The following is a 121,896-nucleotide window of genomic DNA, read 5'->3' on the forward strand; positions in this document are numbered from 1 at the left end:
TGGAAATTGAAAGTTCCACTTTTTATGCCCTGTTTTGCCTAATTGCTGTTATTATTATTATTACTAGGCCAGGGCAGATACAAAAAAATATAACCACCAACAGGGAAACCTACCAATAAGGCAGTGTATGACCAGTACAGTGCACACCACTGATGTGCCATATACATGAGTATTCCTTTGAAGGCACTGCCACCTTTCATAGAGATCTACTACACATTTTATTTCATCTTGCAGTGTATCCAAGACACCATGTAACTATTTTTGACATATCGGCCCATCTCATACTTAAAAATGTAACTCAGCGGATGGTCAGATAATGGTTGTGTGTGACACACATAGTGGAAATACTCGGCTTTTTCTGTCCCAGATATTACTGTGGTCTGCCCTTGGCAACTCCAGCCATGTCATAATCCATCACTCTCATTTAAACAACTGGTATCACATGAGGACACAAATTGTGTACAGATACATAATTAATATCCTAGACTTAATTAAGAATTTGTTGGTCAGTATGAATTCTGACGGCTGGCTATATATGTATATATTAGAGTGCACGTGACTGTTGTCTTGATTATACCCAATAAAGCTTAAACATCTGATTTATGTGCCAACACACACACACACACACACACACACACACACACACACACACACACACACACTGAATGAGTGATTGGCACTTCACAGCTACGGGAGATATTATTTTATTTATTGTTATATACTGGGTAGTTAGATATAAACACAGTACAAACAAAAAATGCAAACAGTGTTACAACATGAAAACATAGTCTACCTCTGTTAACAATCTGCCTGAACACATGTGCTGGCAGTTGGCATGGTGACTTGGGACAGCTTTACAGTGGCACCTGGCTCTTGTCTGAACAGTTAGAAAACAAAGATCTGGGCACAAATGTTTAGTAGACAAGTTAGTATAGTAGACATGCAGATGGTCGCTAAACTTCTCCTGGCCTTTGGAATCATGGGTGTGATGCTGGGTGTTATATAGAATTACACGTTCGTTCAAAGCACGAATAGGTGTAATTATTATATGTTTGTGCCTTTGTTCACCAGCGAGTCAAACCCTGGTTAGTGAAAGTTTATAGGCCTTGTAGTTTTCCCAAACATTATTTATTTTATTTATTCATTCATTATTATTTATGATGTAATTTTAACTGTATTTCGCATTATTCTTAGTACTTTGTTGTATAATTATTATTGTTAATTAGCTAAGCCCACAAAGGGCAACACATTAATGAGCATTACAATCACATATTATATTGGTTACAGTGTTCCCAAATGTTTCAAGACCAATTGTGTCAATATCAGGAATTTGTAGAGAGTTCCATTGAATGATTGTAAGGAATACTTGTACACGTCAACTCTTGATTGTAATCGAGTGAGCTTCAGGGGATGTTGAGCATGAATATACAACACTGGAGTTTGTAATGGTAGGCAGCGATCAGGCGTTACTAGTAAGTTCTTGACAATCTTGTAAAGTAAGGTGAGTCAAGCAATTGTTCTACTGTTTTGAAGCGTACACCATTTAAGGTAGGGTAGCATGTCTGTGATGCTGTCATGGTTTTGGTCAGATCTATGCCATGGTTTATTAAGAACAAACTGAGGGGCGCAGTGTTGAATCATTTCTAGATTATTGATGCTTGTCTGATGATAGGGGTCCCAGATGGCAGAACAGTATTCTATTGATGATGAGCAATTGTTTGTAGGTGTTTTCTTTAATTTCTGATGGTACATTATGAAGATTTCTTTTTAAGAATCCAAGGAGTCAATTTGCCTTATTACAGATGTAATTTATATGAGGATCCCATGATAGTTTGTGGTGGAGATGAATTGCAAGATAGTTATGTTCTAATACTGTAGCCTGTGGAATGTCAGACATTTTGTATGTGAAAGTATTCTTGTTAAGTTGTTATAGTGTGTCGTTATTTGCAAAATTTTACATTTGGATATGTTGAAGTCCATCATCCAGTCAGTTTCCCATTTTGTCAGTGAATTTAAATCACCTTGAAGCATTTGATGGTCATGCGGTGTTTTAATAACTTTGTAAAGAAGGATATTGTCTGCAAATAGTTGGATCTCACTTTGGATGTTAGTAATGATGTCATTGATATTCAGAAAAGAATTCATCCAAGAACAGACCCTTGGGGATCACCAGATGTCACATTGCAAATAGATGATTTAGAACCTTCTACCATAACTTGTTGCGTATGATTAAGAAAGAATTCAAGCCAGTGTAATACGTTTCCCCTTATTCCATAATACCTTAGTTTTTAGAGGAGTCTTGAGTGAGATACTTTGTCAAAAGCCTTAGAGAAATCTAGCATTGCAGCATCAACTTGTAGATTTGTGTCTATTTGTTTAGCAATATCATTAATGGTGATAATTAGTTGTGACTCACAGGAGTGCTTAGACCTAAATCCGAACTGTCGGTCAGAAAAACTATATTTTGACCTTCTATATAAATGTTTCATTATTTTACTTACTATAATGTGTTCCATTGATTTGCATATTACTAATGTTAATGAGATGGACAATAGTTCTTTGGGTCAGATTTTTGCCCTTTTTTGAATATCAGACTGACATAGGCATGTTTCCACTGAGATGACACCGTTCCAGTTTCTAGCGATTGTTTAAAGATGTGAGTAAGCATAGGAGAAATTTCAGCTACAGTCCAGAAGATTTTGATGGATCACAGTTAGTTAGAATGTTGTAAATTCCATGTTCAGTGATTTCAAATGTTGGTAGAGATGGATGTAATGAAGGACCTTTGTCAGGGATGGTACTGTTGTCATCAGTTGTGAATACAGATTTGAAGTAATCGTTTAAAATAGTTTCCATTTCAATCGAGTCTGTTACAGTATGGCCATTTTGGGGATTTGTTAATATATCGATGTCATCATTTTCTTGCTTTCGCATCTTTAGGTAGTGCTAAAGAGACTTTCTGTTGTTTGATGATGATATAAGATTTGTCACATAAGATTGTGCTGGTGCTTAAATTTGAGGTTTACCTCTTTCTGTAGTGAGTTGTATTATGACCAATCAATGTCATGGTGATAATGCCTGGCTTGTTTATAAACTATTTGCTTCTTTCAAATTAGTTATTTCAATGTATTGGACATCAATGTTAAATGAGTTCTAGTACTTGATATTTTCATAGAAGTGCGGTCTTCAATGATTTGCTACAGATTCTGTATAAAAAGGGTCCAGTTATCTTCCAAACTTTGAGATGTTGACCAATCTAATTCATAGAAGTGCGGTCTTCAATGATTTGCTACAGATTCTGTATAAAAAGGGTCCAGTTATCTTCCAAACTTTGAGATGTTGACCAATTTAATTCAATGCAGGCATAAGAAAGATTAGATAGTTTTTCTCTGATTGTTTCCCAGTCTGCCAATTTGTAAAGATAGATTGTTCAGGGTGGTTTCTTTGTCATACGATTGGGAGTCTTGATGGTTGCTAATATACCATCATGGTCACTTGGAGCTGGATAACAGGATAGTATAGTGTCAGGATGAGTAGTAAACAATATTTTGGTCCTTGTAGGAAAAGTGACTAGTTGTGACATCTGGGTATCCTATGTAATAAGTTTTTGATGGAAATGAGATGAAATATATGATTCTGTCAGAGTTTCATGCTCCCAATCGACACCAGGGCAGTTAAAATCACCACCAAGGATGATATGGGCATGAGGATGTTTCTGCTTTATACAAAGAGAAGATTGCAAGTCCTCGAGAAGTATGTCAGTTGAATGGGGAGGACAATAAAATGATCCAACAACAATATCACTGTTTTACCAACATTTAGGTATATCCAGATAATTTTGACAGATGAATTCATATCTATTTTTTTAAGAAGGAATTGTGTTCTTAACAGAAATGAAAGCACCATTACTGTAGTTATTTCTATCTTTTCTGTCTGTGCAGAAATTGTTAGGAAATATTTCAGAGCTTAGAATAGTTTCATCAAGGTGTGATTTGGTCCCTACCATAATTACAATATCATTGTTAAATAAGAAAGCCTCTAACTGGGTATGTTTAATAGTAATACTGCAAAAGTTGATAATAGATAATTTCAGATCTCTTGCTGTTAGTGTGTTAGAGTTTGTACGAGTAGGGAGTCAAGGCGAGCCCATGCTCATGCTAGGAGTATTGACAACTGAATTTGATGATTCATGCGCATACTCTAATTTATTGCCATCTGAACTTACTTTACAGTGGGGCTTATTTTTGACAAAGATAGAACCATTCCTGATTTTGATATACCTTTACTCTGTACTTTGGTCAATCAGAGATCTCTTCTCTGTTGTTGTTGTTGTTTCTTTAAGCAACAAACTTTACTCATATTGCTTCAGCTGTAATTGGGGATGTAGTAACTTGGTGTCCACTAGGGAAGCAGCCAACCCAGTTGGAACATCAATGGGCACTTGGTATTGACTGAGGAAGCAAAAGCCGTGAAGGTTAAGGTGGTACTTCAAGTACTCACAGTTTCACCTGCGAGACATAATAGTCTCCAGCAGGATACCTAGTCCTGCCCCAGAGGATTTTCCTGCACTGGCTCATATACCATTTGAGTAGTGCACTGGTGGTACAGGGCAGTTCACTGGGTAGGTGTGACCATTCCAGCATGGCAGCCAAAGGTTTTTGCTTTGTGTGTGTGTGCATGTGAGTGTATGTGTGTGCATGTGGCATGTTTAAGTATTTTGTGATGTAGTGCATGCATAATAATTATTGTGGCCCTTTTATGTACACTTGAATGTGTGTGACTACATGCACGAGCAAGTGTATGTTGACTCTGTGGAGATACCACAGATACTGGGTTGGGGAACTAACCTTGTAATCATACATTAACACCCTTTTCAGATGGTCACTTTAAACCAGAACACATTCAACCTGGGTTAAAGTGTTCATATGATCAGGTTTAACCCAGGTTGAACCTCGAAGTCATAGCCGAGTTTAACCCCAGGTTGAACTCAGTTTATGGCTTCAAAAGCGGGTTGCAGTTTTTGGTGAATACATAAAATTCTTAGAAGACAATTGTCACTCAATGAATACCATCATCTAATGATTTCTTGTGAACAGAAACTGGGGTGAACCTAGTGGGTTATTTGACTTAAGTTGAACCCACTTTTGGGTGTCCATGTGAAAATGGTGTAACAGAATGAATGCCCATGATGTCCAGATACTAAAATTTTGTACATCAGCATAAAGCTTTACTCAACCCAACATCCAGTTTAAGCTTCTAACTAATACCAAGTCTCCATTAACACAGCTTAGCAAGCTGGAGTAATGAGGATTTGTCTGCATTGACTCACAGCACCTGAGCAGATAGTGCACAGGTGGCTCAGTGTTCACTGGATATAGTATGATTGTATTTACATGGCAACTGAAGGCTTTTTTATGTGTGTATAGAATGTGCATGTGTAAGTAATATCATTTATTAATTATTATTCTTAGCTGATGAGATTGCTGATCCTAATGGTTTAAGTGAAATTCTCACTAAATATGCCACTCTTTGGAGACAAATTGGTGTCAAGTTAAATGTTAACAACAGTTCACTTGACAATATAAAAGATGATGTTTCTGGACAAAGGAACCGGTTTGAGATGGTTTTAAACAAATGGTCAAGGCTAGATGGAAACAAGGCAACCTGGGGTGTTTTAGAGCTTGCTATTACAAATGCAAACCGTGAAGACTTAGGACTTCCAACACTTTCAGCAAGTAAGACTTTATAATTATGTATCTTTACTTTGTCCATAAAAAAGTGTGCACACTGTTAATTTTGTATTTACATTTTCAAGACACATGGTAGTGTGTCATGCAGCTTAAGAAGAGGCATAGTACACATGACAATATACGATGCATAGCAATATACCCATAGTTCACACCACACTATGAGTATATTGACAGAAAGAAGGTAAACACAATTTTCACACGTATGTAATTCCATGATCTCTTATCCGATTGCAACATAATTTACAGTAGAGATGCCTGCCTGGTACGGGAACTCACACACTGAGTTTGAAGAAAGCACCCCAGCCATTTCCAAGACACAAACGACCAAAGTTTCAGGTTTCTTCTTCATCTTTTTGCACACTTTGCAAAAGCTGGTATAAAGCACAAACGCATCACCTAATCACAATAAAATGTAGCACACATAAGGGGGGTCCAAAAAACTGAATTCTAGTAGAGTAAGCCACCAATGTATGACCACCATCAGTTTAAATGTAATTTGTCTTCAAACCCGCAAAGAAAATTTCTGCTCTTGCTATGACTTTGGAGAGGTCTAGGCCATAAATACTTACATGCAAAATTCCAGACCTGCAGCTTTCTTCGTCTGGCTGCAGGAGCTGCAAAAGTGACATGTCTGAATGTTCTCAATTAAATGAGAAAATATGTATTATTGGTTGAGTGGCACTGCTCGTAATGCTTGAAGCTGATCAAGTCTTTCTATGCTTGATATGAAAGAGCAACTCTTATACTCTCCAAAACTATTTTGCAGATATTTGGCTTAGTCCTTATTGGCTGCAAATTACAAAGCTCCAAAGTCACCACTGTCATGCAATCTTAAATATGGCCATATGTGAAGCTCGTGCACATCAAATAGTCACCTATACTGAATGCAAAGCTATGTTTATGAACATTGATAGCATCTGCTACTGTTCAATAGTAAATAGATACATGCACAATGGCACACCTTGATTTTTACCAAAATAGCTACATTGCATTTAGGCTTCTCTGACAGTAGTAGTCTATACTGCACCCAGCACACATTTACACAATCTAAATCTACTTAAATGGGTTTCAACTATCCCTTCTCTTAAAATGTTAAAAGTTTCTCTCCAAAATGTCCAGGACATTAGCCTTATCAAAACACTCTAATAGAGCAGTCACTTCTTGTAGAATTGGAACAATCTGAAGGTTTGAGGGCCATGCCCAGGTATATTCACTTCAATAAGACTGTGAATTTTGTTGATTACAATGCTCAAATGCAGGGGCGGAGGAAATGGTTGATATGAGGGGGGGGCTGGGCTAAACACATTTTATCCTGGTTTGGTCCCAATTGATCACCAGCTCATCAGGTGTTTCTTCCATCATTTTGACACCTTTGATGTCCAACAAAAACTGGCTTTTGACTGCTTCAAAATTGCTCATAGCAAACTTTACTTTAGTTGTAGCTTTCCTCTTCACATAGTTCATCTTACCGAGGAAATATATAGCCCAGCTTTTTTTCAGCTCTTCGATGCTTCTAACAATGTTGGATCTCTTTTCTGGAGCATACCTGTAGCAGCTGCAATTAAAACTTGTGTGTTTACTCCCCTGCGCCTACTCTTAATGTGTGTATGTACATCCATAACTGTTTGCTCAGCTCATCTGAAAGTATGGATGGTCTTCCAGTTTTTTGCCCTCTAGCATTGTGATAAGCTCAAAATTTCCTTCACCATGTGCTTTCTTCATGTCATCAGTAATCGCTGTCTTCCAGTTATTAACAGTGCTCCACGTCAAGTTTGGAAACTCATCTTTAAAATGCCTTATCGCTGCAGCAGTTCCATGAGATACAGCATAATTGGCAATTGTAACCTTGTCCATTCCTAACAGTCGTTTGCTGTACGGTCCTTGTTTCCTTTCATCCAACGTGCTACTACCAGTTGCTGTTGAAAACACAGCTGATACAGTATTATTTGCAGCCTTAATAGTTGATTGTGGAACCCATTTTGACAGAGGACCATTTGAGTTAGGAAGGAGTGATTCACACTTGAAGAACTTGTACAAACTCATATTAGCTTTAGTCTAGTTTGGCGCCTTCGATTCATGTATTACATGCAGGGACGTACTGAAGGGGGTTTCCAGGGGTAAAAAATGTGATTGCAGTAGCCTTCACAAAAATTATGAAATTTTTGTCCTTGAAAGTTTGGAGCTATACGGTATGCCAAACTAGCTAGCTGCATAGCTATATTACACTCCTGTATAGTACAAATAGCACTCATTTTCATATGAGATAAGCGCCTCTAAAAGAATAATCATTGTCTTTGTCTTTAAAGCTATCACAGCAACTGTTAGGGCTGCACCCTTTTATACAGCTTGGCTGTTTTGGATTAGATTAATATGTATGTATTTTGCTATTAAATTTTGTTATATTTTTGCAGTGCCCCAACAGGACAATATGCTTAGCCAAAATGGCACTTTGCAACAGAGTGAGAATGCAGCACCACCAACTGGTAAGCATATCTTTACTATTTATAAAGTATGTGATATGTACGTAGATAGTGTGAAGGAAAGAATCAATATAATTTATTGTAGTTTGTTCACCTCCAACGTATACTGTACTTGTCACTGATCTGTCTCCAACATGCATACATGCCAACTATGAATAACTCATGATAAGAAATTTACATGATTATAGTGGCTATTATAACAGGTGTGAGAAGGCATGGAAAAGCAAATCGGCACAACTATGACTAAATAGCAATTTGCTGTATGTAATGTGGACTATTTCTCAATGTAGCTGTAAAAAAGTGTGCATCCAAGTAAAGCAGAGTTAACTGCAACAAAAGTAATGATATCATAATGCAGCCATGTGCGAGATGTGCAAGCTGTAAAATTAATATTAGCTAATCAGATAATACAATATTGTTGTTAAAGTGTTAATGAAAACTGTGTGATGTGTGTAGATTCTATGTATAGATTCTCTGTATAGATTCTATGTATAGATTCCATGTATAGATTCTCTGATAGCAATAAATAGTTTGAGTTTGGCCACCTTTCCTTTGTTCATAGTATTGCCGTATACAGGAAAGGCGGCCAAACTCAAACTCTTTATTGTTATCAGAGAATCTATACACATTGCTTTATTGAGAATCAAATTTGTGTGGAATTTATGAAGATGCTCACACACTTAAAAACTAGCAACATCACATAGTTAACAATATTATTGTATTATCTGATTAGCTAATATTAATTTTACAACTTGCACATCTTGCATATAGCCACAGATATCATTACTTTTTGTCACAGTTAACTCTGCTTTACTTGGACACGCCCTTTTTTACAGCTGCAAGCTGTTTTTGGATGATATTAATTCTACACATGACCATGACATCCTATAAAATTGTTTACTTTGTCTAGAACAATGGGCCAACAAATGGCTCATGCAATTAAACGTGTCGTATTAAATGTTACACAAAAACTAAACCCAATATATATACACACATTATACTCTGTATGGACAGATACTTTCTCATGCACATGAAACAAAATGTCTACTGTTAGATAGTTCAATAAACATATTGACTGTATTTGTAAAAAAGCTAATTCAGCATTAGCTTTTGTCAGAGGAAACACATATTTCTGTCAACAAAAGATCAAGATTGATGCATACCTTACTGACATTAGACCACTTCTGGAATATGCATCCATTGTATGGTCTCCTAACACCAAAAATAGTATAAACAAATTAGAGGCAGTTCAAAGAAGAGCTGCTTGGTATGTCATGTCAGACTACAACAGGTTCAGCAGCGTAAATGCTATGCTATCAGATTTACAGTGGGACACCCTCAAGAGAAGAAGAGATATTCAATCCTTATGTGTATTCTACAAGATAATTAATGGTCTAATAGACGTATCTCTACCAGAATGTGTCATTGCAAACCCACTTGTTACTAGAGGACATAACAAGAGGTTTACCAAAATCTCAACATCAGTGGAAAGTTATAAGCACAGTTTCTTCCTAAGGATAATTCTTAAGTGGAACTCACTTCCTAGTAAAGTACTTAATGCACTCACACTGGAACAATTTACACTACACTTACACTGTACTGTACAGTAGCTATTCTACATTATAAGTTTTATAAAACAATCACAACATGTTGCTACTTATTTCCTCTATACAAGATGTACATAATCACTATAAAACATTGTATTATACTTATATGTATGAGTGTTACAATTACACAATATAACAATAATAATAATAACAATCTCTATGGTCTTTATCTCAATTCCTTTCAAAGCACTTCTACGATGGTTACTCCAACTACATAACAATTTTCAACTCATTCCTCCAAGGAGTTTACAGTGTGGGCGTGACAGAAGTTCGACCTTATTTTATGCAAATCATCAGTCATAACTCTGTGACTGTTCATCGGATTCCTACCTAACTTGGTACTGAGATCATATACATACATGCATGAGCTAAAACATTACTGAGATCTGCATCATCTGCTTTAATGAGCCCTTTACATGTACAAATGTTCAGCCCGATTTGAGCATGCAAGGGAGTTGGAACCAGGGTGGCAGGGGGGCCACACTATTTTAAAAAGTATGTTTTGTGCCCCCACATTTTGGGCCAGGTAGCCAATCAGCCAAAGCTATAGACAATTGTCTATACACAGCTATACACACAAAAATACATACCTCCATACGAGAAGCCATACAACCATCATTTAAAATTACTCTCAGTCTCTGGGGTGTGGCATCACCAGTCTTCTGCACTTGTTAAGCCATTCATTGTACTGTATACCTACATTAGCACAAATAAAATGTTCAATCATCAAGAATTTTTTCCAGGGTAACTCTCTCTAAGTGGTTCTCCCCTCCATCTTTGGACAGCATCTCTTCCTGGAACCACTACTGAGCAACAGAGAATGTACATCCACTAAACATGATGTTGGGAATGGTACCAAATATGGGGATAGAATTATTCTTTACTAGATTTGATACTGATACCATAACTGCAGAACTATCACCCTTGTTGTTATTAGACATAATGTTAGAAACATCTAACAATTGCTTTTCGGAAGGACGCTCGTACTGATGGAGGGCCTCCAATGACTTGTGCCCAGTGCGCTGTTGTACTAACTTTTGGGAAACACCAGCACGAAACATAGTAGTAGTCCCATAAGCTCGTAAATTGTAGGTTTGAGATATACCAGCTTCTTGACACATAGTCTTCAACATACAATCTAACCGATTCTTTCCTACAGGCACACTGGTAAACCAAGGCATTGATGGATTACTAGGCAATTTCTCAACTGGTCTCAAATAAAAAACACTGTCACTTTCTTTTGCTTCTTGTGAAACAACTTGGAAGTACTTACCAAGAATCTTTACATGACATCTGTTGTTTTCAGGGTACTTTCATACTGATAGACAACTTTGTTATCTAAACTTAGTGAGTTGAACCCACCTTGGCAATTTTTGGAGCCAAATTCAGCATTAAGGGCACAGTCTATATAGACCACATGGTACATATCAGTTGTATCACATGCCCTTGTGATTTGCTTGATATGTACACCCACTCTCTCGGGCCTAACGGCCCTCGAGCTTGGGTATACATATCAGACAAATCACTCAGGTACATGATACAACTATGACTTAAACAATTGATATGTTGATCAACACTGTACACTGTACATAAGTAGCTTTCTGGTGATAAGTACTCATGAACAATGGCCTCTTTGAAAGTGTGTGTTACCACAACACTTGTACCATTGACATAAAACAGAATTATCATGAAAATCATCAGAAACAATTTGGGTTTGAACTGCTCATCGTTTGTGACCTGAAAATTGTATAACCTTTCCTAAATACCATGAATAACCAGAATGTTCCTCAAAAACAAACACACAAATATCTCCAATGCTCACACTTGGGGCTTTTATAGGGTTACAAGAATCTTCACTTTTTGCAATCAATTTGTTACATGTAGAAGTAGAGAATGGTTGTGTTTCGCTCATGCGGAATAGTCTATCAGTGGAGAGCCATTTATTTTCTGTAAAAGCCACACTAAAGCACTTTCTCTGATATGCACTGCATGCCCATTAGATAGGTGGGCTTCTACAAAAGTAATGTGTTTCTTTTTATTATTATATTTTAATTTCCAGCCACAGGTTAATGCATCGATTTTGATATACACTGGTAAGTCTATACCTACATCCTTAGTCAGCAATTTACAAAATTTTGGCAGTTTTTGTTAATTGAGAGGCATTCTGTCTGATCTGAAAGACCGCCATTTTCTTGTAACCCTAACCATCTTCAATCTCATCTTCATCAATGAGTTCTTCTGTTTGTCTTATTTTCAACTGCATTTATACCAGCACTTACTAGCTTGATTCCAATGGTTGTTAACTTTTAAAAGTGTGTCCATACCCAGCTCTTCTAATAGTTTCTGGGCCCTATGTTTTCCAATACCTATCCAGTTAGTGATATCATCCACTGAAATGCGTGACACATCAGTTGATTTAACTGATCCACCATCAGTTGCTCCATGCTTTTTATGATGTTTTTCTCTTCTTGGAAACACAATGCCATTAGCTGTACCCTCTGCTTCAAGGAAATTTTGAATATAAATGTGGTGGAGGCATCATAATAAACCCAACAAGCTAAAATTTATCACTGTAGAATAAACAGAGCTCATACTTCTTGCTGCACGAAAGAATTGTTCACAAGGCTGTGATCCTAAGAACCATGGCTTCAGAGGAATATGAAATGACTCGCACACTAGCAAATAAATGGCAAGGAGTCTATGATCCACCAAATTAACTGAAGGTACACATTAGTACCAATATAGCCACAATGATCTAACAAATCAATGATTGCATTACTAGTCAGATGATCAACAACATCAAAGTTTTGGCAGTCTTTGTGGTCTAAATCTTTCATTCTTAAGTTATGCACCTCCTTTCCGAAGTGTGCAAAAATTAATTTAAGACTTGAAGTAGATGCTAGACATGTACCTAAGGGTAAATTATTTCAGGCTTCATAAGCCGTGATTTTAATTTCACACCTAAATGAACAGTATATTGTGTAACACTGAACATTGGTAGTCTAAGTAGTATATACCAAAGTTCCCAATTTGAAGGAAGTTTAAGTTCTGAAAGGATCAAATAGGGGCTCCTTTTGTAGTGACAACATTATAAGCTTGGATTTAAGTAGGTAAGCCCCATCAGATGCAAAGTTGATTACATTAATTCTTCTTTTTTAAAGTTCACTGAGAATATATTTCCAGCAAACTAAAATAGCTTTGTAGTCAAATTTATTATCAGAGCCTATGCAGGCTATGCAAAAGGAAGGTACATCATCACAGAGTAGTTGCGCAACATAAACATATGCAAACTTAGATAATGGTCTCCTTTTGAACATTTTTGAAATGGAATCAAATGAAGTTGCTTCATATGTACCACTGAAGGGCATCCCATCTTCTTTAGATGGCAGCACAAACTCCACACATTTATTACTATCGGAATAATTCTCCACATGAGAAATAATTATGGTAGCATCCTCAGATACTGAAACAACTGAAGAGGATTTAAATCTTTGCAAATGTGCCAAAAGTTCGTCAAACATAAATACGCCTTCTGAAATATCTGAATATTGGGAATAAATTTTGTGAAACTGAGGGAATTGCTTCTGGAATGTTTTATGCAAAAATTTGTATACTATAGGCCCTGACCATTTAAACAATGAAATAGAAACTTGGTTATAGTTTCATCATGTCGAAGGCCACAGTTGGTCCCATAATGTGATTTACGTAGGCCTACAGGTCTCCAAATCTCCAGTAAATCTGTAAACTATCTTGGTCAACATAAATGTGATACTAGACTGCCATATGAGAGTAGCTGTAATCCAATCATTTTGCTTGTTTACTAATGTACTTCACCTTCTTGCATGGATGGAAGTCATTTAACTGTAAACCAACATTACAATCAATAAACCCCCTACAAGTGCTAAGTGTTTTAGGATGGCATCTTCACCTCTACAGCAGTATTGATAGTCTACCATAACCTCTTGGTACATAGTACACATACTTAAATCACTATTCACATAATCAAGAGTCTGTAATATACAGGTATATAAAGCTTATTGTTGTTACATTACATACACCTGTATACTTGTCAGGAAGTGCCCATTGGCAGTGACACAAAGACTAACACCTGTTGGTTGAATACCCTAGATATAAAATTTAAGGATTGGGACCTCAGAGGGTTATAAGGCTAGCATTTCTGTGTGCATTAGCTACATCATACTGTCTATATTACCTGATACATGCATGCGGTGCATGAAATTGCAACTTAAAGAGTTTTACTCAAATTATACATATAGCCAGTATTCAATGACTCAAACCTTGAGATAGTACAATCTAATCCAAAACAGCCAAGCTTTAAAAAAAGAGTGCTGCCCCCAAAAAGGCTATGGTGAAAAAAGATGTGAAATCCAAGGTGGCGGCCAAGAAATGGCTGTGATGGTAGGTTAATGGTAAAAATTTTAATAACAACAATTCAAGTGAATTTTGGTGCTGCTTGGTCTTGGCATAAAATTCACCTGAATTGTCGTTATTAAAATTTTTACCATTAACCTACCATCACAGCCATTTCTTGGCCGCCACCTTGGATTTCACATCTTTTTTCACCATAGCCTTTTTGGGGGCCGCACTCTTTTTTTACAGCTTGGCTGTTTTGGATTAGATTTCACTTCTTTTTGTATTTGTATACCCCAAAAGCTGGCCTATGGCCGGCTTTGAGGTTTTTATAACTAATCTTTTCTTCTTTTCCACAGGAAGAAGAAAAGATGAAATAGATGAATACTTTAAATATTTCTGATTTTATCAATAAATGTACAAATTATATATATATAATACATCTACATAGTACATGGTTTCTTTGCAACTGAACATTCTACAAGATGAGTCCTTCTAGCTGATCTCTCTACAGGGTGAACTGTTTGTAACTGAACTATCTACAGATAACTTCTTCTAGCTCATCTCTCTACAGGATGATTTGTTTGTAGCTGAACTCCCTACAAGGTAACTTCTTCTAAGTATAGCTGATGTCTCTACAGGGTCACTAGTTAGTAGCGATCTCTGTACAAGGTGACTTCTTCTAGCTGATCTTTCTACAGGGTAATTTGTTTGTAGCTGAACTCTCTACATGATGGTTTCTTTGTAGCTGAACTCTGTACAGGGTAACTTCTTCTAGCTGATCCCTCTACAGGGCAATTTGTTTGTAGCTGAACTCTCCACATGGTGGTTTCTTTGTAGCTGAACTCTCTACAAGGTGATTTCTTCTAGCTGATCTTTCTACAGGGTGATTTGTTTGTAGCTGAACTCTCTACAAGGAAACTTCTTCTAGCTTATCTCTCTACAGGGAGATTTATTTGTAGCTGAACTCTCTACAGGTGATTTGTTTGCGGCTGAATTCTCTACATGATGGTTCCTTTGTAGCTGAACTCTCTACAAGGTGGTTTCTTTGTAACTGAACTCCCTACAAGGTGACTTCTTCTAGCTGATCTCTCTACAGGGAGATTTGTTTGTAGCTGAACTCTCTACAGGTGATTTGTTTGCAGCTGAACTCTCTACATGATGGTTTCTTTGTAACTGAACTCTCTACAAGGTAACTTCTTCTAGCTGATCTCTCTACAGGGAGATTTGTTTGTAGCTGAACTCTCTACAAGGTAACTTCTTCTAGCTGATCTCTCTACAGGGCAATTTGTTTGTAGCTGAACTCTCACATGATTGTTTCTTTGAAGCTGAACTCTCTACAAGGTGATTTCTTCTAGCTGATCTTTCTACAGGGTGATTTCACTGATTTGTTTGTAGCTGAACTCTCTACAAGGTAACTTCTTCTAGCTGATCTCTCTACAGGGCAATTTGTTTGTAGCTGAACTCTCTACATGGTAGTTTCTTTGTAGCTGAACTCTACAAGGTGATTTCTTCTAGCTGAACTATCTCTTTCCGTATAGTTGAACTCCCTACAAGGTAACTTCTTCTAGCTGATCTCTCTATAGGGTAAATTGTTTGTAGCTGAACTCTCCACAGGGTGATTTATTTGTAGCTGATCTCTATACAGGTTACTTGTTTCTAACTGATCTCTTGAATTCTGTTCATGGTGACTACTCTATTAGGATGACTGCTCTATTAGGATGACTGCTCTATTTAATAGAGTATATCGATCTCGCACTTGCTACACCAAGTTGGATTTCGTGTTATAACTCTGTGGCTTTAAGTCTGATTCTTCTACACCATTGTAGAGCCTTTCTAAGATGATTGCTCCATCTGTACAGCGAATTTCAAAGCATTACCCCAAGCGGTTTATCTGGTAGGCGTGGCAAGTAGTCGTTTTTTATTAGCTAATCTCGGTTGCGTAATTGTTACACACTGTTGGTTATCTTCCTGGTTTTTAGCTCGATTTCTTTCAAACCACAAAAGGTTTGAGGTTCAATAGTTAACCTATTCACCCACCGATTTTCAGCTTCTTTCCATACGCGGTTTACCATGTAGGTAGGCGTGACAACATATTGGTGTTATTTTTCTTGAATAATCGCTCATAACTCTTTGCCTCTTTATGGTATTTCAGCCAAAGGTGGTACCAAGATGCGCCTTTATACCCCCATTCTGTGTGCCAAATTTCAAGGCAATCGGATAAGGCGTTCGCGTTTTATAGCAGTTTTTGTAAGTGTGCGAAAAGAGGAAGAAAAATAAGAAGAAAAAAAACGAAGAAACTAAGCCAATTTGTGAAGTCGCATATCTTGGGAACACCTGACACGATTTCGCTCAAATTTGGAATGTGGAGTACTGCAGTTGGAGGGAGTGTCCACAGCAAAAATCGTCTTGTTTCAGGGCCGGAGGAGGGAAAATTTGATTGGTCAGGCCATTGACTATAATGTTGAAATTGCTACTGTATACATGCCAATGAGAGAGGAGCTGTTGCACAGTGTGCAAAGCACACTCTGCGAAGTGCGAAGCACGAGCATTCTAGGGGGGTCTGGGGGCATGCCCCCTCAGGAATTTTTGAAAATTAGACACTCAGATATGCAATTTTAGTGATATTTCACTGCTAGTTAGCTATATAAATATGCTCAGGTCTATCTGTTGTTCTTCAGACTTTCTCTACTATGTATAATTGTAGACCTGACATAGCTACAGCAGGGGACACAGCATGAAACTTGCTGTATGGTTAATTTAGTTATAGTTAGCAATTAGAAGTTCAAGGGGGGTCTGGGGGTGCAACCCCCAGGAGCTGCAGAATTTTTGCAATTTAAAGGTTTGAAAATGCCTTAAAATTTAAAATCGATGCTAAATTTTAAAGTAAAACTAGCTAACAAATTGCAACTTTCCCCCCAAATTTCACAAGGAACTGGTGGACAGTCACGAGACCAATCAGCATTCGAAAATGGCGCGATGTGGGTGAGACTGAGAGTTTGCTCGGTATCTCGACAGGACGAGTGGGTAGTTGAAGAGGAGTGATTTCTACTCAACATCTCATCCAGATGGCCACCATGTAATGTATGAGTGTGCAGCTTCTTGCCGAGGAATGAGTCATCTGGTTTGTCACTGCCAGCCCTTCGCCCAGTAAAGGAAGCCAAGAGAGACAAGCCAAGGAATGCTAATGATTATTTTATGAAGATTGAATTGTGATATAAGTATGTTGGTTTAGAATCAAAGAAGATACCTGCCTTACACGTGATAAATGCCAACTGTCAGCACACGTGATACTGTACGTAGAACCCACAATCATTTCTGTACAAAACGATACGAATGCAATGCTGCACTGTAAGGTAATTGGAGGTACTATACGCAGGGGCGGATCCAGGAGCTGGCTAGGGGTGGGGCACAAACAGTGTAAGTTGTAGGTGGTTGCATGCTTGGGGAGAACCATATCATCAGTTCTCTATAGTTCAGTGCTGCTTTTTTAAAGCAGCAAATAATCACCTCTTAGTGGTGTCTCACTATTGATATTTTGCCATTTTGGCCTCATCAGATGGTTGCGAAGTCTTATGATAATTATTTTTAGAGGCGCTTAGTACGCACGAAGGTGCTGGGTGACTATTTTACAGTTAGTTTGACTTCGGTTCGCTTTGGTCTCAGGTGAATTTGTGATAAATGCTAGTAAAATGTGCATATTGTCGTAAGTTTCAAACTGATCTTGGTTGGCCTGACATAAAATTTACTAGCTGTTTTAATCAGAAGCATGGCTGGTTCCTCCACGAGGGGGGGGGGGGGGGGGGGGGCATTTGCCCCAAATGCCCCATCCTGGATCCGCCATTGATACGTGTAGTTCTGTGCTTTAGTTAGGCTGAGAAACTAGGTAACTACTCGTGTCATGCATTTTCATTAACATCTGTAAAATGTACGTAGCTACATGTAGATGTGATCGCCCAAAGATTGCATGAGAGTAATGTAGTTCGAGCTGGTCAGCTAGTTGGTTCAACTCCAGATTATTGGTCCGGCTCAGGCCTGACCAACCGGACCGTCTCCTCCGGCCTTGTGTTTCATCAAGGCAGCACAGAGCTACGGAGGTGCGAAAATTGTGTTTTCTTTCTTCCTGTCAATATACTCACAGGTGTTGCGCGTCGGCTTCTTGGGCCGCACGACACACTACCATGTGTCTTGATATAAGAAACCTTATAGCTAAGTTAGCCTTATTGCTCAAATCCAAGTGTGTATAAAAGGCTGATAGTCACTGTTAACAGCATTTTTATGAAGTTTGAACAATATTATAGGCAGAGCTGGATTCTTTATCAAGACTCACGGACGGCCAAGAAACTACAAAGCGCACGCCACAATTAAAACTCGCCGCCACTACTGTGAGTTATTTACGTGTAGGGACTGTTTTGCAATATTAGCCCTGAATTGCATAACCTTTCTCAATAGGTTTATACTGCATTTTGTGATTTTAAAAAAACTTGGTGTCATCGTTTTCTTGTCGCAACCTCTTAACAAGCGTATTTAGATATAATTCACTCAATTTCTCACCGTGTGTTTCAGCTATCGTCACATTATACCACTCAATACACTCGTGTTTCTACAGTCCATCTGGCACTAACATTATCTAGTACTAGATCGCCTCTACGCGTATTTTCTCCGTTCAAACCTCTAATCCCTACAATAACTTTTAAAGACACGATGTGGACTGTCATGCGACAATTGGTCCCCCCAAAATCAGTCCCCCCGGACTAGTTAAAGCCGCGCTATATGGTCCCCCCGGACCACTTGAGACACTTCAACTTGTCCCCCCCGGACAACCTAGAGCGCCACGGTTGGTCCCCCTCTGCTACAAGTGGTCCCCCACGCTGAATATGATCCAGGCGCGGCAAGCAACACGGCCGGATCAGTTTCTTCGTACAGCTTGTTTTTAAACTATAAAGCTACAGTGCCAGTGATCGGGTATGAGGCTACAGGCTGTGCCTTGTATGCTCGGCTAGGCCTGTGCTTCGTGGATTCTCAGCCATGATGCCGGTGATCAGTCTATGTTGTCAATTCACTACTAATGTATTCACTGACATATATATATATTTGTTAATGTACAAACTCAATCATGAGTATATTCGTACATATGTAGTTAGCTACTTATTTACAAATTTATATAATTGTTAAATAAATCAAGAGATGGAGCTTGGATAATATGATCATCTAGTTGGTTCCATAATTTTATTGTAAAAGGAAAGAAGGAGTTCATATAAGCATCTACCCTTGTTGGCAACTGCAGAAATCTTTGATGGTGACCTCTAGTTGTGGTGTTGCTTGGTCAAATGCGTCATGCCAGCCTATATAGCTAGCCATAAAAGCGATGCAGCTAGCATAATTAATGTATGCCATGAAATAGCTAACTAGTTAGCAAAGTTTGCCAATATACATCAACAATTGTTACAGTCATTAGCTAATGTGTAAAGTCTTTACGTTGTTTGACACAATCAATACAGTTAAATTCATAAGAGGGTGCTGAAGGGTCATCCACAGTTACTCCTGAGCAGATTACATGCACCCACGCATTACAGTTACCACACTGGATCTACATACACAATAAATATACATAAAGTTCTCACATGAATAATATATGTGTATAGCATACCCAGTGATCAGTATAATCTTCATGCTGAAAACTTTCTTCAGATCGTCCACACATGATGCAGCGCTCAGTCATGTCAACTGAATTTGAAACACACGTATATATGCACACTTTAACGCAGAGCAAATTACTTGAATTGGTGAGGAGTGCTGTGCCTATATCTATTCTGGCTTTCTTCATATTCATTTGCAAAATGGTGTCTTCGTCGATACGGTTAAAATTTAACAATTGTTCAGCAATCTGTGTATAATACACAAACTTTATAGCCTTAGCTACAAAAGCGAGATGTTATACATTTAAACTCAAAACACCACAGTTGAAGCTGTCTCCTGGCTTTTGCACACCTTTCTTGAGCTGAATGAGCTCAAAATTGTCCAATGAGACGTTGTCTTGACCAACGCAGTTATATCTCATAGCAAAGAACCTTCTATGGAGCATATAAAACTAGGTGTAAAAGTGCATTGCATCAATTTAGTTCACAGTGATGCACTGTATAATTATGTTAACAGTCAATGTTACAGTATTGAACATACTTCAAACCTGTGTATGCTCCACGTATGGCTCGCGATGGTCCAAGAGGATCGATGTAGTAAAACTTTTTTTCTTCCATGTTGATTGCCTACAGAGCAGCACAACAAGTGTATTGGTATCACCCTATGCAAATTGCTTACAATCAATATCCAGTGGTTTTCTCCACGATTGTACATTCCAACAATAAACACTTTGGTGCTTAGCGTCTCCTATAGTATGAATAAACTAACTCCTCCACGTAGCATTTGTGATCTTACCTTGCTTAAAAGGTGCGATGATTTCCCAGATTTTGAGCGATTAACCCAGGCAGTGATGGTTTGTGACAAGACAGCAAAACTGTCATTCCTCAATTCAACTAGCATGCGTAAATATCCATTCACTATCTATAACATTAATTTTAGTGCATCAAATTTAGAGGTATATAATACAATGCACTGACCTCATCATTTAACCAGTTATTTCCTTTCAAGTTGTGAAAGCTACCTTGATGTATAGCCAAATGTCCAAACCTAGCTTTAATTACATAGCACGGCTTTCTTTTCCAGATAGCTTTTAGCTGATCCTGTATGTATATATATGAGTCATATGTACCACAGCACAAAAACATACATAGGCTGTAAGTGGTATGATGCTTCCATTGTTGGCTCCGGCTGTATTAATCATTCCTGTTACTGCTGTAGACATTGTAGCTGTTACGTTAGGTGTGGCTGTTATCTTGGATTCCACTGTCTCTGTTGTTGTCGCAATCATAGGTGCTACCACTGATGGTTCCGCTATTGTAGGAGGCTTTGTTACGGTGTTTTTCTGAAACTCCTCACATCTCTGTGTAATGGTAAGCACACAATAATTACAATAGCTGTCAAGGAATTATCACAACAAAATACAACCTTTATAAGCTTGCGACGTCGTCTCAATGGCTTAACTGAATTCGTATCAGGACTATCAGAGAAATTCAGCTTTCTCTTGGTAACAATGTGCTTTGGTGGTGAGAATATCATATCAACAACCCTCTTTCCTATTGGAACTGTTGTGATGTTTTTCCAGCTATCACAATTTACCTTTATCAGATGTAGGCTTTATTTTAAATTCATTGTGTTCCAGTTTTTGGCTGTAAATAGGTGATAGCGCAGGTGCACTAAAACTGCCAAACTCTGGGAAGTAGCCTCCTGCTTGTTTGGGGGAACTGTAAACCAATGGGCAATTCTGAAAATAGACATTAGTAAGATATGTGAAGAACGAATTGGAGGAACCTCTAACCACATTAATAGCAACTGATACATTGTACCCTTGCTCCTTATTCATTCGTACTAGATCTTTACAGTGAGTGATATCTTCCTCATCCCATCGTGATATCAAACTGGGATAGCTGGGTTCCTATTACATGTACTCATATAGAATTCCACGTGGGTGTATATAGTATGCTACAGTAGCTATGTAACCAGCAAATCAGTGAGCTTATTAAAACTACTCAAAGTATGTATGCTGGCTGCACTACAACCATAGTTACCATGCTTGGCAATAAGCCTATACATTACTTACTTTGTCACTCATGATGCTGCTAGGATCATAAGAAATGGACGTTCTTGAAGAAGAGTCACTCTGATCATGAGATGTACGAGCATGTAGGAGCACTGATATGTTGCCATCATCCATTTGGTCCAAAATTTTGGTCTTAGTATCTTCATCACACTGAGATGTCAAGATGGGATCCTATAACATGTACATGATATAAATATTACAGTATAGTATCAAATAATCTTACTTTATCACTTTTGGTGGCACTAGGTTCATGTGAGATAATGGACACTGTTGGGTTGTGAGATTTTGAAGTATGTGTACAAGTATTGTGAGTAACAACTGATGTGTTGTCCTCCTCTATTTGGTCAGTCTTGATATTGTCATCATACTGGGATATCGAGTTGCATGGTTCCTATGTATTGCAAGATAATATTACATCAATTAACATGCAGTTATAAGTTCTTACTTTGTCGCTCACACTGGCACTAGGATCATGTGAAATGGATCCTTTTCCACTTCTGACAGATGTGTTGCCACTATTATCACTTTCGTCATGAGATGTTGAGATACAACCAGTTGCCTATACAATTATAACTTACATAAACACACACCTGTGTGCCGCACATACATGCATGTACCTTCTTGGGTGGATAGAACAATTTCAAATGTGTACCATGGACTTTTAAAGTCTGTTTAATGTCATTGGTGTTTAGGATCTGAAAAATTCCTTTACCAACAGACTTCACAACTTTATAAGGACCCTGCCACTTATAATCCATTTTTCCACCAGCCCGCTTTTTCCTCTTCATATCTTTTCTAAGAACCAATGCTCCAACTTTGAATGTAGCTGGGTTATGGTGCTTCCTGTCATACACTTGTTTTTGACGCTTTTGAGCGGTGAGTATGTTCTCCTTCACAATTTGTGCTACTTTTGTTTGATGAATGAAATGTTGTTCTATAACTTCATCAATATGATCCAAGTGCTGTACGATATCTTCTTCTTTGGGAGATTGAATTTCAACAGGTAACAGAGCTTGTCGTCCAAACATCACAGCAAAAGGGCAATATTTTGATGACTCGTGTTTAGAAGTATTGTAAGCAAAAACACAGGTGTCTAAATAATCTTCCCAGAGTTCCTTTTCTCATTAACAAACTTTACCAGCATATTCTGGATGGTCTGGTTAAAACGCTCAACCAAGCCGTTTGCCTACAACAGACACATAATACAGTTGTATCTACTTAAAGTGCATAAGGTAAATATGCATATTATAGCACTATGCATTTCTTTACCATGCAACTATTAATGTTGATTAGTTACAACATAGCATATAATATAGGATAGTAGAGTAGTAGTTACCTGAGGATGGTAAGGGGTAGTCAAACGGTGGTCAATTTTCATCATCTTCATCAATTTCTTGTCAAGGCGATTGTTAAATTCACTTCCTTGATCAGAAGTAATTACTCTTGGTAATCCAAACTGCATAAATAACTGTAAAGTATGTAATATGCAAGTAAATAACATGGTACACTTTGAATTGCATGGTTCTAGTGGCTGCTTGGGTTATAATGACTACTTCATTCTGTTAGTATTTAATTACATTTTTGCAGCACACTATAATACATTGCTTTGTCTTGGGTGTGTGTGTGTGTGTGTGTGTGTGTGTGTGTGTGTGTGTGTGTGTGTGTGTGCGTGTGTGTGTTCATGTATATGTGTGAACTTTTCCGAATGTATTAGTAGATTTTATTTTGCATTGTTTTATTGTTACTGCATGGAAACAGAATTAGATGCAACATACAAAAGTATTCTTTAAGTCAATTTGGACACCTGTGGATGTTATTAACTGCATGCACAGTTTCACATTAATGACAAACATTCAAAGTACATGTATTACTTCTGCACGGTTATTCTGTATTCCGTAATCTCCCAAATATTGTGCAGTTGTTTTACATACTCCTACATACAATAAGCAATCAAGTTGAAATTTTCAGCACCTAGCTGCTTCTCTACCATCTCTATCTAGCTACTTTTCTACCATCCAGTAACCAAGTCAAAATATTTTGGTGATCATAGCATAGGATTGTGATAGGCTTAATTATAAAGGATCCTTTATGATGAAGCTATGACAAAATTAATAAGTTTCAGCAGCCGCGTGAAAGGATAGGAATACTAAAGCTAATCTATTGACATCCAAGTAAGCAAGATTCACATCTTGCTAAGATAAGTGATTTAGCCAAAGGTTTTCATACAGCTATACAAAATGTTTCAATTAGACGTAGAAAATGAATACTGGAATTGGTATGCTGGGAGAATACGGGTTAAACGGCCCACATAACTGGCTATACAACTCTTTTCCGACCCATATTATATAGCTGCTTTAACAAACATATACTGTAGTTCTGTATTAGTCTATACGTCCAAGTGTTTGCAAACTTTAAGTAAATATGTGTATTATACACACAACATATATATATATATATATATACCTTAAACAAAGCACTAAACACGGTTGAGGATTCCTTATTGCTGCAAGCAAATGCCTGCACAAACTTGCTGAAGTAGTCTGCTACTGTCAGAATATAGCAATTTCCTTGAGTGGACTTGTGCTTTAGTGGTCCGACAAAGTCTATTCCAATGTGGTACCAAGTTGCTACAACTGGAATAGGGTTAAGTTCTGGTACCCCTGTGTCCATTTTCTTTGTCATCCGTTGGCACACATCACATTCCTTCACCTTAGATGTATAGAAAAATGTGATGATGCAAGTTTATTACTGATGAAATATTTTGCATCTTGTGCAAAGGCATTATGTATACGTGCATGGTAAACCATTGTTCTTTACAACCTGAAAGCATATAAAATTAATAGAGTTTTGCAGTACAGTTCTATAGCAACTCCAACATGTTGATTGATATAATTGGGTCATTTTTCATTTATGTAGCTATTTAGAAAACAGAATACTGCAGTTGCAAGTGGTATAGAAGCATGCAAGCAGGGTAAATTTTCAACATAATCATAATTATTATATATGTCTACAACATTATCATAAAGTAAAACTGACAAGACCAAAAAGATGTAACAGGGGCATCATACTGTAATAAGCAACCAAATTACATAGCTTTTTGGTATACGTATTGTGAAAGCTGAGTATTAGTCTGCTATTCTAAATTGCAAGGCATCAACTGCATGATATACTTCCGCATATATGTATACCCCCAAGGTATAGCTGTATAGGTATGTACTTACAAATGCTTTTACATCCTTTCCTACTCCTTGCCACATGTAGCGTTCTGTAATCCTTGCCTGTGTCTTCTTTGTCCCCATGTGACCTGATGTAGGGTGTACATGACAACCTCGCAATATCCGCTCTTTCTCTTTCGGGTCTAGTATGTATCTGACCTATACAAACCATACACTTGTATTACCAGTCACATACACTGCATTATAGTATGCTGAGTCAGCAGCTATATATGGCCCTACAGCTCTATACAACTTAGAATTAGAGAGTCAATAGGATCTTGAACTAAAAGAGAAATTATCACACCAAGCAATTTGTCCATGTAGACAACAGCAGGCCATGCAAACTAGGTGGCTACCAAGTACCGGAACCATAACATCCTGAACGAAAAGAACTTCTTATTTCAGTGGAAACTGAATCAGTTCTGTTTCATTTACCAGAGGTTGCACTATATGTATGTTTTGCATTGATTTTGCAAAAGTTCAGAAATACTCTATAGCAGCCAGCCACTCCAACAGAACAGTGACAATTTTGTTTATTCAGCTGTGCATAGCAATTCACTAAAATGGTCCAAAACTTTATTTCAGTTGACCCACCCTGTTTAAGTGAAAAGTTTGGAAGCCATATAGTCACTGCTGCAAAATTTTATTCCTGACTCATAAGTTTGCTTTCTGTACTCAGGGTTACTGTGATTAAACAAATAATAAATATGGCAGGGAGACAGAAACATAACTATATGTTTAAGTTTTCATAGTACAATTATCTGGAAGCTAGCCAGATGTAATAAATAACAGAAAGGAACCATGGGACACGTGGTAGACTGTAAATACAATGGCTTATACGTTGGCAGCTGCATTCGCAGTTTCTAAGTGTGACTGCTCTATTAGAGCAACTGACTGTTCTATTAGAGTAAGTGGCTGAGCCACTTTCTTTCTACAATTATAGAAAGTAAGCCCGACTCGGGGAGTCTATGCCACGGCCTCCTAATGCTGGCTTCTCCACCTCCGTCCTATGCATACATGATGCATTATAATAGTAAATCTTTACCTTGGTCTTGTCCTGTTTGGTGTACAGAAGCGCTCCATCTTCTAAAGTGTACCTCATTGCCTTTCTTCTAATACACCTCTTCTCGTTCTTTGTACACTCTTGTCTGTACCTCTGCTCTTGAAGATACAGTAAAATATCCTCGTGCAGTTGTCTCTCAATCTCTCCACGACTATCTTCCGACTCCGTACATTGGCTGCTGCTACTGTGACCAGCAGGGTTAGCGGAGCCATCCGCCATCATCCTTAAACTGAACTGTTACAAATACTGCTCTAAGCGTCCTTAAAGTGCGAGTTAAAGTGACGAGCCCTCAGCCGAATCAGTACAGCTATAAACTTGAATCAAGTAAAGTCACGCCAACAGTCGAGGCCAACAGTCGCTGTTCAGCAACTGACACATGTTTAGACTGTAGATCAACCGTATCAATATAAAATATGGCTGAGTCGACAGCTGCCAGTCACCTTTGAACTCCTTTCGACACGATCATCAAAGGCAGCGGTGTGCCGGAAAGCTACTGATAACATCCACATAACTGAGTTTTCCGGTAACGAACAAGTAACCCATATCTAACCGGCCTCTATACAGCTGTTTCATTGGGGGGACCAATTGAAGCAGGGCGGACCACTTGACGCAACTTCACATGGTCCGGCCGGACAGCCTGAAGTGCGCTAGTTGGTCCGGCCGGACCACTTGGGGCGGGGGACCATCTGTAGCGTGACAGGACACAAGCCCTAATGTCTGACAAATAAGTTGTGAAAGCGTTTTATAGACATACCTAAATACTTCAATGATAGGTGGGAGAAGGTAACACTGCTGTTACATTTGTTAATGTAAATGCACTAGTCCTGGAGATATCACAGAAATACTTCACCATGTGTCACAACAAAATCGATTGTGGGTTGTGACCAAAACCTGCCAAAATACACGATGAATGTCTACCATGCCAAACTATGGTGAACTACATGTGAGTTACTTTGTTAAACTAGTTTGTGTACATTTAGGCTGCTAAAAATTCATGCAACTCATTTAATTACGAGTGCCAGTGTAAGGTGAAGTTACACGACTAGAAAGTTCCATAAATAATTTAAAGCATTGCCTTGCTCATGCTATATTCATTAGCATCTTGGCTGCATGCCTCATGCTTTATTTTTCATATAGCACTCTTGGTAATGCTTTAATATATACATACAGTACTTCAGTCTATATATTTATGTGCAGGAAAATCAAATGTGTCATGGCATTTGCTCTCTTGGCTGAGCTGTAGTGGACATGATTTGCAGCTCCCTGTGTGTGAGTTTGCATGTGGACAACTTGAAAAGCAGCTCTTGTTGCTGTATTACTTGGGTTCAGCTGTTGTGGCACCATGTTAGTTTGAATGTCATGTTTAAAGGAGTAACACAAGGAATTGGAAGAAGTCTATCAGTCACTGTGGCATACCACTTATAAATTATTTGGAGTCATATGCCATGGATATGTAGTGGCAAAAGGTGATACAAAAAACCATACCCTGAAATTGATTCCCCTATTCATGGTGAACATGATGGTGTAAAGTTTAACTTTATATCTCACGGCATTTGTAAATTACAACCCTTTTAGTTAACACATAATTTATTTCCCTTATTTTTGCTGTACAAATCAATTTTCCGTTGTTGCTACTTTGCAATGCTGTAACTCCAAAAGCTGTAGGTATATGAGGCTGAAACTTTGCCAGAGAATAAATTTGGCTATGTAGATTTAATTATATAAAATTAGAAAATGCGTCATTACGTAAAGTGCAGTGGTTGTGCTGCTACGTGTAACCAAATAATTAGTACAGTGAATAGGAGTGTACTATTGTATGTTACAAAAAGTTACAAATATAAGATAGGTAAATTTTATTAGCTACAGTAGTAAGAATTACTAAATAAAGATATCCTAGGTTGAATTTAGTCCTTACCTTAGCCAAGAGAATTAATTGTTCAAAATTGAATCAAAAATGTCAACTTCTCCTCACAAATGAGAGAAATGAATTCTTTAAGCATTGAGTCTCCTAAATAATAAAAGAACTACAAACCAGCAAAAAATTGACCATTGAAACTTATTGGCAATATGTAACAGACACAATGTACACTGTAATTATTAATGTGTGACTTGAATGATCCATCACATTCCTTTTGTTTCTGTAAATGTAGAAATAAACCAAAGGAATACATTGGAAGAAATAGATTCTTTACCTGATTTCTCTAAAATGAAGAACATTAGTGGTGCTTTTGTTTGCTTGACATCTAGAGTGGCAGAATATCTAGCCACTGCCAAATTCAGTTCAATAAGAAGAGCTTGTATAACCCAAACCAATACTCCAAATGGGGTACAATTTTCACCTGATATTGAGAAAAAAATTAAATCGTCCACTAACCTTGATGATTTGCTTGATGTACTTGCTGAATCTCCATTCTGGAGTTGGATTGACTTGCGATTGCTTGAAGCATTAGTTGCTGCATCAGGTTCCAGTAAATGTGATACACTTATTTCCAGTTATAAAGAGGCTATTTTTTCAAGAAAATTGATTGATATTTTACCAAATGTTCCAAGCAAAGAATTAAAAGAGAAGTACTACATGAAGATCGTTTCGAAATTAGACAAAGAAGCAGATGATATTACAGTTGCTGACTTGCTGGAGTTTCGTTCTCAATTGGAGGTAGTTATCATGGACATCAAAAATGGCATTTGTGTTTTGGACCACTTTAAAGATGGCTGTGTTGAAATTCACTGGTACATTCCAGCAGAAATAGTTGACCATGCGTACCAGACTGCAAGTATTCAATATCACAAGTTTCATGAGTTACACCTGCAATACCTTCAAATAGGAAGTTTTCCCCCAATCTATAACCCATTGATGATGAGGCTGCCACAATTGGAATCTGTACCATCACTGCCTGACATTGCTGGTGAGAAAGAATCAGATCAGAGCTGTATTATTTATCCATGCAAAAACTACCAAACTGTATAAAAGGTGCAGACTTCAAAAAGCCTGGGTGACAAAAGTTGTGAAATCAAAGGTGGCGGCCATGAAATGCTGCAATGATATTGATTTTAATAAGGGCTTTGCATTATTAAAATTAATCATTAAAATCATTGCATCCATTTCATGGCTGCCACCTTTGATTTCACAATTTTTTTACCCAGGCTTTTTGATGCCCACCCCTTTTGCTGTTTTTGTATGGATTTCACTTCTTTTTGTATTTTAAATATATTCCAAAGCCAACTAAAACTCATTTTAAAGTTTGTTTTACACAATTGTTGTTCTTCTTACCTACAGATACAATGACAATAATATAGACAAACTAGTGCTCTACCAGTACAGAAAATACCAAAGCCAAGGGATCTATGTTAACACTGATAACTGCTCTATAAATTTGTTTTTGCTTGTTTATGGCTATATAACATAGTATCTGTATTTGTTTGCAGTACGTCTAGTGATGCCACAATACGGTTTATCACAATAATCATGATAGACATAATTCATGATAATCATGATTGAGAAAAGCTGTATCACGATATAAAAACCACAAATTATTTAGTGAAAAGTAACTTGATATTTGCAAAATATGAGGATATTTCTCTGGCAACATGTGGTGATGCATAAAAACAAGTATCAAATCTTTCACATCATTGCTATAAATTGATTGAATAAACTTGTCTTGTGAAAACATTAACATATTCTATTCATTAAATATATCATGACTATAATGATATAAGTCCCATGATATCATGGTTATCATAATATTAAATTTTCATAATATCATGGCATCACTAATTCCTTCCATATTGAGTATATGTGATTGTTCTATTTGTCTATTAGGATTTTACAGTGACTGTTCTGCTAGAGTAGCTCAAGTTTAATGTTAAATGTGGTTGCTCAATTTTAACAATGGTTAGAATATTATTTCCAGCCTGTTGTAGCATATCACTTATTACGATGATTATGATGACAATTGGCACGAGTAGGTAGTATATTACCCCACCAATCAATACCAAAATGACTTTAAAATCAGCTTCAATTTGATGGAATACTAGAAAGGTTACAATTAATGGTATTGTATTGTAGAGTTATTTAATTACTTTAGTAATATTCTAATAAAATGCACATTTTTTCAAAGATTTCTAATAGGACACACATAAAATGCTCTAGAACAACTATTGGTAGATCTAGGAAATTATGAACTTTTACTATATATTTTTAGCTAGAATTATAGAATAGAAATAAAGTGAGATAAACAGCTGTGATAGCAGTGGCTCAGTCCTTAAGGATTTGGGTATTCAGTATGGAGGTACCTGGTTCAGACACTGGTAATTTTCATACACCTTTTTTACCCCATCATGACTGTTCTATTAGAGTATTTTGACACCACGATGTACAGTTGTTTGGTTTTTATAGCTATCAATGCGATTAAGCAACAAAAGGTTTAAAGTATGATGGTTAACCTATGTGCATACTGGTTTTTAAGTTATTCCCATAAGCAGTTTACCCTAATGAAAATAATCATCCATAGCTTTATGGCTATTTATTAGATTTGCACCTATTTATTAGATATGGTATGTGATTGTGCTGCAGTACATTCTTAAAATTTAAATGTACCAAAGCTCAAGAAAATTGAGCTATATATTTGCTTTTCATAATGGTTTTTGTAAAGTGTGCAAAAAGAATAATTTAAGCATCCCAAGCTCCCTGAGCAAAAGGAAAAAATGGAGAAATTAAGCCGATTTTGCAGGCTCGTATCTAACAATTATGTTGGGCAATCTTGCTCAAATTTGGTATGTTGGGTGCCAAAGGTGGAGGGCATTTGCAGCATAAAAATGATTCTAATTTGAGAAGGGAGCACAGAGCTACATAAGCTTGAAAATTGTACTTTGTTTCTTACAGTGTGATGCGCTGGCTTTGTTGACCACACAACACACTACCACGTGTTTTGATTAATAATTACAACCATTACAGATCTTGTATGTAATTTTATTTTCTTTTTATAATAGAGTCTTCTAAAGACATTGTTGATCACTTTTATTGCTACATGTCTCATGAGCTTGATGCAGATTTTGTGGTTCATGAAATGATAACTCAAAAGTTGTTCACTGAGGATGAGCTACACAGTGTTTCAGTAGCCACAAGCAAATATCAGAAAAGCTGTCTTGTTTTGGAAAAAGTAAGACTCATGAATATAGCATCACTAATATCTTTCTGTAATTTGCTGCAAAATATTGACCATCAAAAGCATATTGGGAGCACACTACTATATGGTAAGTAATCACACTGATTTGTTAATTGTATAAAGTCAATATACATTTTGGACAATTCCACAGCTTTGCAATCATTCAACATGATCAGCTCCCATCAGAGCTTGCAGATCAAAGATGTAGCTTCTTCACAAGATGACAAAGATGCTTCTGTACACGCCCCATCAATTAAATCAAGAAAAAGACAATTGTCTTCTGATCAACCTGTGTCATTCAAGCACTTTAAGCCTTCCTCTGTCACTTCTAAATTCCTTGACTTGAAGTTTCAACTCCAACATGTCCTTCAGTCTTATGACACAGAGGCCATGGTTGCAAAATGTGAAAAGTTAATGGCCAGTGAAACCAATGGCACTTTCCTTTTTTCCAGTGATCACCTTCAAAAGCTTAAAGATTGCAGCCTTGTTCCAGCACTTCTTCAAAAGCTTAGCCCATATTTTAACTGGAGTGACCATTCGGTTCTTTCCATGGCAATTAGTGCTTGTGACAATCCAGTTGCTACAAAGCTCCTAGATCAGTTTGATTCAAAAGTTGACACATCCTTACCTATTACAGATTATCCTATCCCACAACCATCTCCCAACATGGTCCCTTATGACAACAGTACACACACTGTGTTGGCTGTTAAGCTCAATACAGAGTTAAGCAATTTTACTCTACGAAATGTCTTTGATTTGCGCTGTTTACTTCAAGAGAAACTTCAAGTAACCTCACATGCTTTTCAACTACTAGCAGCAAAGAGGAGTTCAACTATTCTTTATTGGATAATTCCAAAGTGCATTGGTTCTGTGATAACAACAAGAATTTCACAGCAAAGCAGTCATCTTTATCAGAATAGTATTGTAGAGCTGTCCATTTATCCTGGTTCAGTATTTCTCACTACAAGTAGCTTGAAAGTTGGATCATTATCCTTCTTTACCCAAATTGATCAATTGGTAAGAGCATTAAAATAATATTATATTTGTCATTGTATTATAATTTTGTTTGTAGTCATATAATTGTGACAGAAACATATTATGCTCTCAGTTGAGTCAGTTGGAGGTACATTAAGTATATGTACTCAACTGCATATGTGCTACACTTAACTTTGCAGGAGCTTCCCAAAGTAATTGCCAGATTTCATTCTGATGCAGTTGAGATGGAGAAAACTGCTGCTCTAGTAAACACTCAGGTTGTCATGATATCCAGAGTACTAGACTCAGATCAGGTTAGAGTTTATTGAGGATGTGATGTTTTAAGTAATGGCACTGCACACCTGCTGCTAGTTATAGAGTATTTCTTGGCTTTCTTGGCTACACAATACATTTGCAACACCGTGACAAAAAAGAATCATAATTTTCATACATATGTAGCTCCATGCTCCCTTCTCAAATTGGAAGTATTTCGTACTACAAATTCTCTCCACTTTCAGCACCCCACCAAATTGAAGATACAGAGCTCTCAAAGTTCTGCTGAGTTTCTTCTTTCATTTTTCTTCATTTAGGGAACTTGGGGGGTTAATTATTCTTTTCACATACTTAGCAAATCCATTATAAAGTGTAGCTCAGAGCTTTGTTGCACTTTAATGGGAATTCCAGTATCCTTTTTTTTACTAAAAATATAGTCTCCATTCCCCAAGCACTGACACAAAATAACAATGCAGTCACATTCAAATTAGGATTGCTCTGTCCAGGAGTGGTTCTAGAAGATTTGCTGACTGGTTTCCATTTCCAAAGCAAAAATGTGGCAGTCTTACTTATAGAGGTCATAATTACAGGAAGTCAACAAAATACCATATAGCCTAGGGAAATATTTTCAAAATTGATCAATGCAGAAAATTTTTCACATATTTGCATCTGTAATATATGGAGGTCTAAATTTTTCAAGGACAGTGGACCCCAAAATCTCGAAAAAGCAAAAATCCCCACTCAAAAGGATTAGTAGCAAACATGATAATTATTTTTAGAGGTACCTATACCATATAGGTATGGGAAAATGATTTTGAGTGATTTCTTGATAAACCAAACCTAATTATAAGGTATAATGGTTGTAAATTATACAATAAGTGATCTATTTGTACTAGTAATAGCATGGGTAGCAGTGAAATTTGGGATAAATACCACGAGTGTTGTACTGGAAATGGTAAGTTTCACTCTCGTGAAATTTATCCCCATTTCCAATACAACAAGAGTGATATTTATCCCAAATTTTACTGCTACCCATGCTGTTCCCAGCTAATACCGTACTCACTGCATATATGCATGCTGTGCATTAGCATTGCTATGTACGCAATCTGTCACTATGTACTAAACACGCATCAACACCAATTGGCACTACATTGTTAACATAAATTCTAGCCAATGAAATTGCAATTACAACTTTTTCACTGCTACCAGTGAAATATAGGATAAATTTCACTGCTACTATTGAGACTTTTGTATGGGCAGTGAAACAGGTATGGTATTAAGTCATTAAATTTTCCCTAGACCATTATCAAATGTTCTATTGGAGTATATTGATCATTTTGTTTAAAAAGCTGACTGGTTTTCAGAAACTGGAGAAATCCCCATACAACCACACCTGGCTCTGTCATCCAAACTCCAGTGGGGATGAATATTGCTATGGTTTTTTCAACACGCTGATTGTCAAGGTAATCTTATTTTTATCATGCGTGTTAGATCTAAGTAAGTTTTGCAATCTTTAAAGCCTTGCAATCTTATAGTCTTTCTTAGATGAGGCTGACTTTTCCTTTTGTGTGTAGGTGGAGAAAAAGTGGTCTGATACACTTTCAATAGAATTTCTGTGTAGTTTTCCACCAGCTCTACGGCATTAAATTCCAAGCATTAAAAAATAAAACCTTGCCAATGTCCATACCACTGAATCCTCCCTTTAAAAATCCTAGATCCTCCCCTGCTTCTGATACAATTTCTGTGTGGCACTCCACCAGCTCTGCAGTGGGTGCTGATTGGTTAAGCCATTCTCTTCTTACGCTTTAGGCACTGTGAAACTTGATGCTTAAAACTACTATATACATTAGGTTTTGATTTACTGATTATCATTTCACCTTGTGAGACTTCTGCAATGTAGAAATACCGAGATATATAATAATTATACAACCAAGTACTAAGAGTACCACACCCATGCTTTAATTTCTGAATTCGCAAAGGAGAAGATTGGAAAATGTCCGCAAGTGATTGCAGGAGAGCCAGAGGCCACCTTACACATAAACAACAAGATTACAAGTATGTTTTAATGTTTGTAACTTTATTTTGAGCATTCCAGGCATTGGTTGTTCTCGGATATCAGCTGATGTGCTCGTGAACAACAAGGTAAACAGTATGTTTCAATGTTTTACTTTTATTGTACATCTTCATTCTTCACCTGAGTTGCTAACTGGGATTTTTCCGCCTTTAGTGTTGCCAATAATCTGCAATCAACAAGAAGATGCATTGCTGCATATACAACAATGTGTAACTATGTTGTATATACATACAGTGGTATAGCCAGGAAATTTTTTTACCAAGGCAAAGTATATACATTGACCTAGCTAATTGAGAGGGTCTTTTTCTGACTCAACTGATTCACAAATACTTTCATGTATCAGTGGGTGGTACAGCATAATTTTGCAGGTTGACTACTTGGTTAGATGGAGGAAATTGTTTCAGAAGACTCTGAGCTTTTACTACATGTCATAAGTAATGCTCCAGCTTAGTTAATGCTACAGACCCTGCTTCAATTATTAGCTGTCTACTCAACTGACACAAAATACTGACTTACTCCAGGGATATTGAATAGGTCAAGCAATCCCATGGACTGCAATGGACGTCATGGTCATGCACACTATCAAACGGTACGGTCGTACCATTTAAGTAAGAATCCATGTGAAATTTTCTTGTGGCGCCCAAAATCCCACCTTTAAAAATCATCCTAGAGATATCTTACGAGACGAAAATCACCTTTACGGAATTGTACAGAATAGTACTAGTCCATATAATACATAAAACAGCATTAAATACAACAAAATGCTTACAGGTGGCCGAATACAGAATTTTAAACATCACCAAAACTTTGAATTTTAGACTGACTGCCTGACTAACTGACCACAGTCGCAAGCCTAGAGGCCAAACGAAGCAGTTCATGGCCACCATTTTACGCAGCAATAACAAACTCACCAGTGTGATGTGCCTTTTTTTTCCCCGAAAATACGAAGCGTACTATTGTACAAGAAACAACAAATTAAACGTACAAAAAAAAGGAGGGGAAAAATTCAATAAGAGTTACTGCCTAATTAATGGGAGTCTTCACTACTTGAATGAGGTCAATTGGTGCTGATCCTAAAGAGTGACCAAAGGAGCTCTTTGAGGATCTAGAGCCCCTCAGACATCTAATTGCTGACCTCAGAAGTGAAAAAGACAAGCAGCACCGGATCCACCCCATTACAGCAGCATAATTTGAATCCATTTATCTGATAGCAAGGAAGCAAGGCATTTGTAAAACGTGGTTGCTTCGTTAGCCATTCCTCCTGTGGCTGAAAAGATTAAAGGAGTAAAGGAACTCTGTTCAACTTCACGTATGCGAGCTTCATATGAACGCTTCTTACACAATTCATGTTTTCTGTAAATGGTGCTAGTAACAATAATATTCATGCAGCAGTAGTAATAGCATTCTTGCAGCAGCGATGACATTCATGCAGCAGCACGCTCAGTGCAATAGCAGCAGCAATAGCCATATTCATGCAGCAGCAATAGCAATATTCATGCAGCAGCAATAGCAATATTCATGCAGCAGCAATAGCCATATTCATGCAGCAGCAATAGCCATATTCATGCAGCAGCAATAGCAATATTCATGCAGCAGCAATAGCCATATTCATGCAGCAGCAATAGCAATATTCATTCAGCAGCAATAGCCATATTCGTGCAGCAGCAATAGCAATATTCATGCAGCAGCAATAGCCATATTCGTGCAGCAGCAATAGCCATATTCATGCAGCAGCAATAGCCATATTCATGCAGCAGTAATACTCATGCAGCAGTAATACTCATGCAGCAGTAATACTCATGCAGCAGTACTCTCAGTGCAATAGCAGCAGCAACAGTAGCAGTAGCAGTAGCAGCAATACCGCATTTACTTGATCAAATGCTACACCTTTAATAGTCGCTGCGCTTGAGTGGTCAGCACAATTGATTGTGAAAATAATGGCTTCAACGTCGTTCATGAGAATTGAGTGGTAGTCGAGTTTGAATAGTCGCTGCATGAATTTTTGGAACTAAAGTAATAAATGCCATTGCATTTAATCAACTAAATACAGTTGTCATGCAGTAGCACTCTCAGCCAACTAAGTAACAGCAGCATATCATGTATTGCAGCACTGTCAATCATGCCACAGCAGCATATCATGCAGCAGCATTCCAAGTGTGATAGCATTAAGCCATTACAAGTTTTTGATTTTGCTTTTATCAGTAGTATATTCACCTGATAACACCATCTTTGACCTTAGCTGTCACCTAGCCAGTGCCTGTATGTATCAGACATTAGTGCCTAGTATGAGTGACCCAACAGAAGCTGAATAGTGGGAACACTTACAGCTGGCAAATCATTGACATAACACATTGTTATTAGAACACAATAACATTTATGCAGCATCATCATGGAGCAGTGCCTTATGCAATAGCAGCACGCAGCACTAATGCTTAACTAAGGCATGAGCAACAGTAGTGGCATACATAGCATATAGAATAAACACAGCAAGACCTCATGCAAGATCAAGGCATGTGTTAGCCGTGCATATAAACATGCTAATGGCAAAAGCTTATTGCACCCTGATAACATAAACAACTCAAACAAACAAGTGTAACAGCTGATGACACTTTCCCAGAGATTTATGACAAACTTGAACAGACAAGCCCAGAAGCTGACGGTAAAACATGAATGGACAAGCCTGGTAAGCTAACAACAAGACTAAGCTAGCAGAGCAATTCATTGCAGCATCACTTTAATTATGCTAAACTTCTTATAGAACATGTGTGAAATCTCAGCCAGTACCCCATGATAGCCATTTGTGTTATTGTAATGTTGCAATCAGTTTTTTTTCAATTTAGTGTGCTGCATACAACACATGTCACACAAGGAACGAGCTCACCAGTTATAAAGAACTTCCAGCAATGATGACCTCGTTTCTTGTTACCATCTCAACCGATTCCGTAGATTGGAAGGACTGCTATGAAGAACCTCCAGCCATGGTAGCTCAGCTCATACACAACTCATCTGAGTGGCACATTTTTGTTCACCAACCACTATCCCCAGTAGCTACACAACGCGACACTAGCGGTCTTGTTTCACCTACTGGAACTTTTCTTTAACTAGGCCATTCACCTTTTGAGAATGTGGTGTGTCACGTGACAGCAAACTTGTTAAACCAGTTTGTCAATTACACAATACTTGTAACCATTTCAACATTACTTCATGTGCTTAGATCATAGCACACCCTTAGGTCATAGCATGCACTTAGGTCACAGCAATTGTGTGCAAATTCTTATAGTGCTATATCAGCAGCATGCATGTTAACTTCAATTTACTGTGATGCAATAAATTACATTGTGCGCTCCAGGCATTGGTTATTCTCAGATACCAGCTGATGCGCTCGTGAATAACAAGGTAAAGTGTATGTTTCAATGTTTTATTTTTATTGTACATCTTCATTCTTCACCTGGCTTGCTAGCTGGAATTTTTTCCATCTTCAGCTACTAATATATAGTCTGTTGCCAATAACTGATCTGCGATCAACAAGAAGATGCATTGCTCCATATGCAACGATGTGTAATTATCTCCTGTAACTTGTATATGCTAGTATTGAGCAATATTGCATTTTTAGTAATCTAGATATTTGAAGCCAGACTTTTGATTTAATCTCGATATTTGAAACATTGTGTAAGTGATAGTTGTAGCATGGTAAATAAGTAGCTAAAAGGGCTAACATGTTGACCTTTTCATGGTTTAGCCAAGGATTATTTATTGGTAACAATGTTTCCTGAAACACTAAATAAACATTCTCAGGCTTCTGTAGATCCTTGGGCATACTACCACCACCAGGAACAAAACCAAAACAAGACCAGGCAGGTAATATAGTGTTCCCTGGCTTTAAAGTTAAATTAACAGCATTATTCATAGATCTGGTAGCACTGTCTCCATCACGCTCGTTTTCACTACTGGCCACTTCACCTGCCACAAACTTACTGCTGGTTATTTCAGCTGTCATGTTCCCTTGTTCACACAGTGCATTAATTGAAACAATTTGAAAACGACTTGTAGACAAATTAAGTTGTTGGCGCCCCAGCTGCACATATTAAAAAATCGATGTTTGCTACATGACAAGATGTAAAATCGATTTGTGACAAATATCTAGATTAATTGAATAATTGATTAATCGCCCAACACTAGTGTATGCATAATATTATAGACTGTGATCACCATACCAAATAGTGCCAATGCCAGACCACTGATGTACTGGCACATCACTAGTAGCCTCTAGTTAAACGGAGTCTATTGGCTTTATTGGGATCATTTGCCATGTAGTTGTGCCTTCACCACCTTGTTGTGTTACTTCATTGCTGAATCATATTCAGAGACATGTCACACCTACAATATACACTACCACTATAGCTAACTTAACTTGTTTTTGTTTGTGCAACTTGCATTAATTATCTTTAGTATTGTAATTTTTTGATGCCAGTTAAATTCTCTTGCCTGTGTACATATGCATATGTATCATTTCCATAGGCACACGCACACTGCTCTGAGTGATTGCTATGGCACTGTTTATACATGTCCAATGTGTAGGTTGCAAAGTTGGTGCATGAACTTGGTTCAATGTTTTGTACATTTTTACTGTGCTTTGTACTTCACCTGGCTTGTTAGCTGGAATTATTTTCTGTGATTGCCAATGATCTGTGATCTATAAGATGCATTGTTGCATATACAATAATGTGTAACTACTATCTACCGTATGTTGCGTAATGTATATCCTAAAACAAAACAACCTTGGGGCTGTAAAAAAAGGGTTCTGCCAAGCAAAGTAAGATCAATCAAACAAGCTTATTCAACATGACTGGTAAGAACAAGGACTGATATCAAGTTGTGGCCAAGTAAATTGGAATATTACCATGTTAAACAACTGAAAAGAACAAGGACCGATATTAATTTGTGGCCAAGTGAATGCAGTATTATCCATTCTCTTTGTATCTAGCTATAGCTATATAATAAAACTAGAGCAAATACACATGCAACTGTTATTAAATTGTCATTTGGCTACTTTTTAAAATCACACACTACAAAAAAAGTAGCCAAATGACAATTTAATAACAGTTGCATGTGTATTTGCTTATATAGCTATAGCTAGATACAAAGAGAATGGGTAATGCTGCATTCACTTGGCCTCAACTCGATATCAGTCCTTGTTCTTACCAGTACTGTTGAATAAGCTTGTTTGATTGATCTTACTTTGCTTGGCAGTGCCCTTTCTTATAGCCCCAAGGTTGTTTTTGTTTTAGGATATCACACATTTTGTCACTGAGCAAGACCAAAAAAATGTATGCATAGAGCTAACAGCTGGTTTCATACAAGCTGCCTTTGGATATCACAACAGCTTCAACAGTTATTATGTGTATTACATCATAGCTTGGGACATGAGGTGGCAAAACCAAAGAATGTAGTTTGGTACAAGTAGGCAGGTACTTGTCAGTGTTGCAACCTCAATAGGGTATGGCTTCTAGGCACCATTAAAACCACCAGTGAACAGATTGAGTAAAGGCCATTTCCTGACAGGTGAGAATGTGCCCCAAACTTTTTATTATACTGGATTGTCCTTTGAAATGCACAAACAAAGCTATATTGTGGGCTGCATTAGCTGAGCTGCTTCAGACCCATAATCACCCATCATTAAATAACAACTGAATAACAAACACTTATGAGAATAGCACACGTGATAGCAAGTTCATTGAGTTCCGACCACACTGATCATGTTCACCTAGCATTGACACTTACGGCCGAACTTGCACCGAGTTCACTGACTATAAAACAAATGCTACTGTAGTTAGGGGTGTCTTAAATTTAAGATAGGGTTCTAAAAGACTGCAAAATAAATTAGCAATTAGCATAGGCAACATTATTATCCTATGAGCGCACTTACGGAAATTAATTCACCACTTCCCAGAAAAATGGCAGGTCATAATTGAGTGAAACTACTCCATATGTTTAATTACACATCAAAGATTGTCCTACAAAGTGCAAAAGTGAATAAATAAAAATTTGAGAAAATTTCTTATGGTGGCTCTTGCAAGAGAGGTGAGGTTCCAAGATTTGTAATGAAGAAACTAGCCAAATAACTTGTGATAGCAAATCCAAGGCTGTGCAACTATCACAGTGTAAGATATAAGAGTTTAAAAAATGGGCAGCTTGCACTAACGAGTATGCAAAGGAGAGGAATGCAACATTTTCAGCAAAATTTCATGCAGTGTTACTAAATATAACAGGGATTACTTACTTAGTATATAACAATATACCAAAAGTTATGTTGTATCGCAATGTTTTTTTACAAAAGAATAGTTTTAGAGGTAGGTTTTAAGTGTGCGTTCTATTAGAGTTAGTCATTCGTGTAAAAAAATCACTGTAGTCGCACGCCTTACTTTCCTTGGCCGTGCAACTCACTATTGTGAGTCTCGATGCATTATAATATAGACCGATGCATACAGGTTTTTGCAATTGAATTCGTCGCCTTTGCAATTGAATTCGTCCCGTTTGCAATTGAATTCGTCGGTATTGCAATTGAATTCGTCGGTATTGCAATTGAATTCGTCGGTATTGCAATTGAATTCGTCCCGTTTGCAATTGAATTCGTCCCGTTTGCAATTGAATTCGTCGGTTTTGCAATTGAATTCGTCGCTTTTGCAGTTGAATTAGTCGGTTTTGCAATAGAATTCGTCGCGTTTGCATTACAATTCGTCATAAACAAAATGGCTCCAAGAAACCAACCCGTTCATTAAGAGATGAACTATTTATGCCTTGGAGAGTTACACTTGAGACACTAGAAGGCAGTCGAAACGCAACCGTCAAAAAATGGGCATTTTTAGTTGCAGCGCAATTATTACGTAATGTGAAAAATGGCGATTCCGAAGTACCACGTGGATGCGAGACTTAGCGTTTGTTTGAAGAGATGCAGTGGTGTTTTTGCTAAAAATGTCTTTGAGAATACATGGCGAAGACAGCTGTTTAGTTCGTTAATCATTGGAACTCAAAGAGTTGGAAGTATTTGTCTATGAAAAAGTTGACGTTCTTTAACTGCCCCGAACTTTTATCCACCTTTGAAAACTGATGAGGAGTGCACAAAATCTGACTTTACGGATTTTGAAAGGTTTGTATGGCCTACTTGTATAAGCAATATAAAAGTATGTGCTTTTGTGAAACAAATTGTACCACGTGCAAACTGATAGAGTGTAGTACGAGACCTCATTAACTTACATAAAAACTGATACATAAAATATTGTTAAACAATGTAGTATTCATAAGTAGTATCATAAAAGTCATCTTCAGTTATAATCTCTTCTTCTATTGGCTCTAATACTACTTCAGGTTCATCACAGCTGGTTCCTTCAAAATCAGTCTCTTCATCTTCACTGCTGCTACTCTCACATTCATCAGTGTTCATACAACTTTGGCATAGGCACCCTGGACCACACTTTCTTTGTTTCCTTCTGCATCCACATTTCATAGTATTGCAGCCACTTTTACAGCTGCAACCTTTCAGCAAAAATTCTATGTTATCCCTTATTTTCTGTTGCGTATCAGGGGATTCCCATTCAATGGTGTAGTTTCCATCAGTCAGTTTCCAACCATAGTCATTTGGGGGTGGTAGTGATCCGTAAATGTCTGGCTTACTAGATTGCTGCCACATTTGACTAATCCAGCATGATCGTAGCCAGTGCTGCCAAAGAGATGTCACAGTGGGTACTCTTTCCTCTTCATGGATGATTCTGGTACCAACTACTTCTCTAATTTGGTTTAGCCATAGCCGGTGCCTCTCTTCAGCTTGTAACAATGGATCTATGGAGTTATAAAGGTGGATGGGGGTTTTATGTCCTTTAGCTGCTTCAAATGTTTTTAAATGCTTTCTAAAATACAATGATCCGACCAATCTAACAAAGGCTAAAAATCCTTGTTCTTTGTTATGTGGTGATGTATCATGTAAACAACCAGGCATGTTTTGTCCACAGATAAATGATGCGTACTGAAAGAAACAATTGAGTACTGTAGCCTTGCCTATGGACCTGAAGTAGGAGATGTAATCACATCCTGAGCAAATAAATAAAGTTTGCAATACCAAGCCCAGGTCATTCTGCCGCATACTCCTTAAATCAAAATCTTTCAACATTGCTGTTTGTAAGTTATTAATGTTGATGTACTTGTTGCTGTCAGAGTGTGGAACATTAATTTGTACTATGTACGTAGTTGTAGGATGTTGCTTCACGAAACTTAATCCAATGTTGTAGACATCAGTATCTGGGGAATAGATGAGAACACTGCTAGCTTGTGACTGCACAGCATGGCGCCACATTCTGGTGTCAGCTTCTTGTGCAGTTGAGTAGTACTCCTCAAGTTGCTCTGCAACAAGTTCACTGGGGCTTAACAACCATGCAGTGTTCTCACCTAAACCCGAGAAACACCCAGCTAGAATCAGTCGTTGTTTAGATGTTAGGAGATAGCGTCCCTTCTGAAGTAGAGCTAGCCCAACAGCTTCAACTAATAATCGCTTGCACTGTTGACACTGTAAACACTCCTGCCACTTGTTTGGTACTTGAGCGTCAGGACCAAAAGAGCCATGTTGATGGTCAGTGTTGCTGTTTGAGTACCGTCTTGCCTGCTCAAACTGTTTGGGGTTAAACGCTTGCACATTAGGTTTGTCAAATATTAAATGAACCTCTGATGTACCGGCCTTAAAGTGTTGTAGAATGAACTGATTAAAAAGAAAGACTGTATATTCAGAGAAAGTCTTAGTTTGGCGAAGTGGTCTTGTGTTTAGTATAAACATGGCATCGATAATAGCAATGTGAGGTATAAATGGCAAGTGTGAAACTAGGATGGGAGCATCAGCTGACTGATACCGGCTAGCCAGCTTAGTGGTCCAAGTGCTCTTATTACCTTTGTGAGGATTACCTTGCTCATCCGCTAGTGCCCGTGGCCATTCTGAATATTGTACTTCTGATGGGCTCCCAAGCTTATGATAGTTGGACCAAACTAAATGGCGTCGTAAAAATGTGATTAGATGTTTATCATCTCTCTCCTTGGCTGTGCCCTTAGGTTTAACTGTTTTTTTCGTTGCCATAGTCAACAGTTTATGTTGTCTTAGAGTGGGCTTTGTTGTGGTTGGATACTGCAACATGTGGTACTTGACGTAATCCTGAAATGCTTGCTCTCCAATCTGACGAAACGAAAGCATATCACATGCTTGCTCATTGGTGGCTACTTGTCCAGTGAATACATTCAAAAGCTCTCTATTCTTAGGCTGTACACAAAACAACTGATTTTCTGAAGCAACACTGCAAAGCTGTTTGATGTTTTGTTCATATTTGCATGCCTGAGGAGAATCATCAAGGATGTTATTATTTGACTCTTTGTGGTGTTCGAAACGTTCTGGGAACAATTCTTGAATAAGATTTTTGTGTACTTTAATTCGATCATTTAAAAACAATGTGGTTTTCTGCAGGTAAGGTTTAGTAGGGCGAGCTATGGCAGTCTTTAAATCTTTATTAATGCACATTTCATGTGCCTCATCGAGGGCTACAGCTCGCCAATGTTGCTGAGTTAGCTTGACAGTAAATGCTCCTCTTTCCAAGCAATTCAAAAGCACTGGTGGGTAGTGTTGAATCTCACCAAGATGGTGGGGCAATATTCTGGCATAATATTCCCTGTCAAATGCTGCAAACATGGGAGCCATTAGCTTTAAACTGGTTATGCGTAACTCCCAATTGCTACTCCTTATGGCTAAATACAGAGCAAAGTAACAAAAACAGTCAGTAAAAACAAACTGGGTCCAAAACTTCCATGTTTTGTCATTTTCACCCATCTGTTTCACAAACTTCTTGAAGTCTTCTCCACTGTTGCTGTCCTTCACCAGTTCACAAATTCTCTCCATCATGTTCTTAGGTGAGTTCTTTGTCTGTATGCCAGTAAGGAGTATGCAAGTGACATCCTCAGTGATGGTAGTCTTATTGGTTAAAACATACGCACGCCACATTTCCCTGTATAAGGCCTCCCATGTTTGCAGCAAGAAATAGTGTGTACGTTTAAAGTTTGAACAGTGCTCCAACGACTTAAGTGTGGTCCCATGATAGCCAGAATTCTTAGCCAGCTCTCTTAGACCGGCAGAGTAGTATTCCTTCATTAAAATAGGCTGGTAGTTTTTCATAATGTGCCAGTCTCCTGGAAAAATTAGTAGCTTTCTCAACATTGTGCTATACTGTTTCTTGACATTCATGAGGTGTCTATAGGTCTTCCCATCTCCCACTAAAATCACCCATCCATCCTGGACTCCATCAAATCTTGCCAACAGATCTTCTGCTACCATTGACATTGTCTCTGCACAGTCAGGGTTCTCATCCAATAATTCCATATAATGTACAGTTGATGTACACTGTGTGTGCTGTAAATCACAGTGCCTGTTGTCATCTAGAAATACTCTAACATCACTGATAACAGCATTTGGTGAAACGCTATCTGTGTGTTGGCGGTAGTGCAAACAATACTTCTGGATAATGTATGAAAACAGCTTATTGTCCAATGATATCCTCTCATTTGCTTGATGGTTGTTCTCTAGGAAACTCTCTAAGGTAAGTGTGAGTTGAGGTGGTGGTAGTGTATCTAAATTGGTCTGTAGAGAAGGTACTAAGCTGTTAACTGACACAGTCCTTTGGCGCTTGGGTCCATTTTTTCCGTGCTTGTGAGGAGAGTTCTCTGGTGACATTTGTCGTTGCTGCTGTCAAATCAGTTTATTGGTTGTAAAAGCTGGATTGCTTTCTTGAATACTAATGGGAGGTGATTGTGGTGGAGGTGTGGTCATCTCCACATCTGTACCTGCTGCTGTAGTGGCTGTCTCTAGTTCAGATTGAAACTCATTGCTTGATGTTAGTATTAATGGTACTCCTGGTTGTACAAGCTGCAGAGTTGTCCCATGGTAACTCCGCTGTTGATCACCACAGTAAACAGCAGAATAACTCTGTAGCATGTCGAAGTTATCAATTGAGGCTACAGTAAAGTATGTAGTTGAAATTTTATCCCAGATTGCTGCCTGACGTCGAGCCGTAGCATGGTATGTCACGAATCTGTCATGGGTGTCTGGGGAACTGGAACATCCCAATCTGTTTAAAATTCTCATAAGTTTGCGAGATCCCCCACAAACTTCGATGGTATCTGCTACTATGTCGTAGATTGGTGGTGGTTTCTTAGGATTGGTACAAAACATTAATTGGCACAGGATAAAAAACAGTCGAATTTTCTTTGCATGTGAGGTAATGCTAGAAGTTTTACGTTCTCGAATGGTGTCAGTGATAAATGTTAAGAACTGTAGTAGTAACGGGTTCACATTGTTGAGACTATCATCAATACTGATTAAAAGTGATGGTGATAATTTGTTGATTTCTTCATGGATTAGGTCATTTATTATAACACTAGCTTCCTTTAGTGTGGTCTCTGTGTTAGGATGCTTACTTTGTGATTTATGATGATGTTTACTAGGTTCAAATGATGACACAAGCTGTGATGAACTGAGAGCCCAAGACAAGGCAACCAAGAGATCTGCCCCTCTTCGGTACAACACCGTACCAAATCTCATGTGTACACACTTGTGCATCATATAGGGATGGAGGTGAACAATAAGGTGATCTAGTAGCCACCGAGATGAAAATTGAATTATCCTTTCTCTCTCTTCTAGGTTGACCGACTTCACATCTTCACTATACTGGACTCCATAGGCTTCAAGGAATACTTGGCATACCCATGGCAGGAGAACAGCCTTTTGTGACAGTAAAGACTGGGCAACAAAAAGCACTGCAGTAAGAATTGCATTTGTTAGTTTATCGTCATCATGTTTTCTAATGGTGACCTCCCATGTTTCAATTTCTTTTTCTAGCATCTCATCTGTTCCATTCAGTTGGCATTCTATGGACTTGACTATGCTACTATGTGTGTTGTAGCAGCTTGTACATATTCTGTCACTTGGTCCTATGACTATCTCAGTACCAATTGTTTCTGTGAGGTACTGTGATATCAGTGTAGGATTGGGACTGTAGCGAATGAATTTTTGTCCATGTTCTGATGTAGCTCCACAAGATGAACATCTACTTGGGGAGTTAAACTGATGGTATACCTTGCTGTAACAAGCTGGACACAACAGAAATGGGATGTCATCAGCTACCTGCACTTCAAGGTGAGTCTTCAATGCAGTGATTGTGGCAAAAGCAGGCTTCATAAGTTTTTCATGAAATTTGTCATGACACTGTGGATGTATACAGCCTTTAGGAGAATTGTGAACTTCATTAGCCTTTTTCCATTTTGGTGTAAATGTGTTGTCATTATGGTGTCGTTTGGCTTCTACTAAATGTTTCTTACAAACATAGCTTTCATCTGGGGGGCATTTTCCAAGGTGTGTGTACACAAAATGCTTTTCAGCACTCCCCCAGTAACTGTACTTAGTCATTTGCTTACCATTACCTCTATCACCACATAGGGTGCAGCACTTCACACTGTCAGCTGGCTGAGAGCAAGTGGCAGATCTTTCCTTACTTGGAGAGTCCACTCCATCTGATGACTATTGTTAAATATTGTATTATCATGCTATTATTGTATAAATGTATAGTGGGTACTACAGCCATAGTGCACAAGTTTTTATTATTTTGTTATCTACACTAAACATTTCTCTACGCGTTTAGCATGATTACGAAGCCCCACATACTCTGAAACAAATTGTACCACACATGAAAACCACAATGTGATAAACTTACCATGTTTGCTGACCGCGTTGGAGCTTGTTGCTAAGGCAGTGCAGCTGCTAGATATCAGTGCATTGGGAAAGCTTAGTGACGTGTTGTTCCGTATATTAATGTAACTTGTCGTAAGACGTAGCCGTCGAAGCTAGCGAGCGCTGTTAATTTAGGTGGTGTCCACAGTGAAAAGCGTTTTGTTTTCCCGGCGAATAAAGACCGCGCAACTAAACCGAGGTAATAAAGCGTAATTTGTGACGGTTGCGTTTCGACTGAAGGTAATTGAAGCTGGTAGTACGCGAAGTTGATAGCTGTCTGACAAGTTAATTAGCTTGCTCGCGAGTGACCACACCCGTCGCGAATGGCGTAGTAGAGTTTGGAATGTTGTTGGAGAGGCTGTAGAGGAAGAATTATTGCCTTATAAAGAGTTGTTTACTACTGTTGTACTTGAACAAGTTCTTGTAGCAGCTGCTACATCATGTTTTCATGTTTGCTCCAGCTGCCATTCTTGTTATGGACGAATTTAACTGCAAAAGCGACGAATTCAATTGCAAAAGCGACGAATTCAATTGCAAACGGGACGAATTCAATTGCAAAACCGACGAATTCAATTGCAAACGGGACGAATTCAATTGCAAAAGCGACGAACTCAATTGCAAACGGGACGAATTCAATTGCAAAGTCGCCGAATTCAATTGCAAAAACCTGTAATATTATAGACTGTTATCACTGTGCCAATGCAACACCGCTGACACATACCAGTGGCCACTAGTTACAACAGAGTTTATTGTGATTATTCATGACTGGTGTCTGTTTGTTTTGCAAGTGTTTCCAAGTGGCACAGTGAGTCCTAAGTTGCTGCAGGACAGCTTCATCCTTCACCTAGCTTGCTAATGCAATTATTTTCCACCATAAGTGTTGGCAATGATACATTGCTGCATACACTACTACTTTAATGTGTATCTCTAGTATGTCATCTATGGCTCAGAATGTTGTGTATGCACATAGTGTGTACACGTCAGCCACATACATGTATGCTAATTGTGGTGGCCTTTACCACCTTGTCGTGCATAGTGGCCTTACTTTTCGATTGTGTCTCCTTTATATACACAAATCACTTAATGCCACTACCGTTCGCTCGTTTTTTGTGTAAGCTACATTTTAGTATTGTGATTTTCTGACGTCAGTTAAACTCTTTCCAGTGTATGCACACACATCATTTATGCCGGCACACCCACTTCTCTGAGTGCTTGCTATGGCATTGTTTGTACATGTCCTATGGGTAGGATGTCACGTTGGTATATTATGTACTTGTTGTATGTGACCCAGTCCTAGTGTAATACTGTGATTACTATAATATTATGCACTACAGTAATGTTGTAACTAACAGATCTTTGTATAGGTATTAACAACTTGCATGCCACTAATAAACACTTGTAACTCTAGGACATCCTTTTGTACTTAGAGTTAGTGTGTGACTTTTTTTGTTGTTGTTGTGATTGATATCATTTACTGTATCTTCACGAGTTAGTGGACTCCGAGCGGCCTGTGCTACACTAGTAATTAATAATAATAAAATGGTGTCTTGACTATAGCTTATCAATTTTACCAGAATCTAAGAATGGACACTAATATTTACATTCTATCTACATGTGGTAGTATATGTAATCTATTCACACTCATTAAATCATGTCAGTTAAAAGATCACTGAATGCTGTCCATATTCTTTTAGAAAAAAGCTTAAAAGCTCTTTGTATATTACAGCAGTACTTATAAAACTTATCTTCATCTGAGTTAAAGCTTTCTTCCAACTTTAATGCTATCTAAGTTTAGTTATGTAGCAAGTTGGATATCAATATCTACCATAAGATAGCAAGGTACTGAATCCTTACATGGTTAGCCTGTAGCTCACCATGATGATTCTGCTTATCAACTCTTTGCTTCTTCATAGGACTTGGTATTTGTCTTTCATATTATAGTCTTGGAAGGTACTCTACTAATAACGTGCAAACTATTGACAAACCATTACTGATGGGCATTACTTAGAAATTCTAAATTTTGGTGTGTGGTCCTCAGTTAAGTTTTGCTGCTGATAGTATCAGTTACCTGATGAGTATTGGTGAGCATAATTAGTACTATGAGGTGGTTTAGCTGTAGATAAGTGTAGCTAATACTAGCTAATAGCCAGATGCCTAATAGCTGGACGGCTGTTAAGTAATTATAAGCCAACCCCAATGGGGTTTCCGGAAACCTCAGAAATCCCTTAAAACTGCCCCTGGGAAGTGTACCAGACCACTTTTTCCCCACCCACACAAAAAGTTGGTCTGGTCTGGGTCACATATGCAAAATACTTTAAAACTTTAAAGAAACGTACAGAAGGTATTCACTGGCACAAGTACGTAGTTAGTTTGATTGGGTCAGCGATTTTCAGCTACACAACAGTTTTCTGATGGTTGTGTCACTAACTCAAAAGTATAAACCACTTCAAAGTCAGCATAGCAATGCCATATTTAAGACCACAACTCCACCTTAGGTATTGTTGCATCATTGTGACATCTCCATTTTAGTTGTTTACCTCTATAAGTTGTTAACTTAATAATGTGTTATATTACTTACTTGAGATAAACCTGCTATGGGAATATACTATTGTATTGTACAAACTTGCAACTAGAAGCAACTGCAATTTCAAGTTGCTAAATAGCTTCCTAATTCAATTGTACCATTTTCCCCTTTAAAACGTATGGGACCCAGAGAAAAACATGTGCCTTTTTCAGTTTTACAGCACTCAAAGTAGCTAATTTCAACCCAATAAACAATATAATATTATTCTGAGATTGGCAATCAATACTCAATCTATTGAGCATATAAAAAGTCTATTTTTCCAAAATTGGCTGGAATGCCTAACTTTAACTTTAAGAACGTGTTGTGGCAAAAACCTTTACAAAGTTTGCAAATCCAGCAAATATTCATGGAGCTATGGACAAATATTTGCATTGAAAAAGTCCAACTTGTCACACCTACAGGGTAAACTGCTTCTGGAAATAACTTAAAAATTGATGTGCACATACATTAACAATACTTTTAGGATTTCAAAGAAAAGCTATACAGTAACAAAGTAAAGCCAAACAACTAAAAATCATGGGGTTGCAATATTTTAATAGAACAGTTGAAAAGGATGCACAATAAATGCCAAAAACTTACCAGAATCCAAGTTAGCATGATATTCTAATAGAACAGTAAAAAAGGTGCATATTAAATGACAAAAAAACTTACCAGAATTCAAACTAGAGATCTCCATACAAATGAACCACAACACTGCTATCATGGCTGTTCACTTCACTTAATTTCTGCTTTATAAGTGAAAATTGTAGCTAAAAGCTACTCAATAGTGAAAGTTTATAATTTTAGAGATCTACCAATGGAAAATCTAGATTATTATAGATCATTCTATGTATAGAAATCCACCAAACGTCTGTGCTCTAATAGAGTTTTACAAAAGTAAACTCTACATTACAAATTAGGGATCTGCAATACATATCAATATGGCTATATATGGCAAGGGTAGATCTAAAGTGGGGTTTCTAGTGGTAGAAGAACTTATATGCATGGGGTCTGGGGGCACAGCCCCCAGATGCTGGCAAGGTTTTCATTTTATATGCTTGAAATTTAATAAAACTCGATGTTTAAAACTACTACACAAATTAGTTTTTGATCTACTGAGCACTTCTTGAACTTCTGCAATGCAGAAACACATAATATTGGTGTCTTGACTAGCTTTACAGAATCTAAGAAGGGCACAATACTTACAGTATATGCATTCTGTCTAAATGTGGTAGTATATGCAACCTATTCGCACTCATTAAACCATGTTTGGTTAAAAGATCAATGCTTTCCATACGCTTGTAGGAAACTTAAAAGCACTATGTAAAATACAATTGGACTTTACTGTTTAAAACTTCTCTTCATTTGAGTTAAAGCATGCCACAGTAGCTTAATGTATACACCAATAGTTATGCAGCTAGTTAGATATCAATGCCTATGTAGGATAGATAAATCTATACCTATCTACAGCCAGAAATCCTTACATGGACTTTAGCCTAGCTATAGCTCACTACTGATGATTCTACTTGTCAACTCTTTGCTTCTTCAAAGTCCTTGACATTTGTCCATAGTCTTTGAAGGCTTACTACTAAAAAAGGCTTACAACTGTACTAATAATGTGCAAATCATTAAACTATCATGAAACTATTAACTTTCTAAACAATGGGCATTAAAATTATTGTAAATTCAAAAAGTTAGGTATAATCCATTGGCGGTGGAGATGAGGGGGCGGGGGGCCATGGCCCCCCACTTTTATGGGACACTGTTTGCAAGAAAAGATCGAGATACTCTAATAGAACAGTCAGGATCTGGATACTCTAATAGAGCAGTCACAGTATTCAGAGAAGTAGTGTAGCAAGTTACTTAGCTACGTATGTGTAGTTATAAATAAGGAGATATAATTGGTGGAGAGCAGCTATTGTGAGCAGGCTGTGACCTTTTTTTTTTTGGTCTTCAACTTACAGCTGGCCCTGGCCCCCTCACTCTTTGGCCTGCTCCACCGCCCTTGGTATAATCCTCTTTGCTGCAACAAAAGTGATAGTATTAGTTGGATGATTAGTATTGTTGACTGTTCTGAAGACCTGTTCAATGCATAATTAATTAACCCATTGCCAGCTGAATTCCTGGCGACTACTAGCCAAATCACCAAATTACATCATATGTACCATTACCATATATTGTACTTTGCCTGGCAGGATCAAAGCGATGCTACGTATCGTATTGTACATACAGTATTAATCAGCTGTATAACTGTACTGTATGAGTCATACAGTACAGTTATGCACTTAATTGTGCAAATACAGCACACTTGGGAAAATACAGTACAGTTACATGGAGAATTTATTTAAGGAATGCTACATAAACAACACACTGTAAATCGTTAAAACCAGCCAAACTAATCCTACGAGTTCATTCTACGGCTAGGAATAGATTGTATAAACACTTACTAATCGTCTGATCACGAAGCTTTTTAAACACGACTCCACTAAGACAGCACAATTGATCATGTGCGTGATATTGTAAATCGCTAAAACTAGCCAAACTAATCCTATTGGTTCATTCTACAACTAGAAATAGATTAGTTAAACACTTACTGATATCCTGATCACCAAAAATCACAGCGGTTTGAGTACCAAAGAAAATCGCTCTGAGCCAGAAAACCACGAAATTATCATTCGGCAAAGTCTAAACATTGGTAAAAACCAGCCCAAACAAACAACAGAATCCCAACTAACCATCTACAAAGGTACCTTACTCTCTCCAAAGAACTATTCTATACAGTTTACTTACAGTGTGATCCATTCCACAGCTGGTTTCTTCGTGATTTGTCTCATTTTTGCTGTTGTGCATGTGTATCTGCACTTGTGACCACCATACCATGTCTGGATAAAGCAGCTGTCTCCATCAATGTATAACACTTTCTTTGTTAGTAACTACATGTTTTCAACTCAAAGAACACCTTTATGAAAGGTTACACTTTACACCATTACAGTTGACTTTACCTGTCTCCATCGATGTATAACAGTTTCTTTGTTAGTAACTACTTGTTTTCAACTCAAAGAACAATTTAATTCACCTTTCATGTAAGATTACACTTTACACCATTACATAACAAATGAGCACTAGTCCTGGAAAAATCCGGTTATTCCAGAAACAAGACCCCCTATGGGCGTGTCCACTTTAGCACTAGCACATCTCACTGTTACATGCACTAAACAGTTGATAGCAAAGCTAGATTTTATTTCCTGCATGATTTATAATGCGATACCGCCATATGGCGGCTACCGCCGCCAATGGGTTAATAATATTGATGTGTATTGACAATAAAATATCAGTAATTTGGCAGTGACAATCAATTTAGTCCAATCTTCTGCTAGCTGCTGTATGTTCAGCCTGTTGGTGTACTGAATGCTGTAGCTGTACTGAATGCTATCCTTCTCTAATCTCTATTTTGCAACAGACAAAAAAAGCCTTTTACTCAAAATAATATTCAAACTTCATTCTTACCTCTGAATATTAAACTGCCTGAATTCTTTTTAAAAGGTCTATCTGTTGACCTGTCACATGACATCACTTTTGTAGATTACAGGTCCCTTGTAAGATTCCAGCTACACATGTTGATGACTCAATTTCTGTCAACAAGCTTTAATGTTATCATTTTCTTCATCCTGCCCCTCCTTGTCATGATCCACATGACAACTTTTCAGGTTAAATTACAACTCTAAAATTAATTGCTTGTAATACCTTTCTAATTTATACACACTTTTAGAGCAGATTACTGTAATTTGCTTTTTTTTTCATTGTAAATGATTTTTGTATGCAAAATTAGTACGAAATTTTCTTGCAGAAAATTTTTTATACAAGATCAAACTACTCTAATAGAGTAGTTATTCATGTAAATCATACGAAAATATTTTTACATGAAATTTTTATCACAAAAAAATTTTTTTTCACGAAAATAAAGCGAATTACGGTAACTTCTTTGACATTAAAAAATATACTGAGCAATTGTACATAAAATTACAGCTGTTTTTATAGCACTACTTTATGTCATTGTTTATTGTTCAATTAGTATGCAGTCTGGTAAGTTCTAGAACATTCTTCTCATCTTCCTCCCCTTTTTCTGACAGTTCTTCATTTTCTCAATTTAGTTTTACTATGTCCTAGCCACATTTGATCAGTTGGAATACTTTCTTTACATCTGGAAACCTTCTGTAGGGAGACACATCTTGCTTCACTATCCGGTTCAGTCACTGGTTTAGCCTTAACAGTGGTATCAGTTACTTCATACACTCGATATGGTCTATGTAGGATATATCTAGCTTGAACTTGGGTTGCTTATTAATTAATACAGTATTACCACATGAATTGTTACCAGATGAGTAAACTTGTCATACTGTTTTTTTCTGAGATAATTGAACCTGCTGAATATTTTTCCTAGCACTTTCACAAATAAACTTTAATTCCTGAAAGAGAACTGTGAGTAAATAACAGGAGTCTTTGGATGAGGGGCTTTGCTACAGTTAAAATTCTGTGCCACTTTCTGGGCTTCTTTTTTCTAAATAATTATTGATATCAACTATCTCCTGATACTTTGATGCTGGTGACGAATTTGTTGAATTAAAGTTCTTCAGGACTAAATGAAACTATCAGCACTCTCAATCAAGTGACTGTTCATTCAGCATGGCTATGGGTGCTCGTAAAAGTGCATCGGCATCCCCATTTCAAGTCTAAAATGAGGTGTTTTGCTAAAAAGATAGTACTTTATAGTAATGAAAATGTAAATCACATCTCTGCAGCACAAAATCTTGAATGTTTTAAATGCCTCTAAAAATAATAGACCATCTCAGCAAAAACCCGACTAGTTTGCACAATTAAAAAAAATTATTTATTTACTCAGCAATATCAGCAGTGTCCAAGGAATGGACCACCAAAGTTTCAGCCTTCTATGGTGTGTAGTTTTGGAATTATAATGATAGACAGCCGTAGGAAGAGCAAGGTAATCGATTTGTACAGCGACTATACTGAAAGTAAACTACAGGCGCTTACATTCGCAGGTGCACAACTCAGCCTTCCTTTATTTCCGCTGCTGCATCTAAGGCTGGGGTAGCTGCTGCTGCCGGTGAGGAGGCTAAGGATGACCATTATTTGGAAACTGTTAACAACCATGGTGGTGAATTTTTTCCCCTGGTTTGCGAGTCGTTTGGTGTTTGGACACCCTTTGCTTTATCAACCTTATCCACGATTGCCAACCGTACCACTGTTAAAAGTGGTATTCCCAGACAGTTTGCAAGGAAGCGCTTGTCAGTCACTCTCTGGCGATATAATGCCAAAATGATCCTGAGGCATTATGGCTTATGCCCAGAAGATGGCATAGACTTGTTGAACTAAGTTATTAATTAAGGTTGTTTTGTAGTTAAGGTAGCTAGTTTTGTAGTTAAAGTACTTAGTTTGGTAGTTAAGCTAGTTAGAATTTTGTATAGCATATTTGTGTGTTTTTTTATTTAGTATTAGATTATAAGCGCGTATTTGTAAAAAAAAAACAAAAAAAAAAAAACTTACATTTGCAGCCGTAACTTCCGTTTGGATTAGTGTACAATGTTGCAATTTGGCTTAAAACGTTCACCGTGGATCAGCACATCAGCCAAGGTGCAATATTAGCCCTATAGATACTTGTGCATATGTATATGAAGGCGGTTTGGTAGAAGAAACAATGATAATCTTGTTTACGTTTAACACAATTAAACAAACAAACGTGACACGCATACAGTTGGAGCTAGTGACACGAAACAAAGATTTTCGAACTCTCCATGAACAGGCGAATAAGATGGTATATAGTTTTAATACCACCTTACTCGAAGAAGGAAGAGTCTTCCTTCTTCGAGTACTGGCCCGATAAAAACTTGCGTAGTTTTTTTGTAGCATGCGTAATTTTACGAATTATTTTTAAATTTCGATTTTCTCAATACACAAGCTTGTGCGAACAAGTCAGGCTTTTGCTGAGATAGTCACGGATGAAGCTATTGTGACTTCTGCAACTATTCCATAATGCATCAAATCCTTCTGTATAAACTTAGAGTGGTAATATTTAACTGTGAAACTACTTATTAGGGTGGTTTTATTCATATTTAGGTAAAATAGCTGTAATTAAATTGTCTCTGAATGGACCCTTCCCCTATTAGCTATATGGGCTTTTGTTGGAAACCAGTCAGCAAATTTTCTAGAATTGTCTCTGCCTGGTGGTACCCACGCATTAGATTAAAGGTTGAAAAATACTTTGCCTTCTGGTTCCCAATAGCACCTGTCAACTCATCCGCACGAGATAATGGATAGTGATCTGTAACTGTATCCTTATTGACACTTTGATAGTCAATGCAAAGTCAAGGAGTGCCTTCCTTCTTTTTAACTAGTACTATTAATGAAATGTAAGGACTGTTTGCTGATTCTACACAATTGATTTGCAACAATTTATCTAGTTCTTCCTCTATTTGCTTTCTCAAGGCATATGGCAGGGGCGGATCCAGGGGGGGCTTTGGGGGCTGAAGCCCCCCCTTCATATTTAGGCTTTACTTGATCAATATGCTGAGTATTATAATGAAATTTTGTCTTAGCATAATTATATGATCACTAATAATACAAATACTCATAAAACCACCTTATAAACATCTTTCCAAGGTATTATCAGTGAATTTATGCTAAAGTTTATGCAACAAGGATCTGGATCAGCATTGGAGATGTCCAAGATCGAGATACTCTAATAGAGCAGTCAACTAACTACTCTAATAGAACATTCACTGGAAACATGTAGTTGGTTCTGTTATGGAATTTTTCCAAATCTGCCTGCGTCTATACATACAATGAAGTGCATTGGTCTGTTTAAAGGGCTTCATTCATCTACTTGTGTAGTTAATATCTATGGCAATACTTAATTCAGGTACACAATTACCATTGAAAATGCTCTCAGATTCTATCTTGTATTGTTCAAATTTCAAAATTTTCCACTTTCAACATTCTTATTCTAACATGCACATATTCAGTATTGTGCAATTGTGAGAGGGGTGCATCATGTACTTGGTTGTCTGTACCTACTCAAACTTTTCCATTAGCAAAATGCTTCAGAGAGCCATACCTATAATCTAAAGGCAGTATATAAAATATCTACAGGCAGAAAATATTATGAACTTTATTTGGAAATGTCTCCAAATTGCAGTATTTTAGCATTTATTTTTCAAAATTTTCCTGGGGGGTATGCCCCCAGACCCCCAGTGTGCTTTGCACACATCTACCCAAGAGATTAGTACCTTGAGTTAGCCCCTCCCTTTTATAAATCCTAGATCTGCCCCTGTATGGTGATCTTCTTGGAGCTACTCTTACAGGATTTGCATCTGCAGTGTCTACTGAATGTTCTACCACATCAGTTTCTCCTAGCTCTTCATCACAGAAAGCAAAAACTTGCCCATGCTCAAATAAACTGTCCAGTAACTGCCTTCATTCAGCATCGGAACATTGATCATTGATCTTGAATTCTTTCTCCAATTGATTCAAGCGATCATGAACTTGACACATTCTAACTGACTGCTCTTCGACACGCTTGGGTGGTTCTTCCAATAGGCTGTTCCACAATGAATCACCATTTTCTACTAGACTAGCCTCTTCCAGTTGTCCAATGACTGTTCCTTCCTTGAACACTTGTGGTTGTGTTCCCCAATTGATCAAAGGGATTGTGCATAGAGTTTGACTCAGCATTGAAACCGGGTTGGGTCAACCAGGTCACATTTTCTCCGGGTCATCTGGGTCTGACCCGGTTTACAAATTATCCGGGTCTGACCCGGATTGGATCACGTGAAAAACGAAATTGTTTGTTTGACGATGTGGAAACTTCTAAACGCTATCACGTAGCTCTTTTGTGAGCCACGCCCACTTATCGGGTTACAAACATACACTCAGCCATGCCCATTTATTAGTAAGTGCAGTATGTAGCACGAAACTGAGGGTATCTATGGTGAGGGGTAGCTATTGTCAGTAGGTGATGACCTTTTTTTTTAAATTATTATTTTGGTCTTCAACCCAGCTAGGCTGAAGTTGCAATTCTAAAAGTCTGGATCCACCCCTGTTTACTCAACACGAATCGATCGCTCGAGACTAGCCGAAACATAGCTATTATCGCACGCCTCGGCTTTAATTAATCTGGGTCAAATCCGGGTCAGTGGGTCATCCGGGTCAGCAGTAGTGACCCGGTTTCAACGCTGGTTTGATTTCCACAAATTCCATCAGCAAAATCACATTGTGCCTTAACTCATACTATTTTTATCTGGAACAATAATCTGTATAGACCATTGGGATCAGAGTTAGTGCTAGAATACACTACATCAGCAATGGGTTTATATGTATGTAGATTACACAGTAAGTCGTGATTGTGCTGGCACAAGTTCAGTACTCTCTTCAGGTAGTGTAGCTTCATTTGCACAAAGAAGATCTTGTACACTGAAGTTGCAATTGACGGCTACTTGTTTTTGTGATTGGCCTTCCACATCATCAATCCACACAATATGTCCAGGGAATTAATTGCACAGTTTGTTTTAAAACTATTGAAAGAGGTTGTAGTGATTGTAGCAGTGATTGTACTAGTTGTAAATGCATGTGAAACTGCTCTATTAATGCTGCAGAAAAGTATTGAAACACTGTGCTGTAAAATCCAATCAGTATATTGACATGACTACCTTTATATCAAATGGTACAGTAGTCCATTTAAATAGGGATTGCGGTGAAACTTTCTGCCACCCAAAATTCTGCTTTCAAAAATCATCCTAGAGACATTTTATGCAATGAAAATCAACTTTGCAGAATAGTACTAGTCCATATAATACATACTGCAGCATTAAATATAACAAAACATTTACAGGTGGCCGGATATAGAATTTCTTTTAAACTGCCAAAACTCAAATTTTAGTCTCACCAACTGCCTTACTGACCACAGTCGCAAGGCTAGAGGCCAAACAAAACAGCACATGGTCGCCATTTTATGCCACAATAACAAACTCACCAGTGGGATGTACCTTTTGGGGTTCCGATGAGTGTAGGTCCTCTGTGCCTTGTCTTTTCTTTTATCTTCAATCAGGCTGCTTGTCTTCTTCTTCATCCAACAAAACCATATCAAGGCATTAATTGTCCGTATCAATGCTTTCTTTCAGCAACATATTTAGATGTTGCAGAATTATTTCAAAACTGGATTTCAGAAGCACTTCATTCCCAGCGCTACTATAAGAAGTACACTTGCTAGATATTTGCAACTTTACGATTGGGATCCTGTTCGTGATAGGTTTGCAACCATGCCCACCAAATAAAGATCTATAGGTGGACTAATAGCAAAAGAGTACTGAGATCCAACCTCTTAACAATGTAGCAGTTAACAATAAACAAGATCACCTCAGGTCTAGCTAGCTAGCTGTACATCCCTTGGCTGACTCAAGATCTACTCTAATACAACAATCACTTTAATACAACAGTCATGTATGATAATTACAAGTTACATTGTTCTGGTAGACATAGCTAGTTATTTTTATAAGAAAAAAGAAGCAAGCACAATATAAAATTAGTATAATATTACATTATAGTTCTAAAGGAGACAGGTACCTCTCAGCAACAGCAAGGCCAACGGCTGGAGGCACACAGGGGCACTTGGATCTAGAACGCGATCCCCTGATACACATTACTGAAGAATGTGGCAAGGAGAACCCCAAACTACAGCAAAGCCTGCCCATCACCACAGAATATGGGGAACTCCATTTCTCATTTAGCAAATGGGCAAGGTGTTTATAAGTGATGGTAACTGCCTTTCCCATACCCAAGCTACACTGTAGCTAGCTGTGCCACAACAAAAAAACTAGTATTTTAAAAAAAGTGTTAATTTAAAAAATGAAATAAGGATCTATGCAATAAAAAGTAGTGAAACAAGAGATGAATGATGGTGTTACAGCATAGTTCAGTGGGAAAGTCCCTACTTTGGCACATGCTCAATGCCAAGTAGGGACTTCCCACTGAACCATGCTGTAACACCATCATTCATCTCTTGTTTCACTACTTTTATTGCATAGATCCCTGTTTCATTTTTTCTATATACTTATCAGGTTCCTGTTTTCCTAGAATTCTATATTCCTTGTTACCATTTTGCAATTGGTCTTGAATTATGATACAAACTTATGAGAATTAGTGTCTTTGTAAAAGTAGTAGGTGTAGTTACTAGTAGTATGTGTAGTTACTAGTAGTAGGTGTAGTTACTTTCTCTAATATTTAATCGTTCAAGCTCTGGTTTGTATGTTTGGCAGTGAATCAATGGTTAATGGTATTTTGAACGTAATGCATTATCAACTTGTTTGTATATTATGGAATGATATGGCACTCTTGATCTGTGTAGAATGCTCCTAATGATACGGAAGAAGCCTCCACTTCGCCTCCTGATACAGCATTGATATTAAAACATGTTAGTATTGAAAATGATAACACAGTACTTGCATTCTATATGTATTCCAGGTTACTTCTAAAGCAGAACGGTTGTTTACAGAATTAAAACATTGCAAAGAAGATGAAATAATATTGAAAGATCAGCTTGACAAAGCAATACAAAGAAACTCTGACTTTCATAAGAAGAATGAAGAACTTGAATATGTTTTTAAAAGCAGTGAGGTCCAGCAGCAAGTCAGTAATGCCAAAGAGAAAGGAGAGGAAATCAAAAGCTCATGTAATAAAATAAAGATACATTTGATTGATCAGGTATATACATGTTTACTGCATGTAGCAAACTTTTAACTGTAGGAACACTCATGTGTATCTCAGTGTAAGTTTTATGTTTCCTGCTTAAGAGTATATGTTTCCTGCTTAAGAGTATAACGTTAGGTTATAAACTACACCAACAAAATATACATAAATTTAAACTTCTTCAAAATTACTTTTCAGTTATATTAATGAATTTTACCAGTAACATTATTTTATTATGTGTTTTCCATTGTTAAGGCTGTGGGGTCTAAAATAGTATATTTAAAATTTTTAAATTTAAGAGTGAGGTAAGCAATAGAAAGTAGTGGAACAAAAGATAATATGAGTGGTGGTATTACAACATAGCTATGTGGAAAAATCCCTACATTGGCATGCCATCAGAATTGCTTTGTTCATGCACTGCCACAGTAGGGATATTTACTACACCAAGCTAGCTATATGCTGTCTATTATTCACACTATCTTTTACTTCACTATGTTTTATTATTTAGATCCATACTTCATCAGTTTTAAATACTAGTTTATTGTTATAGTTACATGTGAGAAATGGTACAAGGCTGTTGTATTAGAGTGACTATTTTCTAGAGTGAGCCTATTGCCTACATGATATTTTAACACATGTGGTTACGACATGATTTGTTTTCATTATGCTACTCATTATAAGTACAGCAGAGTAAAAATAAAGCACAGTACAGTAAAGTACAGTAGGTGTCCTAGTGTACGGCTCATACTTTTTGTTGCATTGAATATTTTTGTGATGGTTTTTAGCACCAACATTTTGGCAGTATCTTGATTTTATCCATACTATACAGTACTACTATAATTATTTGTGACCGGCTGAGCAAAAGCTGGCTGTTTTTGCACATTCTTCAAATTCAATTTTATTGTATCTCTGTAATCTATAGTAACAAAAGAGTAGACAGCCAAAGTTTCAGCCTTTTATGATGAATGGTCTTGGGAGTTATAGTGCTTGACAATTGGAACAGTGATAAACTTGATTTGTACAGCAACAATACGGGAAATAAATTACAGGTGCTTAGACAATCAATCATAACTTATGTTTGAAACAAGCTACGAAGATGGGACTTGGCTCAATCTATGCACCATGAACTGGCAAATCAATCAAGGTATAGTACAGTCCCTGTACTCCTCCATGTTGACAAAGAAAGTCATTCCATCCAAGAAATGATGACAGTGAATGCTGTTTTATCGATGTAATCTAAATTTTAGTGCATAGGAAAGCAATTAAAGCATGCGTAAATTATTCATGCAGCACGCATATATTTACTTATATTGTAGAATAGGTGCATTTGGTACTTATCATTGTAGGTAATACTGACTGCATATATTTCTTTAACAGTCAGCAGAAAGTACAGTAAGTGTAGAAGAAAAAAATACCAAATCATCACAGAGTACAATGGAATATGGAAGCTCTTTATTAACTCAACTGAAAAAACATAATGAAGCACTTGCAGTAAGTATAAACAAGTATAAGTAAACGTTAGCAATTTTGAACTAGAGTAGGGACAGTGTAGTACCACAATAAAATGTACTGAAACAAGCTGGATCAGAGTAGTGCGTAATGTTCAAAACTGTAAAACAACAAGAAGCAAATATACTGTGCACTATATTATAGAATCTTCAATAGGTATTCACTTTTCTTATTGTTTTACAGTATATAGTTGGACATTACGTACATTGCATTGTAGAATAAATGCATTTGTAACTTTGTGTACATAGTCTGTCCCAGCCGTGTGCTTTCTTCTGCCATGCAGCATCATCACAAATATTGTTTGCCATGCAGTAAAACTCAATTTCTCACTAAAGTCCTTAATTGATTTCTTTGTTGAGTCAAAATGCTGTAGACTGTCATGGGCCATCCTTGTCACCAATTATGTTCTGTATTTAAGTAAAACTAAAGCCTTCACCAATACACTCTACAATCACACATTCTCATGCGTACCTTAAGGATTTACCTCTATTCCAATCTACTGTAGATTGTTTCAGTACTTTTTATCATACATTGTTCCTACTCTAGTTTAAAATTCCTAATTTTATTTATATAATGTTTGTGAACTTTTTGAAATTCATGACCACTAATATCCTCATATGTATGTATCACAATTCTAGTTTTAATCATATACATGAGTGAAGTCATGATCTGCAGTGACAATGAATCTAATAATGCAGTTATATTCATAGAAGCACAAGGACTGTCCACTTGCTTTCCAGCAGCACCTACTGTTGATCTAGATAAGGGTCTATGCCAGACTAATTTATTTACCTGTACATGCAAGGTTGCAGTGTCCTAATTAACAGTAGTCTATTTCGTACATATGTACCACTTTGCAAGCAGTCCATTTGCTGGTGGCTACATCGGCTACAACACAGGACAGCTCCACCAGCTGAACTTCAAGAACACTTGCATTCGTGCAACAACATACGTGTATGCCAGGAGATGGAAGCCATACCGTGTTTGCCACCATATGGTAAGGAAGGATAATAGTAAGACTTTACTACCATAGCACTTGTATTGTATGGCTATCAATATGCCAAAGGTTTCTTCTTAACTTAAGTTGAAGCGTTTCTGTGAAAGAAGCAGTGCCATAGTTGTAGCCACTTTTTTGCTATGCTTGACTGAACACATCAGTTAGGCTGGCAGTAGAAAATTACACTGAATAAATTTTGTAGCAACTTGACAATAACATTTTGGGTCAATCTGAAGGCACTTTTTTCTAGTACTGTTATGTCATTGTGAGAGGAAATCAAGGCAGGTGTTTGGATGATATTTTATCACAGGCAATTCCCAAATCTAAATGACCAAACATTACAAGCATAATTGATAGTTGTGAGACATTCAAATAATTGCAATTAACAAAGTTGAACATTAATCATTCAGCTGTGTTCTACATTTACTCTTGCTGCATCCTATGGTAATCACTTAACACTAATTGGTTGGTAATTTTTAATAGTGAGTGTATAGAACAAAACAGGCGGCCAATTACCATTCATGACAAGTAGAGTGACAGGTTTTTGCTTTTGAATTCATCATCTATGTAAATGACTTCATCCCAATTACATTAAATTTGTCCCATTTGCAATAGAATTTATCACCTTAGCAATTGAAATTGACACACTTGCAGTAGAATTAGGTGCTATTGCATTAGAATTAATTGAGTTTGCAGTAAATTTCATCATGACCCATTGTTTTTCTATGGGCCAAGAAGCGAGTTCTTTTAGTAAGTTATTCTTGGCATACATTCATGTCCATATGAAGCCCATTTCTAAATAGTAGTTAGACATCAAGACCAAGGGAACTAAGTGATTTAATAACCCCGATGGCCCAAGGCTGTAGGCGAGGGCACTACTAAGGGCCAGAGGGGTTACTGAATCACTTATTTCCCATTAGCCACGGTGTCTAACTTATTTAGACTATGGTTCAAAGTACGTACCTTTATAGCCAGAGCATGAGTGTGGCATGAAAGAGCAATACAGAACAACAGAATGGTTTCTTCCTGAAGTTCTTACAGCACCCACAAAAATAATTATTCGACCAGCAACCAAAGTAATGGCTAGAGCTACAGTATATACGCAAGTTTAGTCTACTATTTGTCCAGAATTATTTGTGGAACACAGAGAAGACTATTACAGTGTTATCAAGTACTGCAGTGTGCCTTTCATGTTATAATTATTTTATCATGTACAAAATTGCTTGAGGGCAGGCGGGTTACTAATTGAACATGTGTAGGTGACTAAGTGATTTAGTAAACCTGTAAATGAGCTATACCATAGTCTAAAGGATATGTAGTGATTTCAGAGGTTTAAATTTGGGTGTAGCATAATCTGTACATGTATGCTACAGTGGTAGGAATCCTTATCAAGCAAGCTGTAGACAAATTAAACACTGAATACAACTAATTACTACAAGTTCTTGTTGCTCAAACAAATTTCAGCTTTACAGCTCAGCTTAAATTTCAGCAGCTTTACATTGTGTTCTTGGTTAGTCAGGTGCTCACTGATAAAATTTCCTGCAAACATGACAAAGATTCAATGTCAAACTTTAATTGCAATTAGTTGTATATCAACATTCATTCTTGGCCATTTCAGATATCAGCTGTTTTGGTTGCCAGTTACTTTTACATACATGGGTGCACCTGTATTACAGTCAAAGTGTTCTTGCATGGATTAAAACATTATTATTATATCAAAACACAGTTACATACAACTATAAAACAAAATTATGAAATATAACTGGAGTATTTAAGGCATGATCAGCTCAAGTTGCTACCAGTACTTGAGAGCTGAAGAACCCTCCTCAAAATTGTAACAGTTCCAAGAATAGCTGTTTTCTGCAACACATATTGATTTACACTGTGTAAGTCAAGCTGTTTAATAAAGTCATGAAAACATTGCACCAAGTGCTCCAATGACAACAGGAATTATTCTTGTCTTCTTGCTCCACAGGTGTTCCAATTCTATCCTTAAGTCCTGATACTTTGTAATTTTTTCTTGTTCCTTCTCAAGAATTCTTTTGTCAGCAGGTATTGCAACATCAACCAGTGTGACCAGATGTTTAGTTTTCTCTACAATAGTGAGGTCAGGCCAACGTGCACTGATAAATTTGTCACAATAGATATTGAAATCCCACAATATCTTCACCTAGTGGTGTTTTTCTACAACCTGGGCAGGTACATGACACCACCACTTTGGACAACACTCCACAGAATACTTCTTGCACAACAACCAGTGAAGATAAATGAGGACATGATCATGTCAATATGGCTTTCCACTAAACGCAGCTCAGTGGAGACAGCAGGGAGCTATGTTAACTGTAGCTTTCTGCTCTCATGAATGGCCAGTACAGCAGAACATAATAGTGAAAATGACAAAGCGCATGCATCCAAGAAAGTGTCTGGTTGTAATAAGTACTGTGCTTCTGTGACAAGGCAATCTCACTCCTGGCACTGAAAGACTTCAGATTGAGAGCTATGCAATTTCACGCACAAACTCATCAGCTGAAAACTGTGCTGACATTCTCCACACAATGGCTTGCCAGGCCCAATGCAAAACTACTGGTAGCTGAGTGCTGGTACATTAATGGTGTGGCAATGGCACAATGATGTGTAACACAATACTGTACAACATGCAGAAGATGAAGTTTAGACCATAGAATTGTATGCAGCAATGTACTGTTGGCACCAAACACTAGAGATGGGAATAATTCAGCTAGCAAGCTAGGTAAAGGATGAACAGAAGTATACAAAATAATACAAATACATAACAAACAATCATGTTAACATAAAAACACATTCTTAATCTCGTTCATCACACAGAGCATGTCCACTGGCACTTGGGATGGCAACTTGGAACTTACTTGGAACTCACTGTGTCACCTGAAAACAGCTTAGAAACATTTAAACATACTTGTAATGTTGTTGTTTACGTGTAAGGTGGCCTCTGGCTCTCCTGAAATCACTCGTGCCTGTTTGCTAATCTTCTCCTTTGCACAATCTGAAATTAAAGCACGGGTGTGGTACTGGGCACTACATAGAATTACACGTATGTTATAAGTCATGAGCACAAACAAGCACAATGATTATACATTTGTTTTCGTTCACAGGTGGATCTATCCCCAGTTAGTTCATGTCTCTAGGCCTCATAGTTTTCGAGAACATTAATTATTTATTTATTTATGACATAATTTTCACCATATTTCTTAATTTTTATTCTTAGTACTTGGTTATATAACTAGGATCAGGTCACATACAACCAAGTACATATACCAACATTGCATCTTACCCATTGGGAAAGTATAAACAGTGCCATAGCCAGCACTTAGAGCAGTGTATGTGCCGGTGGAAATGATACATATGCATACATACACTGGCAGTGAGTTTAACTTACATCAGAAAACCACAATACTAAAACACAACTTACACAAAACTCAAGTTAAGTATTGAAAGTTTATATTGTAAGTGTGACGTGTCTCTGAAGATGACTCAGCAGTGAAGTGAGGCTATGCACAACAAGGGATGTGGCGAAGGCACAATTAGCAAATGATCCAAATCAAGCCAATTTGGCACAATAGACTCTGTTGTAACTAGAGGCCACTGGTAATGTGCCAGTATATCAGCAGTGTGGCATTGGCACTAGCTGGCAGTGACCACAGTCTATAATATTATGCATACAGCCATGCACAATATACCGAAGATAGTTACACACTGTTGAATATGCAGCAATGCATCTTCTTGTTTACTACAGACTAACAGTAGAGTAGCCAGTTAAGCGGGTGGAAAATAATTCTAGCTAGCAAGCCAGGTGAAGGATGAAGATGTACAATACAAGTATTACATTGAACATACTCATTACCTTGTTGTTCAGTCAAATGTCTTCAATTCCAACAATCAAGTTGCCACATGCCTGTAACAATCACTATTAAATAGAATACAAAAATACAGTTCATACTCCATGCTGCAAGATGACTGAAGATGTATGACAGTAAAAAGACTCTCATTTCAATGATCAAAAGTTATCACACTCCTGTAACATTGACTATTAAAATAGAATATAAAAAAAAACAGGTCATACTCACTCAATGCTGCTAAGATGATCCAAGACATACAACAGTAAAAAGTCTCCTATTTCAACAATCAAAATCACTCCATGCTGCCAAGATGACCAAAGAAGTTAGTCAGTGAAAAGTCTCCTATTTCAACAATCAAGCTGTCACACCCCTGTGGCAATCACAATAAATTAGAATACAGTATATACATTTTGCACTTACATTATGATGACAAGTAGACTCAAGACAGGATAGTCTGTATCCAACAATCACAATCCTGTAACGTAATACCATAACAACATCTAAAACAACATGACCTGTTACTACACAATCACCAGAATGAGACCTGACACAACGACAACAAACAGTCTCAAATAACACAACCAGCTAAAGCACGATTGCCAGAATGAGATGACATGAAACAATGGAACCAGTCTCAAATGACATGTCCAGCTAAAGCACGATCGCTAGAATGAGATGACACAACAACAATGACAACAACAAAAACCATCTCAAACAACATGACCAGCTAAATCACAATCGCCAAATTGAGATGACACAACACAACAAAACAGTCTCAAATAATATGACCAGTTATTAAGCATGATCGCCAGAATGAAATATGACAACCACAAGGCAGGTAGACAGCAATATGTACCATTCTTGTATCTTTTCCATTGTAGTTACAACCCACAAGCTACATGTTATCAGCCTTCAGTCAACAAAATGCACCAATAAACCTAATTATTGCACACTATATAACTCCTACTGTTAGTTTACAAGAAACATATAAACAATACTATTCCAAGTACATGGTTAAAGATGACCATACCTAAATTTAAACAACAGATCATTCAGCGACAGCTGCTGCATGACAAGCATGACACAAGTAATGCATAGGATGGTAGGCATTAATTGCAATCAATAAGCACAGGCGCTTATTACTAGCTAACAATTATATGAGCAGTCATATACTCTGCTGTAGTACAGATGACTATGTGGATAATAAAATCTAGTTTATTCAGCGCCTTCTTTGATTATCGAAACACATCATCTGATTATTGTGAAATGTGTAGGCCAGCTCATCTTCGAATGAGTGCCTTCGAATATGCTGGCTCCTTACCTGCTATTCCAGTTTGCTTAATTTCACATAGTCTGGTGGCATTAATTAGCTCTGATATTAGCAAATATTTTTAAGTGTTGACATTGAGAAATTCGAACAATTCTTGCAACTATTCCTAATTCATTTTCTATGTGGACATCGTGTCTGGATATCCGTGCATGCACAAAACAAAACAAGTTAAGTTAGCTATAGCTAGTGGCATTAATCAATTTGTTTATACTGTAGGTATGACATGTCTCTGAAGATGAATCAGCAATGAAGTGACATAACAAGGTGGTGAAGGCACAACTGGCATATGATCGCAATCAAGCCAGTTACTGAAACTCTGTTGTAAATAGAGGCCTCAGGTGATGTGCCAGTAAATCAGTGGTGCGGCATTGGCACTAACTGGCATAGTGATCAGTCTACAACATTATGCATACACAACATACAGGAGATAGTTACTAGGGACAGTAAACTGTACACTTGCTTTACATGCATACATACTTGTAACATTAAGTAATTCTATTAATGTGTGTACATCATTATGTGATCACGTGATTAAGAGAGAGTTGACCTCATGTTTCCTACAAGGTGCTGCGAGCAGTTAGAAACTGAGCAGTTGCGACTTACCACTATTCAGCAACTGTAAAGAACCACCAGACTATATCCCTGTGCCAGTCGAGGCACCTGTAAAGGTGATTTTAACTTGTAGTCATTTCTGTATGATCAGATCAGAATCATGCAGGGAGAAGAGTTCCGTATCTGTCTAGCAGCAAATGCCAAACCCTTCTGTGTACACACACCTTGCACAATACCGTTCACAATACCGTTCGCGTATCACAACAAATTAAAAGCTGAGCTAGACCTCCTGGAGTCACAGAACGTAATTGTTCCAATCACTGAGGCCACAACATGGTGTGCACTGATTGTGGTCACACTGAAGAAGCATTCGCAGAACATTCACATGTGTGTGGACCTAGTACATCTCAACCGCTTCGTCATCTGAGAAAAATACCAATCCCTCACCCCTGCCCTAGCCGTGGCTGACATTGCCACCAGTGACGCAAAGATATTCACTATTCTTGATGCACTAAAGGGCTACCATCAATGCCCATTAGATGCAGACAGCCAAGCACTGACCACATTCATAACACCACTCAGTAGATATAAATACCTACAAGCCCCCTATGGCATCTCCTCAATTTCTGAGCATTACAACCGGAGAATTACTGAAGCCTTCAGTGGGTTGTCGGGGTTCAGACGCATTGTTGATGATTTTGTAATATATGATAACAATGTCACAGACCATGTGGAGCAATTCATGCAGCGGTGTGTGGAGAACAACATTGCTCTGAACATGCAGAAGTGCCAGTTCTTTAAAGCTCAAGTCACCTTTGCAGGCTTTCAGCTATCATCACATGGATACAAAGTAGACCAATCTATCACAGAAGCAATTACCAAGTACCCTACACCTACAACCAGGTCCGACTTGCGCTCCTTCATGGGTCTAGTCAACCAACTGTCAACGAGCACCCACACTCTGGCATCACTGTTGACGCCTCTCAGACCACTTGCTCAGCACAAAAAATGAATTACAGTGGAACCTGTCTATAATGGTCACCTTGGGACCAGATATATCTGGCCTTATATACAGGTGGCTGTTATAGAGAAAACCTGTATAAGGTGGTCAGCAGCATTTTAGTGGCTATGGCCTTTATAAATGAGTGATTATTATTAAGAGGCTCGCGCCAACCGCAATGCAGTAATATTTTAGTACAGAAGGACAAGGTGAGCTTGTTATGAATGTTGGTTATAGCTATTGAAAACGTTTAAGCAATGAAGCCTGATAGATTATATAGTATTCATTGAAAGGCAGGAAGCGTGATAATTGTGCATTAATTAAAACGGTGCCGTGGTGCCACAGTTGGTTTAACAAGCCACCATAAAAGGTAGCGACCGCTATATGAAGGAGAAAGTTATGTATACAGTGATTCATAGGCGAATTCTTGGTTGGCCGTTATACGCGTTAGACAGGTGACCGCTTAATGCAGACAACAATGCATACATTTGTATGGGAAAATATTTGGGACCTTTTGTCCATGGCCGTTATGCAGAGGTGACCGCTTAATCCAGGTGACCGTAACACAGGTTCCACTGTATTATGGTCTAATCATCATCAGGAAGCTTTCACAAACATCAAGACATCCCTAACTACCTCACCACTGCTGTCTTTCCTTGACATGACCAAACTGACAAGGTTAAATACGGATGCCAGTAGACAAGGCCTCGGATTTGTTCTACAACAGAAGACTGGAGATGAATGGAACCTGGTTCAAGCAGGATCTCGATTCTTATCTGACGCAGAAACACGATACGGCAGTAATTGAGTTGGAAACGCTTGCTGTCTGTTGGGCGGTCACCAAGTGTATTCTTAGCAGGCCTACAGCATTTTCTTATATCAACAGATCATAACCCACTGATCCCGATCCTTAATACACGTCGCCTGGATGAGGTAGAGAACCCTAGGTTGCAACACCTTAAGTCTCGCTTGATGGGATACCACTTTACCACACAATGGACTAAAGGTAACAGTCACTGTGCTCCTGATGCATTGTCCCGCAACCCCTCTAGTTGAAGACTCACTAGCAAAGTACGATAGCCAACACAACCCTGAATTATCAACAACCAAGATTAGAGCTCTGTCAGGTTCAGAGCCTCTCACCACAACACGCTTACAAGAACTACAAGACAATGCAGCCAATGACCCAGAATATCAACAGCTGAGAGAGATAATTCTCAAAGGATTCCCAGATCACCAACAACAACTTCCAGAGACCTGCAGACAATTCTGGAATGCACGAGAACATCTTAGCATAGATGGTGGCTTTATTGTCCATGAGTGCCATTTGTTAATCCCCACCACTATGAGACAGCAAGTACTATTGACCTTCATGAATCACACCAGGGGGGCAGTTCGTACTAAACAGCGTGCACGGTTAACTGTCTACTGGCCAGGAATCGATAATGATATTGATAGCATCATGTTATCTTGCCAGTTGTGCCAAGATCACCTACCCTCTCATCCCAAAGAGCTGCTGATGCAGAAACCAAAGCCACTTCATCATTTTCAGGAAATTGCAGTTGATTATTGTAGCTATGGTGGATGCCAATTCTTAATCCTTGTAGACTGTCACACGGATTGGCCAGAAATTATTACAATGGGTCATAGCTCTACTACACACCACCTTATTACAGCATTAAGGCAAACATTTTGTTGCACATCAGTACCTGACATTCTATGGTCCGATGGGGGTCTCCAATTTACAGCCCTCGCATTCAGAAACTTTGCAACGCACTGGGGTTTCACATACAACACCTCATCACCACGATACCCACAGAGTAATGGCAAGATAGAAGCCATGGTAAAATCAATGAAGAAGATTTTGGCAGCCTCATGGGATCATCGTCACCTCAATGAAGACCGATTGTGTCATGCCCTTCTCCAATATCGTAATACACCTTCACATAAACATGGAACCTCTCCAGCCCAGAAACTGTTTGGAGATCCCATACAGGACAGTATACCAGCACACCGCCAATCGTTTGCACCAGAGTGGCAGAAGAGCATTCAAGAAGCTGAACAACAAGCCACTGAGACGTTAGCCCAATCTAAGGAATTTTACAACACCCATGCTCATTCATTTCCTGACATTCAAGTTGGTTCTAAGGTAGCTTTACAAAACCAACAAACAAAGCTGTGGGACATATATGGAATAGTTGTCAGTATTGGACCTAATCGCAGGTACTTTGTCAAGACGCAAAGTGGAAGAATCCTTGTCTGTAATTGCCGCTTCCTCAGATGCCGTACACCAGCTTCACTTCAACCACCCTCCCTGTCACATGATAGAAGAACAAATGCTCCACATTGCCTCCCCACCAACATCTCCAAGACCACTACCACAACCTCCAGTTGAGATACGACACTCTGTGTGACCCCACAGGCCACCTGCAAGACTTATTGAAGACCCCAGCTGGCCCAATTGATATCAGCATTGGTGCTCCCCTGTGCCATTCAGGCGCGTAGCCAGCCAATATTTGATGGTTGGGCATAACATCAACTTAACTAGCTAGTCCAGCTCCTAAGCCAAATATTCGTTCACTTTTTGATAAAAGCACCAATTTTTTTACAGAGTATATATACTATATGTGAGACATTATCAAAGAAAAATATGAAAAGTGTATGCACACAAGGCCTACAGCCACATACCTATACTACAGTGTAAACAAATGCTGCTTGCATGCAAACATTTACTAGGTATATGCTATTCTAACAAACTTGTAGGGCAGACATCCATTGACGATTGCCATGGCTGAGCATCACATGACATCAAATTGCTGAACCTACAAGAACTAACAATATAAACAGTTCATCACATATTTACTACAATCAACTGGCAGTATAGCTTACAGACCAACTACCACAATGACATGTAATGCTTTTTCAAGTAAACGCCACAGTACCCCAGTTGAAGGCCGGGGCGTTAATTTATGAACTATGAGTCTCATCACAAATATCAGCATGCCAAGCTTCGTCCCAGACTTATAGCAGCCAATGTACATTTTGCATGAACCTGGTGTAAACTACGACTCGGTTAATCAGTACAAATTGTACACGTGACACCTCATAATGACTTGACCTTTTCTCCATTTCCAGCTCCATTTGTATATGCCATTTATCTAGAAGGGTAAGTTTTTCCATTTTCTTTCATTAGCAGTAAGTTAGGTTATACGGTACTAATACGCTTGACAAGTCCGCCGAAAAGAAATCTTTTGCTGCCAGCACCATCCACACTGAGTCCTACTGATGCTTATCACTCACTGTAACTTAGAGATACAGTACCACAGCTATATAGTGGACTTGATAGTGATAGTGTACTACGCTTCGACTCCATTTTAAATTTCCAATTTAAACCACGCCATGGAGAGTGACACATGCGTCTACATGAAGTGTAATTATAGGGACTTCCAAGGGATTTCCGCATAATGGATCATGTGATACACCATCTATCTCGATCCCTTCCTCAAAGTCATGGTTCAACAAATGAGGCACTCGTTTACGATTAAAGTAGGGTTGTTTTGTGTGCTGCTGTGAATCCTCGCGTGAATCTTAAGCTTCTTGTGATGATTGGGTAAAAGTTTGTGATGGTTGGGCAAGAAACTGCGATGGTTTGGCAAATGCCCGCCCATGCCCACCGTTGGCTACACCCCTGGTGCCACCAATGCTTGGGGGGAGGTGTAGGAACAGTAAACTGTAACACTTGCTTTACATGCATACATACTTGTAACATTAAGTAATTCTATTAATGTGTGTACATCATTATGTGATCACGTGATAAAGAAAGAGTTGACCTCATGTTTCCTACAGTTACACATTGTTGTATATGCATCTTCTTATTGATTGCAGATTATTGGTGCTGTATATTAGTAGTTAAAGGTGTAAAAATTCCAGCTAGCAAGCAAGGTGAAGAATGAAGATGTGCAATAAAAGTAAAACATTGAAACATACTCTTTACCTTGTTGTTCACGAGCACATCAGCTGGTTGTTCCAGCACTAATGCCTGGAGGGCATATGATGGACTTAAAGTACAGTTACAAACATTAAAACATACTTTTAATCTTGTTGTTTATGTGTAAGGTGGCCTCTGGCTCTCCTGCAATCACTTGTGGATGTTCACTAATCTTCTCCTTTGCGAATTCTGAAATTAAAGCATGGGTGTAGTATTTTTGTATTATATAGAATTACACATATGGTAAAGTCATCAGCATAGACAAGCATGTCAGCATGAACAAATGTATCTATTTTACGGTTGTGCCTTTGTTCACAGGCAAATCTATCCCTATGTCTCTAGGCCTTGTAGTTTTCTTTAAGTTACTAATTATTTCTTTTATGAGGTCTTTTTCTATAACTGAGCTGTTTTTACACTGGGTTATGGTAATTTTAGATTCTAGGATGTGCCTTTTTTACAGTGTAGGTGTTTTTGGTAGGGCTAAAACAAATATACCAAATATTCAAATTTGCATTTGATTCGAATTCATTTGAAAACAATTTTGTAATTCAAAACATCGAAATTGCTAGCTAATTACAGTAAAGATGGCAGACACTAGTAATGAGGAATCTTCATCAGTCTCTACAACTGCAACATCAGACACTGGACTAGAGATGAATCAGTGATCGCGAGGGTGATCAGATTAGTTGCTGATATGCCTTCCCTATCAGTAATGGGTACAAATGCTCTGTGAACTGATCAGTTTGCATGACAAATATGAGTAGCAGCAATGAAAGCCTTTTTGCTCACTATAAACAAGTAGTAAAGCCTCTCTATACTATTCCATACTGTGAAACACCAAGTTACGAGAAACTATATGACTGCACATGTAAGTACTGCTGTTAGCGTTAAAATATTCTTACCCAGAACAGTAGCTGTTATACTTTAAGAATAAAGAACTGCACCAGTGGAAAACTAAATTGGTAATCTGTGTATAACAGTCACCTTGGTAACTAATGAAATCATGGGTGATCCAAACAAGGGAGCATGTATTAAAATATTTTTGGTGCCTAATTGTTTCGGTTGTGTAATAGAGGCAACACCACCATAGGTAACCAAATATAGTTGTGGTAGATTTAATAGTTATACCACGGCTGCGGATATATATGTCAGCAAAATCCCAAGCAGCCGTGGTATAAGTGATGTATATCACTTGGGGCACACTCATGGACTCACCTAATAGGTGAAAGAACTAATGAGAACTCATCCCATTTGTTTTATACAGTAGCATCTGAAAATCGATTGTGGTTTAAAAGCGTGGGCTAATAGCCATAAAAACGTTGTCTATACGTTAAAACGTCATTAAGGTGGCGGTCAAGCGGCTAAAGTGCCTCAGGTAAAGCGCACGCCCTCCAATATAATAATGAATGGAAACAATTCTTCGTGCGTAACTCAACAACTCGGTTTGAAAGGTAAGTGAACGAAATAGCGGTTGTCTTGTGCGCTAAGAAACACTGTTAGTTACAGTGGCTTATTAAAATAATACTTCTATAATGGGTAGTACGTCTCGAAGGCAAAAGCGAACAAAGCGACAAGTTATTACAGCTAGCAGGAACGCTATAAATGCGAGGTGGAGCAAAACGAAGTGTTGCACAAGCGAAGCTCCAGGTGAGACTCTTCCGTTGCGTATCATACAGTCATACTAGAATTTCTTTTAAATAAGGCATGTATTTTAAAATAATTATAATTCAATTTCTTACATACACTTAGTTTAAATATATTTCAAAATATTCATTCTTGTAGTAACAAGTGCCACTCCTACTGAAGACCACAGCTCACACAGCCAGTGTACACCAACTAGCTCTGAACACAATATCAAAAGCACAATTTCAGAGGTGCCTGTAAGTCAACCACCAACTTCAAGTACATCACACCTGGCTGGTAGTAGAATTATCAAACTGAAAAAGTTACATGATGCCATTCATACCATTACACAACACACCCTCCCCTGTCAATCTCCAGTCGAACTCATCAGAGAAGTATATAGGAGAGGACTTGGTAGTACATTGCTTGCCAGGTGCAACAAGTGTAACAAGGAAATTGTGTTCAAGACCTACAACAAAGTAGAGTTACAAACACCAGAAGGGACTATCAGATCTACTTACGAAGCTAATGCAGCTGTTGTGATGGGACAGATGTCAGTAGGTGGTGGTCATAGTAACCTTGAGGAGGTTATGTGTACCATTGGAGTTCCTTCAATATCCAAGCCAACATTCATCGACATCGAGAGGCTCTTGGGATCAGCTTTTGAGTACTACTTGAATGAACTCATGTTGGAAGCTGGAAGAGAGGAGAGAGAATTAGCAATACAAAACAATTAATACCATCACGATGTACCAGCTATTACTGTAATAGTTGATGGAGGATGGTCCAAAAGGTCCCACGGGCATTCCTACAATGCGAATTCTGGAGTAGGAGTCATATTTGGTGCTGCTACCAAAAAGCTTCTGTACATAGGTGTAAAAAACAAGTATTGTGCAGTATGCTCTATAGCACACAAGAAACATACCAAACCACCTGATCACAAATGCTTTAAAAACTGGTCAGGATGATCTACATCTATGGAATCAGATATTATTGCCACAGGATTTAGACAATCTGAGAGTATGCACGGTCTTCGATATACAAAAGTAATTGGAGATGGAGACAGTTCCGTTCTTCACACCATACAAACAACAGTTAAGTCATACGGCAGAGATGTTGAGAAGGTGGAGTGTGCAAATCACGCCGTTAAGTGTTTTCGGGGCCGACTAGAGCAGTTAGCAAAGGACTTTCCATCTTTCCGTGGACGAGGTCGTCTAACCAAATCTGTCATTATGAAAATCACACATGGTGCAAGGTGTGCTACTTGGAACCACTCTAAAACCAACAACATCATAAAGCTACGAAATGATCTTCGAGCAGGCCCAAAGCACTATTTAGGATACCACAAAGATTGTGATCCATCTTGGTGTTCAGAAGCTGCAAAAGAAACACCAGTCAGTGTTAATCTGCATGACTTGCCACCTAACCTTCTCTTTAAGATAGATCGAGCTGGTGACCGTCTGGTAAACAAAGCAACTCAGCTCATCAGTAACAGCACAACCAACTTGAGTGAATGCTACATGTCGATCAGAGCAAAGATGGATGGTGGAAAGCAAATTAACAGGATTCAGTCAGGATAATTCCAGCATCATTGCATGACAGCAGGATTGTCCATGACTTTAGGTCCAGGATGGATTGAGACCACTTGGAAGCGCCTGTTTGGATCCTGCTCAACTATCACTGAGACATTGTCAAATCGTCGTAAACGTAAACATGAGCGTGACACCAGAGAAAGTCTTCAGATGCATACAAGAAAGCCAGAATTGAAAAGCGATATCATCTCACACCAGCTATTACTGATAAAGATTATGGGCCAGAAGCAATCACTCCAACCAACTCCAGTCAAGACAAGCTGCGGCTTATCTGCAATGAATACCTAACATCTTTACTAGTCACAGTTGAACAGGCTGCTGAACTTACGAGAGAAACTGTGGACCAAGATCCATCCCTCAACAGTCTATGGCAGCAATTCAGAAGACCACGCCTGACTGCATCTGCATTTGGCACTGTAATAAAACGTCGTAAAAACTTTGAAAAACTTGTAGAAACCATCTTGTACAAACCACCACCAGGTACAATTACAGCACTAGAATGGGGATGATCACATGAAGACACCGCAAGGCAGTGGTATGTGACTCACATGACCAAGCAGTTTGGTCCATCATACCAAGTCAGTAGAACTGGTATCCATATAAGTACAACGCATCCGTGGTTGGCTGCTTCTCCTGATAGTGTTGTTGAAGATCCTACCCAGGCTGAAGGAAGACGATTCGGTCTATTAGAAATAAAATGTCCATATTCTGGGAGAACAATGACACCTGAAGTTGCATGCCAGGAAGTTAACCAGTTTTATAGTTCTTTAACAGATGGTCAAGTCATGCTAAAGAAAACACACAACTACTATTACCAAGTGCAAGGCCAATTAGAAATTACACAGTTACCCTGGTGTGACTTTCTTATCTGGACACCAAAAGGAACATCTTTACAGCGAATTGAACGCGATGAAAAACTCTGGACAACGGTGTATCCCAAGCTAAGATCCTTCTACAGAGAATATCTACTTCCAGAGATAGCTGATGCAGTGTTTAGTAGTTGCCAACCAATTCGGCACCCTGAGTCACCTTGAACAGTATAATACATAAATTATATTTTTGTACACAACCTTAACGATGAATATTTATTATGTTATTACTGTATAAAATCATACTTGTATATACTGTAACTCATACCTGATTTATTGGCAAACATCACATAAACCTTGAGAATAATTATCCAGATGTGCTGACATGAGATGTATTGTCAGACAAATTTTCTTATTAATGCTAGCTAAAGACCTAGAGAGAATTAGCATGTATACTTCCAGTTGCTGTGAGACACAACTAACACGTTTCAGTGGTGTATCGCCTGTAATAATAACAGTGAAGTTGTAGTACACCGACATTGTCCAGCTTCCAAAACTAAAGTGACAGAGACAACAAATAGAAGAGCTGGCATCAACCACGCTTTATCTCATGATCAAAGGTAAGAGTTGCTCGTCAAGTAAATCAGGCCATTAAATGGTCCACCGTTTTCGAGTCATAAACATCATTATTAATCATTGAACACGAGGTTGCGAATTTAATATAAACGTGTGTTGGTGACGCAGTATACTATGTAATTCCGCGCAATGTATTCTTGAAACTTCTTCAATTTTGCAATCAACTTTGTTGCCAAAGCAATTGTCAGAATCGGTTGTAAAGTTTTATTGTAGAAGATCGAAGGTATGTGAATGTGCACGCGTATCGTCGTAGTGATCCAAACTTGTGAGTGCAGTGTTTTTCGGTCCCAGTTTCCGAGCTCTCCTTTTGCTTCCACCTTTAGCTGATTCACAATCAAACTCTAAATATGCAGAAACATACACACCATGAAAAGAAAGTCAGTACTAGGATATGGACCCTGTAATGGTTGGCGTGATGGAATAAAGTTGCGCCATTCATCCTACTATAAAATCGTTCTTGAACCTTCGCCATTTGTGATGTGCTACAACAACAGTGCAGAACAGCCCATTTTCTTAGTGCTTATTTCGGTAGCGAAACTAAATTCGATAATAACTTGGAAATCACAGGATATTTGAAATTTAATTAATTGAGTGGGCAGAGACTTGACCGCCACCTTAATACGTTACTATGCTTCAACACACTACGTTAGAAAACTTGCGATTGTGGAATTGAGTTTATATTGTTATCATTTTTGTACCAAGTTAAGCCAACTAACTTCGCTATTGGCACAGTAAGTAAGTTATTATATTAAGTTAAGTACTTAGGACTGTAAGATACTAACCTATTTCAGCGTAGCAGTAGTAGTTTTTCTGTTCTGTGGTCTGTTCAAAGGCTGATACGCGGTGGGTAGAAATACGCATCCACGATCACCCAAACAATTATTTTGTGCCTTCTTTATCCTTTACTAACAACCAACTAGTCCAACTTAGAGAACATACTCAGTTTAGCAACCACTACAAAATCGAGTCCCACAATGCAAAGCTCTATGTCGCTCAATATGACAAGTTGAAGCCTATCGTTTCTTTGAACTGGCTGGGCATTAAAGTCATTGGCAAACCGCTTTCCCATGATATTGCCCAGGCAATATCTTGATATTTCCCGGGCAATATGCGAGTTAAACACCGAGCGGCACCTTTGAACGTCCACGCTAAAGTGGTATTATAGCAAAGTTGTAGTATGGTGCGTGGGCAGATCAAAGGCTGCCGCCAGTGTTAAAAATCAGTTGTAAACCAGTTTACAAATAATTGTAGCATGGCTAAGTACCTCCTTTTGGCCACACAGTCTGGCCACTAATTAGTTCAAAGACTTCAAACAAAACCAAACACCAGACCAACACAGGAAGTCACAATGCAAGGCTAATAATGTCCAGGACTGACAAGGAGGGAAATCACTCTGGAACGAATGAACACACAACACTGCACTCATCTGAATGAATGGGAAGCAGTACTGAACCACTGGGCTGAGCCCAGTAATCTACCACACGCTCGTTCGCCAATAAATTAAGCTAACCAAGACTATTATAGTGCTGCACCACTCAACAACGAATATCAGACACTTCAGTTACTCCATTCTAAATGATTCGGAAGCTGTACAATGGCTGGAGTGATTGGCATCGATGATGGCACCTCACGCTCGTGCATAACAAATGCGCTACGAATAAATAAACTAGCTAACAATGAATTAACAAACCATCAAGACAGTAATTAATGAGTAAAATCGTTCCTTGTACACGGCGCTCAACAGTAGCCAATATTAGCCTTGCGTTCATGCTCCTTCCGCATTACAAATGGGCGCCTTTGATCTGCGCACGCCCCATACCACAAATCAGTTATTCAGTTTGTATCTGATTTGTAAATACTCCACCCTCGGGCCTGCGGCCCTCGGGTGTCGTGTGTACAAATCAGATACAAACCTCATGGGCGTGTTACAACTATTACTTACATAACTTCTGTTTTCTCAGTGCAAAACTAAAATTATTAATTTTAATAATACATCATGCAGTAGATACATCAGTGTAGTTCTACTTCACAGAATAGACAATAATTGGATTGGTATAATCAGTATTGGCACTGTTAAGTACAGATTAATCGGATATCAATACAACTGAAAAATCCTTATCGGTACACCTCTAGTAGTTAGTAGATACATCATCAGACACTTCTACTTCATTTCAAAAGCCACCTATACTAAAGTTATTAAGATATCAAATTTTAATGATGTTTGGAATAGCTACTATAATAAGAAATAACAAATATATACACTGTATTTCAGTATTACACTGTATATAAAAAAACATTTGCTCTCTTTCGTTTAGAATATTCGTTTTAGCCCTAGTTTTTGGGATAGATAATCTGTTACTTGATGGGGGTGTACTTTGTCCTCACCTGTCCAAAGTTACAGGCCAGGTTGTAATTGCCCTTTTTAACTTTATGATTTTACATTGTTGATTTCAGTTAACTGAGGTGACTTAGCGTGTTTGTTCAAATAGTAAATAAAGGACCACTAAAAATAGAAATGTTGGTTTGTATACTAAAACTTCATTTCATACTGATGCATAATAATCCAGCATTCTCTGCTATAATAAAACTTGAATTTTCACATCCATCAATGAATGTGTGTAATAACTGTATGCATATCCTTGAACAGGATGGAATGATAAACCTTCAACTGATACAAATAAAAATGGCTGAGAACAAAGAGAAGCTTGATGAGCTCACATTATATAATACCAAATTACAGAGAAAAATCTCAAAGCTTGAGGTGAGTGTTAGATAAACAGTGAGATGTAAGATTACACTATTAAATTTAGGTCAAAGATGCAATAAATAGTCAAGAGATGACTGAACTGAGGTCACAGCTAATGATAAAAAATGCTGAATTAGCAAAGTTAAATGAAGAAAACAAATTACTTATGAACAAGTTTCATCAGGAAAGAGACATAAAAAGACACCAATTTTCTGAGGTAAGGATTATTACTGTGACACACAATTTTTATACATATAATCTATTGATTGGATTGTTTACAACCTCTGGAAAACTGAACAAAGTCATCTTCCTTTCCAGTTTACTTTACGTTGAAATAAAAGCCTGTATGCATGGCATTTTGCACTCCTTTGTGGTTACATACTTAAGGAAATTATAAATGCAAGAAGAAGCCTGATTAACATTTACACATATACCACATTGTTGTGGGCGTTCAAAAGTGCTGCTTGGGGTTTAGCTCGTATATTCACTGGGAAATATCTAGATATTACCCGGGTAACATCTTGGGAACATAATTTGTTCATGGCTTTGATGCCAACCAGTTCAAAGATACAAAATGCTTTGACTCATTTTATTGAACAACATAGAGCATTTGTTGTAGGTTTTAGTTTACATATTAGGAAAGGCTCAGTGTAGCTGCTAAGTTTAGATTATTCAACAGTAACTAACTATATTCTAAGATGAGCGAGCTTCAAAACAATCACTCGGGCTGTGCATGCATGGGAGGCATGTCAGGCATTGATCAGACCATGAAACAAAAGAATATGACAACTAGATGATAGTTTTGCTGTTGGCAACTTTGAAAATGCTGCCAAATGACACATGCATGACTTGGCAGTCTCTCTACAGATAGCAGACAAGGAGGGCCAAGCTAGGGACTACTGGAACCTGGGAGCTGTGTACTGAGAGATAGGGCTAAGTACTTAACTCAATGTATTAACTTACTTACAGTCACAATAGCAAACCTTAATGTAGTATTATAAAAACCATATGTCCTTTACACCCCAAAAACCAATCCCACACGTGAAAATTCTTAGTGTGTGTTGAAACATGACATAGGAATAATGTTCTGAGAACTATTTGCCCACAATATTGAAACCACAATTAGTCATCTGATGCTAATGAATTTTTGTACAGGAGTCAGTGGGAACAGCGAGTTGGGGTTAGCAATACCGCGCTCCAGAAAACTGAAGGAATTAATTAATACTAATGACATATTTTGGTTAGTTAAACATAAAAGGCCTATACTGATTATGCAAGCAATTAGAACATAATTATCACATAATAATCGATCACAAGGATATAATATCATTATATAAATAGCTCTTTATCCTATCACGATAAATGTATTATTGCTATTATCGCACAGACCAGCATGGCTCGCAAAATGTTAATACACTTCCACATTACAAAATTAAATAATCTACTCTGGTCCAGACCGGATATATTTCTATAAAGCTAGTGATGCCCAGATAATCCAGACAAAATAAGACCCAGGGGTGCCTTTATCACTGGCCATTCCATCATACAAGTACGTAACTTGGGTGACTATGACTTAGGGATCTGCAATACATATCAATATGGCAATATTAGTGTTTTTCTAGTATATTAGAACTAGAACTAAAAGCAGTTTTAGTACAGCCTTTCCTTTTTAGTTCTAGGAACTAGAACTAAACTATAATTCCATTACAGTCTACTTAAAAAACTGGAACTATACTAGAAAAGTGTTGTTTTTAAGTTTTTTAACAAGAACTAAACTAAAATTAATAGCTTTATATATAGTACAAATACTAGAACTAAACTTAAACTTTTAGTACTACTGTAACTGTTGTTTGAAATTTAGCAGGAACCTGATTAATGAACTGACTATCAACAATCTGGCACATTAAAGCCTCACTTTGAAGTACATATTGACAGTGTTGGGAATAATGTGTTACATAAGTAATGCATTACATAATATTATTACTTTTGTGGTAACTAAGTAATATAACGAAATACGCTATAAAAATGGGTAATATAACTCAAGTTATCTTACTTACAAATGTAACGCTTTACCTAAGTAGTGTAGTTACTGTAATGAATCTAATATTACATAATTTTATTACTACAAGTAACAACGAAGTTACTAATCTCGTTAGTTATCCTCTGAGTAACGTCTAGCCACAATGAAGCCTACTGAATGAAGCTTATTCACCAGCTTCTCACTTATAACCAAGATTTGCACATTGTCCAACAACGCAATCATGTCACGTGATAAAGTGGTAGTTTCACACGTGGTAGTTTCACACGTGGTAGTTTCACACGTGGTAGTTTCACACGTGACAGCTTAAGGCTGTGGACACAAAGTAATATAATATGTAATATTATTATAGTTACTTTATTTTATGGATAATATGTAACTGTAACTAAATAGTTCAGTTGCAAGTAATATGTAACTAGTTACTTTTACAAAGTAACTTGCCCAACACTGCATATTGATGATAACTCCTTTGTAAAAACAAAGGCAACTTTCTAAAGTGGCTTGTGACATTTTAGCAACCACCGCTCTGTTGGAAAGAATGATTTTCTTCTGGTGGAGAGGTGGCAGGGGGGAAACAAAGCCACGTAACAGACAAAACTTAAAGAGGTTTTCTTACATAGAAACAAGAAGTATACTGTTTAGGTAGGATATTTAAAAAAAAATCTTTTATTAGGGCATACTTCTCAAAATGGTATAGGATGATAATTCTAATACACATATTATAGTCAATGATCAAGTTTTTGTAAAAGCAACGAATAAGTATGACAAAGTATGATTATATTCTTAGCATCAGTATTGTACTATAATAACACTTATTAAATTGCAGGTACTATAATACTAACTAAATTTGTTTCAGTCATGGATACTAGAACTAATACAAACTATTATTGTTTCTAACAAGGAACACTAGAACTAATACTAACTAAAATTGTTTCAGTCATGGATACTAGAACTAATACAAACTATTATTGTTTCTAACAAGGAACACTAGAACTAATACTAACTAAAATTGTTTTAAACAATGAATACTAGAACTAATACTAACTTAAAATATTTCTGATAACTGAACTAGAACTAGAACTGTACTAGAACATTATACCTGTACTAGAACATTATACCTGTACTAGAACATTATACCTGTACTAGAACATTATACCTGTACTAGAACATTATACCTGTACTAGAACATTATACCTGTACTAGAACATTATACCTGTACTAGAACATTATACCTGTACTAGAACATTATACCTGTACTAGAACATTATACCTGTACTAGAACATTATACCTGTACTAGAACATTATACCTGTACTAGAACATTATACCTGTACTAGAACATTATACTTGTACTAGAACATTATACCTGTACTAGAACATTACAACTGTACTAGAACATTATACCTGTACTAGAACATTATACCTGTACTAGAACATTATACCTGTACTAGAACATTATACCTGTACTAGAACATTATACCTGTACTAGAACATTATACCTGTACTAGAACATTATACCTGTACTAGAACATTATACCTGTACTAGAACATTATAACTGTACTAGAACATTATACCTGTACTAGAACATTATACCTGTACTAGAACATTATACCTGTACTAGAACATTATACCTGTACTAGAACATTATACCTGTACTAGAACATTACAACTGTACTAGAACATTATACCTGTACTAGAACATTATACCTGTACTAGAACATTATACCTGTACTAGAACATTATACCTGTACTAGAACATTATAACTGTACTAGAACATTATACCTGTACTAGAACATTACAACTGTACTAGAACATTATACCTGTACTAGAACATTATACCTGTACTAGAACATTATACCTGTACTAGAACATTATACCTGTACTAGAACATTATACCTGTACTAGAACATTATACCTGTACTAGAACATTATACCTGTACTAGAACATTATACCTGTACTAGAACATTATACCTGTACTAGAACATTATACCTGTACTAGAACATTATAACTGTACTAGAACATTATACCTGTACTAGAACATTATACCTGTACTAGAACATTATACCTGTACTAGAACATTATACCTGTACTAGAACATTATACCTGTACTAGAACATTATAACTGTACTAGAACATTATACCTGTACTAGAACATTATACCTGTACTAGAACATTATACCTGTACTAGAACATTATACCTGTACTAGAACATTATACCTGTACTAGAACATTATACCTGTACTAGAACATTATAACTGTACTAGAACATTATACCTGTACTAGAACATTATACCTGTACTAGAACATTATACCTGTACTAGAACATTATACCTGTACTAGAACATTATACCTGTACTAGAACATTACAACTGTACTAGAACATTATACCTGTACTAGAACATTATACCTGTACTAGAACATTATAACTGTACTAGAACATTATACCTGTACTAGAACATTATACCTGTACTAGAACATTATACCTGTACTAGAACATTATAACTGTACTAGAACATTATACCTGTACTAGAACATTATACCTGTACTAGAACATTATAACTGTACTAGAACATTATACCTGTACTAGAACATTATACCTGTACTAGAACATTATAACTGTACTAGAACATTATACCTGTACTAGAACATTATACCTGTACTAGAACATTATACCTGTACTAGAACATTATACCTGTACTAGAACATTATACCTGTACTAGAACATTACAACTGTACTAGAACATTATACCTGTACTAGAACATTATACCTGTACTAGAACATTATACCTGTACTAGAACATTATACCTGTACTAGAACATTATACCTGTACTAGAACATTATACCTGTACTAGAACATTATACCTGTACTAGAACATTATACCTGTACTAGAACATTATACCTGTACTAGAACATTATACCTGTACTAGAACATTATACCTGTACTAGAACATTATACCTGTACTAGAACATTATACCTGTACTAGAACATTATACCTGTACTAGAACATTATACTTGTACTAGAACATTATACCTGTACTAGAACATTACAACTGTACTAGAACATTATACCTGTACTAGAACATTATACCTGTACTAGAACATTATACCTGTACTAGAACATTATACCTGTACTAGAACATTATACCTGTACTAGAACATTATACCTGTACTAGAACATTATACCTGTACTAGAACATTATAACTGTACTAGAACATTATACCTGTACTAGAACATTATACCTGTACTAGAACATTATACCTGTACTAGAACATTATACCTGTACTAGAACATTATACCTGTACTAGAACATTACAACTGTACTAGAACATTATACCTGTACTAGAACATTATACCTGTACTAGAACATTATACCTGTACTAGAACATTATACCTGTACTAGAACATTATACCTGTACTAGAACATTATACCTGTACTAGAACATTATACCTGTACTAGAACATTATACCTGTACTAGAACATTATACCTGTACTAGAACATTATACCTGTACTAGAACATTATACCTGTACTAGAACATTATACCTGTACTAGAACATTATACCTGTACTAGAACATTATACCTGTACTAGAACATTATACCTGTACTAGAAAAACACTAGGCAATATATCGATACAGCAAATAAGCATCATGATACAATACTGTACTTAGAAAATATCAATATACCGAAGTTTTCGAGTAGAACAGTCAGTGATTGCTCTATTATTGTAACAGTGATCTAGATACTCAAACAGAAAGTCTCTCTATTTACATGTGCTATAAATCAATGGTACAAGAAGCCATACAAATATGCATGTATAAGTGCTGCTATTACGGCTAAAATATTCTTACCCTGGTCTTCTCTGTTACACTTTAAGCTGCACCACTAAGCAGTAAACAATCTGCTATATACATACCGTAAAGTAAAAAACTTTGGTGGTAAAAAAGTGTGATGAAACCCCCCTGTTGAAAAAATTGGCGGAAAAAACTTTGGCGATTGAAATAATATTAGCCAAAGTTTCTACCACCAAAATTTTTACTGTACGGGATATTAAACGACAAGGTGTCAACTCATCAGATAAATAGTGTAGTATGTGTATAGGTAACTAGCATTGTTGTTGTAGCAGTACTTTTGTAGCTACTGATCTAATGACGTGGTAGTAAAGGCGCTTGCTTCGCTATCTCCTGCAATGCAGAGAGCAACCATACAGTATTTACTTTTCTAGTGAACTCCAGTAGCAGAGGGTATCACGTATATCAAAGTATTTGGCCAAATCCATCGCGAGACGATGAACTAGCTGATGTGCGAACGGGAAGCTGGTCGGAAATTCAATCTCGGCCAAGGAGTGCTTATACTGAACAGTGGGACAAATTCCTAGGAAGATCTCCAAAGTCAGCTTGATCTTTATTGCATGGTGGTACAAGCTGGCACAAGTTCTAGTTACTCAATGTGCTCGTGTAATAATCTAAAATAATTGGCGAAAAAAGTTTTGGCGAATTGAACGATATTCACCAAATTCGTCAAAGTTTTTACCGCCGAAGTTTTTTACTATATGGTACTAGCCATCTTGACAACTCATCAAAATGTGGAGTAATCCGGACAAGCCTTTGTGAGAGCATGCATTAAGGTGGTAGTTACCTGGAAGTCGTGGTTTTGAAGCCATTGCAAATGAAGCCATATGTCGTGCCACAAATATTTATTTATTGCATCATGTGATTAGTGTTTATGCGATAATTAAAATGGCTGTTGTGCATGTTAAGGCCCATTGCCTTGTAATACGATGAAATTCGTTACTGTTTTGTGAATATTATTAAAGAAGACATCCACTAAAGTAAGTAGAGTAGTTCAGAACCTTTGTTCACTGAGATTCAGGTGCTTTGCGCAAAACTTTGGCGGCATACGTCATTTGTGGTTTTAGCATGGTATGTTAGAGTGTTAGTACAACTTTCAGCGTCAGTTTTTCCAGTATACTAGTTAGGGAGACCTCTGTATTTGTGTAAAATAAGCGACTGGTATTTGTAGCAGGGCCACATGTCAAGAAAAAAAGGTTTTTGTTCCGCCTGTCGAAGTTACAGCTGGTTTTAGACCATTTTGCGATGGCCAAAAGGGCTTCATAGTGCCATAGCCATGTTTCAGCCTGGCATAGTCTAAAGCTTTGTTGAACACGCCCTGCTTATGCTGCTAAAGAATAGATTCCACGATTTACCTTGCCATAATGTGCAACGAGCTTTGCATAAACTGACGCCGAAAAGATTTTTGCATGCTTGTACAATTGGTTCTCTAGCACCGCTGTTCAATCTCCAATGGCCATACAGACCAGCATGCAGATAGAGGAAGAGCTGGTCTACAGTCTGGTTGTCTTCACTTTAGCGTAGTTCTCCAAATCTGTTTATAACTGAATTTTAAAAATATCCTTCAAACCAGAAATTGTGAGGTAACTGCCACCTTAAAATGTTTGTGGTAGGCTAATTGTCTGGGTCGTGTAATAGAGGCAGGTATCCAGGTAGAGATGTACTTTTAACAGCAACTCTGTTTTCCTTACTAAATATCATATCAGAACACACTAGCTATTTGTCACATCAGTATAATACTCAGTGTAGTTTATCAGCATTCACTGAATAAAGAAATTCGTATACACAGTGAATGTAGAATCAGTGTCAGCTCTTTAAGGTACAGATAAATTGGATATTGTTACAACTATTACCGAATATGCCAGTCATAACTAGCCATGACCACTTCATTATAGTATCGTGGTACAGTATCATATCGAACATTTTATTGATGATGATACACAAAATGCACTATATCACACAACACTACTGTGATGAAGTTGGGAGAAACACTATTGTACATGATCTATACACATTTTTTAGCTTGTCATACTAGTATAGCCCATATTTATCCTATAACACTTATTCATGCTAGGTGATACTAAAATGTGTAACATATAAAGCCCATACTTCTATTTCCTTAACAGCAATTTTGACCTGGCCTGTAAACAAAGAAGGCCATAATTTGAGACCACAATTATTTGCAAGTGATGCCTGGCATTTAGTCAAATTGGAGTCATTGTAGAACGCCATACACCATAATTGTAACAGAAAGCTTAGAACAATGTGTTGACTGTGTAATCAAGTGTAGTAAAGGCATAAAATAATTGAAAACATTTGTATAATACATATCTGCTTGTATGCGAACTCACATGGACTCACATGGACTCACATGGACTCACTTGTACCACCTTCATCCTTCAGATAGCTGTGAATTTAATGTTAACAAGTTTGAAAAACAAAAACAACAGCATTAAAGGAAAAATACTAAAAGTCACTAACAGTAGACTCCATTAATAGCTTAGGCCTCTATTTAAGACCAGGTTATTTTTACAGGAAATCCTCTGATATATAATTGAGACAGACATTTATTTGCATTCAGGTTTACACAAGGAGTACCAAAAAGTTATAGTTGTAACACACCCATGAGGTTTGTATCTGATTTGTAAAGATGACACCCAAAGGCCGCAGGCCCAAGGGTGGAGTTGCTTACAAATCAGATGCAAACTGAATGGATGTATTCTAACTGATTTGTAGTATGGGGTGTGTGCACATTGTAATTGATTTGTTTAAACTCCAGGTACTTGGTCAAAGGCCATTTTTCCATACTGGAGTGTATACAGAACATTATAACATCTAAACAGTAACTAAAGAATACAAAACCAAGACAATATTACAACAAACTATACACAAAAAATAACAACACAGAAAAACAAACAACAGATCAAAGGAGTTCATTTGTAACATGGAAGGCAAAGCTAATATTAGCTATTGGTGAGCGCCATATACAAGACACAATTTTACTCATTAACTGCTGCCTTGATGGTTAGTTGATTCATTGTTAGCTAGTTCATTCATTTAGCAGTGTGTTTCTCATGCGAAGTGTATACCATTGTACCACACATCATTTATACAGGTGTAGCTGAAGTATCTAATATTCATTTTTGAGTCGTACAGTGTTATGATAGTCTTGGTTAGCTTAATTTATTGGCAAATGAGCATGTGGTATACAGATAGCTATGGACTCAGCCTAGCAATTGTACTGCTTCCCATTCATTCAGACAAGTGCAGTGATGTGTATGAGGTTGTGTGTTTATTTGTTCCAGAGCAATTCATCTCCTTGACGCATTAGCCAAATTCATTGCCTTAATTGTGTCAAGGGCAGCCATAGAAGGTTTTCTAAGATTTCCAGAAACCGGTCAAGTGCACTCTAGCGGTTAAAAATATGATTTGCAAGGCACAAGACATACAGATCGAGATACTCTAATAGAGCAATCAATCACTCTAATAAAGCAGTCACAGTATTAAACAGTGTAGCAGGTTATTAGCTATAAATAAGGATTTTAGGTACTTTATAAGTAATATTAATATATCATTAAGTACAGTAGTACTTACCTAGTATTTTAAAAATTGTTAATTTAAAAAGGAAGTAGGGATCTATGCAATAAAAAGTTGTGAAACAAGAGATTAATGATGGTATTACAGCATAGCTCAGTGGCAAAGTCCCTACTAAATAGCTAATGTGCCAAAGTAGGGACTTTCCCACTGAGCTATGCTGTAACACCATCATTCATCTCTTGTTTCACTACTGTTTATTGCATAGATCCCTACTTCCTTTTTAAATTAACAATTTTTAAAATACTATTTTTGTTGTTGTTGCACAGCTAGCTACAATGTAACTTGTATTAGTGTATTTTCCACACCTGTGGGTATGGAAAAAGCAGATACCATCACTTACATATAAACATCTTGCCCATTTGCTCAGTGAGAAGTGGAGTTTCCCATATTCTGTGGTTATGGGCAGGCTTCGCTGTAGTTTGGGGTCCTCCTTGCTGCACTCTTCAGCTATGTGTATCAGAGGATTGCTTTCTAGATCCAAGTGTCAATGTGTGCCTACAGCCATTGGCCTTGCTGTTGCTGAGTGATACCTGTCTCCTATAGAACAATGATTAATGTAATATTATACTAATTTTATATTGTGCTTGCTTCTTTTTCTTATAAAAATAGCTATGACTACCAGAACAACATAACTGTTCTATCATACATGACTGTTGTACTAGATTGACTGTTGTATTAGATGTCAGCCAAGGGGTGTGCAGCTAGCTAGCTAGACCAATAAGGAGCGAGTGATCTGGTGTATTGTTAAGTAAATAGCTAGACTGTTAAGAGGTTAGGTCTCAGTACTTTTTCACTTTTAATCCATCTACAGATCTTTATTTGGTGGCCATGGTTGCAAACCTATCATGAACCGGATCCCAATGGTGAAGTTGCAGATATCTAGCAAGTGTACCTCTTACAGTAGTGCCAAGACTGAAGCGCTTCTGAAATCTAGCTCTGAAATAATTCTGTTGTGTCTAAATATGCCACTGAAAAAAAAAGCATTGATACGGAAAATTAAAGTCTAACAGCCTGATTGAGGATAAAATAAAAGACAAGGCGCAGAGAGCCTACACTAATCGAAACCCCAAAAGGCACATCCCACTGGTGAGTTTGTTATTGTGGTATAAAATGTGCTATTTTGTTTGGTCTGATGCCTTGCAACTGTGGTCAGTGAGGCAGTCAGTGAGACTAAAATTCGAGTTTAAGCGACTTTTTAAAATTGTATATCCGGCCAACTTTGTTTTAATGCTGTAGTATGTGGTATATGAACTAGTACTATTTCATAAAGGTGATTTTTGTTGTGTAAAATGTCTGTAGGATGATATTAGAAAGTGAAATTTTGGGCAGCGTGTGAATGTTTCACCACAATCCCTACTTAAACGGTAGTACCATTTGATAAGTAGAGATTGATAAGAAATCATATGGCTTTGGATATTTTTGCACTTCAAAAAACAGCTTTGAAATAATTTTATCTGAAAAACTCACTTGGAATGCATTAGTACTGCTATTATGTGGTTACTGCTCTAGATAGAAAGTTATGTACTTGTGTGGCCTTTTTGGACATTTGTGAGGCCTTTGACTCTCTTGACCCCATCATATATTACTACAAAACTTGAATAACTTTGGACTCTATGGAACATTAATTTGTGAGTTTTTATCGGATCGTTTTCAATGTGTAAAGAATTCTCACTCATGTTCTAGTTGGGCCGGTGAGAAGTGGTGTTCCTCAGGGCAGTTCCCAGGTTCCCTGCTGTTTTTGCTGTGTGTCAATGAAATGCCATCTCAAGCTATCCATGCTAGGTTGCTGCAATTTTCAGATGATACTGCATTAATCTGTACTGGCCCGTCCCTTGACATAGTGAATGAGTGTCTGTCTCAGAATTTGTCTTGCTTCTTTCATGGATTACGCAGAGTAACATGTGATTCAACACTCAGAAATCTGTGGTTTCAACTTCAAATACTTTGCCACGTGAAGTTCAGATCAATGGTGTTCTCTAATCTACAGTCACCTCTCAGAAGTATCTGAGAATAACATTTGATAATAAACTGGATTGGTCAACTTATGTAGCTAAGAAGATGTCTTTTTATTTATTCTGGAATAACACCCACAGAAAAACTTTACCAACTGAAGTCATCAAGATGTAAGTGGATTCCCTTGTGTTATCTTGCTTGATTTATTCTTTTCCGGTTTGGGGTCCTTTGTTGTACCAGCTGAACATTCATCACTTACAATGCTTACATAATTGGGGTGTGAGTATCACTGTTTCATTGCAGAAATTTGACCACAAGTCAGAACATTATACCAGCTTTAACTGGCTGACAGTTTCATCTTTAATTAAGTACCGCTGCTTGTGTGCTTTACACAAGATCTATATGGGTGATGGTACTGTGCTGGATCCTCCAGTAGTATTTGGAACTAATCATAAGAATTATACTAGATCCTCACAAAGATTTATTCAGCCAACTTTCTGTAGATTGTCCTTTACTAAAAAACTGTTAAAACATTTGCTGCACTCTGGTGGAATACCTGCCTGATAAGTTGCTCTGTCCTCCACTTTTCCTACTTCAGTGTATAATTTTATGTTGTGTAATGATGTGTAATATTTTTGTGTGGTGTATTTGTGTAGTGTACAAATAGTTCCTGTATCTGTGTGTTTGTGTTGTACTTATTGCTTCTGTACTTGTGTGTTTATTGTAGTTGTGTGTTTGTTTTTATACTCTTGTATATACGGAAGAACAACTATGCTGAATATTTGAGCTAAAATAAAAATAAAAGTCAAATGATTCAATGTACAGTGAGTTTAAAGCATGGCTTGCATTTGATACAAGCTAAACGTCGTATTTATCAGCAAATGAAATGCTATGGAACTGATTTGTTGAAATTCAAGTACAAAGCTATTAGCAACCTGGTTCACTCTCAAACAAGAAAGGATACAGCAGCTCATGTAACTAACCTATCCAAGGTATGAATTCTAAGGAATTTTGGAATTTTCTCAACTTCATTAAGGATCACCGACATCCTATCCCTTCTCTCAAACATGACAATTCCTTTATTTTAGATGACAGCAAAAAGGCTACAATTTTTAATCAATTCTTTCACTCAGTATTTACTATTGAAGGCCAAAGTTCTCTGTCTGATTTACGTCAATATTTAGCCTGATCTGATTAGCTCAATTGATTTTTCTGTTGATGCAGTCCATAAGGAACTGGTAAGTCTGCAAAAAGACAAAACATGTGGTCCTGATTTTATTCCTGCTTATTTATTAAAAGTTGGTGCAGATTTTCTTGCTGCATTCCTTATTAAGTTATTTAAACTTTCTATCTCTACTGGGTCTTTACCTAGAGATTGGGTAACAGCTAACATCGCACCAGTCTATAAAAAGGTTAACAGCCATCAACCATAAAAAAAAACTATCGCCCTATTAGTTTGACATTTACTGTGATCAAAGTCATGGAAAGAATTATAGCTACATCACAAAACTGTCAAAGCTCTGGAATTCCACAATCTTATCAGTAATCATCAACATGGTTTTTGTCATTACCATTCCACCATCAACCTTTTGTTGACTGCAGTCCATGATTGGGCAGCTTGTTTAGAATTACGCCACTCAGTACATTGTATTTTTCTGGATCTTGCAAATGCTTTTGACTCTGTACCTCACTCCCGTTTTTTTGTTGAAACTTGAATGTTTAGGAATCAAAGGTGATCTGTTATGATGGTTCAAGTACTTTTTAACTATGAGATCTCAATGTGTTGCTATTAATGGTTCTTTTTCTGATTATATACCTGTGGCATCTGGGGTACCCCAGGGATCTGTGCTTGGTCCTCTATTATTCTTGCTATATATTGATGACATCCACTGCTCAATATCCCACAGTTCAGTATTAATGTTTGAAGATGACATAGCCCTCTATAGAGAAATTACATCCTCCTCTGACCAAAATTTGCTTCAGATTGACTTATCTAATGTCCTAGAATAGTTTCATAAATGGCAACTAAACCTGAGCCCATCCAAGTGTGAAACAATTTGCATTTCTTACAAACGCTCACCTCTCCTGTACACTACTTCCTGAATAACCATCTGTTGGCCACCAAATCTGTTGTTCAGTACTTATAAACTCTCACCTTAAATGGTCGGATCACATCAAGCATATTACTGCTAAGGCAACCAGATCCCTGAATGTTTTGAGGCATTCACTTTACACATGCCCCTCTTCTGTCAAAGATGTAGTATATAAATGTGTTGTACATCCCATACTGGAATATGCTACTCCAGTATGGTACTTACATTCACCTGGTGATATCAAGAAGCTGGAAGGTATCCAACGTAGAGCTGCCAGATGGGTTTGTGGAAGCCAATGGAGTTCTGCTCACAAGCGCTGGTCCAAATCATCAGACTATTTATTAATCAACTGAACTGGCCAATTTTACATCAGAGACAAGATTATTTCACTACCTGCCAACTATATAACATTTTCATTTGGCTAGCACTTCCACATCTAGTGCTATGGGTGGTGGCAAGGGGTGCTGGATACCGCGGGAAAAAAAACATAACATCATAAATCATCACTCAGCAATTCCCTTTTCCAAATAGTTTTCTAGAGAAAACAGACATCCATCAACCCATTTGCACTAGACACCTCTGTATCAATAATCAATTCTTATTCATTTTTCATCAATTCATCATTTCTCTGGAATGATCTACTTACAGAGCTCTCAACCTGTAGCCTTTGTCAGGAGTGAGATCAACAAAGTTCTGCCATCCATCCTGTGCAACTTGATGGAGAGAACAAGCACAGTATACATAAAATGTGCCCTTAGGCTGATAATGTGTAGTTGTGCACCTATGGCTTCTATCTATCCACCTGTTTATGCAGACATAGTTACGATTAATTGTATCTCTGCACATACATTCTGCCACCATCTGCTATGCCACACAATATAATTAGTTGAACACACTGATGTATTTTTTTTATTCTAATTATAAATACTAAACGTTTTTGTGGAAGTTTAGCTACATTGCTTGTAGGCGTGAGATTCAATACCTTGGGCATGAGAGCGTGAGATTGCACCTCAAATCGTGAGTCATGCCAGAGGCGTGACAGTTGAGAGGTATGTACCTACCAATATCCTTCAGATTACCAACACAAACCCCTTCCGTGTAGCCATCAGATGTTTTTTCTTGTGATTCTATTGTCTTGTGCTTACATGTGTTTTATTTTGTATTGCTTTTGTAATAGTGCATAGTCACTGTACTGTTGTATTGTTTGTTTGTTTTTGTAAGGAGCACATTTGCAGGCTCAGCCTTTTGTACAACCCTTGTTTTTTGACAGAAATTCATAATTATACAACCAAGTACTAAGAATAATACAAAATGCGGTTAAAATTACATCATAAATAATGAATAACTAAATAATAAATTAATAATTAATATTCTCAAAAACTACGAGGCCTAGAGACATGAACTAATCAGGGATAGATTCGCCTGTGAATGAAGGCACAACTGTATAATTATTGCGCCTGTTCATGCTGATGACTTAATGTATGTGTAATTCTATATAACGCCTAGTACCACACCAATGCTTTAATTTCAGATTGCATGAAGGAGTAGATTAGCAAACAGGAGGGAGTGATTGCAGGAGAGCCAGAGGCCACCTTACACATAAACAACAAGATTACAAGTATGTTTCTAAGCTGTTTTCAGGTGGCACAGTGCTCCAAATTGCCATGCCAGGTGCCAGTGGACACACTCAGCATGATGAACAAGATTAAGAGTATGTTAACATGATTGTTTGTTGTATCATTTTGTACACTTCTGTTCATCCTTTACCTAGCTTGCTAGCTGAATTATTTCCATTTCCAGTGTTCAGTGTCAATAATACATTGTTGCATATAGTTCTATAGTATAAACTGCATCTCCTGTATGTTGTACAGTATTGTGTTACACATCATTCTCAGCTACCAGTAGTTTTGCATTGGGCCTGGCAAGCCATTGTGTGGAGAACACTGGCACAGTTTTCAGCTGATAATTTTGTGTGTGAAGATGTATAGCTCTCAACCTGAAGCCTTTCAGAGCCAGGAGTGAAATCACTTTGTCACAGAAGCACGATACCTCTTACAACCAGTCACTTTCTTGGATGTGCTGTGCTTTGCCATCTTCACTGTTACGTTCTGTTGTACTGGCTATTCATGGGAGCAGAAAGCTACAGTTAACATAGCTCCCTGCTGTCTCCACTGAGCTGCGTTTAGTGGAAAGCCGTATTCTTGTTGAATAGAACAATTGTGGTTTTGTTTGTTTCATTTTATTTTTAATTTGTTGTTTTGTCATCACCATGCATTATTTTACTTTGAGACGGAAATTATATAACCACTGCAGTAAATACATCCCATACAACCTGATTGAGATAACAAACACTACATACACAAAATGTGCCCTTAGGCTGATAATTGCTGTGTGGTTGTGCTTGCTGCTGTTTATTTACCTACATACTGTAAACCAGTGCTCAAAATAGTGTCAAAATATTCCACTGTCAAAATGTCTGGACAAAGTCACCAATGACCTGTCATTACTTGTGGTTGTCCAGTCACATTCAAAATGTACTTCAGCATGTAAAGTATGCTAATTGTAGGGGGGTCTGGGGGCATGCACCCCACAGGAAATTTTTAAAAGTACAATGTCTGAGATCACATCTGAAAGCATTTTGAAAGGGTAAGTTTAATCTGTGAATCACTTACAAACATTTTACCATATTATACAGATGCATGATTAATAATCTTTTTTGACAGGAAACAAGAATTGATCAGTTTGTGTTATTGTACAATGACAATTTGTATCTTACAAATAATTTCACAATAAAATGTTATAATTATTGAATGTATTATTACACTGATAATTACAGTAAGTGAAATGGTCATAAACAGTCATACCTAATTCAAACTCACAGATAACTCCCATCTTTAATAGCGAAGATTTTCTTTAGTGATTGTGTAAGCAATATCCATTTTTCTTTTAATCTTCAACCTGGCAACCTCGCTAAGGTTGGCTTGAGCCATTGCCCTTACAATTGGTGCATATTCCATCAAGCTACTGGCTGCTTTCTTGGCCTCCAATATGCCACTGCATTGCTCGCTTGTGCATATCGGTTGCCACGTGATCCTTGTATGTCAAAGCGCGAATATTGGTCGTGCCTTCAATAAAGGCTGGCCTACCTGTAGTGTTGTATCGAGCAGAACACTTCACATTTTACATGTTCACGTGCTCCGGATCACCAGACGCTGTTTCAAACCGCGTATCGTATTCTCCATACAGTACTAATCAACTACATAACTGTACTGTATGAGTCATAAAGTACAGTTATGCAGCTAATTGGGCAAATACAGTACAGTTATGTGGAGAATTTATTTGTGGAATGTTACGTAAACAACACGCTGTGAATCACTAAAACCAGCCAAACTAATCCTATGAGTTTGTTCTACAGCTAGGAATAGATAGTATAAACACTTACTGATCGTCTGATCACGGAACTTTTAAACACTACTCCACTAAGACAGCACGATTGATCACGTGCATGACATTGTATATCGCTAAAACTAGCCAAACTAATCCTATTAGTTTGTTCTACAACTAGAAATAGATTATATGAACACTTAATGATATCCTTATCACCGAAAATCGAGAGAAAATCGCTCCGAGCCAGACGCGACCAGGAAGTACAATATAACACTTAAAGCACCGCCTTGCTTGTGTGTACAAAATATACAGTACTCGAGGGGTGTCTCGAGGCAAAGCTGTATTAGCCTCTTGACACACACCCTCATACTGTATTTTCCGTACACACGCGCGGCGGTGCTTTAACCCTAACATATTGTACTTTGCGTGGGAGGATCAAAGCGATGCTGCGTATCATATTGTCCATACAGTACTAATCAGCTGCATAACTGTACTGTATGAGTCATACAGTACAGCTATGTGCTTAAGTGGGCAATTACAGCACACTTGGGCAAATACAGTACAGTTATGTGGAGAATTTATTTAAGGAATGCTACATAAACAACACACTGTAAATCACTAAAACCAGCCAAACTAATTCTACGAGTTCGCTCTACGGCTAGGAATAGTTGTATAAGCACTTACAGATCATCTGATCATGAAGCTTTTTAAACACGATTCCACTAAAACAGCACGATTGATCATGTGCGTGACATTGTAAATTGCTACAACTAGCCAAACTAATCCTATTAGTTTGTTCTACGACTAGAAATAGATTATATGAACACTTACTGATATCCTGATCACCGAAAATTACAGTGGTTTGAGTACTAGAGAAAATCACTCTGAGCCACACAACCAGGAAGTACAATATAACACTTAAAGCACCATCTTGCTTGTGTGTACAAAACCAGGAAGTACAATATAACACTTAAAGCACCGTCTTGCTTGTGTGTACAAAAACTGCAGTGCTCAGGGGGTGTCACGAGGCAAATACAGCACTCGGCTTCGCCTCATACTGTTTTAGCCTCTCAACACACACCCTCATACTGTATTTTCTGTACACACGCACAGCGGTGCTTTAACTAGAACGTAAATTGCAAAGCCTGGTTGATTAAACCTCTGTTTGACACAATAGATGATTAGATCAAGGACTTCATAGTAAATAGCATGAAAGTATGACTCACAATCATTAAAGGTAGTTCCTTCAGCAGTTCCTTCTAATCTAGCTGGAGCTCGTCTTTTTCGTGGTAACTTAGGATCTTCAATATCAAAGGATGTCCAAAGAAGACTGACTTTTTGCCAAATAACTTGTAGTTGGCTTCACCCCTAAGTGTTTGTAATGTGTTAACAGTCATAGACGAAACATGCTGTCCCTCTGATTTGGGGACTGTAACGTCTGACTAAGACTGTCAGTGTGTTTTAAATTTAAATAACCCAAGTGGATACCAAAAAAATGTATTTGTTTTAAACTGTGCTTCAACTCCAATTATTCTAGCTTTTATAGATGTGTCAGACATTTCATCTTGAGAACTCTCCCAAAGTTCTTGCAGTGTCTTGTAGTTGTCTATAACAGACTTCAGTGAATTGACACGAACAGTCCAACTAGTTGGACATAGGACACAAACTCCTGGTGTATCAGGTGCCAAGTTTTGCTTCAAATTGTCAAATTGCATGTCCCTTTTCAGGGAGTATTTAATCAGCTTTGAGACTTCAAAAGCAATATCCAGCACATCTTTCAATATTTTACAATGCTTTATGGTTCTCCAACAGATAAATTAAGTGCATGGCCATAACAATATAACAATGGGTATATACGGCATTTGGTTGTTCATCACTGATCACTTTTTCCACTCCTTTTTGGGTCCACTCATTGTGCTGGCACCATCGTAACATTGCCCACGGCAGTTGGAAAGTGAAAATTTCGTATGTTCTTATGTTTCTTTTATGGCTTTCACAATATCATTGGCATGTACATTATTCATTTTATAAAGCCCAATAAAATCTTCCTGTGGTTCCAATCAGAGTTGATCCACCTTCTGCATACTGATAATTGCTCTCTGTTTGAAGAATCAGTACATTCATCACACATAATGGTGAAGAAATTGGATGACAATAAGTCTTTCCTAATTCTGTGAGGACTGAATAGCCACAGTGTTAATCATTTCGTCTTGCATATCATGTGCTACATATTTATCAGTACTTTTTTCAATCCAATTCTAGGATCTTCATCTGATGTAACTTTAAGAATTGCATAAAAATTAATTTGAATTGGTCTATCCCCATCCCCTCTAAAAGCTAAACCTTATCTCTTGCTAAAAATCTTAAATTTGAAATCACCTTTAGTAAGCATTGTCGATTGTCTTGTTTGTCAAAAGCAACTTGCTTGGATAAATTGCTCTCCAATTTCTTTACACTATGGTGGCAGTGTTACTATTGCTTCAACGGCACTCTTATGGCAGTGTGATCCTTCATGTTTCCTGAAAGCTACGATAGCATCTTCCAGTTACAATATCCCTTAGATACAAAGGCAACTTCTCCCTTATTTCACTTAACTGTCCTTTTCACTAATGCTGTAACACAAAAGTGGCATGTCATCATCTTCATAATAATGCAGCCATTCCCAGTTAGAAAATCATTGCAACTGACAAGAACGCTTGACAACTTGCTACTTCCCAAATTCACATTGTGGAAAATTAAACAATGAAGGTGGGTGATTTGGTGTATCTGGCAGTATAGGATAACTTTGACAAACAGAAGATCCAACATCATATCTAACAAGCTTCGACACCATAGTTAGCACGAGCCATAGTTCAGCACAAACCATAATATAGTTACTACGTGTAAAGTGAGTGCATGAACCATGACCTGTAAATGTATTAGACTAGTAGAAATCACAAGGTGAAGAAATGTAAAGATGGTGCCAGTGTAACAGTATGGTCAAGTATGGTATGATCCCTAATATACACCGTACTGTATGATTAAGCACAACTATGAAATTTTAAGACATTACATCTTTTGTGATGTGTACTATCAACATTGTTACTGTACAGGTGACTTCACTGACCACCCAACTGGAGGAGATGACAATAAGTAATGAGGAGCTGAGGGGAGAAGTTGGTGTTCTCAAGACTGAAATTAATGGTCTCAAGGTGGAGGTTGATGGCCTCAAGGTGGAGAATAATGGCCTCAGAGTAGACAACAACGGCCTTAACTCACAGAATAATGGCTACAAAGAGGAGAATGCACAACTGAGGGCAGAGAATCAACGTTTGAAGGTCAGTAGACACAGGTTAATGATATAAGGAATGCTTTGTTGTTGTTTTTTTTAAAAACATAGTATAAACCATTACATGAAGCTACTGCTATACCATTGTTCTTATAACAATAACAATAGAACTGGTACCTGGCCCCACCTGGCCCCCTTTACTACATGTACTGTAATACACAAATCATAAAATACTTCATAGTATATGACATGTATTTCCAGTCTACTACTATAACAGGGTTGAAACTGGGTCAGTATATTGATGAGCTGGATGACCCACTGACCAAGTCAGATCCAGTGATGTAACCTTGTTTAGTTAAAGCAGAGCGGTGTGCCAAGAGTTACATCTTAAGTATCCCACTAATCTATTACAGGTTTTTGCAATTGACTTCATCACCTTTGCAATTGACTTTGTCCTGTTTGCAGTAGAGTTCGTCACCATTATAGTAGAATTTATCCCATTTGCAATTGAATTCATCGGTTTTACAATTTATTTCATCACTTTCGCATTAGAATTCATCACGTTTGCACAAGAATTCGTCATAACTACATTGACTGCAAGAAACCAGCTGCTCATCACAAGGTGAATCATTTTTGCTATGTAGAATACCACTTGAGACACTACAAGGTAAGTGGAGCTAGTTATACATGAAGCCATTAGAGTTAATTTATGTGTTCAAGAGTTACTACACCCATTGCTAATGGCAAAACACAGTTGGGAATGTTGTTGAAGAAGCCATAGCTGAAGAATTATCACATTATAAAGAGTTGTTTACAACAGTTGTACTTCAACAAGATCATGGAGCAGCTGCTACATCTTGTTTTCGTGTTTACAGCAGCTGCCAATCTTGTATGGACAAATTCTTGTGCAAACTAATTCTAATGCAAAAGCAACTAAATCAATTGTAAAAGGGACGAAATCAAATGCAAAAGGGATGAAGTCAATTGCAAAGGTGACCTCTAAATAAACAGGTAGCTATCATACAGTGTGATAGTACCGTATATTAGGGATCATGAAGCTTTGGGTACTTCTTGCCAAAAATATCACCAGCCTCACAATACCTTCTGGAACCTTGACAGTATTGGTTAAGCCCAACATACCTTATTTTACATGTGACCCAAAATGCTTCCGAAAATGTTTCTACAAAATAATTTCTATTTAGTCAAATTTTCTGCTGACCAACTGACTGACTTGCCTGATGCCTTCAGACAAGTGTAACTTGATGATGGCAAAGGCCACAGACTGGCCTGCTGCAATGTCAATACAATTACAATCAGTTAGAGGGTGAAGTTCCCATCTTGCCAGACTGTCAAAATGAGCTGAGGTGTTGGGCAAGCACACCTCAACATCATATAACACACGTCAAATATGTCACCCTTGATAGAATTGTTATCCAACGTTACAGTACACCAGCGTGTGTTTTCACTATGAAATAATAGTTTCAAGAGTTGTATAGGTACACAATTAGGGTGTATTATTTTACAAACCCCTTGTATGTTAGACTACAATACAGGTCAGGGACATACAGTATTTCTGGGATTCCATAAACTCCTCTAAAAATTTTAGTAACTTGTGAGCAACACCAGACTTTCCCACAGTACAGTTTGACAGCACAAATATATAGAATAAATGGGAACAGCAGGGAAAGGCAGTGTAATAGAAACTTACATGTATGTAGCTAACAGTAATTTCTCAAAAGTGGAGTAAGGGAGAAAAATCTTTATAAACATCAAGATACTCTAATAGAGCAGTCAAATCTACATTCATAATGGAATACAATGTTATGCATGAATTTTTGAAGCTACAGCATTACAAAGTGGCAACAACAGAAAAATCGATTTGTATGGTGGCAATACAAAATAAACTACAGGTGCTTAAATAAAAAAGGTCATAACTTTTGAATGCAGTCCACTACCAAGATGCAACTTACACCATCGGATTCTCTATAAACAGGCAAATCCATTACTGGGTAAATTTTGTCTTCCAGGCCTTTCCTACAACCAGGAAACATGAGAAAAAATAATAAACTGCTTGTCCAATGTAAGGCAAACTAATGCTCATATCTTCTTTCCCTTTGGAAGCACTGAATCAAAACAAGATTATCAAACTCCTCTTGCTTTGGTGATCCCAATGCTACCATAGTTTTGCTGTTACCATCTTTCTTGATAGTGAAACAAACGTTCAAAATTTTATAGAATTTTTTCTATTTTGTAAATATTTGACCCATTGCATTTATTGCTTTCTACTGTAAAATTAGGCTTGTACAAACATATGGGATTCTTGCAGATCTGGTTACAAATACAATTAAGGTAGCACTGAACCAATTAATGACAGCTGTACAAAGTTAATTGGACAGCATGTTTGTGGTAATGCGAATAAACGCGGAAATCCATAGACCACAGCGAAGTGTTTTAGTGGACTAACAGGACAAGCTGTCAGACTACCCAGCTACTGTTGTTGATACAACTAACATTATTCGTGCTTTAAACTATTAGCTCTGGTTAAGGTGGGGCTGAACCTATTAAGGGCAGCTGTACAACGTTAATTGGACAGCATGTTTGTGGTAATGCAGAACAAACGGAAATCTATGGACCACAGCGAAGCATCTCAACTAACAGAACATGCTCTGCCAGACTGCCCAACTACTTTTGTTGATAGAACTAACGTTATTCACGCTTTAAGACTATCAGCTTGTCACAACTCTGGTTAATTCATTGACAAATGGCACCAGCTGCCATCGCGTGATTACTGTTATACGGAGCATGCCCTACTAGTTACACGGTCTCCTTTCTCGCTAAATAACTTCAAACTTATGCACCACAGACCATCAAAATTTGGTATAGGCATTGGGTAAGCGATACTCTACAATAGTACACTTCGAATTTTCACGATTCAGGTTTGATGGAGTTGTTGGCCAATGTTGTAGTCCACAGGCGTGTGTTTTCACTACTTTCCATGTTGTTATCAGTGAAAAAGAAAGCGTAAAATAGTTCTACAAGGTGAGAAACATTTGGAATCAAAGTGGCTTAGCCCTAGGTTGTTTATTGGCCAAGTTACATATTTTAAAAATCGGTTTGAAGCCTCAGAGTTATATAAGCATATAATGAAGGCGTATTATTTCACGAAACTTTGTATGCTAAACTAAAGCACCACAGGCTATCACAACAGCTTTTTAGGCTTATGTGAAGCCTTACAAGGTTAATTGAACAGGATGTCGGTGGTCATGCATCAACAAACCCAAAAACTAAACTGATTGTAGCGCTGGAAAGAACTAACTCCATCAGTCTTCTGGGCTACTGCTGTTGACATAAGTAATGATATTCACATCTAGAAGGCTTCTGTTTGTCAAAACTTATTAAATCACTGGCGAAATAAGCTTGCTGATGTCTCATGGTTAGTGCTATACGGAGCGCGCCCTTGCCAGCCAACTAGTCTCACTATCCTGCTAATATCTTCAAAATTACATGCCATAGGCCATCAAAATTTGGTATAGGCATTGGGAGAGCATACCTCTAAAAGGCTACAGAGAGATTTTCGAGAGTTTCATTTCCGGGGCGTTTTACCCTATGCAGAAGCCACAAAAATGTATTTTCTCAAGCTGTTATACTTTTATACACAATTCAAACTCTGTCACATTGTTCTACAAAGTAAGAAATGTTTAGGCGCTGCATTGCTCCATTGCTCCATTGTAGAGAAATAAGACGAAGAAGGCTGTAATTTATGTTGTATGTATTAGCGCTGAAACGAATAGCAATTTTTTACTATTCGAATAGTTGTGAACAAAACAACCGAATATTTGATTATTCTTTAAAGTTTATACTTCTATTGAATAAGTACCAAAACCTTTTGTTATGGAGCAAGGTAAAGTCTAAGAGCTATTTCTATCTTTTCTAAAATAGACTTTTTACAGCATAGATACATCACTTCATTCACAATCTTAAGTTTCAAGGCTGGCTTTTCCATCTGAACACAGTGTACAAAGTGCTAACAATTATTCGAATAGTGTGGTAACGAATCGAATAGTGCCATACCATCTGAATAGTCAAATAATCGAATAATCATTTCAGCACTAGTATGTATTCTTGTAAAGAAATCAATCTACCTCACAGAATTTTATCTGGTAATGTAGATGCTCTTAGATTGTTTAGATACAAATTCATGTAGAATTCGCACTATTAGAACAAAAGTTATTAGCACTTAAAATTTTCAATTAAGCGCGTGGGTGAAACAGGCATTTGTTTAATGGGAATTGTATGGCTTCACATAATTTCCCTGGTGAATGGCACCAGCTGCCATAGCATCATTACTGTTATACGGAGCCCACCCTGACTAGCTACATAACTTCAAAATTATGTTCAAAATTTGGTATAGGCATTGGGTAAGCGTTACTCTACAATAATACGTATGGAATTTTTGCAAATCAGAATTGATGTGGTTGTTGGCCATGTTGTAATCCACAGGTGTGTGTTTTCCCTACTTTCTGTGTAATTATCAGTAAAAAGGAAAGCATTAAATTGTTCAACAAGATGAGAAATGGTTAGAACTGAAGTGGCTTGTTCATGGGCCAAGTGATGTTAAAAACTGGGTTGAAACTTCAGAGTTACATAAGAGTAAAATGAAGGTGTGATATTTCACAAAACTTTGTATCATATAGCACGATAGTGCTGTATAGTAGGGATCACAAAGGAGCGGACGTGGCCCGCGAAACAACATCACCCAAAAACCAGTCTCGATTTTTCCTGACAATGATGAGGCAGTATTGGTGAGGTAAAACTAAGCCCAAACAAGCTTTCAGATCGACCTGAAATGCCTTCAACAAGTAGCTACAGAATTTTTAATGTAATATATTTAACAGAATTTTCTACTGACTGACTGACTGACTGATGCCTTCAGACAAGCATAACACGATAACAGCTAAGGCTATGGGCTTGATTTTTCACTATTTGACATTGCTTCAGCCCAAGAGGTGCCTTTTGGCATACCGCAGTATGTACAATGCATTCTTCATGGACTTACCAGCAGGGCCGCCCACAGGGGGTGGGGGGGGGGGGGGGGGGGGGGGGAACTGGGGCATTTTGCCCCGGGCCCCAGCCTGAGAGGGGCCCCAGGAGGCCCCATGAAGGGCCCCACTTTAACTCTTTGCCATGGGCCCCTTAATTTCTCTGGGCGGCCCTGCTTACCAGTGTCCTCCTTTGTATCCCATTCATCTTTACTGCTAACAAAAAGTATCGATTTGGTGGTAGCATGTGATGGCTTCCCTTCATAATGGAAATTGTCTGTATTTTTCATAGTAGCTATTTTGATTGCAGAGGTGCTTTTCAAACAGTTCTTGATTCGTACTGCTGTGTAACTGGTTAAGCATAACCGACAACAAAGCGTAATGGATACCTCACTTTTCAGACAATTATTGATATAGCTGGGGCACGTGGCGTCATTTCAGATGTGGTATGTGTGGGTTCACCAGTCATAATAATTATTTACAAAAAAAAGTTAACAAACAAGTACACAAAATATTAGGAATTTTCAACTAGAGTAGGACCATAGCGCATCGATAAAAAGTACTGAAACAAGCTGGAGTCGTCCATGTATTAAAACACAGTAAAACAATAAGAAGTGTTATATCCCTACTGTGCTCAAGATACCGTAATGGAAATGCACAGCAGGGATATAACACTTCTTATTGTTATACTATGATTTAATATCATGGACTATTCCAACTTGTTTCAGTACTTTTTTAGCAATGTGCTATGGGTTGAAAATTCCAAATTTTTAAACCAGGCACGTGCCTGGTTTACTGAAATTGTTTTTGTAAAATTGTGTGTGTGTGTATGTGTGTGTGTGCGTGTGTGCGTGTGCGTGTGTGTGTGTGTGTGTTTGTGTGTGTGCATGTGTGTGTGCATGTATGTGTGTGTGTGTGTGCGTGTGTGTGTGCGTGTGTGTGCGTGTGCGTGTGCGTGTGGGTGTGTGTGTGTGTGTGTACCTACCTATCTACCTATGTTTGTCCGTATGCACCCACGTAAGCAAAATTGTTAAGTAGAAAAACAGCTTTTACGTAAGAAGTAAAAGTTAATGAAGTCTGTATAAAACTTCCGTACAGGTAAACTTTTCTCTGAGGTGGTTTCTTTTCCGTGGTCTGAAATACGGGTGTGGAAACTCTCCTCTGACTTCGTGAATTACCTTCCCTTTGGGTTTTACAGGCATTTAACAACTGAAAAACAACTGTGCAGGCCTCATAGACTACAACGAATAACCTATCCCTTCGAGTTGAAAAGGGGGCGTATCCCCTACTTTTGCGAACGAAAATGAAGAGCAGCTTTGAGGCTTTGTTGAGAGAATTTGTGGAAAAAACACGATAGTCAAACTATAAAAGAGTTTAGAAGATACTTATGTGTGTAATGTGTTGATAAAAGCGGTTTGTTTAACAAGCACTTCCATTGCAGCACATAGCAATGTAATTGAAGAATTACAAAAATTTCGTGAATTACGAGATATAAGAATTACAATAAATTATGTATTATTGCACAACCAAGAACCTATGTAATTATACTTGTATAATAGTAGAAGCACTCACCCTTGTTTGTTTATTCTGAGATACTGGGACAACACGTTGTTTAGACCGAGGATGAACAGGAGGTGGTAGACTGCTCCTCTGATCAGCCATCAATGTAGTATGCTACATGATTGTAGAATTACAATATGTGATATCATGGTAGAAGAAAATTAACAGTTTGGATTGATGTATGTATAATTATGTCAGGTGTAGGTGACCTCCTTTGTTTTCCTACTGTTTACTATGATCCATAATTGAACTTACGCTGTACACACTGTTTTAAGCTTACCATTCCAGTAACGGTGTTCTACAATGACTCAAATCATACAGTACGATAATCATACAGTATGATAGTACTGTATAGGGTTATTACATAGCGTGGTACAGTGCTGGACATCATAACTTTCTAAAAACGCAAAATGCTACATTAAAAAAAAAACTTGATAGGCCCTTGCACTCAGTTGTAAACAAAGTGCTGTAGTTTTCAAAGTGTTTATCCTACGGCTATGCAATAAATGTCATTTTACTCCTGATGTAATAAGGAGTAAAATGATACCTAAGCATTTACCCTACAATAAAAACATGAGGACCAAAACACACTGAGAAAATAAATTCTAGTTTATAAGCACACATATCCTTTACATACATTTAGAAAATGATCCGTGACTCATTGCTAGTTGGTCCTATTCACTCCAAATAACAATTGGCTGACTCGCCATTCATATGCAAGTAAGGCTACATACAGCTCATGTGATTCAAATGCTGATTAACATGGTAGACAAAACATGGAATGTGGCATTGCGATCAAACCAGTTGTTATTCTTCATCACTTTATAACAAGTCAGCCTCTGTTGTTACATTGGCTTCCCTTAGTAACCCAATGAATAAACTTTCTTTTGATGGTTTTAGGCTAATAGAGTTAGGAATACCAAGTAACCTGGCAATACAGCTAAGCCCATTTTGGTATAAACACGTATTCCTCAATAATTTTGTGTGGCTTTAAAGGTTAAGGCTGGTTCCTCTTTTTTATAAAACTGTAACTTGACTAAATCTCATACTGAAAATCTGTTTCTGTAGATTTTGTACATGTTTCATTATATTTGTATACCAAGTGTCATTGTCATTGTTGAACCGTTGGCTGAGAAAAAATTTTTTTTGTCATCCTTTAATTTATAATAATAATATTGAAATAAAACATGATTTCAAAAATCTGTTTCTGTAGAAATTAGAGCTATCACACTACTCCTTTCCTACCAAAATTCAGGTTTGTAGCTTGTACCTGTGTGTAGGAAAAGTGAAGAATGTAAAACACTGATGTAATAAGGTATTACATCATTGCGGTAAAAGTTCACATTGGTATGGCTTCAACTTCCTTTTGTATACCCACAATGGTTGTACACACCATCTGTCCAAATTTCATTAATATTGACCAAACTCACATAAAGTTATGACATCACATACACAGAAAGCAGTTTTTGGAAACTTATGATGTCCGGCACTATAGCTACCTATTGGATGCATTTAGTGTCATACTTAAGGCACTTTTGAGCTTGGTTACACCTAACCAATACTGCCAAGGCACCAGGATGGTATTGTGAAGCTGATTTTTGGGTGATATTTTGGTCAGAAAAACCCAAACCTCCATGATCCCTAATATACAGTTCTACCACACTGTATGATACATACTGACAACACATGCCGTATAGGGGGGGAGTTTCGATGGGCAAAAATTTCACGGTAGTGGGCAAACAAAGTTATTCGCAGTTAAACTTTCACAGTGGACTACAGTATGGCAGTGCCTGCTAAAAAGCCGTGCATGTAAAAATACAGTGCATTGTCAATAAGTAGGCAGTGCTCGCAAAGATTACAATGTATACATACAAGATCAATTTAAGTGGGCGTGGCTCTGCATTTGGCATACACAGCAATACACATGGCTTCATGCCTTCAGACTGCATCAACACACTGTGGCTCCAGCTACAGACAGTTATGCACAATCCCAATTAGTAGGCGTGGCTCACGAAAGAAGCAGCTGTTGCAGGACTTTCCACATGCATTCTCCACTGAGCAGCTTTTAGTATTCTTGTTGATTACAGCAATTGTGGTTTTTGCTTATTTGCTTCATTTCATTTACCAATGAAGAAAAAATTGGTTGCTCAACTCTTCCACCAAGGATCCAACCAAGTTTAGAATGAAACAAGCACAGACCACCACCTAAATCCATCTTTCTTGATTCTAACAAATCAAAATAGTAATCATTACCAATGAGCATTTCAATGCTAGATGACTCTGCATGACAATGCAAAGAATCAGCCAGCTTCCCATCAACAAATCCTCCTTTCAAGAATTCTATGTCTTCCTCTTTCAGAGGGACACGGTTTATCTTCCCAGTAATGTTAGGGACCACTGTAATGTTCAATGGCATAGCACTACCATCCTTGAGAAGTAAGCTTAAGCTGCCTTGCTTACAGTTAATGTTCTTGGGTTTGTTCGAACCAAAGGTGACAACTGACAGCTTATCAGTTCTATCCAATGTCAACTGAAGTCCTTTAGCTAGGCTTTCTGTAATGTATGACCTCTGGCTACCTGAGTCAAGGATAAGACGCACTGATACTGATGAATTATCCTTTGTGTTCCTTACAGTTACAGTTGCAGTTTGCATCAGTACCTGGTTGGTACTGGCTACCATAGCACCTTTTGGCTTGGGACTTTCAGCACTGATAATCTGTGGACTAGGGGGCTGCCGGAATAATGTGCTACAAAGGCTTCTGTGATGACTCCCCTTCTTTCCACAATACGCACAGGCTCTATCAATTTTGCAACCCTTCAAAATGTGGCCATTCTTTAAACAATTGAAACAGCACCCCTTCAGTTTCTCTTTCCTGGCTTGCAGTGTGCTATACTTGGAGCATTCATCAGACCAGTGAGGTTCAGCACAGTAAAAACAATGAGGCTGGTAAGATCGAGTCCATTTCTGTGGACTGTGACCTTTGTATTGACCATCATGATTCCCAGCTAACAGTACTCTTGCTGTAGACTTCAATTTTCGCTGACTACTCTAGTTGAAAATTCCAATTTTTTGAAATACTTGTATTAGGCACAACTATGAAATTTTAAGACATTACATCTTATCTGATGTGTACTATCAACAGGAGAATCATTTGTACATTGTTACTGTACAGGTGACTTCACTGACCACCCAACTGAAGGAGATGACAATAAATAATGAGGAGCTGAGGGGAGAGAATGGTGTTCTCAAGACTGAAAATGATGGCCTCAAGGTGGAGAATAATGGCCTCAAGGTGGAAGTTGATGGTCTCAAGGCAGAGAATAGTGGCCTCAAGGTAGAGGTTGATGGCCTCAAGGTGGAGAATAATGGCTACAAAGAGGAGAATGCACAACTGAGGGCAGAGAATCAACATTTGAAGGTCAGTAGACACAGGTTAATGATATAAGGAATGTTTGTTTTTTTAATTTTAAAAAACACAGTATAAACCATTACATGAAGCTACTGCTATACCATTGTTCTTATAACAATAACAATAGAACTGGTACCTGGCCCCACCTGGCCCCCTTTACTACATGTACTATAATACACAAATCATAAAATACATCATAGTATATGACATGTATTTCCAGTCTACTACTATAACAGGGTTGAAACTGGGTCAGTATATTGATGAGTTGGATGACCCACTGACCAAGCAAGTCAGATCCATGTAGTAACCTGTTTTAGTAAAAACAGAGACGTGTGCCAAAAGCTACATTTTAAGTATTCCGCTAGTTTATCAAATAAACAGGTAGCTATCATACAGTGTGATAGTACTGTATATTAGGGATCATGAAGCTTTGGGTACTTCTTGCCAAAAATATCACCAGCCTCACAATACCTTCATGGCACCTTAGCAGTATTGGTTAGGTATAACTAAGCCCGACATACCTTATTTTAAATGTGAATAAAGAATAGGCGTGATGTTGTGACCTATCGTGGAGTATCGGTACCTCCATACAGTAGTGTAGTCTAAGTGCCTTAAATAAGTGTGGTGTCAGAAAGTGTTGATATGGAAAATTAACACCTCGATATGGTTTTGTTGGATGAAGAAGACAAGCAGCCTGACTGAAGATAAAAGAAAAGACAAGGCGCACAGGGCGTACCCTCATCGGAACCCCAAAAGGCACATCCCATCGGTGAGTTTGTTGTTGTGACATAAAATGGTGACTGTACGCTGCTTCGTTTGGGCTCTAGGCTTGCGACTGTGGTCAGTGAGTGAGTGAGTGAGTGAGTGAGTGAGTGAGTGAGTGAGTGAGTGAGTGAGTGAGTGAGTGAGTGAGTGAGTGAGTGAGTGAGTGAGTGAGTGAGTGAGTGAGTGAGTGAGTGAGTGAGTGAGTGAGTGAGTGAGTGAGTGAAGCAGTGAGACGAAATTTCGAGTTTTGGTGATTTTTAAAAATTCTATATCCGGCTGCCAGTAAGCGTTTTGTTGTTTTTAACACTACATTTGATGTTAGATGGACTAATATTATTCTGTAAAGGTGATTTTCATGGCATAAGAAGTTTCTAAGCTAGTTTTTAAAAGGCTATATTTTTGGCGGTGTGCATCATTTCAGGGCATTCCTACTTAAACAGTACTACCGTACTGTTTGATACTTAATTTTGGTAATATTTTAGGTAAAACACCAACCTGTAACATCAATACCATAGCGAGTCTCCTGGCTCAGTATTTTCTTATTCTGCTCTTTGATAGGAATGTCCATAGAGCGTACATTGCTCTCCCACTCCGTAAGGTAAGGTCTAAATTCTTCCTGAAGCCACTATAAAATTTAATGTAAATTAAATATGTAGACAAAAACTGTATTGCATACTGTTAGACGAAAATCTTTTGCAGAAGTGTACGGTGATTAAAATGGTTTTATCTTCTCCTTTGAAGTTGAGAAATTATTAACATTCAAACAATCGAAAAAGCGATCCATCATTTCTACAAAACGAATAGTCTCCACAGTATCCTCTGTACTTCCCTTCCGTAAGGCACCTACTACTGATTCACTCAACATCTACAGAAAAAGAGAAGTTACACTATAAACACTCAGACATTACCATGGACATTAAATTATTCTAACCTGTGCTGCGGTCTACTCACATTTTGGAGAAATTTGTTAAGTAGATGTGTTCATATTTGACCTTGGGCAGCAGTCTCAGGTTTACTGGCCTCTTGGTATCAGCCAAATAAATACCCGAGAGATGTCTCCATAAAATACGTTTGGCATTACAATGCTGAGAAATAAACAGTGAGTGACTGTACAGTTTATTATTATCTTACCATTAATTCCCACTTGCTGCTCCACCAGCAGTTCCTTATCGTCTTGATGAGGTGTGGAGGATCAGCAATGAAGTACAAACTGTGTGGGGCATCACAAGCAAACACATTGTCAACTTTGTAAACAATTTCAGACATCCCTTCATTAAGCAATTTCCACAGTCAATGATTTGTAGAAGCACCATCACAAATTAAAGCCATCACTCTATACCTTGTCTTTCCAGCCTTGATATTGCTTCCCATACAGGATCAATTAACAGGTCACCAGAAAGATCAGCGTACGCATATTGTGCATAGAGAAACTGATCAAGCCCCTCACCATCGATACCATCATTGACTTGGCTATAGTTGGAGAATAATCTCCATCAAGGGATGCTTCATACTCCATCACATGTTTATTTATCTCTCCAAGATTGAGATTTCTCAACCGGCAATGTAAAGTCCCAATTGTATCAGATGGTGAATCCTTGATAACTGTCAAGGGAATGGAGATTTTACATGGAGGTAATTCAATGTCCTTTGTTGGTATTTGGACTACTAATGCCTTCTTCTGCGCATATTTCTTTAATTCATAATTCTTCTTAGAGCAAAGACGGAGGCGTCTATGCCCTCTTCCACTCATACTAAACTAATCAAAGGAAAACCATGTAACAACTATAGCTTCAACTAATGCAGTTCCATCAAAAATTGAACTTTCTCTTTGGGTAACTTTGTTAAAAAAAGATTTAAATTATTAAAATCATGTAAATGCTCACAACCAATACCCTGTGCAATTCAATTTCACCTCTACTGTTTAACAATTATCACAAGGGGAAAGCCACCATGCACATGTACAGCTAGTTCTTTGGTTCACGCTAATGACATGCTTAGGTGACCACTGTTTTCCTCTGATTGTACTCATTCGCCTTTTGTATGCCCACAAATGTCTTAAACACAATCACTACAACTTAAAATGAGAGTTTTGGTCTCAGTAGGGCCACATTAATGCAGTAAACTTCTCCCGCGTGTTATACACAAACAAACCGATATCAGAAAAGGCATTTTCCATACCTGTAATTGCCATTACTTCACCCAGGCTGAAAGAAAGAGAAACGTGCGCTTTCAAGGTGGCCAATCAACACATTCCTTTCAATACTGACTGCTTGCACGGAATTCTATTGGATTATACGTTATCGCGTGATCGTTTCCAATCCCGGGTGGTACAGTGGAACCTGCGTTACGGTCACCTAGATTAAGCGGTCACCTTTGCATGACGGCCATGGTCACGAGGTCCCAAATATTTTCCCATACAAATGTATGCATTGTGGTCTGTATTAAGCGGTCACCTGTCTCATGCGTATAACAGCCAACCAAGAATTCGCCTATGAATCATTGTGTACATAACTTTCTCCTTCGTATAGCGGTCGCTACCTTTTATGGTGGCATGTTAAGCAAATTGCCTGGCACCACAGCACCATTTCAATTAATGCACAATTATCACACTTCCTGCCTTTTAATGAATACTATATAATCAATCGGGCTTTATTGCTTAAACTTATTCAATAGCTATAACCAACATTCATAACAAGCTCACCTTGTCCTTTCTGTACTAAATATTACTGCATTGCGGTTGGCGCGAGCCTCTTAATAATAATCACTCATTTATAACGGTCATAGCCACTAAAATGTTGAGGACCACCTTATGCAGTTTTTCTCTATAACAACCACCTGTGTATAAAGGCCAGATATATCTGGTCCCAAGGTGACCATTATAGACAGGTTCCACTGTACTATAATATCTATGGTGTTACTCTACAATAATACGCTTGGAATTTTTGCAAATCAGAATTTATGTGGTTGTTGGCCAACGTTGTAATCCACAGGTGCGTGTTTTCACTACTTTCCATATAATTATAAGTGAAAAGGTAAGCGTTGAATTGTTCAACAAGATGAGAAATGGTTAGAACTGAAGTAGCTTATTCATGGACCAAGTGATGTTAAAACTGGGTTGAAACTTCAGAGTTACATAGGAGTAAAATGAAGGTGTGATATTTCACAAAACTTTGTATCACACAGTACGATAGTAGTGTATAGTAGGGATCACAAAGGAGTAGGCATGGCCCACGAAATAGCATCACTCAAAAACCAGTTTCATTTTTTCCTGACAATGATGAGGCAGTAATGGTTAGGTAAAACTAAAGCCCAAACAAGCTTTCAGATCAACCTAAAATGCTTTCAACAAGTAGCTATGGAATTTTAAAAATAATTCATTTAACAGAATTTTCTACTGACTGACTGCCTGAAGCCTTCAGACAAGCATAACATGATAATGGCTAAGGTTACGGGCTAGATTTTTTTCACTGTTTGATGTCGATTCAGCCCAAGAGGTGCCTTTTGGCATGCCACAGTATGTACAATGCATTCTTCATGGACTTACCAGTGTCCTCCTTTGTGTCCCATTCATCTTTGCTGACAGCGAAAAGTGTCAATTTGGCGGTAACATGTGATGGTTTCTCTTCATAACGGAAATGATCCGTATTTTTCATAGTGGCTGTTTTGATTGCAGAGGTGCTTTTCAAACAGTTTTTGATTCGTACTGCTGTGTAATGGGTTAAACATAACCGACAACAAAGCGTAATGGATGCTTCACTTTTCAGACAATAATTGATATAACTGGGGTGCGCAGCACCAATTCTTTTGGTGTGCTTGGATTGTAGAGGTTCTTTTCGAACAGTTCTTGATTCGTACTGCTGTGTAACGGGTTGAACTTAGCTGACAACGAAGTGTAATGGATACCTCACTTTTCAGACGATAATTGATATAGCTGGGGCATGTGGCGTCATTTCAGATGCGGTATGTGTGGGTTCACCAGTCATAATAAAAAAGTCAACAAACAAGTACACAAAAAATTAAGATTTTTAACTAGAGTAGGGACCATAGCACATCGATAAAAAGTACTGAAACAAGCTGGAGTAGTGCATGATATTAAAACACAGTAAAACAATAAGAAGTGTTATATCCCTACTGTGCTCAAGATACCATAATGGAAATGTACAGTAAGGATATAACACTTCTTATTGTTTTACTGTGATTTAATATCATGGACTACTCCAACTTGTTTCAGTACTTTTTAGCAATGTGCTATGGTCCCTACTCTAGTTGAAAATTCCAAATTGTTTGTGTATATACTTGTCTATTAATTTTTCTTGTAAACAATTATTATGATTGGTGAACCCATGCATACTGCATCTGAAATGGCACCACACGCCACAGCTATATCAATTATTGTCTGAAAAGTGAAGTATCCGTTGTCAGCTGTGTTCACCGCATTACACAGCATTTCGAATAAAGAAGCACCTCTGCAATCCACGCATACTGAAAGAAAGAAATGGTGCCATGCACCCCAGTTACATCAATTATCGTCTGAAAAGTGAAGGCTATGTTCAACCAGTTACACAGCAGTACGAATCAAGAACTGTTCGAAAAGCAACTCTGCAATCAAAATAGCCACTATGAAAAATACGGACAATTTCCATTATGAAGGGAAGCCATCACATGCTACCGTCAAATTGACGTATTTCCCTGTCAGCAAAGATGAATGGGACACAAAGGAGGACACTGGTAAGTCCATGAAGAATGCATTGTACATACTGTGGTATGCCAAAAGGCACCTCTCAGGCCGAAGCAATGCTGAACAGTGAAAAAAATCAAGCCCATAGTCTTAACTGTTATCGAGTTACGCTTGTCTGAAGGCATCAGTCTGTCAGTCAGTAGAAAATTCCATTAATTTTTTTTTTTTTAAATTCCATAGCAAGTGTTTCAGGTCAATCTGAAAGCTTGTTTGGGTTTAGTGTCACCTAACCAATACTGCCTCATCGTTGTCAGGGGAAGTTGAGGCTGATTTTTGGGAGATGTCATTTTGTGGGTCATGCCTACTCCTTTGTGGTCCCTACTATACAGTACTATCGTACTGTGTGATTTGAGTCATTATAGAACACCACCATTGGAATGGTAAGCTTAGAACAGTGTGTACAGTGTAAGTTCAATTATGGATCATAGTAAACAGTAGTCTCGTGTGGCCAGACCGCTTTTTTTCTTTTTCATTTGGTCGGGAAAAAACGGGGTCTGGTCCGAATACCCGCACTCGTTCTCAAAATCCCAGTTGTGGCCGGGATTAATTCTACGCACGCGTCTTAATGCATTCTTGAAGCAACCTTGAACGGACGTTAAGTCTGCCATTGACTGGGTAATTGAAAAGATAGGATTCCGATCATTCAGTGACGAACAGGTAAGCTACGATTTTGTAATGTTTGTATTGATTGTAGTAAGCGTGCTTAGAATTAATCCCGGCCACAACTGGGATTTTGAGAACGAGTGCAGGTATTTGAACCGGACCAGACCCTTTTTTCCCGACCAAATGAAAAAGAAAAAAAAGGGGTCTGGCCACGCGAGACTAAGTAAACAGTAGGGAAACAAGGGAGGTCACCTACACCTGACATGATTATATATGCATCAATCCAAATTGTTAATTTTCTTCTACCATGATATCACATATTGTAATTCTACAATCATGTAGCACACTACATTGATGGCTGATCAGAGGAGCAGTCTACCATCTCCTGTTCATCCTCGGTCTAAACAAGGTGTGGTCCCGGTATCTCAGAATAAACAAACAAGGGTGAGTGCTTCTACTATTTTACAAGTATAAGGAAATTACAATTAACAAGCTAGTAAGCTAGGGTTATTACATAGCGTGGTATAGTGCTGGACATCATAACTTTCCAAAAACGCAAAATGTTACATTAAAAAACCTTAATAGGCCATTGCGCATGGTTGTAAGCAAAGTGTGTAGTTTTCAAAGTTTTATCCTACGGCTATGCAATAAACATCACTTTACTCCTGATGTAATAAGGATTAATACCTAAGCATTTACCTTACAACAAAAACATGAGGACCAAAACACACTGAGAAATAAGGACATTATCACTGAACAATAACAAAACACTCTAATAGAACAGTCAGTACACTAAACTATATTATCCATACACACTGACCACACATAATAACAAAACAACTACTACACATATCCTGTCCGTAAGGACATTATCATTCAACAATGACAAAACACTCTAATAGAACAGTCAGTACACTAAACTATATTATCCATACACACTGACCACACATAATAACAAAACAACTACTACACATATCCTGTCCGTAAGGACATTATCATTCAACAATGACAAAACACTCTAATAGAACAGTCAGTACACTAAACTATATTATCCATACACACTGACCACACATGATAACAAAACAACTACTACACATATCCTGTCAGTAAGGACATTATCATTTAACAATGACAAAACACTCTAATAGAACAGTCAGTACACTAAACTATATTATCCATACACACTGACCACACATAATAACAAAACAACTACTACACATATCCTGTCAGTAAGGACATTATCATTTAACAATGACAAAACACTCTAATAGAACAGTCAGTACACTAAACTATATTATCCATACACACTGACCATACATAATAACAAAACAACTACTACACATATCCTGTCAGTAAGGACATTATCATTTAACAATGACAAAACACTCTAATAGAACAGTCAGTACATTAACTTGTACAACAAGCAATGAGGGTGTTCATATAACATATTTTTGTGGACAAACATTGCTCAACTTAAAACATCTTGTACCCTCTGACTGGTGCCTTAAACCTATTACAAAATTCTGTTCTCTACAAGTTTAAGGAATTTTAAGAGATCACAGAAATAATAGTAGGGAAACAAGGGAAGTCACTATGAGAAGGACCTCTACAATCAACCCAGTTACAACGGAACACTCTGATGATTCTTGTTACAAACATTACATGGGGAAGCCATAGTATAACACTACCATTAATCTACACCTTGGTACTATCAGCAAAGATAAATAATAGTTGTAAGATGTGTACTAGTGGTCTACCTGATATGTGTACCCTCAACCCTCGGGCCCTGTGTAGACATATCAGACAGACCACTCATGAACATGTTACAACTATTAAATGAAATTTTATCCCCAAAACATTATACATTATCAGCTCTCTGTTAGATAGCCACTTCTTTTGGTATTAAAGTAGTTGGAAATTATCACAAACCAGGGCTCAACCCAGAATATTAACCTAGAGGGGGCGAAGTAAGTCGCTTTGGATTCTAGGGGGTCTGGGGGCATGTTCCCCCAGGAAAATTTTGAAAATTTAGGTGTAAATATACTCAATTTAGGTGAAAGTTTACTGTGATGCCATTGAATATTGACCATTGGATTATACAACTTTGGGATCAATTAAGCCTTTCCATTTCTCAAGGCTTTAGGTATAAACCTAGGGGGGGCAATAGCTAACCCAGAGGGGGCCTGTGCCCCCCCCCCCCCCCCCCCCCACCCTAGATTAACCCCTGCTAACAAGTTATCATGGAGTATTGTATACTATAAACCTCATGATATGTTAGGTGGTTTAGTGACATCATCACAAGTGAACTATCATATAGTCTTATACCACAAAACAGTATACTCAACTTACTATTGTTCTTTTCATTCCTTATCTGCTCCTTAGCCATTTTGAGCTAATCCAACAAACTCCTAGACAACAGTAACAAAATAAACTGATCATTTCCTACACATGTACAATGTGTACATATACAATACATTAGCTATAAACAGTGTCTTGATGGTGGGGTGAAGATGAGTGATGGAATACCCTACCATGTCCCTTATGTCTACAGGGTATATGACTACATGAACTGTTTATGGTAACATACACACAATATTATAATAACACTATTAGTAATAGTTCTTGTTATTAGTGTATGTATATAACATGTGTGAATCCCTAAATGTGTTTGGTGATCACCAGTTACTATAGTAACCATTCATCTAATGCGTTTGTTGTGTAAACAACATGTTAACATTGTTATTACTAATTTATTGTTGTTGTTTAGGAACAACTGGTCCAGTCCCCCACACCAGACCTGTTCAGTGGACCAGTGAACATCAAGTGGCAACATGGAGCCCCTAGACCAGTGAAGGGTATGGACCACACTGGTGTGTTGTGTGATGGGAAGGTCTACATTGGAGGAGGATGGGATAATACTGGACCATCATACAGGATAGATGTGTACAATCCAGTTAACAACTCATGGAGCCCTTCTCCTATCAACACTACTTATGGCTTCTTTGCCATGACCACCCTCAACAACCAGTTGATCACTGCTGGAGGGAGGGATAGAAGTAATAAGGTGACCAACAAGATATTCTCACTAGATGGTGATCACCTAAAGGAGTACACCAGGATGATTACACCAAGATATTATGTCACAGCTGCTGGTTATCAGGGAACACTTATTATAACTGGAGGTAGAGATGACCAGAGGAAGGTATTAGCCACTACTGAACTGTTTGACAGTACCACTGGACAGTGGTACACTACCAGTGATCTACCACTACCACACTACTTGCTACAATCAGTAATAATTGACAACACCCTCTACCTGTTAGGAGGATACAATCAAGATGACATGTCCCCAGCAGTATTTACTGCTCCACTGGACACTCTGTCCAGTCACCAGTTGAAGTGGAGTTCACAACAAGATACTCCATGGTGCCATTCAGCTCCTGTCAGCATACAAGGTAGACACCTACTAACAGTAGGTGGAGTGAAGAAGACAGGAAGTGATTATGTGCTCACTAGTGACATTAACATGTTCAACAAGGTCAGTCACAGCTGGGAAGCCATAGGACATATTCCATCAGCAAGATATGGACCACCTGTAGTTAGTGTAGCTGATAACAAAATAGTTGTAGTAGGAGGGGCAGATGATAAGCACCAGTATACTAATACTGTGTGGATTGGCTCATGTGAGCCACAGTAACTGTATACATTGTACATGTTATTATTGTACCATCTTATTAATAACAAGTTGTTAGTAAACTAGTAATTGTACTAACTGGTAATGTGTATTTGTAATTTCTAATGAATAATTACAATTTAACACAATTTAACATTACAATTGCTATAACACAAATCTCATGTACTGGGTCACTATTACAATTGATACACATAACAGGATTGTTACCATGTCAACATGTAAGGTTGGGCAACATTTCAATAAATCACCAATATTTCAATAAATCACTAATATTTCAATAAATCACCAATATCACCTAATCAAGTGCTTGCAATATAATTAACATATGTAATTATCCTTCTCAATATTATCACATTTTGCCATTTTCACATTAAACTTGAGCCAATTATATACAAGTACATGAAAAATTTGGAATTTTCAACTA

At 37.7% G+C, this 121,896-nt stretch overlaps 3 protein-coding genes and 4 long non-coding RNA genes across 12 annotated transcripts; 2 read left to right on the forward strand and 5 right to left on the reverse strand.

The window, feature by feature from the left end:
- Positions 1-19,577: 19,577 nt before the first annotated feature.
- On the reverse strand, positions 19,578-22,953 carry LOC136266496 (uncharacterized). Of its 3 annotated transcripts, XM_066061513.1 has the most exons (16): positions 22,543-22,953; positions 22,371-22,484; positions 22,149-22,316; positions 21,926-22,096; positions 21,644-21,760; positions 21,445-21,589; positions 21,274-21,401; positions 20,996-21,208; positions 20,826-20,948; positions 20,644-20,769; positions 20,527-20,595; positions 20,389-20,474; positions 20,150-20,282; positions 19,987-20,095; positions 19,859-19,935; positions 19,578-19,798 (listed from the first exon to the last, which is right to left on the reverse strand). In XM_066061513.1, exons 1-16 carry the CDS (start codon positions 22,951-22,953, stop codon positions 19,667-19,669), a joined length of 2,322 nt encoding a protein of 773 aa, XP_065917585.1. In that variant the 3' UTR covers positions 19,578-19,666. The 3 variants fall into 3 exon arrangements, 2 of the variants coding, with proteins under 2 accessions (XP_065917585.1, XP_065917586.1); XR_010706135.1 differs by lacking the exons at positions 19,578-19,798; positions 19,859-19,935 and having other exon boundaries at positions 20,396-20,474; XM_066061514.1 differs by lacking the exons at positions 19,578-19,798; positions 19,859-19,935; positions 19,987-20,095 and having other exon boundaries at positions 20,279-20,344; positions 20,396-20,474.
- Positions 22,954-28,409: 5,456 nt separating this feature from the next.
- Positions 28,410-29,543, forward strand: LOC136265459 (uncharacterized). The gene is made up of 2 exons (XM_066060332.1): positions 28,410-29,109; positions 29,481-29,543. Exons 1-2 carry the CDS (start codon positions 28,410-28,412, stop codon positions 29,498-29,500), a joined length of 720 nt encoding a protein of 239 aa, XP_065916404.1. The 3' UTR covers positions 29,501-29,543.
- A 35,432-nt stretch (positions 29,544-64,975) lies between these two features.
- On the reverse strand, positions 64,976-70,086 carry LOC136265771 (uncharacterized). Of its 3 annotated transcripts, none has more exons than XR_010705723.1 (4): positions 67,824-70,086; positions 67,615-67,669; positions 67,423-67,564; positions 64,976-67,370 (listed from the first exon to the last, which is right to left on the reverse strand). It is a non-coding gene; the product is annotated as an uncharacterized lncRNA (long non-coding RNA). The 3 variants fall into 3 exon arrangements; XR_010705722.1 differs by lacking the exon at positions 67,824-70,086 and having other exon boundaries at positions 64,976-67,250; positions 67,296-67,370; positions 67,615-67,814; XR_010705721.1 differs by lacking the exon at positions 67,824-70,086 and having other exon boundaries at positions 67,615-67,814.
- Positions 70,087-70,308: 222 nt separating this feature from the next.
- On the reverse strand, positions 70,309-80,233 carry LOC136265776 (uncharacterized). The gene is made up of 4 exons (XR_010705729.1): positions 79,507-80,233; positions 74,167-74,253; positions 74,071-74,115; positions 70,309-74,006 (listed from the first exon to the last, which is right to left on the reverse strand). It is a non-coding gene; the product is annotated as an uncharacterized lncRNA (long non-coding RNA).
- On the reverse strand, positions 75,727-78,302 carry LOC136265772 (uncharacterized). 2 transcript variants are annotated; one of them, XR_010705725.1, is made up of 7 exons: positions 78,129-78,302; positions 77,608-78,067; positions 77,115-77,550; positions 76,613-77,064; positions 76,441-76,550; positions 76,209-76,383; positions 75,727-76,156 (listed from the first exon to the last, which is right to left on the reverse strand). It is a non-coding gene; the product is annotated as an uncharacterized lncRNA (long non-coding RNA). The 2 variants fall into 2 exon arrangements; XR_010705724.1 differs by having other exon boundaries at positions 76,209-76,550.
- A 1,302-nt stretch (positions 80,234-81,535) lies between the features above and the next one.
- Positions 81,536-121,626, forward strand: LOC136265767 (kelch domain-containing protein 8A-like). Its single transcript, XM_066060686.1, has 3 exons — positions 81,536-81,687; positions 101,488-101,712; positions 120,546-121,626. Exons 1-3 carry the CDS (start codon positions 81,562-81,564, stop codon positions 121,473-121,475), a joined length of 1,281 nt encoding a protein of 426 aa, XP_065916758.1. The 5' UTR covers positions 81,536-81,561; the 3' UTR covers positions 121,476-121,626.
- LOC136267173 (uncharacterized) lies at positions 112,311-113,513 on the reverse strand. Its single transcript, XR_010706554.1, has 3 exons — positions 113,389-113,513; positions 113,114-113,302; positions 112,311-113,062 (listed from the first exon to the last, which is right to left on the reverse strand). It is a non-coding gene; the product is annotated as an uncharacterized lncRNA (long non-coding RNA).
- Positions 121,627-121,896: the final 270 nt, after the last annotated feature.

The sequence above is a fragment of the Dysidea avara genome, chromosome 9 (genome assembly GCF_963678975.1).
Source record: "Dysidea avara chromosome 9, odDysAvar1.4, whole genome shotgun sequence".
Classification (NCBI taxonomy): Eukaryota; Metazoa; Porifera; class Demospongiae; order Dictyoceratida; family Dysideidae; genus Dysidea; species Dysidea avara.

Excerpts from the sequence above, each read along its gene's own strand:
- LOC136266496 (XM_066061513.1), bottom strand. The coding sequence starts at position 22,953 with ATGTTTGGACGACAAGCTCTGTTACCTGTTGAAATTCAATCTCCCAAA. Across the intron at positions 20,770-20,825 it reads ATAACTGGTTAAATGATGAG|ATAGTGAATGGATATTTACG; the intron begins GTCAGTGCATTG and ends TTAATGTTATAG. Across the intron at positions 19,936-19,986 it reads AGCACTCCTCACCAATTCAA|TTGACATGACTGAGCGCTGC; the intron begins GTAATTTGCTCT and ends TTTCAAATTCAG.
- LOC136265459 (XM_066060332.1), top strand. The coding sequence starts at position 28,410 with ATGAAGAACATTAGTGGTGCTTTTGTTTGCTTGACATCTAGAGTGGCA. Across the intron at positions 29,110-29,480 it reads ATCACTGCCTGACATTGCTG|ATACAATGACAATAATATAG; the intron begins GTGAGAAAGAAT and ends TCTTACCTACAG.
- LOC136265767 (XM_066060686.1), top strand. The coding sequence starts at position 81,562 with ATGACTGAACTGAGGTCACAGCTAATGATAAAAAATGCTGAATTAGCA. Across the intron at positions 81,688-101,487 it reads AAAGACACCAATTTTCTGAG|GTGACTTCACTGACCACCCA; the intron begins GTAAGGATTATT and ends GTTACTGTACAG. Across the intron at positions 101,713-120,545 it reads CAGAGAATCAACGTTTGAAG|GAACAACTGGTCCAGTCCCC; the intron begins GTCAGTAGACAC and ends GTTGTTGTTTAG.